Here is a 121,334-nt window from a genome sequence, read left to right on the forward strand (position 1 = left end):
TTCAGTCCCAACTCCCTAGTTAGAATTAATATAATTAGAGTTTTTAATTTGAATTATTCCTGGAATGTAATATGAATAATAACATCAAAACGTACATGTCTTTTTAATTGTTGTCATGAAAATATGGACTTGTTACTGCATTTTCACTATATCTATTCTGGTGTAGTATGTTAATAGAAACTTATGAATTGGAAATATATGAGAATTTATTTTGTTAATTTCATATCCTTGATTTCCTTATTTCCTTTATAATCCCACTTTCCTTTCTGCCTGGTTTCATAGTTAACGTATTTATTAGTGTTTTATTTATTTATTCATTCATTTATTTATTTTATTTTTATTTTTTATTTATTGTTCCTTGAATCCTTTCATTTAGGACTTCAAGACAGCACATCCTCTTCTAGTTTTCTTTACAACTGTTGTGGGATATGTTGGGCTAGGGCACAATGACTAGCCAAAGTCACTCAGGGAAATTCCATGATTGAGAATAAACTTGAACTTGGATGACTCAAATAGTAGGCTACTACCTTAACTATCATTCCACACTGGTGCTTTATTGACTATTTTCCTCCAGTCTCCTTCAATTAACTATCATATATATTTCTTGGTTTCAGCCCTGCCTTCAAATTACACTCCAATCTCCTAACTGGCAATCTAGCTTTCTTAGAAAATCAGCTATCTATGATCAGGTTGTGACTGTGACTCAAATATCCCTCTAAGTAAACCTCAGTTCCTCCATCTAGAGCAGAGCTGTTAAACTCGCAGCTTGCAGGCTGGATGCATCACGTGCTGGCCACACCCATGCCCGGTTTAGTAAAGGGGAAAAAGTCCTGATACGTCACATGATGCCGTGATGATGCAACTTTGACACCCCTGATGGCCAGCTGCCCAGGCTAAGACAATACATCTTTTCATTATCTTGGTGTCTTTAGATTTTCACATAAGAAACTTTATTTCTACATTCATTGTATTTAGCACTGTGGGGTTATTGAGCCAGGATTCTGCTGCAATCCAAAATCCAAGTAACATTTTCTCTGAAGAAGCAAACAAGAGGAAAACATTGGTTTGTAATTGTTATACTCATATATTTTTTTCAGTCAATGTCATTTTTAATACTTTTGAACACAGTAGTAGTGATCCGAGAAGGATCCCAGTGGTGGGATTCAAATTTTTTTACTGCCGGTTCTGTGGGCAAGGCTTATTTGGTGGGCATGGCTTAGGGTCACATGACTGTGTGGGCATGGCTTGGTGGTCATGTGACTGGATGGGTGTAGCCAACTCAATATTACTCATGTCAAGGGGTGCCTCACCTGGCCCCTCCCCTCCCAGCCATTCCTTGTCACACCCAGCCTCAACATATCTATAGTTCTGTAAAAATGTTCACCTTTTGTTGACTTTATTATCTACGTACTATAGATGTACTTTCATGGACCACTGAAAGGAGGGAATGGCTCACATGCTTTGCCCAAGAGGGTGATAGGCAACAGGCTTTTAGGGAGCTGCCAGAAAAGGGGGAGGGGCAATGTATTTTCCAAAGCACCAGAAGGCAAACAATGTATTTTCCAAAGCAGGATGGAAACTGAATAGAGAGAGAAGCAACCTAAAAGTAAGGAGAAACTTCCAGACAGTGAGAACAATCAACCAGTGGAATTGCTTGCTGTGAAATGTTCTGGGTGCTCCAACACTGGAAGTTTTTAACAAAAGACTGGACAGCCATTTCTCTGAAATGGTATAGGGTTCCCCCCAAGGTCCCTTCTAAGCACTATTCTGTTATTTTGACACCTTTCCCAGGATCTCTACTCAGAATTTGGCACCTTCAGTTTTCCTGCCTGAACGGGGGGTTGGACTAGAAGACCTCCAGGGTCCCTTTCAAATCTGTTAAATACACATGTATTTATGCTCTGGACTATAGACATGTAAACCCTGAAAAATACCTGGGCAAAAGAAAGGCAATAAAATCACTCTAGGTGTAGGGACAGTGTAAAATATTAATATATGATAAATAATGGAACAATTAAAAATAATAGCACTGAGTTTTCTCTTTCCCCCTCTTCCTTCTTCTTCTTTTCTTTCTCTCTTTCTTTCTCCCCCTTCCTCTTTCTTTTTTCTCTTTCTTCCTTTCTTGCTCTTTCCTTCTTGCCCTTCCTCCCTCCCTTCCTTCCTTTCCTTCCTTGACTCACACACACACACACACACACACACACACACACACACACACACACACCTTTTCTGGGAAGAACTTATTGGGCAAACTCCACAGCAGTGAGCGGCGGGACAATGAAGAAAGCAGCAGCCCCGGAACATCCATCCGCCCTCCCTTTCGAAGCACATGGGCAGCGGCAGGGGTGGGCGGTGGTGCCCCGAAAGGCAGGGAGAAAGCTAATTGAAAGGCTTTCCGTTTGCATTCTCTGCTGCGCTGGGGATGGGGCTGAGGGGGCGGTGGTGGCAGGTGGGGGTACCCTGAAAGGAAGGCCGGGAACTCCTGGGACTGCTTCCCATAGCCGCACTGCGGCTGCCACTGTCCCCCCCCCTCCCCGCCCTCTGCACTAGCCCGAAAAAGACACCCTACCTTAGCCTTCTCCCACCCAGAAAGTCCTGGGCGGTGGGGGGGAAGCCCAGAAAGGCCCCAGACAGTGTGGGGGAAGGCCCGGAAAGGCCCCAGGGGTAGGTTACTTGTGAGCAGGGCAGGCAGAGAAAGGCTGCTCAGTTGGGGTGCAGACACCATGTGGGGAAGTCAGGTTAGGCAAGCCACAAAGGGCCCAGCATGCCACATAGGAAGGGAGGAGTGACTGGGAGGGGCAAGAGGCAGACGGGCAAGCTGTGCAAGCGAGCAAGCATCAGGTGGGTGGGGCAACTGAGCAACTGGGGACCAAGGAACCAGTTCGGGAGGCGTGGCCAGCCAGAAGTCACTACCAGTTCCGTGACCCATGCCAAATTCTTGCTACCGGGTCACAGAACTGTTGCGAACCGGCTGAATACCACCCCTGCTGCAGACACTTTAATTTTCTAGCTATTACAAATCTAGCCAGTAATAGCAAAAACTATTTCTTATAACAGAAATCACTATGAAAGCTATGTGATTTTACCAATTTCTTCAGAAACCTACAGTTAAAAGAATAACTCTGTTAGGGTTTAATATATTCAAATTTCTTTCTAAGGAAATTGCTTATCTTCAATAACTGTTCTTAATAATTTCTCATGAGCTCTCCCTCTCACTAGCATGTAGCTGCGCATATATCCCCATACCTATATATTTTTTCTTGTTGTAATTTCAAAATGGTTAATAAGTCTTAACCAAAATGGTTAATAACTTCTATCCCTGCTAGGGATATTATTATGGATTGATAGAATTCCCTAGTCCTTATGTAACCCAAATAAGATTCAGTGACCTTTCTGAATCAGCAGTTGATTTTGCCAACTCTAAATTTAGTTGTATGCAACACCCCTTAGAATGCAAGACAAGCCTTTAAGGTTGTATAAACTATCAGAGAAAAGTGTTTACATGTGGATATTCAAAAACAAATGAGGAAGTTACTAAGGAAGGAAAAATGTCACAATTTTAAAATGATGATACAATATTTTATATTTAAATTTCTCTCCAGGAAAACAGAAGGTTTATTTTGAAATTTGTGGTGGAAAATACCATAGTCATACAACTGAAAGATAATAGTGACCATAAAACAATTACTTGATTTAAATATAATAACAAAATGCCTAGCATTTGGGAATGTAAGATGCTCATATATATTGCCAACGTATTTTTCTTGGTCTTCTAAGATACTCCACTATTATTAGAACCTGAAGTATAAAAATGAATTTGCAAAAAGTATCTGCACAGGCCAACAGCTGGAATATCATACACATATCTACACATAAAGCAAAGAAATATTCAGTTTCAAAGAACATTTAAAAAGTAATAAAAATACAAACTGTTATGTCCTGAGGACTCTTGGAGTTCTCACTCAGGTCCACTCACTTTGTGTGGGCGTTCTTCCCCCTTTCCTCATTGGTTGATTCTCTCCAGCAGCCAGCTATAAAAGCAGGCTGCGGGGTCCAACCAGTTGCTGATTGCTGCGAGCCAGTTCCAGGCGTGGCAAGCACGGTCAGCCCTTTATTGTTATAATAAAGTATTGTTGCACTCATGCTCTGGTTCAGCCTCTCATTGCTCAAACCTAACACTGGCGACGCAGGATGGGATGGCTACCAGAAGCACCATGCAACTGCTGAGTCACTAGCCACCGATCCGCAGCCCAGAGAGAGCGATCGGCGGCGATAGAGAAGCAGAGAAACGCTGACCCGCAGCCAGAGAGAGCGACGGTCAGCAACAAAAGAGCGAACGCTGATCCGCAGCCAGAGAAAGCGGTCTGGTTCGAAAGTTAGAAGCGTCTGTAGCCGCTTGTTAGCTCAGCTACAGGAAAGTGAAGCGCTGCGAGCCGCAGCCGCTCAGTATTAGGCGCGAAATTCAAACGGGTGTCATTTGAATTTCAAACCAAGAGAGACACAGCACAGCGCTGTAGTAAGTCACTAAACGCCCACGCTGGCGCGAATCCAGACACCTCTAACGGCTAACAGCCAACGTGGTTAACCCAGAGAGAAAGAGATGATAGCAAAAAACCTCTCCAGAGCTGATATCACTTGCAACCCACGAGCGCCTGTTGTCCCCAGAGAGATTTTTCCACAGGTAGCCCAGCCGTTCCAGCACCATGAGTTCCAACCCAGTATTCCCGGCGTTCAAACCAGACGAAGAGAAGTGGGAATCGTATAAGAACCGCTTCAACCATTACATTGATGCGGTCGGCCTGGCGGATGCGGGAGAGCATCGGAAAAATCCTATTTCCTAATCTACTGCGGAGCTACCGTTTACGATACTGCCGCAGCACTCGTAGCTCCATGAGAGTTGAAAAACGTCCCATGGTCCGAGTTGCTTGAGATCCTCACTAACCACTACACTCCCAGGCCTTCACAGATCGCCAGGAGGTTCACTTTCCGTATGAGGAAGCAATCGAGTAAGGAGACCATCAATAAATATATGGCCGCCTCAGAACAGCAGCTCTGCACTGCGGGTTTGGAACATACCTGGAGGACATGCTCCTCGATCAATTAGTTTGTGGGGTCAAGGACCTCAACCTACAGAGACGCCTTCTAGCAAAAAGACCTCAACCTCGCACAAGCGGTCGAGGAGGCCCTGACAGCCGAGCTGGCAACGAACTCAGCCACCGAAATACAGGGCCCAAGTGCCAAGCTGGCATCGTTCCCAGTCCATTCCGAGGAGGTGGTAGCAGAGGAAACCCCAATGATGAAAACGACGTCCACCGCCTCGCCACGACAAACGGCCGCAGGTAGGGACCAAACAAGAAAACACCGGTCCACCCAAGCACATCACACTGTGCCTAGCCTGTGGGGATCGCATCAAAGGGCCACCTGCAAGTTTAAAGGAGCCACCTGCAACAACTGCCATAAAAGGGGGCACATCGCGAGAGTCTGCCAAACCCCCAAAGCGCAGCACACAGACTCCCTCCCTCGCACTCGGGACCACAGAGGCAAGTATTAAACTGTCGCACGCACCGCCTTGCCAAGCGTACTTGCCACGCTGTTAGTAAAATTTCTCTCTCCGTTTCCCTAGAAGGTAAACCATGCCACATGGAGGTTGACACAGGGTCAGCGCTCTCAATAATTTCGTGGAACACCCTCAAGAGACTCCACCCCAGCCTATCTACCACCCGGCTTCAAAGATGCGAGTTCGGCCTGAAGGACTACCAGGGGAAGACCATTCCTGTGATCGGCAGAGGCAAGTTCTTTGTCAGTTTTAGAACTTTTAAAGGTCACCTACCTCTAGTGGTAGTTAACGGCAATCTACCCACCTTATTGGGGCTCGATTGGTTTCCCCACCTCGGCCTAGGGCTAACAGGAGTCCATGCTGTCTCAACCTTAGACACTGACTCCTTATTCGCTGATTACGCAGATGTGTTCAGCGAGGAGCTGGGGTGTTATAATGGAACTCCCATCTCATTCGCAGTTGACCCCCAGGCAGTCCCAATCAGACTAAAACTGCGTAGAGTCCCATTTGCTATTCGGCCAAAACTAGACGCTGAATTAGATAAACTATTAAAACAAGGGGTCATTGAGCCAACAGATTTCGCCAAGTGGGAGACGCCCATTGTCACACCCCTCAAAAAGATGGTAGCCTGAGAATTTGCTCGGACTACAAGACAACAATCAATAAATATTTACAAGTTAGCGCCTACCCTGTGCCCGTCATTCAGCACTTATTGCACACATTCGAGCCGGGCAGTATTTTTGCTAAATTGGACATGTCTCAAGCATATCAGCAGTTCCCTGTTGATAACCAAACAGCGGAACTTCAGACCATCGTCACTCACAGGGGTGCCTTCCGATGCAAGCGTCTCCAATTTGGCGTAAGTGTTGCCCCAGGGATTTTTCAGTCTCTCATGGAGCGAATTTTACAGGGCCTTCCTGGTGTAGTACCCTACTTCGACGACATCTTGGTCTCGGCCAGGGATAGACCCCAACTCTTCCAGAGAGTGCGAGCAGTGTTAGAGAGGTTCAGACAGCATGGCCTCAAGTTAAAAAAAGAAAAATGCGCCATTGCCACTAGACAGGTGGACTTTCTGGGTTATAAAATTGACGCCTCTGGCATTCACCCCCTGGAGTCCAAGGTTAGGGCAATCCACGAGGCTCCCACTCCAACCTCCAAAACGGAGCTACAAGCTTTCTTGGGGCTGCTGAACTTTTACGCATCCTTCTTGCCCCATAAAGCCTCAGTAGCCGAACCCCTTCACAGATTATTGGACAAGCAGTCACTGTGGCACTGGGGGCACAAAGAAGACCAGGCGTTTAACGCCGTCAAATCACTACTCACGTCAGAGGCGGTGCTTATCCAATTCGACCCTAACCTTCCTTTAGTACTGGCAGCAGACGCATCCCCTTTTGGAATTGGGGCGGTCCTTAGTCACAGACTTTCCCAATGGCGCCGAGGCTCCCATCGCTTTTTCTCAAGGACGCCTCGACCACGGAGCGCAATTACAGCCAGATCGACAAGGAAGCCCTAGCAGCTGTTGCGCCGTGAAAAAGTTTCACGAATTCCTTTTTGGCCATTTTTTCGAACTGGTCATGGACCATAAGCCCCTCCTGGGCCTACTGGCCGGGACAAACAGACCCCTCAGGTCCTTTCCCCTAGAATGACAAGGTGGACACTCTTCCTAGCGGCCTACTCCTACAAACTTATTCACCGCCCGGGCAAAACACTGTCCCACGCCGACGCTCTCAGTCGCTGCCCTTACCCGCTCCGGCTGAAGACCCCGCTCCTGTCAACGCCATTTTCGAGATCACCCAGTTGGACCTGCCCATCACCGCCCTTGACATCGCCGCCAAAACCAAGGCAGACCAAATGCTCGCCCAGGTGCTTGACTGGGTGAGGAGGGGTGGCCGGGTGGCATCGTTGATAACAAATTAACACCATTTAAGACTCGCATGCAGGAGCTGTCCAGTTTGCAGGGCTGCCTACTATGGGGCACTCGAGTGGTCATCCCGACCTCGCTGCGTGCACCCGAGTCCTGGAGGCGTTGCACGAGGACACCCTGGCATCGTGAGAATGAAGCATTAGCACGCAGCTACGTGTGGTGGCCGGGTCTAGACGAGGACATTGTCAATTGGGTAAGTTCCTGCAACATCTGTCAGGAATCCCGTCCTGCTCCCCCATTGCCACCCCTACCAGATGGGAGAGCGCCAGCGCCCTTGGTCTAGAATCCATATCGATCTGGCCGGCCCCTTGCATGGGAAGATGTTCCTAGTGGTCGTGGACGCCTATTCCAAATGGATTGATGTAGCACAGCTATCCACGACCACCACACTAGCAATCACCAACGTGTTAACGCGCCTGTTCGTTACGCACGGACTACCCGACTCCATTGTCTCCGATAACGGCCCACAGTTCGCATCAATAGAGTTCAGCTGTTTTGCTGCCAACCTGGGCATCCGCCACATTTTCACAGCCCCATTTCACCCTGCCAGTAATGGGTTGGCTGAAAGAGCCGTCAGGACCACTAAAGAAGCCCTCGCCAGGTTCAGCAGGGATGACTGGCACCACAAACTCGCGGTTCCTGATGAGCCAGCACTCAACCCCCTGTTCAGTCACCAATAAGTCCCCAGCGGAGCTCCTGATGGGCCGGCGCCTGAGGACTGTATTGGACAGACTTCACCCACAATACTGCCCTGACTCTCCCCTCGCTTCCACTTCGGGAGTTAGACATTTTATGTTACAGGAGCCTGTATTCGCGAGGAATTTCGCTGGGGACCCACTATGGATTCCAGGCGAGGTCATCGCCATCACCGGGCCGAGATCGTATAGGGTCAGGCTGGAGGATGGTCGCGTCTGGAGGAGGCACATAGACCAACTACGGAGGCGCCACAGCACCCTGGCCAGCAGAAATCCAGAGTCACCAGACGAAGGGGAACCGCCTCATCCGCCTCTCAGCCTCATCGCACCCAACGTCCAGTCCGCACCAGCAGCCGTTCCGGTCAGCCCGAACTCGGACAACAGCGCCCGAGAGTTGACCAGCCTGATCCAGCCCACGGGAACTCGCCCCAGTATCCAACCCCGTGAGTCTGGGGATGCCCAATCCGGAGAGCGCGTTGGCGACACGCTCTGCCAGCTCAACCGTCACAGACTGATTCTGAATGGACAGACAATGTTCCCGAGTTGCGCCTCCGGGCGCCAACACAAACCCCTGTCTACCTCAAGGACTATGCATGTTCGCATCTGGGGGAAGGGGTGTTATGTCCTGAGGACTCTTGGAGTTCTCACTCAGGTCCACTCACTTTGTGTGGGCGTTCTTCCCCCTTTCCTCATTGGTTGATTCTCTCCAGCAGCCAGCTATAAAAGCAGGCTGCGGGGTCCAACCAGTTGCTGATTGCTGCGAGCCAGTTCCAGGCGTGGCAAGCACGGTCAGCCCTTTATTGTTATAATAAAGTATTGTTGCACTCATGCTCTGGTTCAGCCTCTCATTGCTCAAACCTAACACAAACATTTGTAAAAGAACTTTGATAGTTCTATGATAGCAAAGCAACAATAAACAACTCCCTTAAATCCCTCCCTCCCTCCCTCTCTCTGTCTCTCTCCCTCCTTCCCTCCCTCCCTCCTGGAAAGCTGGCAAATATGGCAATAACATAAACCATAAAATAGACTTTATTTAAAAGAAGATACTCCTCCAACCTCAGGGAAAGTGATGGAATCTAAGCCCTATCCACAAAAGTCTACAAACTTGTATGTTCCTTTTGGCTTCTAGGTACTCACTAAGAAAGGATTTTTCGAAATGACCATCAGAGCATTATTTCCTATATTATTATTAATATGCTCTGATGCTAAGGAATTCTACTCCCCCTCCCCACCTGAAAAGAAATCTCTTCCAAATGCAAAACACAAGCAGAGGAGTTTCAGTTTCAGTTTTACTTTCACAGCAGCAAACAGCTTTACTACAGAACAGTTCAGCTAAGCCACGCCCAGGCTCCTTGCTGTCTTCTTGCTCACACACCAAATACTATTTGCGTTTCCAAACACCCCTCAACTCTCTCACACGCTGACAGGATGCTATCCAGATGAATACCAGTGGATGCTGGTGGGCAGAGGCAGAATTTTTTTCCCCTTACTTTCCTCCTCAGTTCAGACAACTCTGTTTCTTCTACTGTAACACCACTTAAAGGGAAAAGAGGCAAAAAAAATGCAGAAAAAGATTTACAGATGCAATTAAGAAAACACAAGTAAAGGAAGCTGTACACAAGTATCATCAAACTCATCCCCAAGTCAGTACAGTCTGTAAAAAAAAGTATATATCTAATAATTCCCATGTTAATCAGTCACAAATGAGATCAATGCCTTGGACTAATAAATATTTGTCTGGTTTTCAATATGAATCTCAGTTTCATTATTCCAGGGAAAAGGTTGTTGATCTCAGACCTCAGTTATCTTGTGCCTGCTGCTGTGCTCTAAAGTGGCAGGATGACAGTCCCGGGATGTGCTGCAGTGGCAGTAAAGTCCAGCTCCCTCCACTTCAGCCCTCCCCCGAACCCTTACACCGCCTTCTCACCCACCAGCATCCAATGGCAAAGCACTTTCTTTCTGCTATCCGGAAGTACAAGGGATGCTTCCAAATGATGTCTTTTGGAGCCAGAGTGTTGAAGGAAGGAAATTTTATGCCAATATTCAAAGCTCAGGGGCAGGTCTACCACAGGATAGGGAGTATTATGGCAGGGCCTCAGCAGCAGCCTTCATTTCTCCAGATACACTTCGTTGGTGATGATGACAATGAGAGGGACATCCATTGTGGAGTCTATATATATAAAAGCAAAATACTATTCACGCATCATCACGAAATCTTCAGAACCGTACAGCCTACAAACTTGAAATTTGGCATGTATGTTCCTCTTGGTTTCCAGGTGCTCACTAACAAAGGATTTTTCGAAATGATCACCAGAGCATTAGTATTTTCTATATCAGCGGTTGCCAACCGGTGGGCCACAGTCCACTGGTAGGCCATGAGAAAATTTTGGTGGGCCGCAGAGAAATCTCACCCCAGAGCACCCCACCAAAGCAATTAATCCAGGCTGCGCAGAAACACAAGGCTGCACCACCCACATGGCCCGTGGGAACCCTCCCTGCCCACTCACTCCTTACCTGGCAAATTTGCCTGCTAAATTGCTACTTTTTTCTTTTTCCAATCATCAGGTGTTCTGTTGTGCTGGGAGATTTAGATTAGCTAGGAAGCAGGAAATGGTTGGATTTCTTGCTTTCTAGCTAGTCTTTAAATCTTTGGCTCTGCTTTTAAGCACAGCCGAACCTCCCTTAGGACTGAAGGTTCTATTATTCAATGCAGACTCACGGCAAGCAAATTTGAGAGACTGAGCTAGCCAATGGCAGATAGATAGATCACTGAATGATTCTGTAAGCAACTCAATCTGCCTGCCTGCTTTGCCTGATTTTGGGTAAAAGTTGCTCTTTTTTTATAAAAAATTCAATATTTACATCCATGGTGTATTGTGAGTTAATTTTGTGAGTTTGCTTGCTAGCAAATTTTATGAGTTTGCTTGCAAGCAAATTTTAAGTGACAGACTGAGCTAGCTCATGGCAGATAGATTGATCTCTGACTGAATCTGTGATTCTGTGAGTAACTCAATCTGCCAGCCTGCTTTGCCTGATTTTGGGTAAAAGTTGCTCTTTTTTATTAAAAAAATATATCAATATTTATATCAATATTTATAATATTTACAATAATAGCCAGTCAGGTGGCAGTAAGTACCCTGCTATGCTTGATTCCCATGCCCACGCCGAAAAAGGGAAAGTAAGACCAGAATTGTAATTGCACAGAAAAAAATCTTACTGGGAAATCCCAACAACAGTCTGAAAGCAAAAACATTTCACAATGCACTGACAAACCACTCCTATGTCATTACCGAGGAGACATGGCAATTGTATCCAGGAATTGAAGCAATCTTTATCTTTTTAAAGATCCCCACAACTTCAGATTTTGAATTCCATTGTTTAATAATGTGCAAAATACTTTTATTTAACCTGAATCTCAAAATATTCACCCTCCTTGGATAATCTCAATTTATTCAGTAGGTTAACATATGAAGATAATTTGGAATGAATAATTTATCAGAGAAATGTATGTCCCACTATCTAATTGCTTTGCATAATACTATACTATATGCCAGGAATGTCAAACTCAAGGCCTGGAGGCCAAATCCAGCCCGTGGGATGCTTAGATCTGGCCCACAGGGCTGCCCTGGAAACAGTGAATGACCAGCCCACAGTGCCTCTGCCAGCAAAAACATTTTCGCTGGCAGAGGGTTACAGGCAGCCATTGCAGCTGAAAATGGAGCTCACAAGGGCTGTATGTGGTCCTCCTGGGCTGTTTTCACTGGCAGAGGGTTGCAGGAGGCCGTTGCAGCCAGAAAAAGAGCTTGGGAGCCCATTTTTGCTGGCAGAATGCTCGGGCCACCAAAGGCACCTATACGAGTGATGTCAAGGTGGCCATGCCCACCCTGGCCACCACCATCCACCCCCAAGGTCAAACACAATCCTGATGCAGCCCTCAATGAAATCGAGTTTGACACCCCTGCTATATGCTATCCACGATTTCTCCTTTTATTCCTTTTTCTCTAAGATAATATTACATGGATAGAGCAAGTAACCATGTCACATGCATAAGGTTACAGAATACAGCTCAAGTGTGAAAATATGCATAGAAACATTTTTAAAATGCTGAAAGTTACAAAATCTAAAGCAATGTGCCAGAGACACTATACTCCTTTGAACTTTTGCTCCCACTACAATGGTTATCCGATACACAATTGTAAGTAGAGATAAAAACTATTTAGCCGGTATAATAAAAACTATTATTCTGGTATAGGTATTTATTCCAATTCAGATTGCCGAAACCATTTAGATTATCAAGGAGAAAGTACTTGTTAATCCCTTTCATTTCATATGCAATTATCCTCTCAAATGGCAGCTAGTTCCAGCCAGCCAAGAAATTTTTTGTCAACAGATATACATGCATGCGGCACAGAGGAAAATCAAAGAAAGGAGAACCCAGAAAAAGTAAAGGAGATAAATGATGGCTGAGAAAGCAAGCCAACAGACCAAAAAGTTCAGAAGATCTTAGTCAGTCTCAAAACTAGGCTCCTGGATCATAGGTTATACAAAATCTATCGTATAGTCTGTTATATCCTTCTTATATTCATAGGCAGAGGTCCTTCTCCACCTTAAGCTTACCTTCCCGTGAAAGCCAACTGCTAGCTAGGAGATAAATCCAGTAGCCACTGTCTTGGTCCCACCACCCTGAATGCACTATCTGCTGGTGAAAACACAATTGCTGCTTCAATTTTTGCCTCGCCATGGTGTCCATACATCAACTGATTCATGAAAATGGATTGGTAGCAGAATATTGGCTCACTGGAGCATACTGCTTATAGCAGCAGCAACAACACAAATGCTAACATTCAGAAAATGGAGAATAGTGAAAGAGCTCAACTGGTTACCCTCTATGATTCCACATCTACTGTGCAATGTGAAATTGTAATTTTGCACAAGCTGTGCCCCTTCTAAAAAGCAAGACTAGTAAATGCAATGAGGAGTCTATCTAAACGTGACATTTCATTTGGACCATAAATCAACTCATTCCTTTAGTAGCCAGAGATTTCTGTTAAAGAATATACTTCACTAAAATATAAGGGGGCACAACAGCTCAGTGGTTAAAGATGCTGAGCTTGTCAACTGGAAAGCTGACAGCCTTGGCTCAAGACCCGAGCACCATGAGATGGAGTGAGCTCCCATTACTTGCCCCAGCTCCTGCCCACCTAACAGTCTGAAAGCATGCAAATTCAAGTAGATAAATAGGACCACTTCAGTGGGAAGGCAACAGCATTCCATGTACCTCGGCGTAATCATTTATTTATTTATTTATTTGATTTGTAAAACACTTACAATATAATAGAAATAAGAATAAACATAAGTATAAATACATGAAATAGGTATGAATAATTGGAGACAATAGGACAGGGGCAATAGGCACGATTGTGCGCTTATGCACACTCCTTACAGACCTCTTAGGAATGGTGTGAGGTCAATAGAGGTTAGTTTGAAAGTAAAGGAGTGGAGGTTTGAGCATGTGACAACAGAGTCAGGTAGTGAATTCGAGGTATTGACCACTCTGTTGCTGAAATCGTACTTCCTGCAATCAAGTTTGGAGTAGTTTACATTAAGTTTATATCTGTTGTGTGCTCTTGTGTCGTTGTGGTTAAAGCTGAAATATTCATTAACTGGTAAGACGTTGTAACATAGGATTTTATGTACTATGCTTAAATCCAATCTTAGCCAGCGTAGTTCAAGGTTGTCTAAGCCTAAAATCTCAAGTCTACATGACCACAGAAACGTCTCTGGACACTGCTGGCTCCCTCAGTTAAGAAATAGAGATGAGCACCACCCCCTAGAGTCAGGCACGATTGGGCAGGGGATATTTTTACCTTTACCTTTCTGTTGTTACAACGGAACCTAACAGAGTTCAAGTGGTAAATTGTTTTTTTGTGGGTATGGGTAAAAATGAAAAGAAATTGAAGGCCTATACATAATCTGATTTGCCAAAAAAAAAAAAAATTGAACTCACACACCCTTAAAGCCAAAAAAATGGAGCAGGGGATGTCTCATTGGGTGATCCTCTCATTATCTGATGTATTTGGCTCCACAATTAGGAAAACACTATCATAATTTTGGGGGAATCAGGAAAAGAGAAGTGAGATCATGCATTTAACTGTTTAAATTTGCAGGCAGCAGTTCATGAGGGTTTCAGCATGGAGAAATTTCTAATCCTGCCAAAAAAACATCCTTTATCACTGAGACTTTATCCTTTCCTCTTGGCACTTGGCGTCACACTCTCTGCAAACAGTGAAGTATTCAATAGATAAAGGATTCATAATTGTGCCATAGTTGCACACTGCTGAGACATTTAATTTTTTTTTAATTTCTTAATCAGATTTATACAGCTGCCTATCTCCCCAACAGTGACTAATTAATATTTTGAACTATACAAAAGTTATGTTGTTTCATTTTATTTATTAAATTTATTGGACACTCGTCTTACCACGACGTATGGATAATGTATGCCAAAATTTTATTATAAAGCAGAAGAAACGGCCATCAAAAGGTAAGCAAAGGAAATCACTTTTAAAATCTAGAGTGGATATAAAAGATTCAACCTTGAAAAAAATATGGTTAACAAAAGAAAAAATAATAATTTTAATACTAGAAGCAAATATCTATTTTTAGAGATGTGTCATCCTTTGGGTCAGAAGTGGTATTCAGCAAGTTCAGACCAGTTCTGGAGAACCGATAGCGGAAATTTTGAGCAGTTTGGAGAACCAGCAAATACTACCTCTGACTGGCCCCGCCCCCATTTATTCTCTGCCTCCTGAATCCCAGTTGATTGGCTGGGACTTCTTTTGTTGCCCTGCACAGGAGAAGGGAGCTGGAAAGCAGGTTACTAAGGTGGGGAGGGAATGGGATTTTGCAGTAACCTACCCCCAGGAGTGGGATGGGAATGGAGACTTTACAGTATCCTTCCCCTGCCATGCCCACCAAGCCACGCCCACAGAATCGGTAGTAAAAAAATTTGAATCCCACCACTGTTTTGGGTATTTGTATTATATTTGTATTTCTGTTAAAAATTGTACAACTTTGATCTTCTTAGGCTATATAATTTATACTGAGACATTAAGTTTGTATTTCAGCCTCTTGAATAATGTATTTTTTAGTTCTTTATCAAATAGTACTCCTGGTTCTTAATCTTTTTAGGAGGAAACGATCTAGAAATAAATAAATGGGGGGTCCTTCATTATCCAAACTAGGTAATATCATCAGGACTAGCACTAATGATGTTACCTAGTTTGGGTAATGAAACGTTTGCAAGAAAACAACCAAGCTCATAGAGCACCAAGGACCCCTCATTTCAACTCTGAGCTACAAATATTGTCACTTATTTATAAATAAATATATGCTTAATTTTACATCATTTTTGATTTACTTATGGAATTTCCCAGGTGGGAAGGAGCAATCCTTCGGAAAGTTTAATCTATTTTTTTAAAGTATACAATCATCCACTAGATAATCAGACATCATAAATTAACCTCTGAAGGAAATTCATTCATTCATTCAATTCATTCATTAATTGATTTGGATGCCCTTTGTTAAAAAAAAAAAAAAGAGAGTAGTCATAAGAAACAAACAGCTCAGGAACTAAAACTATAAAACACAATAAACTTTCTGTAACAGTTAAAGGTCTACTTCTTAGCAAATGTGAAAGGAAGTTTAAAAAAAACAATGTTGAAATTATATATATATATATTTGGAGGTGTCATCTACTAAAAGAAGAAGAAATTCAGTTGTGTAATGTTGAATAACAATTTAAGCCTTCCTCATTTCATTTACCAACGTTCCTGTTTCTCACAGTAGGCCCTCAGATGCACCCGAGGGCTTTTCAACACAGACAAAAAAGCATGTGAACCTCTCCCTCTTTTCTATTTTTTTTTTTTGTCCAACCCATTGCTACATCCACATTTGGAACTGATCGGAAACAAAGAATTAATACTGCAGTTCTTTCAAAGAAAAGTTCAAGAAACCTGACCAAAGATCATGGCTTCAGGATGCAATGCCAAATCCAGTTTCACTAAATGACATGTTCAAACCCTCACCTTTGATACAATTTTGTTTCATAAGTATTTCATAATTTAATGCAGGATCTGATTCCATGTGCTGGGGAACTCTATCTGATCCACCAAGTAGAAACAGATGGGATCATTGTGCAGGATTTGGCTTTTTCTACAGAAGTGAAATAATAACACCGTTATGCAAGACAAGAAACATTTAGTTGCGACAGTCATGACAACAATTTCTTTTCCACGATTCAGCTACATATCAATAGCACTTAGACTCATATACCACTTTACAATGCTTCACAGCCCTCTCTAAGCGGTTTACAAGGTCAGCATATTGCCCCCATTTGGGTCCTCATTTTGCCCACCTAAGAAGGATGGAAGGCTGAGTCAACCTTGAGCCTGGTGAGATTTGAACTGGCAAATTGCAGGTAGCCAGCAGGCAGCAGAAGTAGCCTGCAGTACTGCACTCCAACCACTGCGCCACCATGGCTCATAAGGACCAAAACAGCTTCTCCTAAGCCTGTTATTGTACAGTTATGCTGGACCACAGTTCTTATCATCTAGAGCTATTGAAGACACATGAATCATGGAGTCAGTCATCCAAAGTATCTTGAGAAGTCCATGGCTGGAGGCAGCTGAATAAGCTTACTGCAACTTCTATTGGTTTGCTAAATTCCAATAATTAACTTTCTCCATGGGAAGGAACTGAAAATTCACAAAAATCGGCTGCCAGATCCTTTGACAGAAAATAATTGTGCATATTATTTTATTTAAGGTAAGGATCTTCACCCACAGCCAGATAAATATGTACCAAACAGATGGGTGGCATTGTCAGTTCTGACATTGCTGAAATAGACAATTCAGGAATAAATTTTAGGTTTATGGAGAAGAGGACATTCTTTTCTTCATGCCACATGTCATGTGATTCCCTTCTTCTTTCCATCCCTACCTCTCATTCATATGGTAGCTACTATCAGCCCCAGAGGCAAAGCTCCTCTTGGCATTAGGGGACGTTTATACTTAAGAGTAAAGATAATGTGGCATACAGTTTTGGTTAGATTTATACTAGATAAGCAGCTTAAAGAATGGCTTTTTACAATGGCTCAATGAACCTGTAAATATAATGACCAATATACTGAAAAAAAAAACCCCAATCCATGCTGGGATATAATTAGCTGCTGTAGGATATTTGTTTTTTCTTTGAGTCTACTATACAAAAGCAACTTTAAATCTCCATCCCAGACTGACCTAAATGTGTGGAAGTTCGTGACCAGGTGATTGCAACTTCTTGAAGGTTAACAGCAGACAAAAACTGATTACTGAAAATTTTGTAAGTTAAGGACTAGCAATAGCAACAGCACTTAGACTTAAACAGTGCTTCACAGCCCTCTCTAAGCGGTTTACAGAGTCAGCAATTTGGGTCCTCATTGGACTCACCCTGAAAGGATGGAAGGATGAGTCAACCTTGAGCCTGGTGAGATTTGAACTGCCAAATTGCAGGCAGCTGGCAGTCAGCAGAAGTAGCCTGCAGTACTATACTCTAACCACTGCACCACCACAGCTCATACCTGTTTGCTTTCATACCATACATTCTCCTCTTGACTACACATAGGAGTTCCAAAAGAATAATCCGTCTAGGTCAGGCTTTTCAAACTGGTGGCCCACAGGCCGGATGCATCATGTGCAGGCCACGCCTACCCCCAGCTCCATGAAGGAGGAAAACGCCTCAAAATGTCATGTGACAGCAACACGACGCCACGAATTTAACACCCATGATCTAGGTCTTTATAGCCTTGATCTTAAATACTCTCTCACATGATTGATAAAAAATATATTTATTAGATATTAATAAATAATAAGCCACTGTTCCTAAAGTGTAAGAGTATTTGAGGCATCCCACAATTATCTCTAATTGGATCAACTTATATAGCTATGCAGGTGTTAAACTTGTGTGGGAATTTCCAACAGTGTATTAAGTAAATTAAAACGCATGATATGACTCATTATTTTCTAATAATGTTGTGGGTGCCACAGATTAGTAGAGGCTCAGCCTGTGAGTAAAAGGGAAAAGCAGAGTCAGAGGGAAAAGCAACCGTCCTATTCATAACCTGCCAGCAAATGCCTGACAATTGGGAGGAGTAAAATAGCAAGGTGTCTCACCTCCAACTTCCTCCAGCATTCTAAAAGTAGCCAGAAAATATGGAAAACACAAATTGATTTTTAGAGCATAAATAAATCTGGACTTATTTGCTCATTTGAACTATATATACCCACCTTTTCCTAAAAACACCATGTAACTTATCCTTCTTCAACCTGCTAGCTTCTATTGTCTTGGCTATAGTTCCCATTATCCCCAACTAGCATGGTAACAGGAAATAACAGACCATGGAACGTAACCCATCTAGAAAGACAATCAGGACAGGGAAAGCCAATGAGAGGCCGGTGGTTTTAAAGACAGCACTGAGTCCTGGTTGCATGTTGGTCTCCCATCTTGTAGATCATCTACTGGGGGGGATTTAGAGCCATATATCCTTCCACAGCTATGTTGCCCAAGAAAGAAGAATACTAAGGTAAGGAGCGATCATTAGACTACAGAATCTAGTTTTTTTTTTTTTTTAAATAAAGGATAATATTTGTAGCTCAGGGTTGAAATGAGAGGTCCTGGATACTCTCTGAGTTTTGGTTGTTATCTTGCAGACCTGTCATTACTCAAACTAGGTAACTTCATCAGTGCTTACTGATGATGACCTTACCTAGTCTGTATCATGAAATGTCTGCAGGAAAACAACCAAGCTCAGAGAGCACCAAGGAGCCCTCTAGTACTGGATGCCTGCTGCAGAAACACTGGGCGTTGAATAGAGGCTGTGGTTTTTATCTGATATATTTGGTTTTGTGCAGAGGAAAATAACTGATTGTTCGGTGACCAAATACATCTTCAAGAGAAAACCACTCAGGAAAGTAATAGACACATAATGGGCTTCCCAATATGTGACCACCGCCACTTTAAAAGCAAACCAGTCAATCAGCCCTCAAATCAGTTGGAAGCCAGTTGCAAGCCTGTTGTTCCTGCTCAAGTAGAGGTGAGTAAGCAAGCGTGAGTAGGAAAGCGGCTATTCCTGTAGTCGGCACGCTTCTGCGCTCGGCTTTTCCTTTCCTTCTTGGGCGGACAAACGGTTTGGCAACGGTCCTTTCCAGCGCCTTGCCTGCCCTCTCCGTGTTTGAGACGGTGAAGAGGGGACGGGGACGGAGAGGGTGTCCAAGCCTTACTGTTTAAGCGTCGGAGTAGAGGAGCCAAAGAAAGGCGCGCGCCCGGAGTAGCGTCTGCCTCCTCGCCCTACGCTCTTCTGCGGACCCTCAAAAACGTGCGTAAGGGCGAACATATACATACACACATACACATACACACATATATACATACATATATACATGTGTGTGTGTGTGTATACATATATACATACATACATACATAGATAGATAGATAGATAGATAGATAGATAGATAGATAGATAGATAGATAGATAGATAGATAGATAGATAGATTCTAAAATACTAGTTTTTTTTTCAGACTCCCCGGAGGTATAATCTCCCTCGAGTGACCGCCGTTCAGGGAGAAGAGGTGACTGATTGGAAATTCCATCCTTTCCGGGAAATGTTCCCCGAGCCTCTTGGCTCATTTTGGGCAAGGCGGAGTTTCCAAGCCATTTACCACCCGAAGGACTGCGTGGGCCCCGCCTCCTCCCGGTTATATAGGCCCTGAGCATTAGCAGCTTCTGGCAAAAGTAGAGCGTGTGTATGATCAGCTCGCCGGTGGAAGGAAGAAGGTTCGCCTGCCAGCTCTGACTTCCAGACGCCGTAAGTCGTCCGTCGCGCTTCTTGTCGCCGCCTGACCCCCTTGCACCGGCTTACCCAATTCTGTTAAAAAGATCTAGCCCTCGGATTGTTGTTTGCGCCACCTATTCTAATCTTGGTTACTTTTCACCGTGGTTATTTTTATTTTTATTATTATTATTATTATTATTAGCATCTTGTGCAACTTCAGTCCGTTGGTTAGTTTATGATTTTCGGGGCAAGTCCAGTGAGTGAGTGTAAAGTAATGGGCGCAATGAAAGTGGCGGATCTCGCGAAGGTTGTTCTTGGGTGGTTGTTGTTTCTTTCCCCATCCTCACCTGGCTTATCGTCTCCTTTTCCTTTCTGTATCTGCTGCTCTCCTTGGAACCGCTTAAGAGAGAGCAAAGTACGTGGGTTTGGGCAAAAGCAAATTCTTTAAGTACAGTAATAGACTCTCCGGGAAGATTCCCTTAGCCTCGTCCCTGTCTTCTGTCTGGGTCCAGCTTCTCTTTGGAAAAACTGGAAGCTGCGGGAATTGACTTCCAGGACAGTCTCAATTAAAAATAAGGCTTCCCGGGTTTAGAGTAGCTCCTGGTAATCCAGTAAGTTTATTATGGCAACTATGGCCAGGGAATTCCCATGGCCAGGAATTTCCAGATGTGTTGCAATGGCAATTTCCAATGTTATAATTTTATTGTTAATATTCCACACATTCAGTGGAAAGACTTGCTTAATATAAGGTATGAATTCTGCTGTGTATGGCTTAGTCAGTCTGACAGTTCAACAAACCATGGCTTAAAACGTTTGAACAAAATTGTAATATTTCAGTGTTCATTAAAAAAGTGAGTTCATTAAAGGGCAAATCAGTATTAGTGATTTTTAAATTTGACTCAACCAACAGGTGTACAATATTCTAAATCACAGGTACACTGTGTATTTAGGTCTATATTGCATATTTTATTTATACATGACAAGAAAACCTAAATGCGTGGTATGTTTAGGACTTTAACCAAACCAGGCTGACTAGTTGAATTGTCTAATAAACCAGGATCTGAAAAAAAAATGGCTTGTAAAAATAATCTGTCAGAGATCATGGTTTGATTAAAACACTAGAGTTAAACCATAGATGGAAGCAAGTTTTTCTTACTACTGGGATTAGAGATTAGGGCAGGATGGGGCAGCTGTTGTGGCGTAGAAAGAAATCTGCTTATCACAGAATTTCATCTGTCTCCAAATATCCTCTCACATCAGCAGCCCAAAGAAACCACAGAATTCCAACTTCCATGGGCAGTGATCCAATCAAGCAAGTGAGCCAAGCCATAGAACACAGATGGAGCAGAAGATAAAAGGTCATCTTTAGGACTCAGGGCTTTTTTAGATTCTTTCAGGAGGCTTGAAAAGCCAGGTTTAATTTTTTTTTTTATTTTAAACGTGTAAATTTTCTTCTGAAATAGGGTGAAATATAAACTTTCATTTGTGTCTAGAATTACATCGTATTCATAACCCAAAGTGCAGAGTCAGCTTTATACAGTCTTCCTTAACCGGTGATGTTTCCAAAAAAAGTCCATTTATCTTGTTTGATGAAATACATTCAAACCACAGAACAGTGCTGTAGTTTAGTTGAAATTAGTGAAATTTATGAAAGTACGTATTTATTTGATCAGAATGTGTTCAAGTAAAGACTTTGTTCTAGTGTCAAATGCTTTTTCATTCTCTTGAATACCCTTCCCTTTTTTGCAAGCAATATGCTAAACTGGGTTTTAAAACAGCATTAATAAAACTGATTTGATGCATTTCCATTGCTTATATTTTGAACACATTTTTATTTACACCTAATGTTTTTCACTTGTGACCATTTGCTTAATGATGGTTTATATTAACTATGGCCTCACAAAGGACGCTTTATGACTTGTAAAGCACCTCTGACCATCACAAAACATTGCACCAAACCCTCCCAGTCACATGATCAAAGTGCTAGGCAACCTGTTCACATCTATTTGCCAAGTTCCCTATGAACATGCGATTGCCATTTGCATCCCTTCCTTAGAAAGTCAGTGGAGAAGCCATCAGAGACAGTTGTAGAGCTTGTTGCAAGCAGCTAAGAGTATGTCCTGTCATCTCTGGGGCCTGGTTGGTTGTGCTTGAGGCTGAAGGATTTCAGCTCTGCCCTGGCTTGCAGGGAGCTGAAATCCTTCAACAGAGAATCAGATTTGTCTAGCGGTTGAATCACCAGGCTAGAAACTGCTAGCACACTGTGAATTCTAGTTCCATTTTATGCACAGAGTCATGGCCAGCTCTGTTACTCTCTCTCCATTCAACCCACCTGAGGGAAAATAGGAAGAAGGAATGATAGGTATGATCACAACTTTGAGTTATTTATTTTAAAAAATGATGAAAACTAGGGTGAAAAATAAATTCGTAGTCTTTTCAAACTAATTACAGTAAATTGAGTGACTTTTGAAAGTATATATTCTTTTGGAACAGCATTCCTCAACCTTTCCAGCTTTGCGGACCGGCATGGGGCCAAGGGGATGGTTGTGCATGAGCTACACACACACTTGCTCACCCACCGCTTACACGGCCCAGTTCTGAACAGGCCTTGGCCCCAGGAGTTGGGAACCCCTGTCTTAGAATGTATAGATGGGAGGTGGGGGTGAAATGCAATTCATCAGGATGGATTGACAATCCAGTGTTTAATCGTAATGGCTTTTAATATAAATCATGATGCTATCCAGATGTTTTAGACTTCAGTTTCAGTCACTTCCAGGTAACATAATCAATAGCAAGGAATAGTTCACACTATAATCCAAAGAAGGCACCATTGTTTAGGCACTTTGCTCTGAAGGACTTTTTTAAAAGTCTGCATTTATAGACATTCTGGAGTGTAGTTTGGGAAAGGAAACATTTCACATCATGTGTACTTTCCCATAATTCTTAGGTAGCATTTTAAACTTGGAAAATTATAGAGCCATTGTTTCTAAGATGCAATTAGAGCTAGATTATGGTTGTATTCCTTCCTTAAGATACCTGCTGTCAATATTTCCCTTTTTCCTTCAGAGGAAAAAAAAACCCCAATAGATTAAAAATAAGAAGTGTTACTCTCTGGTGGCTACTGCTTATGTAGTCATTATTTTGCTTTAGGTTGCTATACATTTTCTCTGCCTTATGGGGAAATTTTACTTGTCTTATCAGTTGTGCATGGATTTAGCAAGGGGAAAAAACATAAATCTTTTGCATAGATAATTGAGAATACATGGACATTCTCCTTGTGTTGTCTACAGTGGAGGTGGACCAAAGTCAGCATTATTTACCAGAATTAGCTATAGTCACCTGCAAAAGTCTTTCATCAGTAGAACATATTATTGATAGGATCTTCTGCGTTCACTGCATATATTTAGGGTTAACCCAAGATACATGGCTAAGATGGAGCAAACATTGCAATGTATCCTGAACTGCCTCATTGCTTCAGAGTCAGTCATTTGAGGTTCTCATATAGTGACCCATGCTGCGATTGCTGGAAGTGCTGTACCTAAGCAACATGGTCTTGTGACATGAATTGCTTAGTGATGATAATTCCAGCCCTAGTTGCTGTTGTAACTTGAGGACTGTCTGCACAATATTGAAACCTTTTAACTCATAATTCCAAAAGATGTTTTATAAACCCACAGTATTTTACCATTTTTCCCACTTATATTGTAGAATACCGTAGAATCTAAATACTGTATTACTGTTTTTACTGTAACATAATGTTAAACATTATAATTTAAAGACTTAGAATATTTTTGCTTTGTCAACTAATGGGGATACATTGACATGGTATATTGGGAATGTTTTATCTCTGTTTTTCCTATAGTATTACTTGCATTTTTATTTACTGAATGACAATTATGGGCTCTGATAATTTCTTAATATGATTTGCAGGGTCTTCCATAGAAGAAAATGCAAAAATCAAGGCCCTTTTTCTATAGCAGTCCTCCAAAACTTGTTAAACAGACTGAAAACAAGAAGACAGCCAAACCTTCGACATCTTCTGAATCAGAACCTGAGTCAATGTCAATTGAATCATCCTCTGAAGAAGCCCATCCAAAAAACCACATGAGAACTGAGAACCACAAGCAGACTCCTCCCCTTGAATGTTTTCCTCAATCACTTTTGGAACTCACTAGAACAGACCATGATAAGGACAAGCCAAAAACAGGAATAATACGAAAAATTGTTCATTTTTTTAACAGAGGTGGGAAAAGAAAAGAAAAGAAACCTCAGGAGGAAAACTGTCAACCTATTACAGGTACAGAATGATGATCATATGGAAGGATAGCCTGTCACTATATGTTAGGGGTCTCCAAACTTGGCACTTGTGGGCTTTAAGACTTGTGGGCTTTTTAAAATTTTGTTACTAATTGTTAGCTTTCCAGAGTCATGTCTATATAGGCAGCCATATACATATATTAAATATATTCTTCACAGCATACATATTTTTTAAAATAATAGGGTTCGGAAAGGAAAGAGGAAGAGAAGTGATATTCTTCAAGGCTACTGTGAATAGTTGCTATATCTTTTTCTTTTTTTCTTTTCTTTTTTTTTCTTTTGAGAGAAAGAGAGATTCATCCATGATTCTTCAACTACAGAGTTACTGGGTGGCTGCTAGATTGAATTGAATTGAATTCTTTACTGTCATTGTACATATATACACAGTATACGTACAACAAAATTCATGTAACATAACATAGAGGTGTTTGCGATAAGACTTACTTCTGGAATTCCCTGCCATAGAGATTTTCCTGACTTCATTACTATCAATCTGCTTTTGATTGATTATGTGCCATCAAGTCAGTGTCAACTCTTATGACCACATAGATTTCCTCCATGATGATATATCCCTAACCTGATCCTTCAAGTCTTTCAACAATGCACATTGCTACTGGTTGTCCTTGCATTCTCTTTTCTTCCAGCCTTCTCACCATTAATTAGAGCCTTCTGTAGAGAGCTAGGTGTTCATATAATGTGTCCAAAATAGAATAATTTAGTCATTTGTGCCTCAAGTTAGAACTCTGGGTTGATTTTTTCAGTGATCCATTTGTTTGTTTTCTTGACTGTCCATTTGAATTCTCAGGAATCTTTTCCAACATCAGCCTTCAAAAGAGTCAATATTTTTCCTATTCTGCTTTTCCAAAATCCAATTTCCATTTCCATAGAGCGTTCAAGGGGAAATACCATTGCTTGCACTATTCTGATCTTGACAGCTATTCCATCATGGAATATCTTTTCCAAGGCAATCATCGTGCTAGCATATTTCATTGCTTCTTATTCCTTTACTGTTGATGGTCAATTCTACAAGGCAGAAGCTATTTATTACTTCAATATCCTAATATCCTCATTATCAGTTCTAAGGCTGGTAGTTGAAACCTGTTGGCACTCTTTTGGTCTTCCTTATACTCAGTTTTAGTCCAATTTTTTCATTCCGTTCCTTGACCTGTATTATTAGAGTTTGCAGATCCTTTGTATTTTCAACTGCCAGATAACAGCACAACGATGTTTCTTCCTCAAATTTTAAAACCATGCTCAGCTTCTTTCATTCCAGCTTCTCGTAAAGTATGTTCAGTGTATAGGTTGAAAGAATAAGTCTCTGTGCTTCACAGCTGTTTATGTGTGCTGCATCACAAAATTGTGCTGATGTACACATTACTTATCATTGTTCAGAGAAATGACACAGGGCAACTGCTACTCACTGACACTTCAAAAAAGAAGATTATTTTTGTGCCAGTGACCTCCTTGTTTATTTTGATTACTATTAATCAGGAAAGACTTTTGTAAAAACCCAAATGAATTTTGGGGTATCAGAAACATAACTATCTACCTGACCGAGACACAGTCAAACCACAATTTAATAGAAGTATATTGCAATCAATTTTGCAGTGGTCAAAATGTTGAACCACGTATCACTCCCAAATAACAAACAATACTTTTGCATCCATGGAATATAAATTCTTTGTAGCCAGACAGAGCAGTTAAATGCATGTAAATTACATATTGATATAATTCTGCAAATTATCATAATTGATTAAAATATTTTTTAATGGATTTCTAACATGCCTTTCATTCAAGAGCTATTGGCCCCGTTTGTACAATAATGCCATAATGCAAATTATATAAATATCTAGAAATGAGATATTTTGGATTCAGTAGACATCCAGAATAATATATACTTCCTGAATGGTGCATTAGATTTATTTTCAAATTGAACTGATCAGTTCAACAAAATAAGATAACAGAAATGTTAGACTAACAATGAGAAATACAGAATTGGCAAGATAATAAGGGTCCTAGACCAGTATTTTGTCTGCTTATTTCAGTTTTTACTTGGAGAGAATTTGCATCCTTGAGGAGCATAAGTCCAAAATGATACTAAAAGCTTGTTAAGGTCAAGAAACCCTGTGGGATTTCTTTTTCTTAGTTGAGATTCCCTCAAGGTGAGCTCAGACATGGTTGAAGTAGAATAAGTTGAAGGATCCCTCAGCCGCTCAGCTATAAAGTGCAAGACTCACCCCAACACAGCATACTCTAAGTATTTTAACTCCTTTGTAAAATGAAAAAGTAAAGTAATGGAGAACAAATTTAGTGTAGCTACAGAGGCCAATCTCAATTTGTTATTTTCTTGAAAAAAATGCACTGCATATACCTTTAAGTTTAGACCATAAACGGCTATGAGTACACTTTACTTGAAATTGGGGGGGGAGGGGGGAATATAACTTGAATGACTTAGTAAACTATCAATCATATGACATTAATTAGCATGGTGTTTCTACTTTGTTTTGCCAGTTGACCAAATCAAAAAGCTGATTAAGAGTCAACGTTTTTATGAAGCCAGTCAACATCTCATTGTCATGCAAAAAGAATCCAACAACAATCTGGACAACAGCAATGATGAAAAAACACTAGGCAATTGGGCTGAAATTGAGCTTTTGTTAGAAGTTTTATGTCAAAAGGTCTTCAACATCATACAGTCATCTATCAGCATAGCATCAACAGAGCCAGAATTGCTGAATAATGCAGTGAGAGTAGTAATTATGTGGGTGGAGAAGGAGGAGGAGGAGGAGGAGGAGGAGAACGAGAGATCTATTCATTCCCAGTTCAAAACATGGAAAGAGGAATGGAGGGACACTATCCAGAAATCTGTAGAAGAACGAATGAAAGCATCTCCTGTGGTTGATAACAAGAACCTCTCTCCCATTGCTAGCACTTTCTTGCATATGGGTAAGACTATGAAGATGGACATGATTACAGTGGTGCAGCATATTAAACAGCATTACCCTGAGGATTTTCAGGTGTGCAACACTTACGCCAAGTTCTACCACCATTACTTTTCATCTCAGATGGCGATGTTTGCCGACTTTGAATTGAGCAAAGAAAACAATTACCTACTTCTCAACTGGGTGCAAAATTTATATCCAAAGTAAGTAATGATTTATACTATATCTGGGTTTTTCTGCAAGTCTTGCCACTTTAGACACTGATCACTTCCAGGCAAGGTAGATAAAACTGGCATGCAATAGCACTTAGACATATATACTGCTTCACAGTACTTTATAGCCCTTTCTAAGTGGTTTAGTGTCAACATATTGTGATGACTCTGGACAAGGCACAAAGGCCACACAGCCAGCTGAGAGTTCAAACTCCCCTTTAATGTTCCAAATTCCCTAAACGCTCCCACGTTCTAGGCAAGCCCCAGAACACAATAGCCTCTGGCTGTGTGCAGTCTAGCAAAGCAAAGGAACTGGGAAATGAGTCGAGTCCACGAAGCAAGGAAGAAGCAAGCAGTCCTGCAAACTCCAGATTTCAGCAACGGCACAGAAACTCTACAAATTCAGTGTTTGTTCAAATGCCCCTCCCCACAGTGTCTCTTTAAATTTCAATGTGTCTTGTGAAGAGGGATGGGGGGCTCTTCTCCCGAGTCGTTGGGTCGGCCTGCGCTGTTCCTGCCTTCACTCTCTGTGCTTGGGGATCAGGAAGGGGTAGTCCTTGCTCATTGCCTGAGCTCCATCGCTCCTCATTTCCACTGCTTGCCCTCTCTCAGTCATTCTGCCCCTGTTCCTCCCTGCTAACAAGCCATCTCAATCCTGAGGGGCCCTGGGCTGCCTTGTCCTGCTCCTCTCCACATTCCTATGAAATCACCCCCTCGATCTCCCTCAGCTCCAGCTCTGGCTAGTCATCCTCTGCAGATTCAGGCTCTAAAGGGAGCATGACAGCCCCCAACAATCTGGATCCTCATTTTACCAACCTCAGAAGGATGAAAGGCTGACTCAACCTTGAGCCAGTGAGAATCGAACTGCTGGCACTCAGCAGAATTAGCTTGCAATATTGTATTCTAACCACTGCGCCACCACGGCTCTTAATAATGATATAATAATAAAAGATAAAAACAGAATATAATGATAAAAAATAAAAGAGGAAACAAAAGCTGATGGTGGATCTGAGTAAGTATAATCACACATAATTTAGCAGTGGCCCAAACAACCTAACCTATAAAGCCTAGGAGAACAATTAGGATATTAAGTCTTTCCAGAATGCCAGCAGGATAGAAACCACGCAAATATAGGGAATCTCATTCCAGATGCAGGCGTCACTCCAGAGGAGATAGACTTGTGTGGTCCTGTTAGACAACATTGTTTAATTGAAGTGACTTGGAGTCCACCAAAGTTTATTGGATTGAACTAATTAGTATGATATCATGGAAGATAAGCAGTCAGTCGAGTAATCAGGCCCTACACAATGTAGGGCTTCATAGGTCATAATCAACATCTTGAATCACCCCAGAAATATACCAGTAATCTATCCAATAACCTGTTGTTGTGGAAAGTAATTGGCTTTCAATTTTGAGATTCCTACTAAAAATGCATACAAAAATGGAAGCATGAAGAGAAAATTCCATCACAATGTGTTAAAAATAGGCCTTAGGGAAAATTATTTGTCGAAAAGTGCATTGGCAGGGAAATATGAAAATACATTCAAAATACTATTTTTCATGCAAATTTTTAAGGTATGTACAAACCGATATGAAAGCAAACTATAATAGGCTTATGATTGAAATAATTGCTGAGGTTGATAAATAATTTAAGCTGGTGTAAAGCAGCCCTATGTTGATCAGAATAGGATTAAGAATGCATCTTTCATTGTTACCTGTTAGGCTGTTATACAGTTGAACCTGTTCAATAACGGAGACTGTTATATCTATTTAGATTCTAACGGGGATTATCAAGAAGTTTGGCTATAACATAAAAGGCAATCTTGAAAATATCTAAATGTAAACTGCACTCAATTACCGTTTGAGGAAATAGAACAATGACCTGATAAAGCAAAAAACAGTGTCTGTTTTCAATTAACTTTGAACAATTGTCCTCACTGCTTCCCACTAATTCAACTCCAGTGCTTTTTTGATTTCTTGCTTGTTGCAAGGTGGGTTCATCTAGCCTTTTTTTGTTTTAAATGCATTTCCCACTCCTGTTTCAGTAGCTTGGATTGTCACTATAAAGGTTGCCAGTATCAATTATTTTTTGAAACTAGGAGTCTTCAAAAGTCAAATGTGAAATCTTGGTCATACAATATATGGATGGTTTTCACATTGAAATCCAAGCATTCTGTGGCAAATAGCCTACTTCCACATCTGCTTTATATTGAGAATTTTTGGGAAATTTTATCAAACAATGAGGAAAGAATATGATACCAGCTGATGAGATACTTTTTGGCTGTTTCAGGGACATTAAAAACAACAGTGATTTGGTTAAAGAGTTGGATGAAGCTAGTCTTGGAAACTTGTTGCCATTGGAACAGATCAAACAGCTTGAAAAAACTTATTTGTCCCAGGAAGTGGTAAGAATTCTGCTTATCTTTTTATTCCATAGCTTTTCAAGTTAGTTATGTTCATATAAGAATTTGTGCAATGCGTCACATTTGTTCTTCAGTTGTAAATTCAACTTGTCACTTTTCACAGTGGTTGAGTTCTCACATCTCACCCATCTGAGGGTTCAAAAAAAAAAAAAATCAAGGGAGCGGGTAAAACCTCATGATCAAAGCCCTGCTTTTTTTTTTTAACCCATAAGGATTAAGCTTGAATTCTGTGTTCACACCCACCAGGTTGGCTTTTTGGATTGTGCTCCCCCCATCCCCCGGGCCCACGTACCGCAGCCATAGTTCTGTTTCTTTAGCTTTGATTTAATGTGGTATGTGAACAAAACCACTGTGGTTTGTAAGCTGCTTCTAATTTAATACTACACTTGAAACTAGACTACTGTCAGCTTTCCAAGTGGACTAGACAAGAAATGCAACAAGGTGAGCTAATCCTACCTACTACAAGGAGACATTAACATAATCTTGCAAGTCAGAAAGTACAAATCTCTCACTGCCTCTTTTTAACCACCCGATTAATTAGAGCAGATCCCTTCTAAGTTTATTTATCTGCCCATTGCTCAATTGTGCTCAATTGTGGACTACATCCCTTTTTATCTGATTGTTCCCTGAGCAGCATCTCTTCCCCTCTCAGGGTAAATTCCCATATACCATTACAGCTAGTATTATAAGTTATTCAATACTGCACTGCTAATACAATGGGGAGAAAGAGGCACTCCATTTGTGTAGTTCCTGTTTTGATACAATTATTGGGTTTTTTTTCTCATTGTTCTTGGGTAGTTTACAATTTGGAATGTAGATGCAAAGATGTTTCTGCTCCTTGCAGTCCCACGCTCAGCACCTGGTGTCCAATCTATAGTAAATGCCAGAGCCCAGAATTGGGTAAGGTCTCCCTGGTGCTGATGTCTGTCCTTCCTCCATTCACATATTCCCAGAAAAACCTCATTAGGAAGCCAAGGGCTATAGCAGGAAAGTTAATACGTACTCCTAAATATTATAAGTGCTGCTATTACCAGAGAGGGTAACCACTCTTGTATGCGGGAGTTTCCAGAAGTCATTTTGGTGAGGATGGACCATTTTGATTCTTTATCAGCTTTCATTTCATAGCCCCTGCATAGCTCAGCTGGGTGGGCAAAGGCCTATTAAACTGAAGCCCAGCATTCGTTCATGAGCAGCTTTTTCACCTAGTGGAAGAATTGTAGCGTAGCATACAGCAGAGTTGCTATTCAGTCATTTTAAGAGCACCCTAGATTTAAATATATGTGCATTTCTAGAGAGATAGCTGCTAATTGTATATTTTGGTCTTTTCTTCTTTTCCCACAAAGGATTTTATCAGATGTTGTCTGGACAAGTGTTTGAAAATAGAAGTCAATAGCTGGACGCAAGAGGCAGAGCCAAGGATATTAGATAATTATTATCATAGTGAATTATCAATAGATGCTATAAAGGTAACTAGCATGTATTTTATATTTAAGTATGTATTATGCAATCAGCTCCTCAAGAAGGCATTCCTGGACATTCAGAGTAATCTTACTTCCACTGGATCTTTTTTCTTTTTTCCCATCAGCCCGTTCCCAGTTCTAGCACACTATTATAGTTGAGTCTGGCAGAGTAATTTTCAACTAATTTCAGTGAGAGAATTAAAAGGAAAATATATGCCAAGACAAAAATGGAGAGCAAAACTATTTTTGTTTTTACTCTGACTACAGCAAGTCAATAAAAATTGAAATAATGGATGGCCTAATGTGGAACTTTCTAATCACTATTAAAGTCAGTGGTACATTTGCAATACTCCTACATTCAACCATTTCATTCCAGATCTTTGAGCTGCCGAATAAACTGTTAGGTTGATTTATTATTGAGAATTGTGCAAACAAATTCCAAATGTTTTTATCCATGGGTTTGATTAAGACCATTTTAAAACCATTTTTTTCCATGATTTAAACCGTGTTCTTCTGATGCACACATTCTCATATTCTCACACAATTACTACTACTACTACTACTACTACTACTACTACTACTACTACTCCCCAAAATAATATTACATAGTCTTACAGACCTTGGGAAAATCCCCTATCTATAACTTTTCCCATTTTATGTCAGAATGAAAATTAAAAATAGAAAACTAAAATAGATTTGGTCTGTTTTACTAGAGAGAAGCAAACAAGTTTCACTAATACAGTGAAGGTTTACTGACAAGAAATAGTTACTTTTTTTTCTCTATATAGTGTTTTAACAGGAGTTCAAGCAAATTAACTGAAATGTATTCCCAGTTAAGGGACCATCCTAATTAGACTCCCAATGAGATTACTTATAAATGCAGATACATAAGGTAGAGAACCTGGGCTGAGATCAGAGAGTGGGGTTATGCATCTGATGGCCAACAGTAATGACATGCCCACTGGATTCTTGTCCATAATACTCTTCTTTTTACCCATTCATGTCTAGCATGCCAATCCCATCCGTTCTGATATAGACTTTTTGATTGGCTCTTTACTGTCACTGGTTCTTGCCTTTTTTCCCCCTAAAACAGTAATCTCCCAGCCCTACCCCTAAGATTGCTCAGGTTTTGTGCTTACTCCAGGCAACCAAGAAATAACACTTCCTCCTCCTAAGCTGTGATCTTCACCACCTGCTTCCGACTTTACCTCCATCTACAGATTCTGTAGAACTTCAACCAGTTGAGATTTTCCCGTTTTGCATCACCTGACAGAGGAACAAGCCACATCCTATTGCAAATTTTAACTTGGCAGGTTTAAAGAAACAAAGTTGCAGCTGCAAAATATGCTTTAAATATTAAACAATATACATTAAAACATAGCAAACCAGTGCAAATTTCAAAAATTCAATTCCAGTTTCAAAGTTTCCCAACATCATAACTATTAAGCTTACTCTATTTCTCATTTGAAAGTGTGTTGAAACACACCCTCAACGTTCCTGACAATTGGAGGAGAGTCAGAGTTCAGCTTATAACATAAGCAGGAAGTACTTAATTACAGAACTGGGAAACCTTGTCATTCTGGAATAGAAATGTGGAAACTGTCACCAAAAAATCCATTGTCACTTTAACATCCTTAGGAATTTCCTGGTTTCAGTCAGCCTGGAAGGGGAAGCTTGCAATACTGATCAAATGGGACTGGGCTGTGGAAGAATGAGTTGAAAAACATGGACAAAAAGTAACATTTGAAGTTCAAAAACAGAAGTCGTCTATTTGTTTCTGGAACTTTATTATTTAATTTTCAAATGGTATGCATTTCTTTCTGTTCTTTGGGATTATCCCATTTTGCTTACTAATATATATAGATACAAACTCAAGGTTAACCGCACCAAACTTGATTGCAGGAAATACGACTTCAGCAACAGAGTGGTCACTGTCTGGAATACTCTACCTGACTCTGTGGTTTCTTCCCCAAACCACAAAAACTTTAACCTTAGACTGTCTACTATTGACCTCACCCCTTTCCTAAGAGGTCTGTAGGGGGCGTGCATAAGCGCACCAGTGTGCCTACTGTCCCTGTCCTATTGTTTCTTTTATTTTTCTTATATGTACCCATTTCATGTATTCATAACTATGTATACCTATTATCTTGTATGCGATTGACAAATCTAAATAATTAATAAATAAATAAATTTTCTTGGTGTCCTGTTGGAGAAAATGTTTACATTTATGATTATGCTTGTAGAATGGGAGAATTGTGTATTAAAAAGTTATGGTATTAATTCTTTGATTTTGTGGGGGGATGTATGTTTTAGGCTATCAGTGAAGTACAAGAATGTGCTAAGGCCATCACTCGAGAGCTGGGCCACCAAATGTCAGCTTTGCTTTTGAGAGAACTCTTGACTTTTCTGCAAAGGTAAGATAGCAAATTGTTGGTAAAGTGATTTCATATCAAAGCGTGCTTGGCTACCAGTGTAAAGTTTCTAATGATTGTTTTCATTTTTATGATCTCTCTAGCTACAACAACGAACTGGAGATATTCATTAGAGAAAATAATCAGAATATATATTTTGAAGCTATAATAATTGCAAACATTAACAATTTCGAGAATTTCTGGTAAGAACAGAATGATAGTATGACAAATTTCTTACATATGTATTAGAAAACCAAGAAACCTAATAGGGTTCTGCAAAATGTTTGAACCTTCTCATTATTTTCTTATCCATAATCTTGTTCACTGCATTATTACTCCAAGCATTCTTCTTCATAATTCTCATTAGCATATAACTACACATTTCCATAGCAGTTCATAATGTAATTAGTTTATTCCCTTCCAAGCCATTTCATTATTCCTACCCTTTTCTTACATCCGTTTTCCATCCATTTTCTTAGGAGATTCATTTTATACTCTTTCCAAAAAGGATTTACAATCATTGTAATTTCTGTCTAGTTTCTTTCATTTTCCCTCATTTTCATCCATGTCCATTTTTTCCCAAAAGATACCCTGATATTTTTAGAAAATTATCTATTATAATTTGAAACCATCTGGTCTCATCCATGTATCCTTTACTACTACTACTACTAGTCATTCATCATAAACAATTAAATCAATCAGGATTTATGATTCATTTTTCCAGATGTACATATGAATACATTTATTCAGGACAAAAAGATCTGTTTCTAAGCAGATATTATTCTTACTCATTTTTGGTCTCCAAAAGGCCAAATGTTTTTTCTAAATGCGCTCACTTGGTTTCCACCATGCATTCATGTTGTCCCATTAAAATAATTATTTTCTCCTGGATCACATCTGTATAAACTGTTGCATAATGTTTAATTCTTCCACGTCCCCGTTGAGTGAAGGGTATATATCTACTTTTATATATACTCATAATAACCTAAATGAAAATATGTGGTGCTTTCTGATATAGCCCTTTATAATAATTTTTATTTATTTATCAAATTGATTTGTTGCCCATCTCTTAAGTCCAGGAGACTCTGAGCAGTTTACATCAAGATAACATAAACATTCAATGACTATGAATAAAAATGGATTCAAATTATAGAAGTTAAGATGAGCTAAAAAACAAAAGTTTGAAGGGGAGAGATGGGGTGACTTCCCTGTTAGTGTACCAACCATCTCCAGCTTCTCCTTCAGGACCTCATACTTTCAGCATGGCCAGATTTTAAGGCTTTTCCTGAGGGGGCGGATCTTAACCTCCTCAGGTATGATGTTCTAAAGTAGGGGTCTCCAACCTTGGCAAGCTTTGCTGGCTGAGGAACTAATACCACTTCTGCCTTGGACCCATGCCATAAAGACTTTAAAGGTAATAACCAACATCTGCAAGCACATCAGCAGCCAGTGCAACTGTTGTAACACTGGTGTTACATGTGCCACCCTAGGGGGCCTCCAAAACTGTCCACCCCGTTGCCTCCTGGATCAATTGTAGCTTCTGAAAGTTCTTTAAGGGTAGCCCCAATTAGGCCTACAGTTCTTCTCCACATATATTCATCAACTCCACTCCACATGCTGTGTCTGCTTTTGTTCAAGGTATTACCACCTTCCCATTTTGGGGGGGCAGGGGGTTGGATTAGATGACCTACAAGGTCCCTTCCAACTCTGTTAATCTGTTAAATCTGTTTTCACAGACAATTTACCTGTATTTATTTCTGCTGCCCATTCCAGAGTTGGTCAGTTTAATCTTTCATATGACATTTTTAAGTGAGATAGGAGAAGGTATAATGTATCTTACCAGCTTATTTCTTATACTAGTGCCACATTCAACATTCCTTCCTAAAGGTAAAGGAAGTGGTCAGTTCTCACACATTTTGGGCAACATGCCACAAGTCCACTTTTTCTTAAGCATGCATCTAAATTGAAAAGATTACATTAGTATTAGCAACCATTATGATTATTGCTCCTATTATTATTCTGATTTGTTACGTATACTTTTTTGGTTGAGAATTGCATAGCATTGTATTCACTGGACTTTGTAAGCTGCTGTAAGCAAAATGAACTGATGTTTTAAAATAGCTGAAGAGCAAGGCCTTTAATTCATTGTTCATTGGATTTTCAGGACTCATACAGAGAAAAAAACAGATTCAGCTGAGAGTGATGTTAAAACGAACATCTTTTCCGTACTTGAGAACATTCGGACGACTGGGTTTAATGTGTTCCTTGAACCCTTGTTTCAAGAGTTACAGGTATTCTTATAGATATATACTACAAAGCTACTTACCCAGCTCATTCAAGATCCTTTTCTGCCTGAGAGAAAGCATAAGATGAAACTTAAACCTTCTCCATTCAGTGAAGGTGAATGAATGACTTTCTCTGGCGTTCTAAGGATGGAAAAGCACCTTTATCCTTCTATACTGCAAAAAGCAAACTATGTTTCATGATAGTTTTCTCTTCACTGGAAGGCAACAGGAGAGGGGTGGATGGGAATGGATTAAGAATAGCCACAGGTCTGTCAGCCTCCCAGAAAATGACCCATTCCCTGATGGAATAGTTATCCTTGCTCTTTAATCTTCAGTGGAAAAATAGTGTCTCCCAGGAAAACATTTTTTAAAAGTTAACGAAATTAATTAAACAAGTCCATAACCATCTTAAGAATGTCTGGGGAAAAGTTGCATTAAGATGCTTATAATAAAATAAATTATAATGCACATTAAGGAGCAATTGAGCCTACTGTATAATAGCCTGAACTATGAAGGAGAAAGGACAGTGAAAGTGTCTTTGTTTGTAATTTTTTTTCCAGTCACGTTTGAACTAGCAGAATTAGATGCTGCTTGAAAAATACTTAATAAAGCTTTTCCTCAAAGAAAAGGGTTTTATGGGAATTTCTTTTAAAAAAACTGATACAATTTTTAAAATTTGTTCCTCAGACGCTTTTGAGACAGTTTAATGAGAAGAGATGGGCTTCCTGCAGCGATCTTATGGATGAAATAATTACATGCATGGATGCCCGTATCCGTGTGTTCAAGATGCTTAAAAACCCTCATCGCCAGGTGAGCTGATGCGAGGAACTGCAAGTTGCAAACATTTTTATGCTTTTCAAAATTTAATACTTAGAATGAAGTGAGCCAATTAATGCAACCTAAACCTTGAGGTGGACAAATAAGAGCTAATGTGGTTTGTTTATTTTTTTAAATCACTTTTCATGACGTGCACATGTATTTCCATCATTAACTTTTTAAACAAGTTTTACATGATTTTGAAATGTTACAAAAGCCTGTCCCAAAGGTGCTTTTTCAGGAGGCAACTGTACTTTCTTGTTTTTTTCTTTTGAAGATGTTTTGCTTCTCATCCAAGAAGCTTCTTCAGCTCTGACAGGATAGTGGGGAATGGAAGGATTTATATTCCTTGCAGACAGCTGATAATCTGCATCCTTTTAGAGGGTGGTTGAAGCACTTGGCAGTTTATCTGTGTCCTCAAGGTCACCTGAGTAGTGCTCCTGGTTCCTGTAGTCTGCCATTTTTCCTCTGGAAATCCATTCCTACTCCCACACCATTCAAAGGGAGTTCATCCCAAATTGTATAGATAAAAGTCTGTAGAGATTCTCAGTCATCCAGGTCATAGTTGTTCCAAATGTGCTTTTGTAGGAGACAACTGGACTTTGTTTTTTCTATTGAAGTCGTTTTGCTTCTCATCCAAGAAAGTTCTTCAGCTTCTTACAAAAGCCTTCACAACCGATGTGTCAAATGGTGGAAATGGAATCAATGCACATGGTATACGCATAGTTAACTACTTTCTGAAACAGCTGTTTTCTGCCTCCATTTGTTAGAATGGTGCAAATGTTATAAACTAAATGTTAGGCATCCAGAAATTGTCCATGGTAATCAATCAAAAGCTTAAAACTCATTAAAAATGGTAAAGGTTTCCCCTTCCAGTCGTATCCAACTCTAGGGGTTGGTGCTCCTCTGAGAGAGCAGCATTGCCGGAAGATGTTTCCATGGTCATGTGGCCGGCATGACTACATGCTGAGGTGCATAGAACGCTACTATAGATTGACAGGAGCTGGGGCAAGAACAGGAGCTTACCCTGTCACATGGCGCTGGGGTCTCAAACTGAGGATATTATGGTTGACAAGCCTAGCTTCCGTGCCCTCCTTTCCCGGGAGGGGAAAAACTTAAAGGCTTTTTATCACAGATTACAAATTAAGGGTGAGATCCACCATTTTCCTTTCATTACCAAGGTGACTTAAACCCAAAGAAGTAAACTCATCTTAAAAATATCTCTTTTCTGGTCTGAATTTCAATATATTATCCCTAACAGGAAAAGAACTCTGGGTTTTCTGAATAGCCTAGATTAGTTCAGTTTGCATGTTTGCTGAAATCCTAATTTGAGAACATGAGAGAAGAGTTGCTACATGGATAGGAGAAGTTGTCTTCTGGAAATAAAGAAACATCTGGCATTTTTCAGGCATCAAAAATCCCTCCCCACCCACCCAATCCATTTCACAATTATGGTTAGTACATTTTTGGAATCCCTAGGAGTGATGAAATGGTAGGACAATTATTCTTTTTTCTTTTTTAAATTTTATTCCATCTGTTTTTTAAAAGAACATGGCAGCATTCCAGATTTCCCAGGCCGAGCTGTCTTGGATTGGCTCATGGCTGCTGATGTCACTTGGAGTCCCATTCTATAACTACAGCAGAGGAGTTATAGAAGATTTTGGCTTGTTTTTGTCAGGATTGACACCATGCTCAATTCTAAATCTTGTCTTTCTATTCATTTAATCCCTCATTGATGAATTGACTTACTCAGCAGAAGGCTCATGGAAATGACAAGATTCTTGTCTTTATTGCTGTGAAAATGATGCCATGTGCTAAAGAAAAACTTCCCTGCTTCAGTGCACAACATTCAAGGCCTCTATATAGAATCTGTGAGATTTAAGTACCTCAAGAATATATGGCCTTGAAAGGCTCCTGATGAGGCAGTGGCTGATGAGAAGATTTAGCTTCTACGTTTGTTTCCAAAATCCAACACAAATTCCCAAGAAACGACCTGTTTGTTTCACCTCCTAATTCTAGGCAGAAAACCTGCAGTATAGTGTTCTGCAGAGATAAGAATATGTGCCTACATAAATCCTGTATAGTTTTATGCATGTATAAAGTACACCTGAATAAAATATTTTGACTGATTCTCCTCATCTATTTTATGCATGCATAAAATATGTAAAATAGCTATGAATAAATTACATACAAAATGCATGATTAAATCCCAATCAGATTTAGTAGACATTCTGGTTTAACAGACACCCCTTTATTGGTTCATCAAACTGATGGTTAATGGGATTTTGATCTGGTTGGTGAGCAGCATAAGCAGTTTTACTGTTTATTACTCATCATTCACAATCGTAATTATAATCACCTCAATACTTTCAAATCAAATGATCAAAAAATAACAGACTTAAATCCAATTACATGAGATTTTCATTACAGTATGGGATAACTGCAGTTTGTATACCGAGTAAGAAACTACAAAAAGGAGATTTGAAACATTGTACGAATTATTAATAATCTGCAGTGATTGTAACTTGGTGGCGGACTTCATATTATGCATTCCAAAGTTTCCAGTCCTCACCTTCTCCAGGCTAATGCTAGAAAACCATCTGAAACTGTATAGCTCTTGCTAGGTAGTGTAGACTAGGAGTGAGCCATATAGAACCTTCCAGATATTACTGAACGATGAGTCCCAGGACCACGCACTATTAATGTCTCTGGATGGAGTTGCTGGGAATTATTATTGAAGAATAGCCCACCTATGGCTCCTTGCTGAACTATCCAATGTTGAATTTGATTTATTCCACCATTGGCTTTGCTTGTTGGAAGCCAATTGGGAAGGTCACAAATGGAGATAACATGACCCCAGATTCTGCAATCATTGTAAATTGTAAACACTTACTGGTGTAGCAGTAGAAAAATTACACGTAAAGCACTTTTATATTTAGCAGAAATCCCCCAATTCTCCAGAGCTTTGCTTAATACAATATTGTGCAAAACCACAAAGTTACTGAACCAAGGAACTAGCCATGTTTCAGTAAGCACCAGTGGATATAGAAAATAACAGATGGTGTAAGATAAAATGAATAATTAAATGTACTACTCCTTTTTTGGTATAGTGTAATGAGACAAACACCCTGGGCTTAGCTGAGGTCACAAAATGTATAAAAGTGATGCCTCAGGAAGAGCCAGGGGTTCAGAATTTGCCATTCTAATGCTCTGAACCTTGTGCACAAATAAAAACCTGTATTCTCCAACCTTTCGTGGTCTTGTGTCCTGATTTGGAAACAGGATCTGCTGCAACACTGGTTGCCAAGTGGCCAAATTTTGATCACGTGACCATGGGGATGCTGCAGTAGTCATATTGTGCAAGGGTCAGTTGTTAAGTCATTTTTTTCAGTGCCATTGTAACTTTGAATGGTCACTAAATGAATGGTTGTAAGTTGAGGATTTCCTGTAATATGTAGCACCAAGAGTTTTTTTTAAGGAAACACATTAAAATGTTTTCCTAGCATTAGTCTAGATCACCTCTCCCCAGGTCATAGAAACTACTTTGGTTTGAAGAGAAACCAGTTAGGTACACGGTGGTATTTTTATAACTCTGACAGTAGAATTGGTTTTCTTCCCTGTAACCGAACTAAGAAAATTAACCTCTGCTTCTTCTGTTATAGGTTATCATGGAAAGAATTCATCTCTTTCTAGTCCAAAAATACATTGAAAGGCTTATGTGGAGAAACACCACGCTCAAATCTCCTGAGAAGCAAAATCAATTGTCTGAACTTATCCGAAGTCATGCTTCTATTTTGTACACATTTTGCACAGAGAATGTAAGTCTGCATCTCCAGTCCTGTAATGCCAGTCCGGATGCCTTGTTGACCTTGTGGCTTCCAGTAATGTTCACTGTAGAGTGAAAATTCTTTGTTGTTTAACAAATAGTTTGGAGAAACGGATAATAAGCTTAACCTCAGGTAGCCATCTGGTACCAACGCTGTGAAGTCATATTTTGGCAGTCAAGGGGGATAGGCAGACTTGAATCTTCGGTAAGCCTACTCTTATCTCTTTCCAACCTAAATCCCACAATCTTCTGAAAAGTTCCTGCTAAATTTAGAACTGTACACCAGTTCAGTTCAGAGTACATGCTTTGCGTACAGACATTCTCTACTTCTGAGCAGGACATGAAAAGTTCCTATAGGAAAGCTACCAGTCAATGTAGATCACAGGTGTCAAACTTGCAGGCCACGAGCCGGATGCGTCACATGCTGACCCCGACCCCGCCCGGTTTAGCAAAGGGGAAAAAGTCCTGATACGTCACATGATGACCCTGTCACAATGCAAGTTTGACACCCCTGGTGTAGATCAGTGTTTTAGATTGTTTTAATTGCATGTTTCAAGTCCAATACTCTTGACTGTTCTAGAGACTGTTCTAAAGAGTAATAAGGAAATACATAGAAGCATCAGGGAGACTATGTGCAAAGTACTGCTGTCTGCCCCACTAAGTTGGGGAGGTTCTACCATTTTGTATCCATTGATTATTTTTGGAACAAGAAATTAAGGAAATACACTTTTTGTTGTTGCTGCTGCTGCTACTGTTATTGTGTTTTGTTTTGTTGTTGTTGTTGTTATTAGCCTATGTAGCTTTGGGCACTATCATAGTCAAGTTACATCATTGGAAAGGGTGGTGCTGAAATTTTCAGTACCACCTACTCCAATTTCAGGAATTTGGTTGTTTATTGAAGCAAAATGTATGTGCTTCACCTATTCAATGTTCGATATATATGTTTTTGCTTTTACAGATAGTCCTTGACTTGCCACCATTCATTTAGTGACTTCTAAAGCTACAGCAGCACTGAAAAAAGTGACTTATGACTGATTTTCACACTTATGACCATTGTAGCATCCCCATGGTCATATGATCAATGTTTGGGTGCTTGGCAACTGGCATGTACTTATGACAGATGCAGTGTCCTGGGGTCGTGATCACCATTTGTAACTTTCCCAGGTGGCTTCTGACAAGCAAAGTCAATGGGGCAAGTAGGTTTACTTAACAACTATATGATTCACAACAGCTGCAGTGATTTGCTTGATAACCATGGCAAAAAGTCATAAAATTGGATGTGAATCATTTAACAACTGCCTTGCTTAGCAATGGAATTTGGGGACTCAAAAATGTGGTCATAAGTCAAGGACGACCTGTACTTCTATAAGAAAAAGTGTACTTCTATTTTTTTTAATATAAATTTTATTGAAAGTTTTAAAAAGAGTATCACAATGAGCACAACCTAATAAAGATTTTTTTTTAAAAACACAAAAAAGAACAAAGACAAAGCTACTGAAAGAAAAGATAAGAAATAGAAAGAAGCAGCTTCCAATTTTCTTTGCAGCAAATTTTTTAAAAAGCATGATTTCAACATTATCTCTTACTATATAAACAGTGTATTCTATTTTTCAATGAGGCTGCTAAGGTGGTCTTCAGAGGTTGCAATGAAAAAGTTGGGGGCATGCAGGGTTTAGGTTGCTCATCTCCTATTTTGAGCATTATTTTAAAGTAAATGGGTGAGATAATTTATAATTGGTAAGAATTTGCAGAATGAAATATTAAAACAGTCTATTTTATTTCGTTAGGGGTCTAATGCCACATGGCTGGAATCTGCTCTCCCAAGCTTGGCTGAAATCATCAGACTTCAAGATCCAGATGCTATTAAGATTGAAGTCTGTGCACTTGTCAGTAAATATCCTGATATCAAGTAAGGGGGAAACATCTTACGAATTCGCTTTTAAGGACTAACCCAATAACAACTGATTCCTCTGATTTTGTGCCACTAACACCACCATCTATGCTAGAATGGGCAATGTGTGCATTTCTCACCCATCCCATTTGAAACCACAGAATCCCAATTTTGCATCCCTCAGAGTTGTCCATAGAGATTCTCAACCACCTAGGTCACGGTTCCCCCAAAGATGCGTTTTTTCCAAAAGTCAACTGGACTTTCTTGGGTTTGTTTGTTTTTTTAAACATTTTGCTTCTCATCCAGAATTGAAGAAGCTTCTTGGATGAAAAAGCAAAATGTTTTCAAAGAAAGCCCGGTTGCCTTTTGGAGGAAAAAAGCCCCTTTGGGATCCCTCAGAATCCCCTCTGAATGCAGTTTCCAAAAGCCAGGCAGCATAGTTTCTTGAAATCTTAAAAGGTTTTGAGAACTAGTTGCACTAGTTGCATTCTACATCTAAACCTTTTTAAATTTAAATGAAAAATGAACATTTCCACTGCACTGATTTGAGCCACTCGTATGTTTTGTGGCTCCTAGGCAGGACAGAAGCAGAAAGAAAAGGTTAGATTCTCCTTGAATTATCCTATGAAGGATACATCAAAATTTGCTGCAGTTGGATGGTATACAGGTAGCTCTTGACTTACGATCGGTTGCTTAGCAACCATTTGAAATTACAACCTACCTAAAAAAAGAGGATTTAACAATCCAGATTTGAGGTTCCAACTGTCATCCCCCCTCCCACAGTTATGTTCACGTTTATGGCCATTTGCCTCATCTAACAATCAGATGATCATATTTTACAGCAGTTTTGCTGAAAACCGGCAGTTCTGGCTTTTGACAAAACCTTACCACAGCGAAACAGTGGGTTTTGCTTAAGAGCCACAGCTTTTGCCCTTATGATTGTCATATTCACTTAACCACCACCACAAATAACAATGTAAAATCAGATCTGTCACTGATCTGTCTTACAACCGTTAAGACTTAACAATAACTATAATGATGAATCATACTATCTCGATGAATACTTTTCGTTAAGAAACTAATTTCTATTAGTTCCCATGTATAATGAATAACAATAGAATGAGAAATGCAGATTTATCCTGAAAAAACAAGCAGCACTTCAAGCGAAATATTTGTTGCTGAGCTTCTTCCTTTTTCATTCTTTCCTGTGCTATTTTTGTGGCTGAAAGGGGCATGTTGAAGCATATTTACATTAGCTTTGAATATCTGTTGTTGTCCTTTATAAATGGTTTTATTTTTCTCTTCCATTCAGTTATGTCTACTTCTCAGAGTTTTCTTGGCAGGGTTTTTCAGAAGTAGTTTGCCATTACCTCCTTCTTACAGCTGACAGAAAAAAACTGACCCAATTCACCTAAGTTTTGTGCCTAAGGTGGTCTCCCTGTTTCTAATTGCTACCTTAACCACAACACCACACCAGTCTGGCTCCTTATAACTACACGAAGCTGAAATGATGGCTTCTCATTTCATCTCGCCATTTTTCTCACCACGTTGCTGTCATTCCTCATGCTTTGCTTTTTTCTCCTTCCAATACAGACGGAGACAACTCCGAGCCATCTTGAACATTAAGCCCTTATCCAGTAGCAACCTTAAGAGCATTTTGAGTGTGCTAAACATTCATGGAGATGCGACGCTGCCATCATCATTGCTGTTTTCAGGCATTAGGCTGCCATTTCCTCTGCACTGATTTGAACAACGCCTACTGTACCTTTTGTAACTCCTAGGCAGGATAGAAGCAGAAAGAAAAGCTGGCTTCTTCTCGAACTATCCTATGCAATATATATATCAAAATTTGCTGCAGTTGGATGGTATACTGGTAGCTCTTGATTTACAAGTGGTTTTTCAGAAGTAATTTGTATTGCCTTCTTCCTACAGCTGACAGAAAAAGACTGACCCAAGATCATCTAGATAGCTTTGCGTCTATGTTGGGACTAGAACTCACTTGTCTCCCAGTTTCTAACTTGATGCCTTAACTACTACACCAGTCTGGCTCCTTATAACTGCATGCAAAGCTAAAATTTCTGTTTCTCATCTCCCCATTTTTCCTGCTACTTTACTCTGTCATTTCTCATGCTTTGTTTTTTTTCTCTTTCCGATACAGAAAAAAACACCTCTATGCCATCCTGAACATTAAGCCCTTATCCAATGCCAACATTAAAAGAATTATGAGTATGCTAAAGATTCGTGAAGATGCCACGCTGCCATAATTATCACTGTTTTCAGGTGTCAGGGTACCATTTAAATAACTGGGATAATTTCCATTTATGGAAAAAGTTGTATTTAATAAAGTTCTACTGCTGGCATAATTGCATAACTCAATACTCAACCCTGGGAAAAAAAAGTGACGTTTAGATGGAATGTAACATTCAGTACAGCTAGTCCTCGTTTTTTGACCATAATTGGAACCAGAATTTCTGTTGCTAAGCAATACAGTTGTAAAGTGAGTCACATTGGAGTTTATGACTTTTTTGCCAAGATTATCAAGTAAACCACTCCAATTGTTTAATTTGGCTTCCCCCATTGGCTTTGCTTGTGGGAAGTTGTCTAGAAAGGTTGAAAATGATGATCAGGTGACCATTGGATGCTGCAACCATCATAAATACATGCTGGTTGCCAAGTGCCTGAATCTTGATCATGTGACCATGGGATGCAACGATGATCGTTAAGTGTAAGGACCAGTCACAAGTCACTTTTTTTCAGTGCCATTGTAGCTTCGAATAGTCACTAAACTAATAGATGTAAGTTGAAGACTACCTGTATATTAATCATCTTTCAGGAAGCATCCAGTACCTTCATGCTGGTTCATTTTCCCCTATAAAAACTAGGGGCTATCCTGCAAGCTATCTCATATAGGTGGAACAGATATGACATTCAGAGGTTGTTCCATTTTTCTGCTATTAAAGCATTTGGCTGGAAGAACACATGTTTTGCATGTGATTTCTTTGGGACAGATGGAGTTAAGAAAACAAAGACCTTCATGAAATTACAGAGGATACAGAATGAAACGAACGTTTGAGACATAGCCCTAGTTAAGAAACAAAATCCAGCTAAAGCTCTCTCACGTTAAACAAATGCCCATATGAAAATAAAATGTAAATCGAGCTTTGCCTATTAGTCTATCGTTATCAAAAGCCAGTTTTAACTCAGCATTTTGTTTACAGCTCCTGAGATAAGAACGAGTGCAGTGCAGCATCACAAGAACTGACTAGAGCAGGAGTGTCAAACTCAAGGCCTGTGGGCCGGATCCAGCTGCAGGATGCTTAGATCTGTCCCGCAGGGCCACTCTAGAAACAGTGAAGGACTGGCCCGTGAAGCCTCTGCAGCGAAAAAGGGCTCCCGATCTCCATTTCTGGCAGAGGGTTGCAGGAGGCCGTCCCAGCCGAAAACTGGGATGAAAATGGGAACCCATTTTCACTGGCAGAATGCTCCAGCTACCACAGGTGCCCCCGACACAACATCAACCTCAGAGATGGTATTCAGCAGGTTCTGACCAGTTCTGCAGAACCGATAGCGGAAATTTTGAGTAGTTTGGAATACCACCTCTGACTGGCCCCGTCCCCATCTATTCTCTGCCTCCTGAGTCCAGCTGATTGGCTGGGTCTTCTCTCCTGCACAGGAAAACGGAGCTGGAAAGCAGGCTAGTGGGGTGGGGAGGGAATGGGGATTTTGCAGTATCCTTCCCCTGCCATGCCCACAGAACCGGTAGTAAAACATTTTTGAATCCCATCACTGGTCAAGCTGGCCATGCCCACCCTGGCCACATCCATCCTGGTCCACTGAGATCAAACACAACCCTGATGCAGCCCTCAATCAAGTTGAGCACCCTTGGACTAGAGGCTACATTCAGATTCCTACTCGGCTATATAAAACGCAGTAGGTGATTTGAAGCCACTCATTCTTTCCCTGGTTCACTTACCTCACAAGGTCGTTCACATGATCACATGATCACAGGACACTGCATCTGTCATAAATGTGAGTCAGTTGTCAAGCATCCAAATGTAAATCGTGATCCTGAGGATGCTGCAATGGTCATAAGTGTGGAAAATGGTCATGTCACCTTTTTCAGTGTTGTAATTTTGAATGGTTACTAAGCAAACTGTTATAAGTCAAGGACTACCTGTAATACATATTAATATCTGTACACAATAGTTGTAAATAGAAACATGTTGCTGTGTATAGTGTGCTTTATTTTTAACTATGCCACTGTTTTTTTAATTAAGATACATTTCTATGAAAGTATTTTTTCAAATATCCATTAAAATGGAATTATTATCAGATAGCTCATGTTCGTCCCATTTCCAGGACATAGGCGCAGACAACTGTAGTCAAAAGGGAAGATTTCAGATACTGGTGCTCCACAAGAAAGAACATCCGTATAGCTGTTGCATATTCTATCAGCGGTCTCATGAACACTTCATATTCTGGAATCAGGATGATAGGAGAAAAAAAAAACTGAAACTGATAGAGTAAGAATAGAAGTATGGGCTCACAAAAAGAACAGGGCTTAGATTTCCCAAACAATATTTATATTTTATATTTTTATACTGTAGGAAAGATACTGTAGACTGTACTTTCTTTCCAAGGACATAGCAGATCACAGGATACATATTTGAATCATTTTGTGCTTTCCCTTTTACCAAGTAAAACGTGTTCCTCTGTTTACCATCACAAAAATCAAAATTTTAAGCCAATATTTTTCTCAAAACATTGTCCCAAATTAAGAATTTATTATGGATTTTTTTCTTAGAATCCACACAGGTTTTAGCATGTTCTATTGATCTCAGCTGGCTTAATTTTGCCCATCTCAGGGCAATACTATGAATTGCCATTAAAGTCTTCTACAAACATGAGACAAAAATAAAATTAACGTATGAATATGTTTATAATCCATGCACGATTTTGTATTTGCTTGTCAGCCTGTTGAAAATGGGTGAATATCGAGGAAAGTTAGATGTAATTATTAAAAGAAAAAAAATGTACTGAACTGTGTTCAAAATGCTATGTGGTCATCCTTATTAATAAAAAATATCTTCATAGTTAATGATTTGATTCAGGTTCATTGCTTGATGGATTCTATATATTCACTCTAGAAACTAATAACCCAAAAATTACTCCAGCTTTCCGCAACCTAGCATTTTATGAATGTATTGGGACAGCATGTGGTAATCCATGGATAGTATCAGTTATAATCCCAGCATGTTAGGACAGCACCAAATTGGTGAACCTCAACTAGACTCTCTTAATATAATTTTGTAAAATTTATAACTAAATGGTTCAGAAATTGTGAAATCCTAGGCTCAAAACTTGCTTAGTGACTGAGTGAGGTCAAGATATAAAATGGAATTTGGATACAGAAGTTAATTTTGCTAAATAGTTCCATCTTTTACATTTTTAAATGGCATAAAAAATTAACATTTTCTTTAAAACTACTTTGAAATGCATTGCTATAATTTAAAATAGCCCAAAATACAGAAAATTATAGGAAGAAAAGGGTTGAAAGTAATAGAAGATGTAGAATCAGCCCTATGAACTCGCTTCAAAGCAGAGTCAGGCCTTTAAATATACTTTCAATGTAATTAATTCTTTTTAAAAAATAGTTCCTGATATTTTAGGACCTACGTAGCTGTTGAAGTATCTTAACAATGAAATCCAGTACAAAATGAACTTCATTGAAAAGAAGAGTCCGTCAGTCAAATATTTATTAGTCAAAGAACAGTACAATTAATACTCAGAGTATCTAGTCAGAAAATCTCGAATAAAACAACAGCAAACAACAAATAAAATCTATGTTGAAGTCATAATTGGCAGCCTATCAATTGAATGTAAAAGCACAGGCTAAGCCAGTGATGACTAATCTTTTCCACATTGCATGCAAAAATTGTGCGTGCGCGCGTGATTCCCCTCGCCCCCTGTGCATGTTTGACCCCCCCCTGCATGCCACATGCCTCTGTGCATGTGCATGCATCTCCCACACACGTCTCCGCCCACACATGCGCGGCAGATACCCGACAATCAGCTGGCTGGCAGGGGGCTCTTCCGGGCGACCTTTCACGTGCCAGCAGAAGTTGCTCTACATGCCACTTCCGGCATGCATGTCATAGGTTTGCCATCACGGGCCTCAGCTATAATGTAATATTAGTCCTTAAATTGTGAAGGCCTATAATTAGTTACTAAAATATAATAGTGTGATAATATCAAAAGATTTACTGCATTATTTTTTAAAATGGTTGTAATACTGTAGATTGCTCATTGGGTTCCAGCGAATCTTTCATGCTACTGCACAGAATCTAGTTATTTGTGCTGTAACTACAATCTGTTCATTTTTAAGCAACCACTGAAGATAAGCAGTGTCACAATGGCCAAGATATCTATTACTGGGAAAATAAATTTTGCTCAAATGACACTATAAAAAAAAAGAGCAATGGAGAAGCATTATTGTGTCAGTCAGAATTTTTCACCTCTCTGGAATCACGGGGATTTGAAAAGAAGAGAAAAATCTATGAAAAAAAGTCAATAAAATTAGGAGGAAATAACAGATAAAATATATACAGGTGATGGAATGAACATCTGCCTAAACTAAAGGCTTCAATTATCGCACAAGACATCACCAAAGAGTGGGGGTTAATCTGAATCTTTGAGATTTTCATCATTGGATGTAGCCGTTGAGAAGGCCATTTCCCTCCACCAATCATTTCCCTGCAGAAGTTGGGGGTTCCCTATTGAATCTTGAAGAAAGTTGGCAAGGGATGATAATGAATGACCAAATAATGCTGGCACAAGAAAAATGCCTCAACAAGATATCCTAAGCAAGCGATTACTCTTCCCTTTAGCCACCTCCTTGCCTTTTTTTCCCTTGAGCAATATCCATGCAGAACCTGGAGACATAAATCAGCTGAATCTGCCGTTCATCACCTCCTTGCTCCTTCTGCAAGATCATGTTCTTGGCATACACAAATAAACTGGCCTTCACAAGAAAGAAGAAAGTAACTGCAGCAGTAGCTTATCAGAACTAGTTGTGATGATAACTTCAGCAGTTATGCTAAATCCCACTTAAGGTAATATATGTTTTGGAGGAAGTGTTTGCATGTTTACACGGCAGATATGCCAGTTTGTCTAGTAGTAGATGTTCCTGGTTGTAGTATCATTTCATATGTGGTTAAGAGTCCATGGATAGTGTAGCTTTTTTGCGGTAAAATATCAGATGGAACATTAGCCTGTTTTTGTCCATTGTTGCTTCAATAAAAATATTTTGGGAACCACAGACTGAAAAGTACAGCTGTAGAAAAAAAAAACAGCACTATTGGATCAAATCTCTTTATGTAACTGAGCTAGAATTGACTAATGCATGCCAGATTCTAATCCAGCAGAACATGAGAAGAATGTGAACTTTCTAAAGAACAACCAAATTTTCCAAAAGACTCATGAGAAGAATTGTAATAGAAAAAAGGATGGAATGACCTTACTTGCACCAAAAAAAATAGATGGGAAAATATTGTTCCTGGAGAATGTCTGCACAGCTCATTACAATAATGGAGACTCTGTACTGTAAATGATTCTAAATATGCTGAAAAAGTAAGGCATGATCAAGATTGTCAAGATCCTGTCTAAGAGGATTTGGATACTCATAAAGCAATTGTTTCCAATCTGGCATCCTTTAGTTGTGTCAAAATGGCAATTTCCAGAATTGCGTTGTACTCTAACCTTTGGAATTGTAGTTGCAAGTCTTCTGGAAGAAGGTTAATTTAAAGATACCATAGAACAGGGGTGTTAAACTCAAGGCTCGCGGGCTGGATGCATCATGCGCTGGCCACCCCCATTCAGTTTAGTGAAGGGGGGAAACTCATGATACGTCATGTGACAACAACATGATGACATGAGTTTGACACACACACACCCCATAGAATAAGAATTCCAGCCACTCACTCTATACCATTAATACTCTACAAATCTATAAAAACCACTAAAATGACTTGAGATTCTTTTTGCCCATCACACTATCCAAGGTGGTGGTAGCTTTACTGTTTGGTAGTTTAGTTCCCAGTAGCTTCTGCCAGCATGGCCAATTACTCTCCAAAAATAGCTGAAAGGCACTATTAATATTTACAATGAATGAAAATGTTTTATAGGGCTTATTGCAACAATGAAAAAGCCATCCCTCTGGAAGCCATATACATAATTTGTCAAGCCCAACATTGTTTATTAATCACTTGGTTGTTGTTGTTTTTTAAAGCAAGAACTACTGTACACTTTAGCAATAGAAAAAAGTGGGCAAGCTATTTTCAAGGGAGACAAGTCCAAAAATGTACTGCTTCCACTTGCCAAATCACTGTAAACTCCTTCCTGACACTCTTACATCTTTATCTAGGAAATGATTTTCTAATGTAAAACTATGAAACATTTTGGCTACAGAAAAGATAAGTGCAAATAAAAGTACTTGCAAACCAGATGGGATGAGCTAAAATAACATTTTCTATCAAAAACAGCAACTAAGAAAATTTGAAGAATGATAATTTGACAATAGATACACTGCTTGTGAGGGAAGAGATTGTACACTGCAAATCTAATCTTTCCTTTTTCATTCTTGGATTGACCGTAACTTTACTTTGTTTATAAACTTTGTACAGTATAAATCATGCGCCATGCCAGACAACTAACTGACTCATCCAATAGAGTTTGAAATGTAGGGATTAGGGGATTTTTTTTCTCCTATGTGACTGCAGACATCTGCATTCCTTTCTACTTCGTGTCTGTTTCGTTTATATTAAAGAATCTTTCCACCCTAACAAATTCTTCCTCCCCTTCCAACAGATGCCAAGATGAGAGTCAGAAGCCATGGATCCTATGTAGCTAGGGAAGTCAACCACATAGGTATCTTCTGAGGGACAAAACAATCAGTAACAACTAACCATGTCTGTGAAATTATACAGAACAAAGTACCACTTGTGCTTGTGCACAAGTTTGAGAAAATTCACTTGTGAAAACTGCCAACTCTTTTGAGACGCTTTTGAGTGGAGGGGGCAGAATAGCCATGACTCCTGACCAAAGAATTCCAGGAAATGCTACTTGTGTAACTTGGGAGACTCTTGGTTTGAGATAGTTTGAAGAGACAGAATTTAAGTATATATTCCAGACCACAATACAGTTAATTTAAAAAGAAAAACAAAACGTTGCTCATCTGTTTTGTTTTTGATAGTACACCTGCATAACTGACTGCCCATTTTTTCTAGAATTTGCATGCCATCCTCATAGAACAAAGTATATTCAGGCTGGAGGGGAAGGGGTACAGGATGGAAAAATGCAAATAGGGTGATGAAAGAAGGAATATTGTGGATATTGATCCTTCTTTTTTTCCCATGCCCTTTTTTCACCATTTCCAATAACAAAAAATGCATTTCAGGCAACATATAAATAAAGCTAAAAATTAATACATTTATTAGAATATTATTTTGACTGGGACTGCTGTTGATTTGTTTTAATTAGCCCAATAACCAGAGAACTTTTGAGATAATACATGTTGTTTAAAACTGTTTGTTTGTTTAGAAAATATATATGCTGCCTGGTACTTAACAGCTCTGGACACCTTATAAAATAAAGTAAAAGTATCTATTAAAATCATCATCATCACTACTGTGGAAAAGCAAAAGTCTAGTTCATTGATATTGCAATACCAGGTGATAGACGAATTGAGGAGAAACAGCTAGAAAAAAATAACAAAATATCGTAATTTGCAAATTGAAGTTGAGTGATTATGGAGGAAGAAATCAACAGTTGTATCAATAGTAATAGGAGTCCTTGGAGCAATATCCAAAGGGCTGCCTAGATACATGGAAATTTTGAATTTATTAGACCTAAATATTCTGACTTTCCAAAAACAAAAGCCACCCTACTCAGAACTGCCTGTATACTCAGATGCTACCTTAACAGTTCTTAGGTCTTTGGTTAGGACTTGAAGTGTTAAGTTTTTACCAGTTTCAGACTGTTAATCAAATTGAAAATTAAATCTTGAATAATAATAATCTATACTTCTTCTTCTGTCTTCTTCTTTCTATCTTCTTCTTTCTTCTATCTTCTTTTTTTTTTTTTGGCTATATGTATGTATGTTCCAGTATAACTCTGGAACACCTCAAGCAATTTCAACCAAACTTGGTACACAGATGACTTACCCTCTAGAAACAAATACTGTGGGGGTAAAACATCCCTAACACCCCTTGGGGTGGGGGTGGGGATGCCTTAAAATGGCTTCTGCCATGGTAACAGCTTCACAGGGCTCCCTCTTGTGGAGGAATAGAAGAATTGTGCAACAGACAGTACAGTGGCATGAGTCCCGACTACAGAATTTTCCTGTCTAATACAGGATTGGAATAAATAAATACCTGGGCAATGCCGAGTTATCAGCTAGTAATAATATAAAATATGTGAATAAGAATAGATCAATGATATTAAATAGTCTAGGAAAGGATGTACTATATGTCCACTCCTTATCTGTAAAAAAGGAAAAGCCAACTTTGACTCCAGTAGTGATTTATTTCATAATAAAAGTCCTGCCGGGGAGTGGGCCATGTCTAACTAGTTCTGCATGCCAAAGATATACATGGCAGGACCTGCAATAGGTGTTTCATTCATGATGTGTGAGGGTAGATGGATTATACAGTTCTTATTTTTTATTTATTTATTTATTTGTCAATTGCTTACAAGATAATAGGTATAAGTAAAAACATAGTTATGAATACATGGACACATATAAGAAAAAAATAAAAAAATATAAAAGAAACAATAGGGCAGGGACAGCAGGCACATTGATGTGCTTATGCATGCCCCCTACAGACCTCTTAGGAAAGGGGTGAGGTCAATAGCAGACAGTCTAAGGTTAAAGTTTTTGGGGTTTGGGGAAAAAAACACAGAGTCAGGTAGAGTATTCCAGACAGTGACCACTCTGTTGCTGAAGTCTTATTTCCTGCAATCAAGTTTGGTGCAATTAACCTTGAGTTTGTATCTATTGTTTGCTCTTGTGTTGTTATGGTTGAAGCTGAAGTATTCATTGACTGGTTGGACATTGCAATGTATGATTTTATATACTATACTTAGATCAAACTGAAGACGGCATAGTCCTAGGTTTTCTAGGTCTAGAATTTTGAGTTTGGTGGCATAAGGTATTCTGCAACGAATAGAGGAGTGGAGAACTCTTCTTATGAAATATTTCTAGATTTTCTCAACTGTGTTAATATCAGATACGTAATGTGGGTTCCAGACTGATGAGCTGTATTCGAGCATTGGTCTAGCAAATGTTTTGTATGCTCTAGTTATTAGTGTAATATTCCCAGAGAAAAACCTACATAAGATTAGGTTAACAACTCTTAACACCTTTTTGGCTCTGTAGTTACAGTGGGCTCTAGCACTTAGATCATTTGAGATGAGTACTCTAAGATCCTTGACAGAGTTTGGATCATCAACAAGGTCTTGACTATTCAGCCTGTATTTTATTTTCTGATTTTTTTTTGCCAATACGTTTTTATGTATTTTTATGTATTTATGTTTATTTAACATACATGGACGAGCAATATATATTAACATTTCATCTGGATTAGGAAAACACAATAAAATATAAATGTTAAAAAGATCTATATTCAAATAATGTCTAGGATTTCTAACCATTGAAGTACAGCATTGTTTATATTTTTTAAAAAATCAGATACTGGACCAGTATATGCTCTGTTTATAGTTAGTTAGTCATTGTGTGTTCTACAGTTTGACGTGGGACCCCACAGTCCTATATAGTCCTATATAGTTCATTGCCCAGTTCCTGGTGGGCATGGCCATGGTGGGCGGGGCCTACTGGCACTTCTGGGAGGGCTGGTTTTTTGCCTTCTCCGGGATCTGGAGGCTTCCTTCGGGCCCCTGGGAGGGCAAAAACATCCTCCTCTGGGGTCCGAGGCTCTCACAAAGCTGAAAACAGGCTCAATTCTAGACTTCCAGAAGGCCCATTTTTCGTCCTCCCAGAGCCTCCGGGTGGACCCTGCACTTTCCTGCATCCAAAACGGGTGGTGTGGAGACTCCTAGGAGAGGCAGGGTGGGCAGGGCCAGCTGGTCAGTTCAACTACTGGTTCAGCAAAACAGATGTAAATTAACATCTGGTTTGCCCAAACTGGTCCGAACCGGCTGAATCCCATCCCTGATATTGTCTTATAATAAAGTACTTCAACTGAGTTGAGAAGGCCATCAGAATCCAGTGAAGATGTTTCAGTAACAGATTGTGAGAATGGGAACTTAAGATAGCTCTTTTTCTCATTTTTGTTGTCACATTCAATTTCCAAACCAATTTCAATGGTTACCCCCATATCAGTAGTGGTATGCTACCGGTTCAGCCCGGTTCGGCCGGACTGGTAGCAAAAATTCCTACTGATTCAGCCAAACCAGTAGCAAAAAAAGCCTCCTATTATCAGTGGAGAGAAGAAAAAAAAGCCCCTGGTGATCAGCAGAGAGGAGAAAGAAGATAAAAGTGCAGGATCAGCCCTCCCACCCACCCCTGTGCTTTTCTTTTTTGTCCTCTCAGCTGATTGGCATTGCAGGCCTCAACTGGTGTGTGGAAGGCTGTGCGTCCACATTAGGTGTGTGCGCATGCGCACAATCACCAAACTGGTAGTGGAACAGGTAGGATTCCACTGCTGCCCCATATAGAATATATTACAATAATTTCAGCTTGAGCTTACCAACACACAAATCACCAAAACTCAAGTCGCTCTTCTCCAGAATGGAAACTGAAAAAGGTGATGTAGCAATGAACTAGTGGCTGTAGCTTCTCCCACATTTCAATTATCTGGTGTGCTATTTGTATATTTTCTTTTAGAAACACTCCTTCAAAAAGTGGTCGCAACACTGTAATTGGATGTCAGTTCCATTCTTTACTTGCTCCAATGAAAGTTAAAGTGATACCCTGGTTAAATATATTAAACTATGGCCTGAGAAACCTAGTTTCAAATCTAGCTTCAGTCATGGAAACTAACAGGTGAGTTGGGTGAGGGTCTCTCTCTCTCTCTCTCTCTCTCTCTCTCTCTCTCTCTCTCTCTCTCTCTCTCTCTCTCCAACCTATTCAGCAGAGTTGTGAAGATAAAATTGGAGTAAGGCATGCCCCTTTAAATAATCTTGAGCTCATGAAGAATTCTGTTAGAGAGAAACTAAATAAATAAACAAATGGAAGAGAGACCATATATAAACAAACAGAAGAGTAGGCTGGATGAAAGTGTTCTCAACTTTTTTTTTTTCAATAATCCATTTATCTTTAAAAATATCCAGATGGTTTTAATGAAATGAAATTACTTGTTTGCAAAAAAGAAAAAAATAAAGATGGCATACCTATTATTCCTTGGATGTGTTTGGGGAAATGGGGGCAGGGGGGAGTGAATGCCTTTACGTTTATTTTAATATTTTTGATTGATTCCATTCCAAAAAGTTTTCATCATAGTTTAACGTGAGTCTAGGGGCAAATCTTGTTCAATCAATATGCTTCTTTCACACATTCCCCATTACCTGGTGACATTTGGCATGTACTCAAAAAGTTTTTTGCTTTTCGTGCAAAAATTATGCTTAAAGTGGATTTCCAGTTTGTGACGATAGTCCTCTTCTACAGAGCATTTGGACAAGATATAATTGGGACAGGAAGAGATTTATGTCAACAGTTTTAGTTCAGGATATTGCAATAATTGAAAAATATTCTTGTACTGAGATATTCTTGGAGGAACATTTATAAAGTAGGTAAATAAAAGCAACCTGCTATATTAAGCAAAAGAGAACCTCGTGCAAAATAATGGCCAATCTGATAAATCTGTAAATACCCTATATACCATCTAGAACTAATCCTTGAGTAAATTTAGAAGAGGGGGAAGACAGCAGATATTTCTGCAGATGGTTTTACCTAATAAAAATGTATCTGAACTAAGAGAGCTTTGCAAAAGTAAGCTAGGCTAATTTTAAGAAATAAAGCTTTCAACTGAGAGTGAATAAGGGACATAATCTGAAACCTTTAAAATGTATTTATTTATTAAATTCATATGCCACCCATCTTACTATTCAAAGCAATTCTGTATATCAAAATATATGCAAGAGAGCTGTCTAAGCAGATGGAAATTCCCTTCTTTTTCCTCACTCTTCCTCACATAACCAGAGAAACATGTTCCTGCTTCCTTTTGTTCCTGGATGCCTTGGAGACGATTTGTTGTAACATTTCACATTGTCAGGAAGCAGAGACAATGATGGGTACACCCATAATGCTTAACTATTGTAAAAGGTTATTTGGCTTATTTATGAATTCTATGAAATCATCCGCTGCAAACTTGTTTTATGGCTTAGCATTCTGGCTAAACCAAAACTGAAGAATCACAACAATGAATAATTGTAATATTTAGAATAGGATAGAATAGAATAGAATAGAATAGAATAGAATAGAATAGAATAGAATAGAATAGAATAGAATAGAATTCTTTATTGGCCAAGTGCGATTGGACACACAAGGAATTTGTCTTGGTGCATATGCTCTCAATTTACATAAACACTATAAGTGATAAATCATGATCATCGTCATAATAAAAAATACATTCATCATAAATCATAAGATACAACACTTAGTGTTAGTCATTGAATACTAAACAAGCAAATATTTATACTAAATAAGGATAAGTATATACTAAATAAGGATACTAAACAAGCATTGTTCACTCAAAGTCTGGTAAGTTAAAACAGAGAGACAAATCATACATGCACAGATAACGTATAGACTGGCAACATCTTTTTTTCCCTTTTAGCTCACATTGCTCTTCCGAATGATTGAAAATGTCCCCTCTCTCCCCCTCCCCCTAAATATGAGACAAATGTTGAATCCAGCAGGTTGTTTTCTATGTTCTTATGTCTTTTTATTGAGTTGGGGTTCTTAATTTATTTTTCCACAGGAGCAATTATCCAAACATACTCCATCTCTTTACTCCAATAGATCTGCCATGAACTTCCAATGTGTTGCAGCTTCTAGTCTAATGGCCACCAAGAGAAAATTTATTATCCCTTATGACTGTTTTTTTTAACGATAGTCTTTTACAACAGAGAAAAGAAATAAGTCATCACAACAAATAGCTTTCCTCTTTTATGCCTCCTGTGAAAAACATGGGGCCAAAATGTCACAACAAAAAGACATTCAAGCCAAATATTATATCTTCAATTTTTTTACCCAGCATCACAGAACAGCATTTTCTGTGTGTGTGTGTGTGTGTGTGTGTGTGTGTGTGTGTGTGTGTAAAAAACGGTGCCTTGACCTTGATGGCAGGGTTAATATCAGCCTGACATTGTTAAATTCCTCCCTTACCTCCAGGCAGCTCATCACAATGTTGAAATTCAGCCACAGTAGAAAAGCCTGAGAAACAAGATAGGCTGCAATGGGATGCTGTCTAGGGAAAAACCCATCCCTTCTAAGGTAAAGGGCATAACTCACTCTTGAAATGTGAATCATAGATAAAAAAGAAAGTAGTTTTAAAGAAATCGTGTGACTTTTTCAGAATATGTTCTAAATATGATGTTGTGTTTCAAATTCTTTGCACGTTACTTTCTGTTAGCCCCCAGATAATCTTCCCTCCTTTCTCCCTGGATATAGAAGTATTATCCTTATGAAAACAAGAGATGGTGAAGATCTGCATTTGATTAATGTGATGCTTGAGTTGAGAATAGAGACTAGAGTTTTGTGACGGTTCTCCTCCTTTCTCTGTGGTCGGTTCCAGTTGATGTTGGGAAGGGACGGGAGGCAAATTAAGCCCAAAGTGTGGAGTGCCTCCTTGCTTAGATCTTTTATTGTTTCTCTTCAATATCTACATCAGACTACTGGGAAAGGCAGCATGGAATGCGGAATCTTCAGTATGCTGATGATAACCAGTTATACATATTCCATGCCATAGTAACCTTATCCAGTATTGGCAAGAATGCATGGGACCACAAGGTCTGGATAGGGAAGAACCAGCTTTGATTCAAATCGAACTCTTGGCTCTGGGTGTTTGGCCAGGTGAGGTGTCATCTTTGTTTCTTTCTGGAATAGCATTCCCATTGAACAGAGCTATTGTGCAACTTAGGGGTCCTCCTGGTCTTTTAGCTCTTGCTGGAGGAGAAGTGGCAGCCATAGCTAGGGGGACCTTTACAGATATTCATTTGTGCAGATAGTGCAGCCTTTCCCAGACTTACAGTTACTCCACACCCTACTCATGTCTATTGGATTACTGCAACTCACTCTAAATGGAGCTGCCCTTAGAGGCCATGAACTTTTCATTGTGGTTGTTGCTCTGCTTACATGCTTGTGGCCATATCTTGACTTTTTTCCATGTGGTCATACCTGAAGGTTTACACCTGTCCTTTCTTTCTTTCATACTGTATCCAAAAATACCATACAGTGATCTGCTGTAATGCCCTTCCATCTTCTGAGTGGTTGGGGAGACAGGCTTTAAAACTACTCCTAAAACTAAAATGTTACGGTATCTCTGGACACCTGCATAACTAGATAGAAGCATTCCTGTCACACAGACAACAAATGGTCAAAATTGGGAGCGTCCTATCAAATTCTGTACCTGTCAACAGTGGTGTCCCCCAAGGCAGTGTTCTAGGACCAACTCTTTTCATACTATACATGAATGACCTCTGTGATCATATCAAGAACAACTGCGTTCTCTTCGCTGATGATGTAAAGCTATTCAACACCACAGACAATACTGCTACCCTTCAAAAAGACCTTGACTATATATCAGAATGGTCAAACAAATGGCAACTTCAAATCTCAACAAATAAATGCTCTTACATATTGGCAAAAAAATCAGAAAATAAAATACAGGCTGAATAGTCAAGACCTTGTTGATGATCCAAACTCTGTCAAGGATCTTGGACTACTCATCTCAAATGATCTAAGTGCTAGAGCCCACTGTAACTACAGAGCCAAAAAGGCGTTGTGGAAAGGGAACTTCATGAGGACAGTGGTGACACCCAAGCAGGAAAAGCCCAAAGGGAACATCAGGCCAGCTATAAAACAAACTTGCATAGGAAAAGAGATTTAATAAAAGGTATTGAAAGAAGCCCCCTAGACAAAAGCCAAGTAATTAAGAAAGCTAGGGAAACAAAAAAAAGAAATCCCTTACAAACAACAGGTCATGCCAAATCAGCAAAACAAATAGACAAAAGACACGAAATAAATTCCATAGCAGACAGGAGATTGCCACCAAACAAATATAAGAAAACATTAGGATGAAACTGATAATCCAATCAAACCACCCCGCAGAGTTTACCCTCTGGCGGAAATGAAGACAACCCCCTGACAGGATTTAAAACATTAAGAAATACAAACATAAGCACTCACACACAAAAGGAGAAAAGGTATAAAAATCAGGAGTTTATTATACAAAGATGGCTAGCCCCAGGAACGCAGACTTCTTGCTATCTCTTGCCTTCCTGAAAATTAAAGGAACCCGCTTCCAAGCAGTTGTCTCTGTCTGTGTCCTTGCACTGGAGCCCTCCCAGCAGGAAAATCGAATCCTCAAAAGAAAGGCATTTTCCAGCCTTTCAACAATTGGCGACCACGAAGGTTTTCCAGCCAACCCTGCCACCGGACCGGGCCCGCAGATCCAAACCCAGCCGGCATGGACCTTCTTTGTCCAGGGAAAACATCCACGGACCCAGCCTGGAAGGCATAAGGGTAGTAAAGGGAGTCCTTGGGCTTTTCTGCTCAACAGCTGCTTGAAAGCAGGTGAGTACCACTTCAAATTTATAATCTTACTAGGGAGGGGAGTGGAAGCGTGAGTGTACCAGGTGTGTGATTGTGGGTTTTCTCTGCTGAAACAGTGGGACCTCACCTCCTCTGTGATTGCCAGCCGCACCCCAGCCAGCTGCTAGCTCCAACAAGCTGTGACCGGCTGGATTTGGGAACGCAAGGGGTAATCACAGAGTGCGAGTCCTTCTGAAAGATGCAAGAAAAACCGAGTGGGCTGAGAAAGGAACTGTTGTTGGGAAATAAATAGAAAGCAGAATAAATAGTCCCAGTGCATCCCGCAAGTAAAGCCCTGTGCATTTAGAAGGGGCCCGTACCGGCTGCTGGCAAACAAAATTGGAAATAGTTTGCCTTACAAAGCAGAGCAGGTCCTTCCAGATCCCCACCTTTAAGGGAGATCTGAAAACTGACGGCGGAGTGTAGGAAGGGGCCCGTACCGGGCTGCTAGGGGGCAGACGGTCCTCCAAGATCCCCGTTTTTTAGGGGGGGTCTTAAAACTGACGGCGGAGTTTCCCTACGAGAAAGGAGCCCGTACTCCGTGTGTAGGGAAACCGGAGTCCTTTCCAGACCTTTTTTGTCTGAAAACTGATGGCGGGAGCCCGGCTAAACCAAAGTAATCCCCACATCAGGTAGGGAATATGGGAAGTTGTAGCTCGAGGGCAATGGAAGAGACCCCCTTGGATAAATTACTTGAGGCTTGGGATGAAAGGCAAGTGCCTGTCCTAACTAGAATGAATAGAAAGGAAGTGAAAAGAATTTGCAAAAAGTGGGCTTTATTGCGAGATGACATGGGTAGAAACCCATTTCAGGGAAGGGAATACTGAGGCACAGATTATGGCTCCCCTTTTAAGCAAGCCAGTGCCAGGCAGAAATAGGGGACAACTAGAATATGTTTTTACCCACACTCCCTTCTCTGCCTCTGACCTAGTCATCTGGAAAAAGGATACCCCAGCTTTCAGGGCTGATCCTCAAACAGTTATTAAAACCCTGAAATCTATCATAGACAGCTATAATCCATCCTGGGGTGACATGACTCTGCTGTTACAAGTCTTTCTAATGAAAGACAAACTATTAAAACAGTTTGAAAAAAAACAAAAACAGACCAAATAGCCAAATCACCAACTATCCCTGGTCAGGCAGCCCCAGCCCGCATCGCATGGCCAGTACATCGCCCTGACTGGGACTATAACAATACCAATCAATGGAACAAATACACTAGAGCAAAAGATAATTTACTAGAAGCTCTAGAGGAAATAAGAAAAAAAAAACTTTTAAACTAGTCTGAATTTCAAGAAAAAACAACACAAAGGGAAAAGGAAAAGCCTGATGCCTTTTGGGTCCGCCTGTCAGAAGCAGCTACTGCATATGCCCACCTAGACCTTAGCTGCCTGAAGGACCAAAGGATTTTAGCTTCAGCCTTCGTGGATCAGTCCACCTTAGATATTAAAGAACATTTCCACCGCTTCATCTCTAACTGGCCAACCTTAGACATAGCAGAGTTGCGCAGGATTGCTAACTTTGTCTATGATCAAAGAGACAAATTGAAAGAGGAAGAGAAAGATAGAAAGACATGAATAGAAAGACTGGAAGACTAAAAAAAAAAAATGTTTGCTGTAATGAAACATGATGCCAGACAAATGCCAGGTAAAACCCCCTATAATTCAAAGAAATGCTGGCATTGCGATAAAGCAGGATGGTCGCAAGGCAAATGTCAGCATTGTTATAGGTGCAGACAGGAAGGTCATTTCAGCAGGCAATGTAGGCAACACCCCCCTCCTGCAACCGGTATCACCCACCACCTAGGAACATGAGGCCAGCCAATAATCCAGTCCATTATACTGAGCAACAAAGTTTCAGTCACCAGGCACCACCCAGAGCTCCCTTTCCTCCAATAAATAATAACAATAGACATCAATGGGAGCAAAGGAGAGAACAAGATTTACCCCCTTCTTGACTAGAACATGACAATGAAAGCACTGAATTCATGGCTACCTTTAACAGGCTGGCTATCCCCCTAAAAAATGGCCCAGAAGGGGAACCCATTGTAACCATTCTTATAGGAGGAAAGAAATACAATTGCTTAGTTGATACTGGAGCCACCTCCTCATTACTGAACCACCATATAAAGCTTCAGTGGCTGAAGGGGCTCGGGATAGCATAATGGGAGTGGGGGGAGGAATAATCCCTGTAGAATTTACCCACAATGTACCCGTAGAACTAGGACCTTTCACAGTAGACCATGCATTTACTATTTGCCCCCAGTCCCCACTGTCTCTACTAGGAAGGGATCTCCTATGTAAAATGGGAGTTACCATAACATGTGGAAAACAGGGGCTGCAATTGGAAATCCCAGGAAAAGGCACACACAAGACAATCATGCTGATAACCAGCAAGACAGGGCTTCATGAAGATTTAAAAAGCCTGCCACCCTCCTTATGAGGCTGGGATGCATCAGAAGTGGGGCTACTTAAAGGAGCCATGGAGAGAGCAAACAAAGAGGTGAAGACCCTACTGGGCAAACTCTGTCAGGAGACACACCTCTCCTGGCCACAAGTGCTCCCAATTGCCCTCTTTTATTTCAGAACCAGACCAAGACAAGATATAGGTATTTCCCCCCACTTTGAGATCCTTTTTGGTCACACACACCCCATACCCTACTAGGATCCTCATTCTCAGCCTAGATCCTCATTCCCTTTGCTTAGATAGGGGGGATAGGGTTCTCTCTTCTTATCTTACAGCCCTGCAAAAGAGACTACAGACCCTCTGGACCCAAGAGTGCACTGACACAGACCTTACCCCTGGAAGAAGCCCTGCATCCATATGAGCCAGGAGATTGGGTGTGGATCAAGTTCTTCACCAGAACCTCCCTTCTACAACCCAGGTGGAAAGGACCCTACCAAGTTTTACTGACTACACACACCGCCATAAAGGTTTGCAGAACGAGACTCTTGGCTACATTGGACACATGCAAAGCCAGCAGTCATAGACTATAGCCAAACTCCACCACAATCAATCCCACCCATCAAACTCAAGAAAGATCAGGACACAGATCAATGGTCACTTGCAGCATTCTTCAACACTGTTGAACCACACCACTGTGAGGAACCAAGTGCAAATGTTGCATTACACAAAACTGGACTCTCAGGTGCTGAGTTATAAACTATTTTTTTTTAAATTTTTGTCTCACCTTCTCCATTTTTCCCTTTTATAAAACCTTTTTCATCATTTTTTTTTAACAAAAAGGACTTTAACCATACCTTACTCATAATTTTTTGATACTTGACCTTTTACATTTTTTTACATTGCTATTAAAAAAAAAAAGAGGAGGGGGGAGGAAGGGAAGAAAAGGAATCTAGCAATGGGGAAAATGAAATGCAATATATTCTATGTATTATTATTATTTTCTGTAATAATTGTAACATTTGTAACACAAGCAACTGCGTTCCTGGAACCAAAGCTTATCCCAGAGAAAGGAAAACATATGGGAATGTTTAGCAAGAGAAATACTCAACACCACTAACTTTTGCTTAGCAGGAGGGAAATCATAATGTCACTGGGTGCAGCACACCTAGGGTCACAGAATGCACCAGTCTTAGCAACACAGAACTAAAATGCAACTATACAGAGACCATATCATTTTCATATAGTTACCTGAAGCTCCCACCAGGATGGTTTTTCTTTTGTGGCTTAAAAGCCTACTCATACCTTCCTGCAAATGCCACAAATGGCCCCTGCACCTTGGGAAGGTTAACCATGCTTATGCCATCCTTACAGAGACGACACAGGAGAGCCTTCCAAACCCTAGACTCAGATTGTGATTCCAAAGTCTCCCTTCCCACAAAAAACAGAATACATCTCATTGGCAATATCCTTGGTAGGGGTACCTGGATTGGCAGTGCGAAATTCTAAAAATTTGAATAGACTAGCATGTACCCTGGCAAAAAAAAAGCTTGAATTTGACCTCCCATGCCCTGGATGCCCTTAACAGAGAACTGAGGGAGGTCAGAGAAGCCACCTTGGAGAATAGGGCAGCAATAGGCTTCCTTCTCTTGAAGCATAACTATGGCTGCGAAACATTCCAAGGGATGTGTTGCCTCAATCTGGACGAAACCTCAGAACTCGTAGGGAGGGACATCCACCACCTGAAAGAGCTATCTCAGAATATTGGTCAGAAGCAATCATTCCTGGACTTTTCATGGCTCTTCTCATGGATGCCAGATTTCCATTGGCTCAAAATCCTTATAACAACCACAGTCACCATTTGTGTCTTTGGAGCCCTCATGTGTTGCCTCTGTCGATGCATACCACCCTGCCTTAGCTGCCTAAAGGCCTGTATTCCCTCTCAGAAGAGAAAACTAAAGGGGAGACAGGCAGCTATGATAATGATCCAGATTGATCACAAATACCAAGTATACCCAGACATTCAATCAGAGACCACCCTCTTAAAAAAAAAAAAGAAGGATTGTGGAAAGGGAACTTCATGAGGACAGTGGTGACACCCAAGCAGGAAAAGCCCAAAGGGAACATCAGGCCAGCTATAAAACAAACTTGCATAGGAAAAGAGATTTAATAAAAGGTATTGAAAGAAGCCTCCTAGACAAAAGCCAAGTAATTAAGAAAGCTAGGGAAACAAGAAAAAGAAATACCTTACAAACAACAGGTCATGCCAAATCAGCAAAACAAATAGACAAAAGACACGAAATAAATTCCATAGCAGACAGGAGATTGCCACCAAACAAATATAAGAAAACATTAGGATGAAACTGATAATCCAATCAAACCACCCCGCAGAGTTTACCCTCTGGCGGAAATGAAGACAACCCCCTGACAGGATTTAAAACATTAAGAAATACAAACATAAGCACTCACACACAAAAGGAGAAAAGGTATAAAAATCAGGAGTTTATTATACAAAGATGGCTAGCCCCAGGAACGCAGACTTCTTGCTATCTCTTGCCTTCCTGAAAATTAAAGGAACCCGCTTCCAAGCAGTTGTCTCTGTCTGTGTCCTTGCACTGGAGCCCTCCCAGCAGGAAAATCGAATCCTCAAAAGAAAGGCATTTTCCAGCCTTTCAACAGCGTTAAGAGTTGCTAACCTAATCTTATGTAGGTTTTTCTCTGGTAATATTACACTAATAACTAGAGCATACAAAACATTTGCTAGACCAATACTCAAATACAGCTCATCAGTCTGGAACCCACATTACGTATCTGATATTAACACAGTTGAGAAAGTCCAGAAATATTTCACAAGAAGAGTTCTCCACTCCTCTATTTGTTGCAGAATACCTTATGCCACCAGACTTGAAATTCCAGACACAGAAAACCTAGAACTATACCACCATCAGTCTGATCTAAGTATAGTATATAAAATCATACATTGCAATGTCCTACCAGTCAATGAATACTTCAGCTTCAACCATAACAATACAAGAGCAAACAATAGATACAAACTCAAGGTTAATCGCACCAAACTTGATTGCAGGAAATAAGACTTCAGCAACAGAGTGGTCAATGTCTGGAATACTCTACCTGACTCTGTGGTTTCTTCCCAAACCCCAAAGTTAGACTGTCTACTATTGACCTCACCCCTTTCCTAAGAGGTCTGTAGGGGGCGTGCATAAGCACACCTACGTGCCTATCGTCTTTGTCCTGTTGTTTCTTTGTATTTTTCTTATATGTATCCATGTTCTTTCCTCTTTCCCAAAATATGAAAGAGTACAAACTCACACCAAAACAGGCAGGCAAGCTGGCTCGGACTTCACAGTTAATTCTTTGGAACTGATAATATTCTTGGCATTCCCACATGTCCTGCCTGCCAAGTCCGAACTGATAAAGTTTTACTCACAGAAAATCACAAGGCAGTCCACAAAAATAGTCATTCACGAAGAAAATCTGAAGTAAAGTTAAACTTTGTCCCGTACAAAATTTCAGGAGAAAACAAACCCACTTTTATCCCCTGTGGGCTGTGGCTCAACGACTCAGCTCACTCTCTGACCCTCCCATGCTTCCTACTTTGCTGCTCACATTTCTCCCTATGACGCTGCTTAGGATCAAGCCAACACTCTTCCTCTTTACTCCCTGTCAGGGGCTGCTCCGATATGCCTTCTTCCTGATTAATCTCAGGCTGTTCCTCTCGGTTGTCTGATGGAACCTGAGGCATTATCGGGGAGGAAGATCCTGAGGGAGGAAGGCATTGCCAGAGAGGAAGGTCCTGGGAAGGAAGGCATTGCTAGAGAGGAAGGTCCTGGGGAGGAAGGCATTCCCAGTTCCTCCTCCTCATCTTCCAGGTCCTCTTCCTCTGACAGCATAGGCTCAGGAATCGGGGCCACAACATCTCCATGTATTCATAACTATGTTTTTACTTATACCTATTATCTTGTAAGCAATTGACAAACCAAATAAATAAAATAAATAAACATGCCTAAGGACAGGGATTCCTACAGAGAAACATGTGGTGATGAGGACATCAAAACTCTGGGTAATATTTAGATATACATTTTCCCCCCAATCATAACCCAACATTTAGGGAAGAATTAGGATGGCCACCTCATTTCCCTACTAGCTGACCAGAAAGTGGAGATCTCACTCAGGTAGTGCAGCTTTGTTCTGTACACTGGCTATAGTGGAACATATAGGTTTGCATCAAATAGGGTAAGTCTAAATATTGTTTATACTAGCAGATTTTACTTGTGCTTTGATATATTCTTTTAATTACATTTTGATAGCTTGTTATTTTAATTTTTTACTTATGTGTCTTGATTATTCTCGTTGTAATAATTTATAGCAACCATTTTGTAAGGCTAAGAAAGCAAGCTGCCAATAATGAAAGCAGATGCCCTATCCAGAGTTTTGGGAGCATCAAAATACTGCCATCTAGTGGAAAGATTTTAATTTTGGCTGGTTATGTAATCCACTTAGAAGGAATAATCACCTTAAATCCAGCACTAAGAAAAGTTCCTTCAGAGTAGGTAGAAAAAGTAGTTCAGTACCTTTGGAGAAAATAAGTCTGCCAGGCTTAAATATAGCTGTTCTCTTTTTACCCTGCCACATGATTCTTTGCCTGGATTAGATATTACAGAAAAGCCAAGGTGGTACTAAAATTTGGATCTGGTCCACAAAGTCCAAGGTTCAAATCCATCTTTACTCCTTCTCCTGTTCTCTCCCATCTCCAATGCAGTGATATCATCAGTAGGACACAATAGTGAAAAACACATCAACTCAGTGTCGGAAGTAAAATCTATCTGGTTCAGTTCCAAGCTGGGAGAAAGACGCTGGAAATAAAGTGGAGGCTAGAGGCTGATTGGAAAGAAAGTCCATTTATTGATGAACAAAACCAACAGGGTTTGTGATTCTGGGGCAGCTGACCAAATGGTTGAATGGGTGGATGGATTTTTATAGTTTCTGTAACTCTGAAGTTTGGGATTTGTGCAATATGGGCTTTGTGTTTCAAGAAGGGTGTTGGGCAATTCCTATTGTGGCTAATGGCTTTCATCCTGTATTGGATTTTGGGTGATGGGCTGCTTGTTCTAATCCTATCACTCTGCTTTTGTTAGCTGTCAAACTTTGCTAAAGCAAAGAGTTTCAGAATATCCTGTCTTGAATAGATTACTACCTCTAGTAATTGCTTGGCTTATGAATGGAGTCATCTAGCTAGTTGGCTTCCTCTTTCAATAAGCTCTTAATCTCCTTAAGTGTTGGCATCTGTTGTAGGCTATTAAGAAAGAGGCTTTCTGCCTCTAAGAACATATTTCTCCTTTGGGGAAATATAATATTCTGCCCCAAAATATTTCATTCTTCTGGGGGGGTGGGCTTGGGGACTTGGGGAATTTGGCAGACAGAACTCTGGAGTTCCCCTTGGTCAAAAACTTGAATGAGCAAAAACAATATTCCACAATATGCTGGTTAGCTCTCACTAGAGTAAAATTCAGTGAGACAACATTTGCTTTGCTTCAGCTCTTTCACGTTTAGGCCATCCCATGAGATTGCATGGCAACACAAAGTTTGCCAACCCCTTTTGATAGAATAGAATACCTTTATTGTCATTGCATTCAAAATACAATGAAATTTGAAAGCTACTCCAGCACAGTGCCCCAAACACCACCTCACAATCACACTACACAGTATTTAAAAAAATAAAATAATTAAAGTAACGATAATAATAATTAAAAACCTAGTCCAAAACCTATTTAAAACATATATTAAGTTAGATAGTTTAAAAACGCCACTTTATACATAGAACTAAATCACAAATGTACAGTTTGATTCAAGACAATTGTTGCATTGGAAAAGAAACTGTTTCTCAATCTACTAGTCCTCATTTTAAGACACCAATAACGTCTCCCTGATGGTAACAATTCGAAATATGAATGACCAGGATGAGAATGGTCTGTGGAGATTTTTTGTGCTCTAGAGGGGAGTCTGGTCTTCGCAATCTCTTCCAAAGAAGAAAGAGAGCAACCAATGATTTTTTATGCTGTGTTTATAACTCTCTGGAGCATCATCTTATCCACTACAGAGCAACCAGCATACCACACTGTTACACAGTATGCCAAAATGCTTTCAGTGGTAAAAAGTAACCAGCAACTTCTCACCCAAAACACTCTTTTTCAGCAGCCTCAGAAAGTGCAGGCGCTGTTGGGCCTTCTTTGCAGTGGCCATAGTGTGGACTGACCAAGTAAGGTTGTTGGAAATGTGAGTTCCTAGAAATTTAAAACTATGAACTCTTTCCACACAGTCTCCATTAATATATAGTGGGAGAGGCTCTGCTTTGCATCTTCTGAAGTCTATAATCAATTCTTTGGTCTTTTTGATGTTCAGGTCAAGGTTATGACTCTTGCACCACAAGACCAATCTGAGAATCTCTGACCTATAGGCCATTTCGTCTTTTTCTGAAATGAGTTGCACCAATGTGGTGTCATCTGCAAATTTTATTATAGAGTTAGTGGGACAAGAGGGAGTATAGTCATGGGTATAGAGTGAATAAAAAGGGGACTCAGCACACAACTCTGTGGAGAGCCAGTGCTGAGAGCAAGACTGGAGGAAAAATAGCTGCCAATCCTAATGGTTTGGGGTCTGTTAGTAAGAAAGTCCTTTATCCAACAGCAGATGTGAGAGGAGAGGCCCAATTCTAGCAACTTCTTAATCAGTATATCTGGAATGATGGTATTAAAAGCCGAGCTGTAATCAATGAAAAGCATCCATACTAAGCTCCAGATGGTCCAGTGCAACATGGAGAGCCATGGCAATAGCATCCTCTATGGATATGTTATTCCAATAGGCAAACTGGTATGGGTCAAGGTTGATGGGAGGCAATCTTCTATACATTTTAAGACCAGTCTCTCAAAACACTTCATGATTATGGGTGTGAGAGCTACTGGTCTATAATCATTTAAAGTATCAGGAGAGGGCTTTTGGGGAACTGGAATAATAATGGAAGTTTTGAGACAAGATGGAACAATGGCTTGTGTAAGAGAAAGGTTAAAAATATTTGTAAACACACTTACGAGCTGGTCAACACATGCGTTGAGTACTTTCCCAGGTATCCCATCAGGGCTAGCAGCCTTTTTCACATTCACTGCTCTAAGTACCTGCGTCACATCATACTCTTGTATTGTGAACAGTTGAGTACCGGTGGTTTGTAGAGGCAGTGTGTTCGAAGATCTGTTCAGTTTGAACCGGGCAAAGAAGCAGTTTAATTCTTCTGCCAGTGATGCATCCTTTTTGATCGATATGGGGTTGTTGCCCCTGTAATTAGTGATGTGTTTAATTCCCTGCCAAGCCAGTCGTGGATCATTATTTGTGAAGTAGTCCTCAATCTTCCCTTTGTGTTCCTTTTTTGCCTCCTTGAGACCCCGCCTCAGTTCCGCTCTTGCCTTGTTATACCAAACTCTGTCCTCAGACCGGAATGCCATGATGTAGATCAATCAACATATGTCTAGAGCTGGCTCCAGCCTGCAGTCATCATGTAATTAATTTCTTTTTGCTTTTATGCTACTGCCCAGTTTACTCGGGCCTGGTGTATACAGAAAGGCAGAAGTGTTTAAGGTGAGTATGTAGAGAAAACTGCATGTTTTGTTACCAGGTATAATTCAAACACTAAAATGCACAACACTAGAATACCTTTTACTGCAGAAACCTGCCCACTTTCAGACCTATCCTTATTCATCATGGCCCCACAACTGGGATTATATTGTATGCTTTGTATTATATGTACTTTCTATTGCAGATTTTTATGTTCATTTATCTTCACCAGAGGTACAAATCTGAAGCCCTAGAGCACAAGGAGCATCCGGGGGCCTTAAGATGTTTTCAGTCCCAACCACTATGGGCAATTATAGGAGTTTCATGCCAATGACTTCTAAATCTTGTGATTTATGTGGATGGTGTTGTTCCCATTAAAAAATTCTAACGTTTGTTTTCTCTGCCTTGCAATAAACCAGAGATAGGCAACCCTGCAGATCTGGAGTCGTGTGCAATTCCAGCATCACTTTTCCCTCAGAGCCTGGAACCTGGTCTCAGTACATCAGTGAATTCTTGTGGCCGCATTATTCAAAGCTATCAGGACAGGCTTCTAATTTTGAGGTCAGTAGCACAGAAACAGCACAAGCCTTAAGGTAGGTTTAACACACTCTATAAATAAATATCCCCATCCTACTGCCCAGAAAATTGGGGCGGGGGTAGTCTCCCATCCAGTTTATATCATTACTCTGCCCAATATGGTTCTTTATCGTAAAGACTGACCATTTCTGCATGCATTGTATGCTTCTTCAAACATTTAGCAAAATAGCTTATTCAAAAATATTGCATGTACATAGGAGAAAATATTAAATAGCAAGGAGTAAGATCTGCCACAAAATATCACAGCACAGAAGTCTCCACCAAAATTTATCTCCACAAAAGACAAATTCCTTGTGTGTCCAATCACACTTGGCCAATAAAGAATTCTATTCTCTTCCAAAATCCTCCATTCTATTTCATCCAAGAAACATTATAACATATATAACACTGACTCTACTCTATCATTACTGGGCTGTACTTTTAAAATAGATTTGGTGCTCTCTGAGCTTGCTTGTTTTCTTGCAAACATTTCATTACCCAAACTAGGTAACCTTATTGATGTTACCTAGTTTGGGTAATGAAACACCTGCAAGAAAATAACCATGCTCAGAGACTACCAAGGACCCATCACGTCAACCCTGAGCTACAAATATTTCCTTTATTAGTAAAATAGGTTGGCTCTGTAAAATCTGGGATTCTTCTGAGCTTGCTAGTTCTCCTGTTTGTATATGGAGGGTCCCATATTGGCTTCAGAGGAGCCAATATTCCATCTGTGTTACTGCTATCAATGTATTATGTGTCCTAGGAGCCCTGAGGATTTTCCAAGTTTTTTTAAATAATATTCAACTGTTTGCCTCCTTCTCGTATTCAGCATCATTTCAGGGAATCAAAACTGAAACCATTGGCTATGGCATGCATGCTCTGACATGCTTACACCCTAATTTGGAGGAAAGCTTGCAGAGCGTTTACATGAGGTCATCCTTTCCGTGCTTGCTGTAAAAACATTTATTGTGGCCCAATGAGAGATAAAAGAAAGCTGTAAATCTCAAGTACAAGAACAATTCTCCCTTTTTGCAAGTTCACAGCTCTGTTTTAAACCATGAGAGACACAGCTCTGATTTAGGGCGAGGGAATAAAAACTTAGCCAAATGACATCATGGTTTTATTTCTGGTATCAGCAACTAAGACCACATTATGAAATGTGGGGGTTTTGGAGAGGAATTATTAACAAACTTGGCCAGGTTCTTTCCTTGCTTTTGATTTCAAATATGCTTGCATTGGAAGGGAAGGACATTTAGACTTCTTTGGGAATACTAATAGACAATATGCATTTTATTTATGCGGTGAGGATATTGGTCTTGGTGAATAAATGTCTCTGAAGAACAGGAAAGCCCTATATTTCATAACATTCTACTCCATTCCAAAAATTCCACTTCAAGCAGAGAAAATAAAAACAATAAGCTAGAACCTGATAAAAATTACCAGGTACCAAAATTATGCTAAATAATAAGAAACCTCTCCGAATTAAATGGATGTCATATAAGGGAATACTCTAGGTTTTCCTTTATTGGAGTGAGAATCTATACAGTTACACAAGTTAAGCTCTTTTGCACTGTATTCCTTCACTGAATCAAGATAGAAAAAGCAAAAGCAATAACATTAGCAATAGTATTTAGGCTTATATATTGCACTTTATAGCACTCACTAGGCAGTTTACAATGTAGAAGCATTATTTGCATATTGCCTCCAACAATCCAGGTCCACCAATTTTAATGGTGGAAGGCTGAGTCAAAACTGAGCCCATCAGGATCAAACTCATGGCAGTGGGCAGAGTTTGCCTGCAATACTGCATTCTATCCACTGCATTACCAGGGTTCAATGTTGATTTCTGAGATTATTTTCTGATTGAAGAATTCTGTGATTGCTGTGTTGCTTTATGCTCAGCAATGAGAATATTATTATTCACCTTGAAATGTGACATCTAATAATTACTAATAGATCAACAACCAGAGACGTATCTGAGCCCAAGACTCTTCTGGCATGACTTGCCTTGAAGATAATTCCAGTTTTTGGTTTCAGGAAAGACCACTGGATTAAAATGCTGAAAATAGCTTGTATATGTTTGGGAAGCCCCTAAATGAGGAACATCTATTCTAATGCCATAGCTATTATTATCTTTCAAAAGATGTATTCATCCTTCCAAGATACTGTTATGCTAGATAGCACTCACTGATTTTCAAGATGGTAGTCCTGATTCCTTTGAGGTGGGCAACCATATAAAATGGTTGAGGCCGAGATCCCATGAGATTAGCAAATCCCTGGGCTTCCCCACTCTCTCTCTCTCTCACACACACACATAAATGTGGTTTATAGAGAGTTTTATTGATGTTCCCCAGCAGTTCCCAAATAAAGCCAGCCCAAGCAGGCCAAGTTTAGTCCACAAGGCAATGGCCAAAACAAGTGGAAAGCTGCTCCAACAAGTAAATTCACTAAACAAACTTAAATCCACCAAACAAAACCAAAAGTATATCCACAAGAGTTCCCTTGGCAAGGGAAGTTCAGAGTCTTCAAGGCGGGAAGCACATGGAACACACAAAGCCATAAACTAAACGCTTTGTTCCCGGCAACACCTCCCTCTGCCTGCCATTATAAATAGCTTTCTGGCAGATCTCCATTGCTGTTGTCTTTTCTCTGCCCTGCGTGCTTTGAGATCCATCATGGAAGGCAGCTCCTCCCCTTCCTCTTCACTGATCTGCAAGCTGTCCCCAGCTGAAGCCTGTAAATCTCTTTCGGCCAGCAGTTCAGAGTCGTTAATTAACCCCATTCCTGACGTGCTCATCCCCCCTCGAGCCGGCCTCCAAGGAAGGGTCAGAGGAGTCGTCCAAAGGAGACATCACAATCCCATGAAATTTGGGGCATTTTTTAACATTCAGTTTTTTAAAATTACTCTTTGAAACCTGCAACATTGCATTAAACTATACAGTGGTATCTGGCAGAGTATTCAGCAGGTTCTAACCAGTTCTGGAGAATGGGTAGTGTAAATTTTGAGTAGTTCGGAGAACCAGCAAATGCTAACTCTGACTGGAGATTTTACAGAATCCTTCCCCTACCACGCCCACCAAGCCATGCCCACAGAACTGGTAGTAAAAAATATTGAATCCCACCACTGGTATCTGGCATCTGTAAAAATAACTGTCCTCTGCCTTAAGGAAAGCATATTTAAAGGCAGTATGTTTGATTTCATAATTTGACAAAGTGGAGCTATAGGGGAGATTTATAATATTGAGTAGAGTAGGGTAGGGTAGGGTAAGGTAGGGTAGGGTAGGGTAGAATAGAATAGAATAGAATAGGAATAGAATAGAATAGAATAGAATAGAATAGAATAGAATAGAATAGAATAGAATAGAATAGAATAGAATAGAATAGAATAGAATAGAATAGAATAGGAATAGGAACAGGAATAGGAGTTGGAAGGAACCTTGGAAGTCTTCTAGTCCAATCCTTGTTTTAAAACCCTGTCCCTGAGAGTTTAAAAGAGAAGATGTGAATACATTAATTCAGTTTTCCTATTCCTTTTTCCAGCAATGGCCTTCTGACACTTGCAACTGCTTGTCTGCTCCCCGTCTCTCTGCATCAAGGGCTACAATACAGTACAGTACAGTACCAGGATCTTTTCATTTCCACTAGATGGCGCTTGTGTGTTTTCCCTAGATGGGTCCTCCAATTATGTGTATGGATAGAATCTGCAAAGACCTTGGGACTGCAGCCTCAATTCTCTATGTATTGGCTACCAAAAGAGATTCAAGAAGCCTGTAAACAAGTTGTCTCCTTTCATTCGCTCTGTGTGTGTATGTGTATGTGTATGCAGGTATTCAGAGCTAATTTGTCCATAATCTGAAAGTACATAAGAATCTGACTTGTGTAGATCTACTGCAACATACTTGGTTGCCCAAGCAGATAATGAACAGATAGTTCAATATTATGGTGTCTGGAAATGGGAATCCAAGTAGCCATCTTTTTGCAGGTGTCTGACATGATTAGCTTCTGTTAGAGGGCAACCGACACTTCCATTGCTATGTACACCACCTTGGGTAAATGTTCCATCAGAGAGAAAGATTGGTACTGATGTGTCCAAGAATTGAAGAAAACAAAAGTCAATAGAATTGGGAAATCAACACTTTTAAGTTTTGAACTTCTAACGTGGTTGTGATTCTGAAACTAGTGGTTGTGATTCTGAAACTACTGGCCTAGATATTTGTTAAACGACGCTATAGAGCACTGAACACCAGATCAACTAGACACAAGAACAGTTTTTTCCCGAACGCCATCACTCTGCTAAACAAATAATTCCCTCAACACTGTTCAATTATTACAAAGTCTGCACAACTATTAATTAATCTTCTCATCACTCCTTATCACCCATCCCCTCCCACTTGTAACTGTATGACTGTCACTTTGTTGCTTGTATCCTTACAATTTATATTGACGGTTTCCTAGTATGATTTGATTGCTTATTGTACCCTATGACTATCATTAAGTGTCATACCTTATGATTCTCAACTCTTGATGAATGCATTTTTTTCTTTTATGTATACTGAGAGTATTTATACCAAGACAAATTCCTTGTCTGTCCAATCACACTTGCCAAAAAAGTATTCTATTCTGTTCTGTTCTATTCTATTCTAAGCTGCACATTTAATCAATACAAATCACCTTTCAAAATGGTAATAACATTATAAAAATATTAAATGGTGCTGATGAGTGAAAATTCAGGGTTAGGTGGGCAACTTTTAAGGAAGGAGTAAGTCTTTAAATTTGAAAATTACTAATTTGGGGTGGGTGGCAAGATTTTCTGTCTAATTTACATTTTCAGGGCTTGGTGTGGAAGTTTGTGCTAAAAAGAAACCTTCCCCCCCCCCCAAAAAAAAAAACAAGCTGAAATATTTCTGATCCAGTTCCACATTGAACTGATGGGCATACCTCATACAGTCCTTCAAGGTCAGAATAATGTGGAGATAAAATTCCCTGGGACATGCAAATGTTCAGCCCTGAATTAAGGGCTGCCCAAGACTTTCCTCAGTCTGGGAAAATAAGTTGTAGGCAAAAGAATATTCTATTCAACAATAAGCAGGAGATATAAAAAAAAACAGCCTTGGGGTTAGGGCTTCCTTGCCAGAGCCCCAATGTGTAGATTACACAGATAGACAGCATTTGGGGGAGATTAATAGTTTGTGACAAAGCAACTGATATCAAACAATACAACGTTGGTAAAACTATTAGAACAATGTTTATCTACAAGAGCTCCCATGTTTTAGCACACTGGATGACAACCATTAACATTAGGAATTAAGTTTTTTATTGCCCCAATGAACTTCTCAGGACTACCGGATGGAAAATCCCATCCACTCTGTGTTCCTCCTTACATTTCTTTGCTCAAGCTTTCTTGTCCTGTTAGATTTAAGTCTTCATTGGCCCCTGATAGTAGAGTGCCAGGTAAGAGAACAAATGAAAGGAGTTAATGGGAGACAATTCCCTCTGAATTGGGAAACAATTCAGAACATCGTTGCTTGAACATTTTGTAAAAAAAGAGACATTTCCTAAAATTAGAAGACCTATCCCAACTTTATAATTGGAACAAACTCTTATTTTCAAAGATGGGTCAACTGAAGTTTATGATTAGAGTCTATTTCAATGGTGAAAAAGGAAAGAGATTCACCCATCAAGAAACTGAAGCTTTTAATTTGTGAGGCACCAACATGCAGCCTGTGGTCCCACAAGGATAGGATTTTGAAGTTAAACTAGGCACCACCCAGACAAATGGGCAAGAGGGTAGTAAACACCAGTTTACATTAATATCTAAAGCAGGAATCAAACTAGCATTTGATAGATTGAGAGCCACAATGAATAGACCAATGATGTTACATAGACACATACTATAAAGTTCATACTACATACTTCGATGACTTTCCTACCTCAAAATGATGGAAGCTATGGCTATCAGTTTTTCAGCATTGGTGGCAAAAGCAAATCCAAAACTTACCAAAAAACAAAAGGGATTATGGCCCACATTGGGCCTGGGATCGCTGACTTTTCACACATGATCCAGAAAGAAAGGGCTTAAAAGCAGAAATTATAGTATGAGCTTGATAGATTCATAAATTTTTTAAAAAAACTATTCCAAAAGTTAATAGTTCTTCTTTTCACAATATATAAATTCCTAACAATCCAGGATTGTTGATTGATTTGGAAGCTGGGTGTGTTGCAAGGCCTTGTTTCCCAAAAAAATACACCAAGGGAGAAGTTAAACTAATGGCAAACTTTTCCATATGCTTATCAGGAAATCAAGCAAGTGGGCACGACAATCCAACCATCCCTTTACTGATCAAATCTGTTTCGGGGGTGGGGACGGGACTTACATATGTATTACTGTGTGGCAGAGGTCGTGTGAACTGGTCTTTATAACTGCTTTTCCATGAAATCAAAGACATTCACTATTTAATATGCAGTCCATCAAAGCCACTGTGTGAACAGCACATGGCCTTTCAATATGAAAAAGGACTCTCTGAATCCAGGCTCTTCTAGAGCTTGGCATCTGATTATGGAGAATACGATTCTGAATAATGAATGGCCTTGAAAAATGTTGGGTACTTATTAAGACACTGAAATTTGTCACATCCCACCTCCTGTGTGGGGGGCAGTTATGAATAACAATTTGTACTTGCTGTATAATTACCCACAAAAAAGAATGACAATTGAGAGTGGCGGAGGAAAGTCTCAAAGAAGTGCCAATATAGCAAGCTGAGGGACAAAATTTTGCAGTGTCAGCTGGACTCTTAAGGAGGAGGAGGCAGCAGATACTGTAGCAGAAGACAGAGAGGAAAGTATCTTATCTATTCTGAGATTCTTCCTTCTTCTGTTGAAAGCCAGCACTATGATTATCACACACCTCCTGGGCTCCCTAAAAAGTCTGCTGCTTCTGGTGTGATGGAGGCCACAATTTATGGCCAGGATTGGAGAAGGTTCAATCAGCTTCAAGATACAGACTGAAGAGGAGCTGCCTTCTTGTCTTTTGACCCATAGATGAACATTTTGTTGTTGCTTTGAGATAACTGATGGTGCATTAAGAACCAGTAAGGCTTACTTGACATGCATTTATGTATCTATATGTTTCATCATAAATACAGATTCAGTATTGAAACTCCTTACCGAGGGATGGACTTTACTAGTAAAAGAAAAAATAATTTGTACCTTCTGACCATTTGGATCCATATGAAGTGGCAACCCTACTAAAACTGTAAACCTAATTTTGGCTGACATAATGTTTTGATTATTAACTAAGTTTAGTACTTTTTGTAAAAAGCATTTAGCTAACAAAAGGAGGTGGGGGCTGCGGCCATTGAAAACATTCAAAATCCTGTCTCTAAAATGCCAGGGTGCTTCATTTGTTTGTTTATGCTCTGCCCATTTATTTGCTAGACTGGATCACAAAGCATTCTTTGTAGTGGCGGGCAGAGAAAGGGAATTACCAATTCAGGACTGATTTTCCCTACCAATCCCCAGCAAGAACAAAAGACTCTTTTCAGCATTAGCTGTTCTTTCCAAATATCCACCCAAAGAACAAGCCCTTTTATGTCTAAATGGGAATTCACAAAGCAAAGGAGAAAAGGATAGCAAAGAGCTGGGACTTTGAAGTGGGTTTCCCTTCCGATGAGCAATGTTTTTAAAACATGCTTTTATAATTGTAGCCTTTTATAGTTGCTTATTTACAAACCAAATATGCTTGTACACTTTTACAACCCAAACAATCCTATAATTTGGGAATGTTACTGACATATAGCTGTTAGGATTGGACAGGGATAATGTAATGTCTGGAAAAAAACAGAGGCCTGTGACCTCAGACTAGCAAAATATCTTGATGTTTCCTGTGATATGACCTTTCTCTTTTTGTATGTATCACTCTTTCTAATAATTCTAAATAAGTCGGTACTGTAGGGAGCATTGACAAGGCTGTAAACAAAATGGAGGCACAATGAAAAACAAAAGAGATATCAGGGAGGCAGTAATCATAGGTAAAAAAATGTAAGAAAAATAAAGGCAATATCTAACAGTAGAAATGTCTTCTTTCAAAAAAAAAAATTGTACTATGCTATGCTGTACCTCTTTATACTGTTGCATGGAAATAAAATGGAATTTCAACATTGAAATGGATGGGATCACCAAATAGACAAATCCTGCACAGGTATGAAGATTTGCTTGTACTCAGTCTAGGAAAGAAGTTTTCAGATGTGGCTGGAATAAATTTCTTTGCCCCTGACTGCTAGGTGACATTTCAAGTCAATGAGACAAAATTGCAAATTCAGTCCTGAGGCAGCCTTTAACCATGTATGTTATAGCTATAAACCTATTCTAATCTATCTTTCTTTCTCCACTCCATTCTTTCCAGAATAAATTCTGCAGAATTTATACATTCACAGTTTTTTTTGTTTTGTTTTCTGGACACATAATGTCTTATCTCTTTTCCTGAAAGAAAATATGTTATTTAAAACCTTGTTGAAAAACATACCAATATTCCATAAAAGAAACCAGCCAGGTAGGATATATTTCCAACAGATCAGCTTAGTCCCATGATATTCCACAATATTTAAACAAACAGATAATCTAAATTGGGTTTTCCTATGCCTTACTTTATGAATGAAATATTATTTTGGCCATTGCTATATATTATTCTTTTGGGAGAATGAATGCCCTTATTTTCTGTTTGTATACAAACCCATCATTACTATGCAAATAATTTTACTATATGTCCATTATGTCTGTAACTTTGTAGCTCTTCTCAAAATCCTATTCACATAAAAATTGTGACACAGTGAATGAGATGTTAAATTTGTTAGTGATAATGACTAAAAGCTCGGGAAAGGAAGTGCAAAGACGAAAGCACTTGCTTTAGTTGCTGGAGGCTTGTACTTTTTATACAATGAACACTTGAGTTATTTTTATGAATAGTTGACCTAGATTTTCAGCTTGAATGAAAATGTCCACCTACAGTTCAGTAAAGTCAGAAAAGCTTATGTTCCCTAAAAGCTTTTAAACTCAAAATGAAAAACAAACCGCAAATGAGATAAGCAATCTCATATATAGAAATTAAAGTAGGCAATTGATATAAAGGCATCCCATTTCAGGTTTCATTCTCTCTAAAATGATGAAAATGCTATTTGTCTCATTTACAAGAAAAATTAGCCATGTTGTTGATGGGATGCATTTTACAATCAAAACAGATCAAAGAAAAAACTCATGATGATTACCAGTAGTTGTCCCATAATCTTAAAGAAGGCCATCACAAGACTTGGTCTCATAAGTTTATTCAATCCTTGATGTCTTAAAAAGGACAGAAAAAAAAAAACCTCTTTGAGATCCTGTAAAGGGTTCTTACCTGTTCTTATCTTTATATTCTTTCTTTCTTCTAGAAACTCCAGACAATATATGGTATGTCCCCTCATTTTATTATCAAAACAAGAGCTGTAATGTGGATTATGCTAAGCACTTGGCTGAAAGTAATCAATGAGTTCCATGGCTGAATGCAAGCTTGAATCTGATCCCAGTTCAACAGCTTATTACAATCTTCCTCAACCTTGGCATATTCAAAGTGAGCAGACTTCCACCAGCATAACTTGCTAAGGTTTCTTGAAACTGAAATCCACCAAGTTGGAAAAATCTTTCTTAACAGCATGGTACATTTGATATAAGTAGTATAATGAATCCCTAATAGTTGTTTCATTAAGGCAAATTAGCTTCAAAAGGAGCAGCTCTTTCAGCACAACATATACACAATTACCTTATTATTGAGTCAGACCATTGATCCATTTGCTCCACCAATCCAATACTTCGGTTGCTGACAATCTGAGGCAGGAAACACATGAAAATTGCAGTGCTAAAAGAAGCTTGGTCTGTGTTTTTTTTTTTTAAAGAAAAACCTAAAATATTCTTCACTGTTCTACAATGAAGAAATTCCAGTCCTGTCTATGCTGGTGACAAAACACAGTTTTCAGACTCCAGAAAAAGTTACTTTCAGCTGTGGGTCACCAAAGGATTACGGTATCAACTTTTGAACAAGTTCATTATTTAGCATTAGCATTTTGGCATCCTGCTCTAACCATTCTAATTAAACAAGAGATGAGAAGAATCAAAAACATATTGTCCCTCACACCCCAACCAAACATGACAAGAGCACTGTTGGATTGGACCAAAGACCAATTAGTGAACTGTTACATAGTGTAAACAACCAGAGCCTCTAGAACTTACACAAACAGCCCACAGACAGTACAAATACTGTGGAATCCTGGTAATGTTATCTAGTCAAGTAATAAATGTCAAGAGATATATATATATATATCCTTTTCTATTGAAACAGTAAATACACAATTACTTCCCAGGAACTGATACACAGGGGACCTCTGATCCTGGAAGTAATAATAGCTATATGGTTAATTGCTACTGATAGTTTTGCTTGAGAAATAATCTGTCGAATCCCACTTTAAAGCCATTAGGTAGGTGCTTATTAAAGATCCCAGCTTCTAATGAGAATAAAGTTTATCCAATAAACAAGGAACCATTTACAGAAGACAAATGACCATAATTGGGGCGGGGGAGGGAGAATGAAAATGGAACACAGATTGGAGCAGATGAAGAGCCATAAGGTCCATCCCATAATAGGACAAAATACACATCTAACCTAATAGTTTACTTTTATTTGTGTAACCATCACGTATTAAGAAGTAATGAATTTCAGAATTTAACTTCCTGCCATGTGAAAAACTATTTCATTTTTTTTTCTGATAGGAAACTCCCCCATGCAGCCTTATCAAGACTCTGGGTTCTAATTTATGTGATGGGGAACTCCTTATTTTTGCTCATGTCCTTCTGTTATTTGCCTTTTTTATAAATTAATAAAAAATCAAATCCATTCTGGCTTGTTCCAAAATAGCTGTTATACAAAAATGGCAGTCCATTAAAAATTGTAAAATATCCTTCCTAATTTTTTCTTGAAATTATTAGAGCATCAATTTATATTGCTGTATTTATTTGGATTTACACTGTTATGATTCCTTTTATTACAAAGCAAAGGGGAAAAAAACCTATGCTGAGGATCAACACAAGAAACTCGAGTAGATTATAAATAATTAATTACACTATAAATTGGCAGAGCTTCCCTACACAAAAGTTCCTTCATCCCTGTTATGTGCACTGGTTTTCCTAAAAACATTTGGTAGGTAGGGCATGGAGCTTTTTATTTTTAGATGCTGTTTTAATGCTGTAGATTATTTATATACGTTAAAGTGTGCTGAATATTATATAGTCTTCACTCCTCAACATCCTCCAAGCTTATCACTTAGAGCAGGCATTTTTTTTAATGAAAATAAAATTAAATCACACTTGTTTTCAAAAACCTGGGAACATTTTTCACCTCCACAGCAAAAGAGGCACTGATATAAGGTAATATTCTACAAAAAACATTGACAAGCAGGAACATCAAGACAGGAAAGAAAGAATGAGGTGAAGAACCAAGCACCAATAAACCTCAACAGATGTCTTCAGGGGTGGGATACGACAGGGTTAACTATGGTTCGGGATTTAAGAGCTTCCCTGCAGGCTGCGAGCTGTGCGCCTGTAAATCGTCATCAGCAGCTGCCTGCAGAGAAGCAGCCTTTGAAGCAACCCTCTTTTCTTGCTTTTCTAACTGCAGCTGTGCCTTGTTCGGCAGCTGAAGTTGAAGAATCAGGAAATAAAGATCAGGTAAGAGCCCACATGGGCATGTGAGCAAAACATCAGCAGACATAGAACCGGTTCTATATCTGCTGCTCTTCAGAGCAGTTCTACAGAGGTGAACAGAACCGGCAGAAACCCACCCCTGGATGTCTTGCTGGAGAATCCAACCTGGATAGGAACACTCACCACTCACCACAGCACCAGTAGGGAGAAGAGAGTGATGAAAAGGAGAAATGAAATACATTGCTCGCATCATTAATCAATCAAAACATTGGAAAGATCTGGCAAAGCACACTGAAAAAAGAAAACCAAGCATTTTTCCTTTTTCCAGATGCTAATCTTTGGAAGTCCTGTGGTTTTTAAAGCACCTGAAACAATCGTCTCTGTACCAAGCTTGATGTAACATAGATGTCCTTGGGGACTGTTTCTTACACTGCTTTCTTTTTAAATTCCAGTGTTTTCAGCAACAATGCTGCAACTACAAAGTTATAGAGGTAGATAGTTTGACCGTGAGAACTGGATCAGAACAAAATCTAGGTAAATCCAGATTTCAGTAGCGTATAGTATAATAGGAAAAGCACAGGCAGTCCAAAACACTTTGCTACCCAGCTCTGAGGATAAGGTAGCAGCCACTTATGCCCTGTATCCATTATATAGTATTTAGGGAAGCCAATCAGATCTCAGTACAGGTAGTCTTCAACTTACAACCACAGTTGGGGCCAGAATTTTGTTGTACAAGGTGCAAAGACAATAAAGTAAGTAAATTTCATGGGTAAGCAAGGCAGCTGTTAAGTGAATCACATTCAGTTTTACGACCTATTTCACCACACTTGTTAAGTGAGGCATGCAATGGTTAAGCAAACGTGGTTTCCCCCATTGGCCTTGTTGGAAGCTGGTTGGGAAAGTCACAAATGGAGATCACATGATGCAAGGATGATGGGCAATCATAAATACATAGTGGTTGCCAAGCACACAAAATTTGATCACATGACCACAAGGGTGCAGCAATGGTTGTAAATTCAAGGACCAGTTGTGTATGCATTGGATAGAAAATGTGCAAAATAAGTATATAAAATATACTTAGAGTTCATACATTCAAGATTGATTACTTTGTAGATAGAAAATGTGCAAAATAAGTATATAATATATACTTAGAGTTCATACATTCAAGATTGATTACTTTGTAAAGGTTGTAGTCCACATTTCTTAATGGGATTCTATTTTTAGATCTCTTTGCATAGTAAAACTATCCGGGCTATCACTAAAGGTACTTACAAAGTTCAGTTTCTTATAATCCATTTTCCACTGACCTCCTGAGAACAACAAAGTAGTTGCTATGGTAAATGGCACCCTGTTTGCATAGAGCAAAGGAACAGTTGAAATGAATAGCACATGAACAGATAGCAGTGTGACTGAAACAATAAACACAAGCCTTTTGTAAGCATTTTGCAATTTTTTTCCTTAGAGCAAAAATTAATCCTTCATAACATTATACACTATTTTAGCTTTGGCAACCTACATGGAGATGTAATCTAACCTACATATGATCTAACCTACATACGATGTAAAGAATTTGGACTTTGGAAGCATTTCTGAAGCGCAATAAAATCTGCAGAGACTCTTTATCTTTACTTTACAAATATATATATATATGTATATGTATAAACCCTCACTCCATCTATATGAAATTCTGAACTGTGTTAGTGGTGGCTTTAGGCTTCTGAACTTTTTAACATGGTCAAAAACTATCTGGAGTTTTTTTGTGAATGTAAAATCTGGAGGTCACTGAACACAGCACAAATGCCAATTATAATAAAAATGAAAACTTTAAAATGAGATACACAGAAGCTGGTTTGACATAACACACTCAACTTGAATTTAACACTGACCTATATACTACCAAATAGATTGAGTTCCCACAACTAAGATTCAAACTATCCAAGTTTAGCCTTTTTTCCCCCTGCAAATGTAGTTGCTAAATCTTCTAGTGATCTGGTTGTGTGCACAGTATAAACCTAGGCAGGCTCTGCTAAAAGCAAGGTTACTGGATCTGATTTGCACAAAAACAGGTGACCACTAATTGGCAGCAAAAAGTTAGACTTCTCTTGTCTCCATTCTAAGACCCGGCAGCAGTAAGTAGCCTATCTCTAATTATAAATACATTCTACATTCTTAGAAGAACAGATGGTCGCCATGGCCAAGAGCATCTTTACACAGCTTCATGTTGTGTGCCAGTTGCAGCCATTCCTATCACACAGAAAACTACGCAATCATTCAAGCCTTAGTCACCTCGTGTTTGAACTATTGCAATATGCTATACACAGGGCTGTCCTTGGGAGAGCATTTGGAAGCTTCAGCTGTGCAAATGCTGTGCTGTGCTGTGCAGGCAGTTATGGGTGCTAAAGTCCTCTTGCTTCACGAGCTGCATTCAGCTGCGGTGTGGTGGCACAGTGGTTAGAATGCAGTATTGCCCTCAGCCAGAAGTTTGATCCTGATTGGCTCAAGGTTGACTCAGCCTTCCATCCTTCTGAGGTGGGTAAAACGAGGACCCAGATTGTTGGGAGCAATATGCTGTAAACCACTTAGAAAGAGCCGTAAAGCACTGTGAAGCAGTATATAAGTCTAAGTGCTATTGCTAATATTGGTATGTTCCAGACACAATTCAAAGTGCTGGTAGACACCTTTAAAGCCCTTTGTGATTTGAAAGACTGAATAATGGGACCATCTCTCCCCATTGGTACTTACTCCTCCTATTGGATCCAGCAGGAGAGACATGCTCAAACAGTGCCATCCGGCAGGACCCAAGATGACCTTTTTTGCTCTGGCACCTGTTTTTTTGGTGCCCTAGACTTGCCTCAACCCTACTGGGTCTTTGTGAGGCATTAAAAAGTTGTATCTGCCATCAAAATTGGGGTTCTAACAGTGTGGTGAGCCTATTTTTTAGCTATATTGATTGCAGAACTCTCTTGAGTTTCTTGATCGTCTTTTTGTGTGGAGTGCATTTAGAGGCTAAACTCCAGTTTTGCTCCTGTGATTTTCAACTATCTCTGTCCTCTCCATCATTTTGCCACTCATTTGCTACCATATATGTGTCCTCCTTCCAACTCTTAAGATAAACTTATACTATCTAAACAATTCATAGGAGAAACACACTAAAGGATTTTTTTTGAGAAGGATATCATCAACAAAATGCTTTGCAAAAAAAAATCCCCTAATTTAAGAGAGGAAAGCATTTGCAGCAGTAAATTGCTAGTCCATGTATGATGTGCCATACACCAAATATATAAATATATAAGTGAATAACAACAGTCAATGAAAGAAAAGTAGCTTAGAATAGGCACAACCGATGTGACCGTTACCAGAGCATCTCACAGTTCACAAGTGATTTTACCTTATCATTAGCAGTGGTCTGGTTTGGCATTCAGGCCCTGATCAACTGCACAATTATACAGCAACAGGAGAGTAGTGGGATGTGAATGAAACTAAATTTGTTTGCTTCTTTTTCCATGGTTTAAGGTCTTCTTGTGTACATTTAGTTCAAGAAATTATAAAAGATACTAGGAACAATGAAAGCAATTTGCTGTCTATCCAGTAACTTTATTTTTCCTTCCCAAGGAAAATCAAGTGGCAAGTATATGCACCCATGTTTTCACATTTTAGTTCTTTCCCTTCTGCTCTTAAATTATGACCTCAGAAAAAATTCCATAACTATGGAATCCCATAACTATGTAAGGATGGGGGAAAATATCTTATTCAAGAGAGAAAAGTGGGACAAGAGGGTAGGTAAAATATCTTATTCATTCTGGATATCAGCCAATGGATATTCACTCAATGAACTAGCTCTATTTTATTCTAATTCGCTCTATTTGCTGGAGCTTCTCTGGACCACATTTTAAGAGCAAAACATCTTACAAAATCTTCTAAAGATATTAAAGGATGAAATTTCTCAAAAGTTTGTATCATAAGCAGACCATATTACTGCTCTCATGATCCTGATAAGCTATCAACTGCATGCAGGCAGAGGTCATAAGGAAAACTCTATTGGTTAAAACCAAAGGTCTATCTAGTTACTGCAGATGTAAGCAACACCTGATCCTGGGGTTCTCTTTTTCTAGTCCTAGGATTAGAATCCCAGGGTAGTGCCTTAGGGACAGCAACATGCCCATAAGCATTTTTTCCTGGCAATATTTTTAGCCATCTAACTTTTCATATTACACAATACTTTAATGGGAAACTGGTATACTGAAAAGCAGAAGCATCTCTTAAGGGTCCCTTAAGCTTTCTTGGAAAATAAAGGTGACAGGTCAATGCACCCTATTCCAATATACCTGGAGGATTATCAGTCTGGAGAAAGCTCATTTGTTGGGACTAAAACTTGGGAAATAATTTCCTAGAGCCAGAGAAAATATTTGAATAATAAACTGTTAAAGCATCCAAAGAATGTGAGAGATATTGTTCCAATCACATGAGTTAGGATTGTTATGAGAGTCCTGCATTTCTACTCTGTCCTGCAGTAGCCAAATTCAGCATACCTTTCTTCCCCAAAGCCTCATAGATCCCAACAAAAGGAGATTATGAAGTAGAATATGAAGCAGTTTTCTTCTTATGCAAAGAAAACAATATTTTTAGGAAAAATAAACTGCAAAAACTAAAATGGACAGAGAAAGATGTCATACATACTGAGAATAACGCTTTAAGGAGAACACATAAGGAGACCATCTTGCATATCTTGGGACTGACTGGAAAATATTCTTCCCAATTTATTTCTTAAAGACTATATTCCATCTTTCATCTTCACATGATTATTTTTTCAACTAGACTTTTGTCTTTAAAGTAGTTACTACATGTGTGAATAGCAATATAAATATTTAGCATTCTTGTTTAAAGTACCAATAAGCATTTTCCAGTGACTAGCAAAATTGTGATACACAGAGGAAGGGCTGGAGGAAGAATGCAGCACCCAAGCTACAGACCACTGGGATTCTATCAGGGAAGGCTTGATTATTCAGCATTAAGGATAGGAACAATATTTTAGACTTACAACCACACTATGATCATATCCTTCAAAACATCCCAGATGAAATCAAGAACATGCCTAATGTCTTAACCATGCCCATTTGTCTCTGATACAACTTATGTACAGAAGCACACGTTTACTGCAGTGGTTCACAAAGTGGCCAGTACCGCCCCCGAGGGGTTTGAATTAGGGGGGCGCTAAGAGGCAAGGGGAGTGTCAGAGGAGTGCTGGAGGTGGATACCTCGCAGGGTGCAATTCAGCTTCCCCCACCCCACTCCACTTGCCTGGCTTGCTGGTGGCCGAGAGAGAGGCGAGCCAGGGCTGATCCATTGCTGCTTGGGTCCCGCCTGGATTCTCTGCAGATGCTGGGTCTCGCCTGCTAGGGGTGGGGTGGGGGATGACCAGGGAGCACGATGCTATGCCTCCCGTATCTCCCCTTGCCTGCCACTCCTTCTCTCTGCCACCTGCCAGCCTGTGCGCTTTGGCTGAATGAGGGCCGCTGCTGTGAGAAAGATGCGAGTCAAGCCTCGGGAGAGCGGACCTTCCACCTATGGATCTTGCATAGTGGTGGCCTCCACTCAGCTAAAATGCTCAGAGGGGCGGCTGGCAGAGGGGTGATGCAGGCGGCATAAGTCTCATGCTTCCTGGTTACCTCCCGCACTCCCCTCAGCAGCCACGTCCCGCGAGCCCCAGCAGCTGACAAGATGCGGGCTGGCAGGGAACCGAGTAGCGACGGGTCTGCCCTGACTGGCTCACTGCTGCGGTTTGGGCTTTCCCGACTGTCTACAAACTTACCTTCCTCCCGCGGCTGGTGGCAGAGGGAGAGAGAGAAAGGGAGGGAAAGAGAAAGAAAGAGAGAGAGAGAAGAAGAGACAAGTAAGGAAAGGAAAGGGAAAGGGAAAGAAAGAAAAAGGGAGAAAGGAAAGAAAGGAAGAAAAGGGATAGACAAAGAAAGTGGGGATGGAAAGGAGGGACAGAAAGAGAAAGGGAGGGGGGGGAGGAGAAAGTGAATGAGATATCTAGTCCAACCACCTGTTCCAGCAAGATTAGAAGGGAGTGTGTGTGTGTGTGTGTGTGTGTGTGTGTATGTGTGTGTGCATGGTTGTCAAAACTCCAAAAAACAGGTCAAGTAGGTCTGTAGAGGTCACTCAAAAATTAGAACACTTGCTAAGCAACCGGCCATTAAGCAAGGACCACTTATATTTTGTTTGCCAGTCACATGGCCACCTGGCCATGCCCACCCGGCCATGCCCACCCAGTCACATGACCAAACCACACCCACCCAGTCACGTGACTACCAAACCACACCCACCCAGTCACATGACCACCAAGCCACACTTGCAAATTAGGCCATGCCCACAGAACCGGTTACTAAGAAATTTGAACCCACCCTTGGGTGGGGGGTACTGAGGATGAGTTTGTAGCACCAAGGGGGTGGTGGACTAAAAAAGTTTGGGAACCACTGCGTTACTACTTCAGAATCCTGTCTGTTATTTCAGTCAATATTCTCCTGAAGAAAACAGGGTTATAAATTTCACTGAATTAAGGCACCCTCCCTCTTTTAAGCGCAACTTAAATGCTGACATCAATATTACCTCATCTTTGTCTGTACATAAGGAAACCTCTTTCAGCTATTTCCCTTCCATTTCAAAGTCCAACTGTTAAATGTATTGATTGAATAAGTGACTGAGATTATCAATCTTTCCAACATAGAGATGCTTTTCAATGCTGCCAGACTTATTATCCCTACCCTGACACTACTCCAGGGATGTGCAGAATCCAATCCTACAAATGCAGTCACTGAAAAAATAATCAAGACACAAAATCTGTTATAGTATAATACATCACATTAAGAAATATACATTGGTACATGAATCGAAGGCAGTTCACTCCACTGAGACCCCAGCATGTGTAGAAATTAGCTTTTTCTTCTCCAACAGCCCTCTCCCACTTAGCTCCAGAGGTTTCCATAAGCTCAGCTATAAAAGTAATGTGCTCTCAACGGCAATATTTTAATCTCAAATTATGAACTGTGCTCACAATAATCTCATAATATTCTGTCAGTGGAAACACATTCTTTTAATGGAAAAAGTAGCATTTGTAAACATTGTAGTGATGAAAAAATACAGAATTTTCAGTATGCCTAGTTCCTGCGCAAGTAACATTGACAGAATAATCTTGGACTAGTCCTTCTTCCTAAGTGTGATGACCCGGAGTGTATCAAAAATATAACAAAAACCAACACGTAAATAAAGATCCTTTAATGCCTTCAAATTGGCTTCACTGTTTAATTGTTCACAGTTGAAAATTAAATTATTTTCAAAACAACATTCCAAATGAAAGACAGTTCAAATTCAAACAGCAGATAACGAAGCAAAAACCAAAAACAAACCTCAGTGAAGAAAATTCCACGACAGACCAGGATTACAAACTTACAAACTTCAAGAAGATAACCAGGTATAGTCCGTTGGAAGAACGCCAACTAAGATAAACCTCATCCAGGAATAAAACACTAATTGGTCTCCAGTGTTTGTTAACACACAGGTCCAAACTCTTATGCAGATCTCACACCTGCAACCCATGAAGAGGATCATGGCCCTCTCCTCCTGAGTAGACCACGTTTTACCCTGATCCTCTCCTCCCTTTGTGTCCTAGGATAGAGAGAGGATGGGCCTGGGTCCTCCTCTGACTGCTCAGCTGGCCTCTGCCCTTCCCCAGCCTCCTCCACCATCTCTGGAGCCACACTTCCACTCCCTGTTGGCTATTCCTCCTCTCCTTCAGAGTCAGTCTCCACCAGGGGCATGACACCAAGCCTATATATGTAATCCAGAAAAACAGTAGGTGATACCATGGGTCCATAAATATCCACCTGCGGATCCAGTAGGAAAAACAGAATATGCATAAATATAATATTTTTAAAAACTGGTATTACATTTTGAGATACATTCTATAATGGTTGTATTTTTAACACAATCCTTTATAAAAAGCTAGTGCCTCAAAACAGGAATCATGTAATTGTCTATTTTTCAGATAACTGACAAGACAGAATTAGCCAGCCCTTATTTCTTATAGATTGAATGCTCTGGTATGCAGCAATACAAATATAAAATAAACGTTTTATGGAAGGAGTCTTTTTTTGTTAATAGCTGTTTATTAGTTTTTAATGAAAGCTGTCTGTTTATGTCACAACATTGTTAAATCCTATTTCATTTTTTTTCATGCACCATTCAAATCAGAGTAGAATTCTCCTCTGGCACCATACAGGGAAATAATATTGGGAGGACTACATTTCCTTCTCTGTTGTAATTCATTAAACAGAAGTGCTGCATTAGGAAGTGAAAGAATAAATGCTATGTTCTGGCAGCTTTCTAAGCAAACCGGTTTTCCTATGTTTCTCCTTGGGGTAGATATGTTAGTCATACAACACTGACCTTATTATTGGAAAGAAGTTAATAAATTGTTTCAAGGCTCCATCTGGTCACATAAAACATTTTGCCACATATTAACTATATGTAAAGTGCCGTTAAATATTTTAAATTTAACATTTTAATCTCTCTCATTTCGAACAGCATCATATATATATTTGATTAACTACAGTTAACTCTCTTTAAAAACTTGCTGCTTAGCAGATTGAAAGAAGGAACCAATCTAGGGCAGCAGCCATCATCTCCTTATCAATCAGCTGCACTGAAAGAGAAAACACATATTTGCTCTTTCGAAATCACAAAGGCTGGTTCAGCTTTTTCACCAGTCCTGTTTCATGTGACATCTAGAATGGCCACATCAGTAGTATTTTTTCTTTTTGTCCTCAAGACAAAAAAGAACATGCTTCTATTGTAATAATGTATTTTTATTTTATTTTTCTCCATTCTTCCATACAAAACTGCATGAGATCAATAATTTTTTCTTTCTCTCAAATGTTTGGGTTCGGGGACAAGAAATACTTGCCTCAGCCCAGACAAAAATGCCTACCACTGTTGCAGGGTTTTTTCTTTTTTTCTTCATAAGCCAAGATTAAAACAAACCAGAGAAACTCAGAATTCACCAGAAGAATCTGGCTTAATCATATTCTATAGTTAAACCAAGTTAAAATACAGATTGGAAGACCTTCAAAACAAATTAGTCTCATACAAAAGAATAAGTGAGCACAAATGTGATATCAGGAACCAATCTATCAATAACCAGTGGAATAATTTAGCTGTTCAAGTTACTTTACTTGATTGCATGATTTATCACATAAACCACAATGGCCAAGGGCCCACAACAGCATAAGTTCAAACTAAGGAAATAACATTTTGACTTAACCTTAATCCCTAACATGGTGTGATTCTTTAAAATTTAAAAGTTCTCCTCCTATCTGGACAAAAACAAAAAGACTTTTAAAAACTCAGGTAGCAATAATCAGTTATTCAACACCAATATGTACTTATCAATTTTGTGGATGGTTTTCTTCAATAATACAGTTATCACTATCTTTTCTCTATTTCATTTTCCTCTGATTTCATTATTTATAAAGCCCTCACAAAGAGATGTATATTAGTAACCTCAATATTTCATGGTCTTAATGAAATGGGATAAATACCACATATGTTATTTTATACTATGTTTTGCTTCAAAATCCTTATTGTTTACATTAGGACTGTTTACAAATATTAAAAAGGAGTACAGTATTGCAATGAAATAGTGTTGCCCATTATGTAGCATCATTTTATTTGCATGCTGATTGAATATTAATGTAAACCACCTTGAGTCTTTTGAATTTGGCAGCTATAGAAGTCTAATTAATAAATAAAATGTTATAACATGTTAAACCCTTCTGAAAGGTAAATATTTGGTCTGCTAAAATTCCAGAATTTATCCATGGGAAATATCCATGAGATATTTTTGAATATCAGGAAATATCACCTTCAGAAAAGCAGGAATCCATTTTTACTAAAGCAATAAAAATACACAAAAACACATCAGGCTAACATGAAATTACAACCAAAATAATTGTTAAGTGGTGGCCTTGGAAAAATTAACATAAGTTTCCTTGAACAATATGAGTTAACATACTATTAGTGCCTTTTACAAATAGAACCGTAAGATAAAAACATACTATTTAACCTATAATATGAATAAATAACATAACTTTCCATGTCAGATACAACCACGGGAAAAATAGGTATTTTGTATTGTTTTTGTTATTCCACCCTCAAAAAACCCCCCATTTTAAAGGCCTGTTACAATTTTGGATTTTGGACAGTGTGTGGTGGGTAGACTTGGGAGGGGCATTTTAAAATTATTAATAAATGCTAATAGAAGCAACAGAGATAATAGTATAATGGTAAAGAGATGGGGGAGTTGCAATAGAAAACTTCAGATGTTAAGTAGATACGCTGTTTTCATTCACTCTGGAAAAGTGGATTTTAGTACTCTATTGTATTTAGAAAGCAGGCTCAAGAATTCAATTCTCTAATCAATTTATTCTTAATCATTTTCCCTGTGCTTTTCTGAACACCTTATTCTTCCACTGCGTTTCACCAAATGCAATGGAAGTACATACCCAGCAATTGCATCATTACACTGATTCTTTAAAGGGCCCTGCCACAATTCATTTCTATTTTTAAAAGTCTATACATACAGTACATGTCCACTTGATAATGAAAGCCAGGCATGGCAATGTGTCAAAGGCTGTTTTCATCTGAAAACACCTTAGATGACTGAGGTCAGATCAAGGTTATGATGGCCTAGGCCTCATCCTGGATACCCAAACAAAATCTCAAAGTACTTCACATACAGTAACGCTAAATACTTTTAACTATGCACTTTAATGGAAGTAAATCTTCCGTATTTTCCTGCACACCAAAGATTAACAGGAAAAGCTGCTGTCCAAATGCAGCACGTAACTAAAGGAAACACATGAGAACGGGTGACAAGCCAACTATTGATATTTTTTTATCCAGTGGCTTCTTAACTAAATCCCAATATTCTACATCGGAAAACGTGCTCCAAATACTACAGCACTTTTCTCAGATGAGCACTCAAGGCAACCAGCCCTTCCTAAAAGGATGTCATGATTAAAGCATTGAAAAAGATCCAGGAGACCAGGGCTCAAGCCCGTCCTTTATTATGCCCTGGGCTTCTATGGTTTGGGGGCAAAAAAAAAAACAGGGATGAAAACACTCTCTTTGAGCGTCTTGACCAAAAGTGAGATACAGTAAATATATTTACTTCCCGTCTTAAAAAAAAAATGCAACCATTTACTGTTGCAACCAATGCAACAGTAGTAGTCAGTGGTACAGAAGACGAAAAGTTACTCCGAGAATAAAATTCATTTCTTTACATGCAGTCTCTGCACGCGAACGTTGTAACAAGCCACCCCCAACAGAGAACACTGACTCATTCTTCCCCTTCGACATAACTCTCGCGACACTCTGGCTCGCGTAGTTAAACGTGATGTCCTTTTGGGCGCTGGTATTTCTTCGATCAGCGGAGCCGACAGGGTGGGAAGAAAGAAAGCGAACATTAGGAGAGGTCGCCTAACATCATGACTGACAAGCATCTGAAACCAATGAAAAAGAAGAACGGCGAACGATGAGCCAATACGACGAAGACGGAGGCGTGGACTCTCTGGCGGCTGATTGATCCCAGCCTTCGCGACGGTGTTGTTCAGTCGGCGCGAGAACATTCTAGAGGTAGGTGCTTGGCGGCCATTACAGCTGTGCCCCTCCCCCTCTCCTTTTTAAAAAAAAAACCACCCTAATGCTGCCGCTATGGCAGATTTGAGCTCGGTTTGAATTTAGGTGCGGGCGCTCCGCCGCCTGACTAACAATGCTGCCTCAGCTGATGGTTTTTCCCTTCCGGCAGAGTAATCGGCAAGGCTGATCCCGCTGATCCCGGCCGCCTCAGGACGCTTGGATCCCCCCTCCCCTCTCCTGGCGGTTGCGGCGTCCGCCTCCTCCGCATCTGTATCTCTTTAGAAAAAGCGCCCGGGTGCTCGGTGACACCCTCAGCTCCGCCATCGTTCTCCTCGTACTAATTCGGCTTCGTCACAGCCCGGGGCGAGCAGCGTTGGGTTTATGTCTGTATTGGACGAAAACGGTAAGTAAAAGAGAAGGGGAACGGGTGGGAGAGGTTAAGCATATGGAGGGGGCAGTGTGGGAGGGCTTTCCTTTGCTGGTGGGACTAGGTGGCGGAGGCCGGGATGGTGAAGAAGACGGGCGGCCGCCTGAAAGAGCTGAGCTGGGCGTTTGCGGGTCGTTCCCTCACACACACACACACACACACACACACACCCCGCAGTTTGTGTAAGTGGAAGGTGTTAGTACTAGCTCGTAACGCCTGGTCCCGAGTAACTTCCTGGCGGGCAGAATGGCGAGGTCGAGTCTGTTGGGGACGAGCGGACAAGACACCGCGACCGCTCCCTTCTCGGAATTGCCCTCCGAGGGGTCGTTCACAAAAGCGGAGCGAGGTGGGGTGGGGGCAAGAAGGACTCGTAGTCCAACGCCTTTAGAAAAGAAGCCTGCAAATATGGAGGTGCCGTCACCTTCCCTTAATCGCCGGTGGCGGTCGCTTTTCTGCCCCCCCCCCCGCACTTCGCCTCCTTGAACGAACGCGCGGCTCCACAAGATGGCGGCCACCAGGTCTTCCGCGCCTCAGTCCTCGTGATTTGGGGGGGGGGGGGAATTTGGCGAGGTGGGCGGAGTGCGCGCTCTGTGGCGCAGTTCCTAAACCCGCAGTGTGCGAAGGGGGAGGGCAGCGGGCGGCTCCGCTCCGGCGCTTTCGAGGGTTCGGGAAAAGGGGCGGCGGGGCGGGGAAGGACGACTACGCCGCCGCCCGCTGCTGCCGCTTTGTATTTGGGGCTGACTCAGTGCTTAATTGCTGCATTTCTGAGTCATTCCGACGCTGGGGTGAAGAGAGGGAGGAGTTCGGTTTTGGAAGAAAAAAAAATGGGTTTATGCGCGATAGCTTCGTCGTGGTTTTATCTCTGAAGATAAAATAATTGAGTTCCTTTCTCTTCTTCCCCCCTTTTAGGAATATTTTTTTTTCTTACGGCTTCATTTGTATTTCATAACTATTATAGGCGCGTGTGTAGATCACGTGGGGAGAAAGAAGTTTGGTGGTTTTTTTAAATTCATCTGCTTAAGTAAAATAATAAAAGCCTTGATTTATTTTAAATTCTTGCAACAGCAATTACGTTTTATTCTGAGGTTAGGTGTAGTTAGGTCACTGGAGTTCTTTTTAGAATATTTTACTTGTTTTTTTTTCTGTTAAATATTGTTTATCTCAACCCCATAGTTCTCAGAGTTCATTTCTTAATAGCTGATACCACTGAAGTAACTATTGGCTGGCAAATATATCTCCAACCAAAATTAGGTCTGGTTAACAAATAATAAAAATATTTCCTCATTGCTGGTCATAGAACAGTATAATGTAATAAGCTATAACTTACTAGGTCCAGAAACAGTCTGCAACATAGCTGATTTATCATACCAAGTTTGTAGTGTTCTGACAAAATCATAATTCAGTACTTTTTACTGGAAGTTTTAAGTTGAGTATTGTATAAAATTATAGATGAGATGTTTGAATTCAGACAAAACAAATGCAGGCATGTGTGTGAAGTATAAAAGCTTTCTATATTAATGTTGCAGAGCTGTTGCGCAGCCATTGGTACCTGTATTGGGGAAATATAGCATACAAGCAAGAACCTCACAGCCTCAGTGGCGAAAATTTTTTCATGTCAGAGACCGAGAACTCTTGCAGTCGTTTATGTCATCACGTCTTCTCCAGACAGAAGATACCAAAAAGTTGCAATCAAAGATCTCTCCATCTTATTGATAAAGCTACTAATAAGCCAAAATGTCTGTCAACGTCAACCGCAGTGTTTCAGATCAGTTCTATCGCTACAAAATGCCCCGTTTGATTGCCAAGGTAGATATTTCACTTTCTTTAAACGTGCATTAAAATAGCCAGATACCGGTATGATATCATATATACCTGAGTTTCCTTTTCAGGTTGAGGGCAAAGGAAATGGGATAAAGACAGTTATCGTCAATATGGTTGACGTTGCAAAGGCGCTTAATCGGCCTCCTACGTGTAAGTTGTATATAATTTTCCATTGAGCTTCATTTTATTAGTAAAATCGGTTTTTAAGTATCTTTTAGAAAATGCAATAGTACTATATATGTACACAGAGAGAGAGAGAGAGAGCCCTACTTCATTCCCCCCCCCCTTTCAGTTTGAATTGCCTCATGGAAGTGCAAGGTAATTGTCAATAACAGCACTATTGTCACTGTCAGCCTATAAATACAGTTTTGTCTTCTGCTTCATGGTGTCAGCAACTTTTAAGGCAGAAAGGAAAAGAGCTGACTTGTGTAGCTTTTATGGTAATGATAGTTATTGTGCATAGTACTTTGAAGCAATGCATAATTGTTTTGAGGCATTCTGTAGTAATGAGGGAATGTTGATTCTGTGCAGAAACAGTTAATTGATGTGAATTTTAAAGCTGGTCTTACAGTTGTAAGATAATAAAATAATTATTACTGCTTTTTTCATGAGCAAATGGAGGAAGAATAGCCAACCAGTAATAGTTTGGAGTTGAGTGGTGCTAAAAACGAATAAAAGGAAATAAATTTGCAGAGGGTTAGTCAGAAGTAGTGTGGGAAGGGAGTTGATGGAAAACTTAATGACTTAATTTTTCTTTCTTGAAAGATCCCACCAAATTTTTTGGTTGTGAGCTTGGAGCGCAGACCCAGTTTGATGTTAAGAATGACCGTTACATTGTCAATGGATCTCATGAGGCGAATAAGCTACAAGACATGTTGGATGGGTTCATTAAAAAATTCGTTCTCTGTCCCGAGTGTGAAAATCCTGAAACTGATCTGGTAGGTGATGCTTATAGAATGTTATGAATTTATAAAGAAAATTATATGGTTTTTTAAAATCTGCAATCCAGTTTCAGCAATCTCACTGAAACAGTTTTGTATTTGGTCAACCCTGAAGTTTCCCATAAGGTGGCCTATCAATTTCATACTAAATTCAAGAAAGGTAGGAGATACTTGTCCTCTAATTGGACATATTTAGCTAACATTTCAAGCAGGAATACTTTGGTACTCAATGAACTGTGTGACAATATAAGGTATGCTAATTATACCGTGTTTCTCCAACAATACGACCTCCCCCAATAGGAATACCCAACATGCTTTCTAGGCATAAAATAAATTAAGCCCCTCCCCCCAAATTTAGCCCTATTTTAAAACATGCAAAATGGGGGGAAGGGCGGGGGGACTTGCCGTTAGGAGCGCCCCACGGGCAGCAATTCCTCGCCACCAGCTGCTCCTAATGGGCGATCATGGCAGAGCACGGAGAGCTCCCTACCTTCAGCGCCTGCCGCTGTTGATTTCCCTTCTGCCCATGCCGCCGCCGCGTTTGGAGCTGCCACTGGTGTTTGGAGCTGCCGCTCCCACGTTTGGAGCACTGCTGCTGTTTGGAGCTGCCGCTTCTGCATTTGGAGCACTGCCGCTGTTTGGAGCGCCACCGCCACTCCAAACACGGAAGTAGCAGCTCCAAACATGACGGTGCTCCAAATGACAGCGGCACTCCAAACACGGAAGTGGCAGCTCCAAATGGCAGCGGTGGAATGGGCAGAAGGGAAAGCAACAGTGGCGGGTGCCAAAGGTCTTGGGTCTGCAGCAAAGGTGTTTGGTGGGAGTAGGGAGCTCTCTGCACTTCGCCATGATCGCCCGTTACGAGCAGCTGGTAGCGAGGCTGCCCGCGGGGCACTCTAGATGAGGATGCAAGGGGGGGGGCAATTAAGTCACCCCTGAAAAGACGGCCTAGCCATTTTTTCAGGGCTCAAAAAAAATATAAGACCCGGCCTTATTTTATGAGAAACACAGTATATCAAATTACTTGTGAGTGAATTTGAGTAGGCTTTGTGATAGTTAAATACTAAACTCCCAAAGTAGGTAACTCTAGCCATTTTAACATTGCAGTAATTTAAAATGGAGATTTCCAGGAGTGCTTTATAAGGAAGCAAAACTATCAAAACACGCTAGTCCAGTATTTTCTACACAAGTCAGTTAACACATACTGCTTTCTTTCTGCTATTTCATTTTCTTTAGAAAAGGGTTATAAAATGGAAGAGGTAGCATATATAGGTATAAATGAAATAATTGGTAGTGAAACTATTGCTCTCTTTGGCAGCATGTCAATCCTAAGAAACAAACTATTGGTAACTCTTGCAAAGCCTGTGGCTATCGAGGCATGCTTGACACAAACCATAAACTCTGCACGTTCATCCTTAAAAACCCACCTGGTGAGTGAATGTTTTGATATTTACTTATAAATGATCATTTCCTACTTAATTGAGAGCAAAGTTTTCTATATCTGTTGGAACTGGTCTGGAAAACAGTGCTGTGTGAAGACTGCAGTGCAAGCAACACTCTGTGGTAGATAACTTAGTTGTCTGTCTCAATTTAAGCTTGCAATACTAAACATAGCCTGACCTATTCCAGTGGTCTTCAAAAATGAGGCCATCTGTTATACAGACTGTAACAATATATTAATGGTGTTCTCTATAAGCAAACATTGTGGAGTGTATTTGGATATATTCATTTTCAACTTCATAGTATTGGCATTGAAAGTATCAGTGACTAAACAAATACAGGTAGTACTTGATAAACAATACTTCATTTAATGATTGTTCAAAGTTACAATGGCCGTGGGGAAAAATGACAAACATTTTTCGTTTATGATCATTGCAGCATCCCCCATGGTCATGTTTACTTTTTGTTGCTTCTTAGTTATATCCCACTTACCTTGCCTGTAGGAGTCTGCCACAGTCTTGTAACGCCTGTATAAAACATTTCAGTCTAAAGGCTGATAAACTACATGTGGAAAGGTCATTATTATATATTCAGGCTGAACCAAAAGTTGAGTGCATTGGCTTTGTAATTGGACAAACTATGCTTCTGTAGTTCAAAACTTAGTATAGAAGCAGACTCGTTTAAGATTATCCAAGTACATCCAAACCTTGACATGATGGCCAGCTAAATTGGAGTTTCTGAATTAGAAATCTTTGGATGCATGTCTGTTTAAAAAAATATTTCATTGGTCTCTTGCTAATATTCACAGAGAGCAGCGAGTCTGGTACAGGCAAAAAAGAGAAAGAAAAGAAGAATAGAAAAGGCAAGGATAAAGAGAATGGTTGTGTGTCTAATACCGAGACACCACCACCACAATCTGCTCCACCAGAAGAACTTAGTCCTCCAAATGTAGTGGTAAGTAGATCTGTCTGAAACAAATGTATAATTTCATTGTAAACATTGCTTACTTGAAAATGAATGTGAACTTACGCTGATCTTTTTCTGATTGGCGGGGGGGGGTCTCAGTTTTATGGTTAATTATTCGAGGAAATAAGTAGGGTTATTTTTTCAGAAAAATGGTATCAGAGTAGTTGAATTGTGTATATTTCTTTTTAAAAATTAATAATTGTAAATTTCAGGAGGAAGAGGATGATGACTGGGGTGAAGATACCACTGAAGAAGCCCAAAGGCGTAGAATGGATGAAATCACAGATCGTGCAAAAGTACTCACATTAACTGATGATCTAGAAAGGACTATTGAACAAAGAGTCAATTTACTGTTTGACTTTGTTAAGGTATTTCAGTTAAATGGCATGTTCTCATTTCAAAAACTTTTTAAAATTGAAATGGAATAATTTCAAGGGGTGAAATAACCTTAACTCTTGAAAAATATGTTTCTTTTAAAACAAAATGTCTTTTCTAATCCAGAAAAAGAAAGAAGAAGGTGTCATAGAGTCTTCTGACAAAGATATTGTGGCAGAAGCAGAAAGATTAGATGTCAAAGCTATGGGCCCTCTGGTGTTGACTGAAGTCCTCTTTGATGAAAAAATAAGAGAACAGATAAAGAAATACAGGCGCCATTTCTTGCGTGTAAGTTTTCATTGGTTTGATAGTTTTGTTAGGGCTTTCTGCTTTCTGTCCCAATCTAATTCACTACAGAATATTTAAAATGTAGTGTGCAGTATCTCTTGAAAATTCAGTTTCAGGAATGAAGCTAAATGTATTTGCATTTACCTGGCTTATTTTATTTGTGTGAAATTTCTGTTCGCTTATATAATTAGACAAGTGGGGTACACATACTAATTTACATCTATTTCCTAATATGTTCTGTTTCACATTTTAGTTCTGCCACAACAACAAGAAGGCCCAGAGGTATCTTCTTCATGGTTTTGAGTGTGTAGTAGCTATGCATCAATCACAGCTGATTTCTAAAATTCCACACATCCTGAAGGAAATGTATGATGCAGATCTTCTGGAAGAAGAAGTCATATTGAGCTGGGCAGAAAAGGTAAGTCTACAAGTTAAGACTGCTTATAAGCTACATAATTTACTTAATATTTGAAAAATGACTTGTTGAAAAGGAAAAAAACCTGCACTCTCAATGAAATCTTTATAAAGGGGGAAGGGCAAGTGCAAAATACATTTATGTGGAATTGTTTGATTATTTTTAAAATGTGAGGATGTGGAAAGATTTTTGAGTAAAGTAGGTTAGCTAGAGCTAGAAGTAGCTATTCTTTGGAACAGCTCTTCTACATTCAAGATTTCATGGATAGAATATTCCAGTCTCGGAACTAAATATTTCAATCAATTGAAGCAGTTAAAACTTTCATATTGTATAGGATGCACATGCAATTCTATTACTCAGGTTTAAAATACCATACTTATAAAACAAATCTACATACGTTGTTTCAAACTTTCTTTTGGTGTTTTAGGCCTCAAAGAAATACGTTTCTAAAGAGCTTGCCAAAGAAATTCGTGTCAAAGCAGAGCCATTCATTAAATGGCTGAAAGAAGCTGAAGAGGAATCATCTGGCAATGAAGAAGAAGATGATGAAGATGAAAACATAGAGGTGAGCTTTAAATATTCTTTACCAACGTTTATTGAAAGCTATGATTTGAAAATGCATGCTGGGATAAAAGGATTTGTTGTTCCAGTGCTTTGCTGCTCATTTTGTAATAACAGAGATAAAAAGTCTCATGTGTAACAGCATTACTGTGACTAAACTTGTCTATTCTTGTAGGTGGTGTACTCCAAGGCAGCCAGTGTACCTAAAGTGGAAACAGTGAAGACTGCAAACAACAAGGAAGATGACATTGATATTGATGCTATTTAAAATGAGTCAACCTAGTTTCCAATTTCTCTGCATCTCTTGCCAGAAGTGCAACCTATATGCACAAGCTATAATAGCTATAAACATCGTGCTATACTTCTTGAACTCAAATGTATGTTACCATGACTGGTATTTGTAACTAAGCTTAACAAATGAGAGGAGTTAATACATCAGCAGACTGATCAGCAGACTGATCCAAGTTTGCTGTTAGACATGTTTCTTTTAAACTTGTATTGGACATAAATACTTGGAGCACATTTATACAGTTGTGAAAATAAAGGATTTGGTTTTGGAATCTTCAGTCCTGACACATTTTAGTGTTTTTTCTAACCTAATGTGGGCAGTAATCAAAAGTTAGATTGTGAGTTAATTTCATTTCCATCCAAGCATCTTTCATTTTCTCACTTTGTATACTCATGGAGGGGGAAGTAAACTGGGGATATTAATATAAAACCTGTCTAAGATACTCAGTGGCCTGGAATAGATTAGGATGTGGTTTAGGATGTAATCCATATAGATTAGCTGTGAAATCATGAGAAATAAATACAAGATTCAAAGGAAAAACGGGGAATTTGTGGCAAACTTGTGTTAAATTTATGATGTTCCCTCCTACCCAATTTAAATGCCTTTTTTTAAACAACTGCATATAAAGCCTGCAGAATTGAGTTTCTTAGCAGAACTGTGATTGTACTTTGCAAATGATTTTGACTGAGGCAATTATGAGGATAGAATTCTTCTAAGAGGCTTACTGGGTAGTGCAGGAAAAATTGGAATGCCGATCTAGTCACTAAATTTGTAGCATTTTAATATAGAAACTTATAAGTTGTGGTAGGGAAAATTAAAGTTGATCAATATACCAGTCACTGTTAGTAGGCATTTAAGAGCAAAATTTGGTGAGGGATAATGGGCAGCGTTCCATTTGGGGGGGGGGAGTGAAATGTTGGAGAAGCCACTTTAATTACAGCATAGTTACACCTTGGTTAAGCACCTGTAGTTAAGAAGTATCAAAAGCAAAATCTGAGCTAAATACACAATAGTCTAAATATTCCTTACAGGGTATTATATAATGCTATCTAGCTTATATACAAACTTGACTTGAGAATAGGCCATAGGAACTGAACTTGGATTTCTAAACTGGGTTATCTGTTTAAATATTTAATAATAATGCAGCAAGAAAAATAGTAAAGTAGGAACCATGAAGACTTGCTAAATCAGTGGTTGGCATAACCATGAAGAAATCTAATTCTCAATACGTGATCCTGTGTCACTGAATTGTATAAAAGATATTGCTCCCCCTTTTTAAACCTTGGAACATAAGTAGCTCGTTATTTCATGTAATTATATTCCAAGATGAAACATTGAGAGGTAAAGATTGTCTATTTCAGGGTTAGAACTTTTAATGATTAACTGTTTTATATACTCAAATACATTTCTCTAGCAAGTTCACCTTTGACCAATTAAGAGAATATTTCCCTTGGTTGGAATTTCCCAAAAGCAATCACTTTCATTCAGTGCATAAGCAGTTTTCCCATCAAAGCTACTACTAAATCCAATCATGTCCAAAAATCCATCCTACCATACTTGATTATCCATGGCTCAAGAGCAAATCTTGTAATGGTTACAGGTTTTTGGCTGAAACAACCATAGTAATCCTGGAGTAATTTTGCATGGCAAGTATACATATGTGGAAAGACATTAAATATTAGCATTATCGAAAATTCTTCCATCTTGGCTTTTTACTGTTGCCTGGAACAATTTTGTTTTGTACCTATCTACAAAAAAGGTACCCTGTTTTATTCTGTGAATGGTTCAAAACACAATTTGGTCATGGACCATCTGAAGCCAAAAAATGCTTTGCATGTCATTGCCACAGAACTAGCTGAACTTGGATAAGTAACCCTTTGCCCCAATGCTTGCAGAAAAATCACTTTTCCAAAGCTTTACTGTAATGGAAATTACTCCTGCAATTATCTTCTACTTTGTAAAAGAAAAACTAGAGAATGAGGTTACCGACTTATCTAAAGAATGGTTTATTAATACATGACCATGTTAAAATTATAATACATTTAAGTATTAGGAATTCAAAGGTATAATTAACTTTAAATCTGACCCAAAAAGAAAATGGAGAACACTATAAATGGAAAGGGCAATGATCTTGTGAAGGTACAGAAAAATAGGGTTTTGTCTAAGAAAATACTTTTTAAGACCTGGTCAGTTTAAGGCTGGTGTAAGAGCAGAAGTTCAGGTCAGAGGCTGCTTGTTGCTTAGAGTCTTAAAAATCATACTAATCATTTTATGTTTAAACATATAATTAAGAGATTAAATAATTTTAAAAGCCAGTTTGGTTCAGTGCTTAAACCACATTAGAAACGATGAAACTTAATTCTAGTCCCATTTTATGAAAATTGGTTGGATGACTGGGCCAATCACAGTCAATGTGGGCATACCAGCAAAATACTTCAGTAAGGCATTTGACAAAGTAGACCTAGTTCATGGTAAGAGGAAAAATGTGGGATAGAAAGCATCACCACCAGATGGATTCATAACTGGCTGACAAACCACAATCAATGTGTAGTCCTGAATGGAATTACATCTACATGGAGGCAAGTACCAAGGGTTCCATTTTAGGCCATGTTAGTACTATTCAACATAAATCATAAATGATTTAGATGAGACTAAAAGGGGAACTCTTCAAATTTGTAGATGGCACTAAACTGGCAGGAACAGCTAACACTCCAGAAGATAGGCTCAAGATAAGGATCTTGATAGACTTGAATACTGGACACCAGCTAAAAAATGAAATTCAATGGTGAGAAAAGTAAGGTTTTAACTTAAGAAAAATCAAATTCAAAGCTATAGAATAGGTTGTACCTGGCTCAATAGCAGTAACTGCGAGAGGGATCTAGGAGTCCTAGTGGACAGCCACTTAAATATGAGCCAGCAATGCAGCTGCCCAAAAAGCCAACAAACTCCTAGGCTACATTAACAAAAGAAATAGAGTCAAAATTGCATGAAGTGTTCATACTACTTTATGATACCTTGGCAAGACCACACTTGGAATATTGCATCCAGTTTTGGTCACCATAATATAAAAGAATTTGAGACTTATAGAAAGTGCAGAGAAGAGCAAGAAAAATGATTGCGGGCTAGAGGCTAAAACATGAAAAATGGTGCAGGAACTGGGTATGTCTAGTCTAATGAAAAGAAGGACTAGAGATGACATTATAGCAGTGTTTCAATATCTAAGGGGCTGCCACAAAAAAATCAGTCAACCAAAGCACCTGAAGGCAGGATAAGAAGCAATGGATGGAAACTAATCATGGAGGGAGCCTAGAAATATGGAGAAATTTCCTGATGCAACCAGTGGAATGGCTTGCCTTCAGAAGCTGTGGATGCTCCATCATTAGAGAATTTTAAGAAAAGATTGGATAGCCATTTGTCTGAAATGGTCTGCTGCTTGATCAAGGGTTTGGACTAGAAGACCTCCAAGGTCCCTGTCAACTCTCTTATTCTGTTACTCTCTCTCAACCCAATTCACCTTAGAGAATTGTTGTCAGGAAAGTAATAGGGAGGAGTTTTGGGTGGTATTTGTTTCCTTTAATTACTTGTAAAAATGATAAAGATGGGATATAAATTGAAATAAATGTATAAATAAAAGATAGCTTTTCTACAAAACCCACTGTCATGTTTGGCCTTTGATACGACTCCAGAGTGAGTTAAGAGGTTGAACTGTGAAGCAGCGATCTCTTGGTTTGAGTTGCATTACCACATGCATAACCTCATTGGCTATTGAAAAGCAGCAACACCTGTGGTGGGATTCAAATATTTTAATACCGGTTCTGGGGTGTAGCTTGGTGGGCGTGTCAGGGGAAGGATACTGCAAAATCCCCATTCCCTCCCCACTCCAGGGGGAAACTTATTGCAAAATCTCATTCCCTCCCCACCCCACTAACCTGCTTTCCAGCTCCATTCTCCTGTGCTGGGCAACCAAAGAAGACCCAGCCAATCAGCTGGGACTCAATGGGAGGCAGAGAAGAGACGGGCGCGGGGCCAGTCAGAGGTGGGATTTGCCAGTTCTCTGAACTACTCAAAATTTCCACTACCGGTTCTCCAGAACCTGTCAGAACCTGCTGAATACCACCTCTGAGCAACACAATATGAGAAATAATAGTAACACTAATAGTAACACTAATAGATCTTATAGGGTTGTTATGAATTATTTATGAATTATTTATTGATTTTATTTGTTTGTTTATATGGCCAATTATCTCAAGTATATGACTGAGCAGCTAACAAAAAAAAACTCCAATAAAATCATTAAGCAAAATTATAAAGCATGCATATGATTTGAACATTTGAGAATGTTATAGTAAAATAACACCATTACAGATGCAACTCAATACTTGGAACTGGGTGGGATTCAACCGGTGTTACTGTCGGTTTGTTGAGAGTGTGTTTTGTGCATGCGCTAGAGCTGCACGCATGCACGTGCCTGACACACACTGCACACGCATGTACAGCATTTGCAAAATGCTGCCCGGACAGCTGGAAAGCGCTGCGCGCAGGTGCGTAGCATTTGAAAAGCCTCTTTCCTGCTTTTTCAACCTCAGCTGTGCCGTGCAAAGCAGCTGAGGTTGAAAAGGCAGGAAATAAAGGACAGCCAAGAGCCCAGGCAAGCAGGTGGGCTAAACAAACACCCCAAAGGTCATTACAGGGTTCTGTGTCTGCTGCTCTACAGAGCTACTGGTTCTGTAGAACCGGGCCGAACCGGTAGCATCCCACCCCTGCTTGGAATTAGATTTAATCTTTTCTTGAGTATGATATGGCCTGTTCTACTTGAGAAAATAATGCTACTTAAAACAGTGCTGCAGCCATGTTTCTGCCCAAAAGATGGGTGGTCTCATCCTTCAGAAACATTCATTTATCAATTGAGGCAATTTCTTTAGATTTCCTGTATGATCAGTTTTGGTTTTTCTCAGCAGGAGGCAGCACCTAACTACCAAATCAGCGTTTAGAAATTAACATTGGTCAGCTTATTTAATACTTGGATGAGAGAACACCAAGAAGTCACGCCAAGGCTGGTAGGGTACTCTGAAAGGTAAGAAACAAACAATCCCAGAAAAAAACAAGTCCATGGCCAGCTGCTTCCAAGAAAAAGGAAAACATACTTGGAAGAGGCTTTGTTCTTATATTCAGTAAGAAGGGGGGGGGGGGGAACCTAGTTAAACAAATCTCATTTTGAACTGAATCTGTCTCAAAGATACATGAATATTAAGCAATATATTAGCACAGTTGAGAAAGTCCAGAAATATTTCACAAGAAGAGTTCTCCCCTCTCTACTCGTCGTAGAATACCTTGTGCCACCAGACTTGAAATTCTACCCCTAGAAAACCTTGAACTACGCTGTCTTCAGTCTGATCTAAGTATGGAATATAAAATCATACATTGCAATGTCCTACCTGTCAATGACTACTTCAGCTTCAACCATAAAAACACAAGAGCACACAATAGATACAAACTCAAGGTTAACCGCACCAAACTTGATTGCAGGAAATACGACTTCAGCAACAGAGTGGTCAATGTCTGGAATACTCTACCTCACTCTGTGGTTCTTCCCCAAACCCCAAAAACTTTAACCTTAGACTGTCTACTATTGACCTCACCCCTTTCCTAAGAGGTCTGTAGGGGGCATGCATAAGCGCACCAACGTGCCTATCGTCCCTGTCCTATTGTTTCTTTTTTACTTATTTATTTTTCTTATATGTATCCATGTATTCATAACTATGTTTTTACTTATACCTATTATCTTGTAAGCAATTGACAAAAAAAATTTGAGTAGTTTGGAGAACCAGCAAATACCACCTCTGGCTGGCCCCTGCCCCCATCTATTCTCTGCCTCCCGAGTCACAGCTGATCGGCTGGGTCTTCTTTTGTTGTCCTGCACAGGAGAACAGAACTGGAAAGCAGGTTAGTGGGGTAGGGAGGGGAGGGGATTTTGCAGTAATCTTCCCTCAGGGGTGGAGAGGGAATGGAGATTTTACAGTATTCTTCCCCTGCCATGCCCACCAAGCCACACTCACCAAGCCATGCCCACAGAACCAGTAATAAAAAGTTTGAATCCCATCACCGTTACTAGCTTTGAAATTTGAAATGATGACCCAGGGGTAGTAATTAAATTCTGCACTATGAAACCTGTAACCAAAGAAAAATTATATCTAATGATATCAAAATCCCAGCATTTTGGTGCTGAAACAACCTAAGAGTAACACAGGTTTTAGCTGATAACATTGATGTGGACATAGTTTTGAAAGAGCCATGAATAATATGTTTCTTCAAGAGCAAATCTAATGCATGATAGTATAAGATTCTCTTCCTTCGATTAGAAGCTGTTTGATATGGTGTTTTCTTTTTTCTTTCTTTCTTTTTATTATGATTTTTCATGTCTTACAAATCTTATTCTCATTTTTAACAACACTGTGACATCATTATTACAAACACAAATCACCATACATTTATATTCATTTATATACATTTATATACATTCATCTACAATTTTCTTATCTCTATTATTCTTCATTTTATTGTTCAACCATTTGTACCAATTGTCCCAAATCACAAACTCTTCTTTGTCGTGATACGGTGTTTTCTATGACTTTAGGAGCCTGCGCTAATATTCCCATCCTGTTTAAGTTGCCATTTGTTTGACCATTCTGATGCATAGTCAAGGTCTTTTTGAAGGGTAGCAGTATTGTCTGTGGTGTTGAATAGCTTTACATCATCAGCGAAGAGAACACAGTTGTTCTTGATATGATCACAGAGGTTATTTCTGCTACCGGTTCTCCAGAACTGGTCAGAACCTGCTGAATATCACTTCTGCTCGGAGCCCGACATCTGCTAGTAACCCAGAGTGGGATACCCTTACCGCTATCATGTAAGCAATTGACAAATCAAAATAAAATAATTTGGGTGCAAATTATATCCTACATCATGATGTCAGGAAAGGAGTTTAATAGAGCAGAAGAACTACGATGAGTGCAGCAGAAAATTAAATATTTGGGGGGGGGTGTAAGAGAGAGAGAGATAGGGAGGGAAGAAGACGCTGGGAGGGAGATTATAGCTGACTGCAGACACCCTTTTAATTCCCATAATGAAACAAAATTGCTGGAATTTAAAAACTTGTTAGATTTATCCATATCCCAGTGCTACTCCAAGTAAATGAGACATAGGATAAAAAGAGCAGGCTCCACAGAGGATTCATTGTCCAGAATTCTTCGAATTGATAGCTGGAGTTGGAGAGTTGAAGCAGTGGGCTACTGTTGTCCTATATTGTGGCTGTGACTAGCTGACCCGGAGGTCAGGTGGCATGAAGAACTGCTTCAGAAATTATGGACTCATCTAGAACACCCCAAATTACTCATTTCTACCATAGCTGGTCATTCCTGGTATAGTTTGCCATCAAATACCGGCTCGTTGACTAACTTAATTTTCTTTTATTTTCCTCGTTAGTTTCGCTTTCTGTATTTTTTCTTTTTATAATGTTAAGCCTAAAAGAACAAAGCTTAATTTATATTATATTTTTAATTGCCCTGTCCATCTTTTGGACTGAAGAATAAAGTATAAATACCTTTAATAAAAACCAGTACAGCAATCATCTGTGTTGGGGATCTGGCAAATCACAGAAGGGCATTTCAACTCTTGTTAATGCCAAGGAGATTAATATAATTAACCTACTTTTACTTAGTTGCTGCATTATCTCATGTACTGTAAGCCCAGTTTTCAACTAGTTTCAATATGGTTAATTACAGAGAACGAGGGTATCAATGGCCCCTAATCCTGATGGATACATAGCACCTTCATCATTAAGAATAGATTTGTTAACATCAATTGCCAGTATAGTATATTTCTTAATATACTCTGTCATTGGGAACTAATGTGGCAGAGTGCTCTAGCTATGAACTTCCAGAAGGTGCAGTATTGCAGATGTGCACTGTCTATAGTGGGAGGGAAATTATACAGATTTGGGCCTTTCCTCGTTGTTGCATCCTGCCTACACTGATCTCTGCCTGTCCAGAATCACCTCTTTATGTGTAAGATGGAGCTGAGTTCCTGCTTTGGCACGAGAGCTTTACTTGGTCTTTGAGTAACATGCTGGGGATGGTACTCAAAATGTGCTGGCCAAGACAAAGAATTTAGCCCAGACAAATTCAATATTGGTTTGATTTGATTTCATGAACACTATGCATACAGGTTCTTCACCTGTACTTCATAATTTTGTTTTCTTATATATAAAGAATTCTAATTTTGTAGCAAGTTTTAGAGTTGTTCAAGAGGCCATGTCAAAAATTTTGAAGGGTGGGGAAGACCCTGCAGTTACAGATTATATAATCTTCAAATAAGATTTATATCATTTTATTATAGAAACCACATTGTGCTATTTTATTTACTATTTGATTCTCATTCAGCTTTTCTGCCTTCTATTCAGGAGCTCAAAGCAAATATACAGCACTCCTTCATACTTTTCTTCACATCAATCCCATGAGGTCAGTGGGACTGAGGGGGAGTGGCTGACCAAAAGTCACCCAATCAGCTTTCACTGTTGAGGGAATAAGTTATCCTTGCTACTATCCCAAAATCTTAACTATTTCACTACACTGACTATATTACAATTGTTGTTGCTTTTGCTGCAGCAGCCAGGGCAATGAAATTATAACACCAGAGGTGGTATAGGCAAGATGTTCAATTCACCTCTCCCTTAACTTGTTTTTTTTTTTTAATACACAAAATTGTTTAATAATTCAGCAGTTGAAGGGCTCCAAATTTCCAAAACAAGACCTCCTCTTAACTGATGGCCTGATGGGCATGTTTGATATCATGATAAGGTTATGGGAAGCCTTACAACTGGCTGCCATAGTGGGCATTTCCAATTACACCCCCTCATTAGAAGGCTACATGGTGAGGTGGTTCTTTAGCCTACCAATACCTTATTATTTTAAGCTTGTTTTTTCCTTGATTTTTCTTGGGGGTGAGGAGGCAAGTGAGCCTGTTTCTAAATAAGTATCTGTAGTCTCCTGTCATTTTCATTTTCTAAGAGCTCCTATGGGGCTTATGTGAGGAGGTAGATCATAGGTACTGGCACTTTACTTTTTGTTTACATTATAAATATTATTTAATTTAAAAAAAAAACTTCAATTAAAATGTGAACATCTGATGAAGTATAAAGCCCAGCATGTACCATATCACGGTCACTTCAAATGAATAAGGGCGGTGAAATAGTAATCCAGACCAGATATTTTTGCAAAGCTCCGAAAGAACTCCCATCTATAAAAATTGTGGAAAATTTTTGTTAGCCAGATAAGATAGCAACCTGAACTCCAAAGAGATCTTGAACAATTTTGATGTACGAAGCACTGAACTATGAGTGAACCCACCACATATTAGGCAAGTTGTGCTGCAGCCGCCCATATAGTTTCTATATAGTATGGGATGTTGTATAAATGCTGTTTATTAACTCACCCATAGGTAAGGGTGCAAAACTAGCTCATTTCACCTGTAGCATTCACCTGTAATCTAATAAGAAACACTTTCAGGTTTTACTGGTTCATAAAACCTGCATTCTGAGTCACGTAATCTATCAGTAAAGAACAAAACAGTATGACTGAAGTTTCGAGACAAATTATTCCCTTATAGATACTCATATTTTGCCCAGCATTGTTTTTCCCTCTCTATTCTTATACACCTGAGAAATAAATCCCATGTTCCTTTAGGTGCAATGAAACTGTATAGGCCACTCGGGAAACATAGTCATGATTTATATTGCCTGGAAGCACATCTTAAATTGCAGCTCATTTCCAATTTCATTGCAGAAAATGTTTTTTTTTTTTTCCGAGGAAGAAGGAATGCAATTGATGTGCATTCATAGGAGACTGTAATATTGCCAAGAAATATATTCTAAAACTGTAAAACATAACTTACATTTTCAGAAGAAATTCTCTCCAGACCACTTTCTTTTCTTGTCTTTCACCTACTGGAGCAGTGGTGGGGTTCAATTTTTTTATACTACCAGTTCTGTGGGCGTGGCTTGGTGGGCATGGCAGGGGAAGAATACTGTAAAATCTCTATTCCCTCCCCACCCCACTAACCTGCTTTCCAGTTCCATTCTCCTGTGCAGGGCAACAAAAGAACACCCATTGAATCAGCTGGGACCAGGGAGGCAGAGAATAGATGGGAGCGGGGCCAGTCAGAGGTAGTATTTGCCGGTTCTCCAAACTACTCAAAATTTCCGCTATCGGTTCTCCAGAACTGGTCAGAACCTGCTGAATACCATCTCTGTACTGGAGTAACTTTGATTCACTTTGCATTTATAGAAATAATTTTACTCAGAGTTTAGGAGAAAACTGTTTTTCTTTCAGAAGAAGCTTTCCTATTCTACCACCTCTCACAATAGTAGGCCGCACAGTATCAACAGTAGAGACCTTCAGGTTTCTAGGTTCTGTTATTTCCAAGGACTTGAAATGGACTCCTAAATTAGAACCATCATTAAAAAGGCACAACAAAGAATGTTCTTCATGCATCAACTCAGAAAGCTCAGCCTGCCTAAGGATCTGCTGATACAGTTCTAGGAAGGAATTATTGAGTCTGTCATTTGTACCTCAGTAACTGTCTGTTTGGCACAGCAACCAAATAGGACAGGTACAGATTTCAATGGATAATTAGAGCTGCAGGAAAAAAAGAATTACAACCAGCCTGCCTTCCACTGTGGATCTGTATACTGCATGAATCAGAGAGAGGACTGAGAAAATAACTACAGACCCCTCACTTCCTGGACATAAATTGTTTCAACTTCTCCCCTCTGGATGCTGCTATAGGGCATTGGATGGCAAAACAATTAGACGCAAAGATAGTTCCACCCTATCCCCCCCACCCCCATCCCATGTCATCATTCTGCTGAACACCCTATTCATACAACGAATTTCATCCTTATTGGAAACCATCAATTCAGTTATTTTTCAACAAAGTACAAACTCTCTATCTGGAATTGAACTCACAGATCCTTGCATTTTAGATAAATGCAGAATATTCAGCACATTAGCTTTAGGAGTTATTCAGGCCCTGCTATACAGGTGAAAGGATGAAATATCTTTGGCCTAAAGATATTTACACATGTAGTAGGGATGTATTAATATTATGCTTCTCGTCTTCTTGTCTTTCTCATCTTCTCATCATTCTCATCTTCTCATCTTTCCTGCTACCTTCTCCTATTGGTATTTATGATTTATCACTTTGTGTTGTATCTTATGATTAATGATTGTAACTAGGATCTATGATATTTGACCTATCATTGTTGTATGTACATTGAGAGCTTATGCACTGGAGACAGATTCTTTTGTGTGTCCAATCACACTTGGCCAATAAAGAATTCTATAAAAAATTCTATTCAGAATTTAAAATAATCTGAGTTTTTTCCTTTATTATAAGGGTTTCATTACAAACTCTCAAAATTCCAAGTGTGCACCCCAACTAAAAAAAATGTTTATTTTAGGCTGGGCTCATTAGTTCACTTTCTGTAGGTTCCCAGGAAACTGTTAGAATGGTATGTATAGTCCATCTACCCATAAGCTCTCAGAGCAGTTACAGACATTATGTTAGATCCCCATGTAAGAGGTTTCTCAATATCTGTTCTGTAACTTCTGTATAGCAGGGCCTGAATAACTCCTAAAGCTAATACACTGAATATTCTGCATTTATCTAAAATGCAAGGATCTGTGAGTTCAATTCCAGATAGAGAGTTTGAACTTTGTTGAAAAATAACTGAGTTGATGATTTCCAATAAGGATGAAATTGAAAATGTGGTACCTGCTTGGTGGTCAACTAAAAAAACATCACCTCATTCCTTTAAAATATCCAAAAAGTTTTGTGCTCCAATTGAATTTAAACAAGATTCTATCTGAGACATGACTCTGCTTTTCCTTGCTTGCAGAACTTGAATCTCAGGAGACAACATCATCAGGTATCTATTGAATCCACAAACCTGCAGGTCTACTGCCGTTTCTGCCTTTTTATCTAGCCACTCTGAGATTTATGATTTAACAAAAGCCAAGAAGAAACATCCATAGTTGAGTCTTTAGCAACATCAAGCACATTGTATCATACATTAAAAAACTGGAGGACCATAAACATGCGGGTTTTTTTAAACAAATATTTGAAAGCCGTATTATACAGAAGTATCTACACCAGGAGGTACCACAATGATAGGTACTGATTTCAAAATGGCAGGCAAGACAATGCAATCCAAACTGTGGCCCCTTTTAATGCGTATCACTTATATTCCACACAGACAAAAACTGCATGGCTTCAATTCAGTGGTGGGATTCAAAATTTTGTACTACCGGTTCTGTGGGTGTGGCCTGGTGGGCATGACTTGGTGGGCATGGCTAGAGAAGGATACTGCAAAATCCCCATTCCCTTTCCAGCCCACTAACCTGCTTTCCAACTCCGCTTTCCTATGCAGGGCAGCAAAAGAAGACCCAGACAATCAGCTGGGACTTGGGAGGCAGAGAATAGATGGAGCAGGGCCCATCAGAGGTGGTATTTGCCGGTTCTCTGAACTACTCAAAATTTCTGCTACCAGAACTGCTCCAGAACTGGTCAGAACCTGCTGAATACCACCTCTGCTTCAATTGCCCTTTACCCCCTAGTTTGATATTCACATGTATCAGCTGCAATGGAAGATCATTTTAATTGCTATGCATTTTGCTTGTGTACATGGAGCAGTTGCCTAGAATCACTGAGATAAAAACACAGTCATGCTACAGAGAATTAACATAAACAGCTGCTCTTATTTCTGCAGAGTAGCTTGATTTGAGTTAGCAGCCTGTAGTGTGAAACCACTTTTTTTGTCTAAGTGCTTTACATATGGTATTCTGCTTGGTAGCATGTGGAGCCTGTCAGCATACCAATATTATTTGCCAATTGCCTACAGTTGAGTCACATATGTCAATTATTAAAGATGATACAAATATACTAAAGGAGGTGTTTTTACACTTTCCAAGATCTCTGCATTCTCCTGCTGCTCACTCATTGCCAACTGTTTAGGCTAAGAATGTCCATCATCTCAGGATGACAAAATTGGCCATCATAAGATAAGCAGACTGGCTTAGCATTTTTTTATTATTGTTTTTTTAATTGAAAATTCTCAGGGTCATTGTTATGAAAGAAAAATGTCAATAGCCAGGTTGTATTAACAATGATTTGTAAAATAAGCTGCAGTAGCTGATTTAGCACGCTATCTTAAGTATTAAAAAAAACATGGTTGTTCACATAATACATGATTCAGAGCTATAGTATATAAATCATAGTAATGGTGTTATAATGTGATTAAGACTGATTTTATTTTGGTGTATCTATGGGTCTAACTTTATGTGAAATTATGCACTTCCCTGCAAAAAGCAGTAGCAGCCACAGGTTGAATGGGTGTCAAAATAGGTAATATGGCATTGCAGTACATGCCTCTTTCTACCTGTGTCTGGCATGTGTACATCAGAACTTGCATCATGGTGTCAAGTTTATCATATTGCCTGTTTTGAACTTCCTTTGTGGATGCCCCTGCCTCACATATAAACAGATGATGTTGAAGCTGACTGCCATTGATAAAGAGAGAGATAATGGAGGTGGCAGCAATATTTTCATATATACACCACCAGAGAATACAGGAAATCCATGTTCTGGCTACCATACCTCAGAAAGGGCTTCAGCAACATCCTATGAGGAAAAATTAGCATGTTTATTTGGGAGAGAGAAAAAGTAAGGGAGGATACTAAAATCAGTATACAAAATTGCGTACAGAAAAAGGGATTCCATTGCATTTATCTCCATCATTCATAATACTATATTCCTGGGTCAATCCCAGGGTCACTGATTGAGAAGCAAGGGAGATGCAAGGCAGCAAAAGGAAGTATTTTTCCCTTTACAGTATGTAATTAAACTCCAGAATTTGTAAACACAGTGCAATGATGGCCAACAGCTACGACAATGATGGCAAAACCTTTGGGTTCAGCATGACAAAAATTTGGAAAATGCCTAAATTGATTCTGCTGGCACAATTCCCTCTCTCTCTCCATCCAATTTAGGACACCCTGAACAGCAACATTTAATGGCAGTGTTGAGGCTTAGCCACCTAGTATAACTATTGTCACTGCCACTCAACAGAGCCACCTTGAGCCATTCCCCAAGGCACAGAAGCCTTGAGGAACTGTATGATTTCTCCCATAGGCCAGCGGTCCCCATGATTTGTTGTATACTGCTTACCTTCAGACATTGTTCTCTTTCTGTTCGCAGGCTCTTGCAGCCTACCCGAAGCTACTCAGGGTGACATGTGGCCTTTGTTCTGGAAGTGGCTTCAGAGAATGCTCTTTCACAACTTCGGTAGTCCCTGAAAACTCATTCTTGCATGACTTTCAGAGGCTGAGGAGCCGCATGAGAATGGGGTGTTGTTAGGAATATGAGTCACCTAACAGGTATTTGGTTTAGAAATATATAAACCAGGATAAACATTTTAAAACTGTATCTTTAAGAAAATGCAAAATTGTAATTAGGTGTGGTTTCTCAAACGGCCATAAGATGGAGCCAGAAACCTGGGTTGTTTTGGTCTTAGTCTCAGAAGAGAGTGTGAGTGTATCTTTGTTTCCTTCTGTTGGAAAGTATTGCCGTTGCTCCAATTCTTCTAATTGACTGATACTACTGAATTTAATGTAAGTCTGTTACTGAACTGTTTTTGACACTGGACTTCGATATTTGGATTATCCCTGGATTGAAAAACTGACTGATTTACCTGTGAATGATTTTGGATTGCTTGTTTGGACTTTGCTTAACATTTCTGGAAGTAAAAACCTACATTTACTGTACAGTGTATCTGTGTGCTGTATGTGTATTATTCAAACACTACTCTCAAATACGTCTCCCTGTATGCGCTCATTCTCCTAATGGGGAATTACCTCAACAGGTATGCTCTCCAGAGCCTCCCAAAATCATATGAGAATAGGGTGTATTCTTACAGAACTTTGGATGTGTCTGGATAAGGTGTAAAAGCATACTACACTATCATGCAGCCTTCACAATTTCTGAAAATTGTCTGAAAACATGTCCTATTTTCGCATGATTTGGGATACTCTGAAGGACACACGACTATATATTCAACAAATATATAGAATTGGTTAATTTGGGAATTTATATAATAAAAAGTGACATTAGACCAGCAATATGGCCATGATAGAAGTGAATTGCAAAACCATTTTAGTGCAATTGGACCCCAGTTCTGCTGTATGAGTTATATTACAGCATGAATTTGAACAGTGTTCAAATTCTGAATTGAAATACTAAAGCCAACAGAAATTATACAATTAAAATGCATGATCGAGAAAAGATCATTCTCACTGCAGTGATATCTGTAAATGAAAGTTACAAAAACCAGCAATGTGTTAAGTTTATTGGACTTACATGTGAAAACAGGTGGATTATTATTGTTGAAGAAGTTGCTTTTGGATTGAAATCAATCAACAAACTGCCCGCTTCACTTCCTATCACCAAGAGTAAGCTGAAAACCATACTGAATAATGCTGTCCCTGTCTCAAGCATGTCAACAATAGAATCGTGCTACAAGAAAATGTCACATCCAAGTTTCACAAAACATATCCAGTACCATACGCTATAACACTAAAAGGTATGTTTTGACCACACCTAGAGTACTGCTTCCAGTTTTGGTCACCACGTTATAAAAAAGATGTTGAGACACTAGAAATAGTACAGAGAAGAGCAACCAGGATGATTAGGGGACTGGAGGCTAAAACATACAATGAACGATTGCAGGAACTGGGCTTGGCTAGTCTAGTAAAGAGAAGGACCAGGGGAGACATGATAGCGGTCTTCCAATATTTGAGGGGCTGCCACAGGGAGGAGGGAGTCAAGCTGTTTTCTAAAGCTCCTATAGGCCAGACAAGGAATAATGGATGGAAACTGAACAAGGAGAAATTTAACCCGGAAACAAGGAGAAACTTTCTGACAGAACAATGAACCAATGGAACAGTTTGCCCTCGGAAGTTGTGGGAGCGCCATCAGTTGAGACTTTCAAGAAGAGATTGGACTGCCATTTGTCAGAAATGGTGTCGGGTCTCCCGCTTGGGTATGGGGGTTGGACTAGATGAACTACAAGGTCCCTTCCAACTCTGATTATCTGTAATCTATAATCTGATCTGGATAGGATAGCTGAAGGAATTCTCTCAAAAGTTGATTGGATCCAATGTTCTATATACAGTATGAATTTCCAATTCTAAAAAATAAAACAGAACTAGCATGATCTGTGGTGATTTTAAAGCTATCACTAATCCACCGTAACAGGCTGAGCAATACCCCTTGTCTAGAATTGAGAAAATTTATATTAAGTTTGCTGGGGGACATTTCAACAAAACAAATGTAGCAAAGATTTATTTACAGGTGGAAATGGGAGGAAGAGTCCATGATATTTCTCACTGTATTATGTAATAGAATGGTTTTTGAAATAGTACCCAGCATTTTGGCAGAAAGCAATGGACCAAGTGCTACAAGAATACCCTGGAGTCACCCAAAGTTACTTAGATGTCCTCACTATGACTGTACAAAATGACAGGGTGTATCTGCAAATTTCAAGGAATTGCTTGTAGAGATGGAATGACTAAAGCCTTAGAACTTAATATGACAAAAATGAGTTCTTTAAAATTAGCATTACATGTTGCAATTATATCATTGATGCACATGACCTGTACAAATATACAGAGAAAGATTAAGCAGTTAGGAATGCCCAAAGGCTGCAATATATCAGGTAAAATGCTTTTTAGTGTTTATAAATTATTATAACAGATTTCCATCAAACTTAGCCACTGCAATGAATATGTACTATCCTTTAAACACTTTACTTCATGTGAGGAAGACATGATAATAGTGTAAACAAGCTTTCATGGAAGCAAAGAAAACAGTGATATCAGGTACAGTGCTCACAAATTATGACCCACGCTTACCAATGATATTGGCTTGTGATGCCTCATAATATAACTCTGAAGTAGTTATGTTACACTTTATAGAAGGCAGCAATGAACACCCAATAGCTTTTGCATAATGCTCACTCACAGCTGCAAAGAAAAAAAAAAGCACTATGTTTAGTTAGGGGAGCTAAATGTTTGAAGCAGTATTTGTACAGAAGGGAGTCTACCCTCATCACTGGTCATCAGCCACTACTGTCAATCTTTAGAGTCCACTAAAAGGATTCCTCTTACAGCAGCTGCTCAACTGCAGTGTTGGGTTTTGTTCCTTGAAGGGCACATTCAGAACAATATTCAAAAAGCTGCATAATCCCCATACCTGTGAGATAGGATAGGGAGAGAGAAAAGTGGGGGGAGGACAGACAGTCCTGGTTCAACAACTTCACCATATTGGTTCAAACAAATTTGTACTGGTATTACTAATGTAAATTAGTTGTTCCCTTTCTTCTCATATCAAGTAAGAAATCTTTTCATTATGCTATTTTGGTATCGTACAATAATTACACACTTTCTAAACTACAAGGTTAAGTTCCTGCTGCCAGAAGTAGTTTTTTTTTTCCTTTTCAAGGACACACTGATCATAGCCCTGAAGTTACCTTCTAATCAGCAATGTATCCTTTCAGTCGATGATGCTGAGCTGCTAATGGCAAACTCCCACCCCTATTTCAGCAGCAGTATCCTTGCCTCCCTCCGTGCCTGAGAAGGTTTTCATTCGAATTGTGCTAAACTGTGCTTAAAAATGCAACTTGATGGGATGACTTTCAGCACTATTTCAGAATCCTTTTCCTGATTGATCAGGGCCTGCTCGTATGTACACATGAAATATGCATTTTGTATACCTACGTACATCGATCTGCACTTTCTTATGTTGTTGTTAGTTGCAAAGTCGTGTCCGACCCATCGCAACCCCATGGACAATGTTCTTCCAGGCCTTCCTGTCCTCTACCATCCCCCGGAGTCCATTTAAGCTCACGCCAACTGCTTCAGTGACTCCATCCAGCCACCTCATTCTCTGCTGTCCCCTTCTTCTTTTGACCTCAATCATTCCCAGCAATAGGCTCTTCTCCAGTGAGTCCTTCCTTTTCATTAGGTGGCCAAAGTATTTGAGTTTCATCTTCAGGCTCTGGCCTTCTAAAGAGCAGTCAGGGTTGATCTCCTCTAGGGCTGGCTGGTTTGATTGCCTTGCAGTCCAAGGGACTCACCTCAATTCTTTGGCACTCAACCTTTCTTATGGTCCAACTTTCACAGTTATACATTGCAACTGGGAAAACCATAGCCTTGACTATACACACTTTTGTTGGGAGGGTAATATCTCTGCTTTTTAGTATGCTGTCTAGATTTGCCATAGCTTTCCTCCTCAGGAGCAAGCGTCTTTTAATTTCTTGGCTGTAGTCCCCATCTGCGGCATTTTCTTATACTGAACTGCATTTACCATTTTAAGGCTGTTTACCAGTTTGGACCAAGAACTTGGAAGGATAGGTAATCCTTTTTTATTTTGACTCCCCAGAAAAGTTTGAAACAATCAACAAGTTTTTAAATCACACTGCTCACCACTCCAGATTCCTTATAAACAATTTTATTACAAATGTGTTGTGAAGAAGTTTTAATTTTCACTCTTACACCAATTTTTAAAATATAATGTATTTCAAGTCAGAAAAACATGGTGCTTTCTTCATCAATTTTTTTTGGGGGTGGGGGACTGAACAAAGTGAAGAATCCAACTGGCTTCAATTAGTGAATAAGAGAGATGACCTGAAATATGCAAGAACCATTATCTAGGCAAAGAAGGCAAAGAAGTCCAAGCCATTCTTTTAGTCCTGAGAAACAAGATAATATTCAGAAGCAACTCAGACAAGTCCCTCCTTGATTCACTGAGGTAGAAGAAGACAGCAAAATGAGATTTGCAGGATTCTGTTATTATGGCCTATCTCAGTAAAGTAAAATTCTAATCTTCCTGTAGAGTGATTTTCTGATGTGATCTACATATCAGGTCTGATGTGATACACACTATCAGGTCCTCACAAAATTGCTTCTTTTGCTCATGAAAATTGTTTGCCTAAACTTATCCTCTGCCCTAATGGTAAAGAGGCATTTCTTATGCCCTGGCCAAATCCATAGTCTTCCTATTCCTCTCTACAGTTGAACCCTACTGCTTTATCATGAGTACAGAAACAGAGAGAGAGGTTACAGTAATTTCTGAGTCAATTGCTCCTCCTCTGCTTTTGGAGAAGAAAAGAAAGAGAGTGGGAAATCATTTGAATATACAACTGCTGTCTGCAATTCTACA

General features: G+C 39.6%; 2 protein-coding genes, 1 long non-coding RNA gene and 1 other non-coding gene across 8 annotated transcripts; 3 read left to right on the forward strand and 1 right to left on the reverse strand.

Moving 5' to 3' along the window:
- Nucleotides 1-19,827: 19,827 nt before the first annotated feature.
- On the forward strand, nt 19,828-47,727 carry TNFAIP2 (TNF alpha induced protein 2). Of its 2 annotated transcripts, none has more exons than XM_087922225.1 (12): nt 19,828-20,079; nt 23,977-24,343; nt 26,875-27,508; nt 29,808-29,922; nt 31,284-31,406; nt 33,714-33,814; nt 33,916-34,014; nt 35,976-36,102; nt 36,784-36,906; nt 40,575-40,730; nt 42,526-42,647; nt 44,223-47,727. In XM_087922225.1, exons 2-12 carry the CDS (start codon nt 23,995-23,997, stop codon nt 44,371-44,373), a joined length of 2,100 nt encoding a protein of 699 aa, XP_087778351.1. In that variant the 5' UTR covers nt 19,828-20,079; nt 23,977-23,994; the 3' UTR covers nt 44,374-47,727. The 2 variants fall into 2 exon arrangements, with proteins under 2 accessions (XP_087778351.1, XP_087778352.1); XM_087922226.1 differs by having other exon boundaries at nt 19,829-20,079; nt 44,788-47,727.
- LOC148128274 (uncharacterized) lies at nt 21,686-87,967 on the reverse strand. 3 transcript variants are annotated; one of them, XR_015741178.1, is made up of 4 exons: nt 87,466-87,967; nt 84,061-84,197; nt 80,855-80,919; nt 78,084-80,709 (listed from the first exon to the last, which is right to left on the reverse strand). It is a non-coding gene; the product is annotated as an uncharacterized LOC148128274 (long non-coding RNA). The 3 variants fall into 3 exon arrangements; XR_015741179.1 differs by lacking the exons at nt 84,061-84,197; nt 87,466-87,967 and adding an exon at nt 21,686-22,378 and having other exon boundaries at nt 80,453-80,709; nt 80,855-81,308; XR_015741177.1 differs by lacking the exons at nt 84,061-84,197; nt 87,466-87,967 and adding an exon at nt 82,926-83,892.
- Nucleotides 87,968-94,205: 6,238 nt separating this feature from the next.
- Nucleotides 94,206-102,282, forward strand: EIF5 (eukaryotic translation initiation factor 5). Of its 2 annotated transcripts, XM_026698551.2 has the most exons (12): nt 94,206-94,479; nt 94,652-94,885; nt 96,436-96,715; nt 96,799-96,880; nt 97,496-97,668; nt 98,990-99,101; nt 99,920-100,065; nt 100,290-100,445; nt 100,579-100,740; nt 100,994-101,158; nt 101,583-101,720; nt 101,892-102,282. In XM_026698551.2, exons 3-12 carry the CDS (start codon nt 96,644-96,646, stop codon nt 101,982-101,984), a joined length of 1,299 nt encoding a protein of 432 aa, XP_026554336.1. In that variant the 5' UTR covers nt 94,206-94,479; nt 94,652-94,885; nt 96,436-96,643; the 3' UTR covers nt 101,985-102,282. The 2 variants fall into 2 exon arrangements, with proteins under 2 accessions (XP_026554336.1, XP_087778353.1); XM_087922227.1 differs by having other exon boundaries at nt 94,456-94,885.
- Nucleotides 99,220-99,344, forward strand: LOC113435360 (small nucleolar RNA SNORA28). Its single transcript, XR_003373909.1, has one exon. It is a non-coding gene; the product is annotated as a small nucleolar RNA SNORA28 (small nucleolar RNA).
- Nucleotides 102,283-121,334: the final 19,052 nt, after the last annotated feature.

The sequence above is a fragment of the Pseudonaja textilis genome, chromosome 1, assembly GCF_049901715.1.
Source record: "Pseudonaja textilis isolate UNSWEBS1 chromosome 1, rPseTex1.2, whole genome shotgun sequence".
NCBI classification, from domain to species: Eukaryota; Metazoa; Chordata; class Lepidosauria; order Squamata; family Elapidae; genus Pseudonaja; species Pseudonaja textilis.

Excerpts from the sequence above, each read along its gene's own strand:
- TNFAIP2 (XM_087922225.1), top strand. The coding sequence starts at position 23,995 with ATGCAAAAATCAAGGCCCTTTTTCTATAGCAGTCCTCCAAAACTTGTT. Across the intron at positions 40,731-42,525 it reads ACACATTTTGCACAGAGAAT|GGGTCTAATGCCACATGGCT; the intron begins GTAAGTCTGCAT and ends TTATTTCGTTAG. Across the intron at positions 42,648-44,222 it reads AGTAAATATCCTGATATCAA|ACGGAGACAACTCCGAGCCA; the intron begins GTAAGGGGGAAA and ends CTTCCAATACAG.
- EIF5 (XM_026698551.2), top strand. The coding sequence starts at position 96,644 with ATGTCTGTCAACGTCAACCGCAGTGTTTCAGATCAGTTCTATCGCTAC. Across the intron at positions 96,716-96,798 it reads TGCCCCGTTTGATTGCCAAG|GTTGAGGGCAAAGGAAATGG; the intron begins GTAGATATTTCA and ends TTTCCTTTTCAG. Across the intron at positions 99,102-99,919 it reads CATCCTTAAAAACCCACCTG|AGAGCAGCGAGTCTGGTACA; the intron begins GTGAGTGAATGT and ends TAATATTCACAG.